The following is a 144,179-nucleotide window of genomic DNA, read 5'->3' on the forward strand; positions in this document are numbered from 1 at the left end:
CATGTTTCTATTGCGTATGTCTTTCACGAAGTTTCCAGGAAAATGTATTCTAAATATTGATTTTTTTTCTACCACGGCTTAATCGAAAGGAAATATATCATATTTTTTATTGTCATTGGACAATGCAAACTGAAAAGAATATTAAAGCTACAAATTTAGAAGAATTCATATCTGAAATCTGAAGATGCGGTCCGAACTTATGACAGTGTTATTACTACTAAACTATTAAATACTTGAGGTAATGCTTCTGAACTTAGCTTTCGAAAGTTATCATTATTTTAGGAGAAATTTTTTTAAAAAAAATGTAAACTTTGTTAATGATTTTACTAAGAATTTTATAATTCAACTTAAATACGTATTGTTACAAATCTGTAATTTTTGCACGAAGCACAATTAGTTCAATCACTGGAAAGATCGTTTTATAATCAGCTCTGTTAAATGCTGATTGGGTGCCGAGTCAGTGATCCCAGTACTTTTCGATCATTTTGCGATTTGGCGACGTTGGTGACAAAATAGATAGTATTGGAATATTCCAGAATTTTGATGATAGAGCCAATAGGAACCGATATATGTCTGATTGTTCCAGAACCTTCTCGACCTAGCTCCGGGAACTATAAAAGGTCGGCATTCTAAGCTGAATTGAATCGTGTATTGAGTCGTGAAAAGAGTTGTCGACAGGTTTTGAATCTCATAGAGAGTCAACTACGAATTAGTTGGATCAATCCAGCGAAGGGCAGGTATTGAGTGGAGCTCAAGCGATTGCTGAATTAAGCTGTGTGTTGAGTCCTGGTGTTTATTATAGAAGCAGCATCGAGTCGTGTGTGAAGTAGCCAATCATGTCGTAATGTGTCGGAAGTTGGATATAACTAAAGCAAGGAGACAGTGGAGATTTTCAGACGCTTGGGGAGATCGTAGAGAGTAGTTAAGTAGATTCCCTCCTCCTGCTGAATTCTGTCTGACAGCTTTTACCGCTTACTACTTGTGAGCTCCTGTTTGTTGTAGTGTGCTGATGTGTATCACGTGTGTTCGTCTCTGCTGTATATTTCTTTACTGTGTATTCGTTTCTTCGTGTTTAATAAAAGTCGTCGTTCGTTATTAATGACCTGTTTCTTCATCGACTAACAAATCGAAAGAACCTCAAATTCATCACAGTATTGTATAAAAGGACTTCTTATTGTATCAACTTAAATACGTATTGTTAAAAATTTCAGATCTGCCTTATGTTTAGAAAAAATCGATCTTGTTAAAAAAAATCAAAGTTGTCGAAAGTGCCTATAAGTGTTTTTCTATAAAGCAGAATTTCTGGATACAGAAATAATCTATTCTAAAAATATCGTTCTTCGGTTTCAAAAGGTACCATGATTGCCAATTTTTAAAAAATGCCGCTGATAAATAATTTTCGAAAAACATTTAACAGCAATATTTGGAAATATAAAAGTTATAGTAACGATTAAATGTTTTCTAAAGCTAATTCTTTTTCTGAAAATTGTTCATTATAATATCATTTGAAATAAAAAAAAATTAAAATTTACGAATAAAATAATTTTTGGTCCATGAATTTAAATTGATAGAAAAGTATTTGTAGGCATTTTTTCAGATGTTCCTAAAGCTTTAATTCTAAAATATTCATTAAATTTTAACCAAACACACACAAAAAATTCATTTTTTGATTTTTAAAACCATTTTTCTACTCGATATCAATTTGCTATTACAGTTTACACATATGTTGCGAAAAATAATCTTTAGCTCTGCTTTGTTTTCAATACCATAAAAGTTTTTTTAATGTAATTCGATTCCCAATAATATGAAAAATATGCATATAAAATGCTTGTATTTTGCTCAACATCATGCAATGTAATTGAGCTCCTAACATCTATACTTCGATTATGGTCATCTTACATGTTTAGTTCCGAAGTTTATCTTACATCAGTCTACTGATATTTAATGAGATAAGAGTGATATAAAGAGAAGCAAAAACAAATGAATGGCAAGAAACATTTGAACAAATTGAAACATTTTATTTCAAGGATTTAAATTACTTATTATCTAATTTACAAGAGTAAGTGTCAAGTGAAAGAGAAGAAAATTTCAACTATAAAAACAAGAGCATTAAAATTAAATATCTAACTTCGAATCTATCTATCGAATAGAAAAATGAAATGATAAAGAAAAACAACAATCTTACTTTATACATACATAGCAAATCCTGTTTAGTACATTCTTCAGCACAATTTGAAAATCTTGAAAACGCATCTTATTATCATAAAATGTATTACAATATTGCTACCAGACTTTTAGTTTTGACTCAATATATTGGAAAAATCGTAGAAATATCTCACATCTAATAATAATAGGCCTAGCATAAAAATGTATCACACAGCAAATGGTCAAATTATTCGAATAAATAAAAAATACAATTTATTCAATGATGATAAAGCTGATACTTGAAGAATATAAAATATCAGCTTTAATGATGATAAAGCTGATACTTGAAGAAGATCAGTTTCTTCTCTGTGAAAGGAATACGGAGTAACATGGAATGATGTACAAATATTTTTTCATTGAGTTTTCTTTTCTGATTTAGATTCTCTCAAGAACAAACCTAGTAAATTTAACAGAGGTCTCTCAAAAATAAGGGAGACTATGAATGAGGCGCACACTGTCTCAAGTGTGAGTTGCCAATTAATCCATACCTAAAATACAAAAAAAAAAAAAAAAACCCAATATATCAGTTTTTGGATTTATTTTTAAAAATAAATATTTTTTTTCGCTTATTTTATCAAAACATATTATGTAAATTTATATATTGCTTTTAAGTAGGATAGTCTATTTCGTGTATCACTATTATATTTACACCTTTTATTTGCTATTATATATTTTATTTCATAATTTTATTTATTCTATTGCCACATTGAAGAAGGACAGTCGAATCTCCATGGCAGAATGGCCATGGCACTGGTCTCATGATCAAGAGACTTGGGTTCGAATCCCGCTAGAGACAATGCGATTAATAGTATATGTAAATACTTAATTCCTTTATTTCATGTTCCAGAAGATACTGGACATTTCTTTAGTTTGCCAGACAAGTGTTCTGGACTTTTCTTATTGTCTCCAAAAGAGTAATCTGGAACTTTCTCTGCTTGTATAAAAGCAGATTTGTCAGTTACTGTATTCTCAGTTCAGTTAATAAATGCGTTTAGCTCTACCTCTTGTGTGTGGCATTCAGTTCTATACTATAGCATCTACGTGACACTATAGAAGTTAAATGTTTTCAAGAACTGTAACATTGCTTAAACTGAAAAAGGACATTCAAATTTATCATTCAGTGGTCTGTTTTTTGCCCTACTTAATATTAAGTGCCAATGGGGCTTAAATATTCTTAGGCAAAAGCATTATTTAAGAAATCTAAAGGGCAATATTCTTTTTCTAATTTCTTGGTTGGGAAAAATGTTTATTTATTCAATTATTTTTAATAAATTCATTTATTCTTAATAATTTGCATCGAGCATTTTTAAGCAAAAACATGCAAGCCTTTTTATCGTATTTGTAAAAACGATTTATTTATTTATTTTAAAATTTTTCTGATGGAATTTTGTAATGAATTTATTGTTTACTTTCTTATATTACAGGATTTTGAAATTTTATACTTTTTTATTCTTATTTTCAACGGCAAAATTTAATCTTCTAAGTTTTCAATATAGTAATAATTAAATTTTTATTTTCGTTCTACTTCAACTGAAAGACTGTGGAGGAAGAATTGTTTACTTACTGATGATACAAACGAAAAATCTTTCAAATCATCAATTGAAAGGACGTACTTTTCTATAGCCATTATGTGAATAAAGTAGATGCAGTATGAAAGACGAGAAAGAGGTACAAAGATTGGAAGTGAAAGGAACCAGTTGATAAGACCTGAAAAAATACACGCAAAATCAACATTGAATACAAAATAAAATTTAAAAAAATATTATGTTTAGAAGACAGTAAATTTTTTCGTAGGAACGAGGAAACAGATGTTATTTAACGTACGGGATCTCTACGAATCTTTCCGGCATAGTTTCTAGTAAAGATGCTGCTTTGTAAAATGGCAACATTCGAAGTATGACAGACAAAAATAAGATCATCTACATTACTAAAGGGAGAAGGGGTAAGTAGTGTGAATTGTGACAATAAAAAATGCAAGGAATTTTGACTTTATGAATTATTTTCTTGAAAATATTATTTTTTCTCTGTATGAATGTATGGAATGTCACCTAAAGGAATTTAAACAAATGTTTTGGTTGTAGCTCAAAATTTGAAAGTCTTTCCTCGCAGAAAATTTTAAGAAAATTGAAAAATGTCTGCAAAATTCACCAGTTTTAAAAATCACTAAAATATTCAGCACATTAATTTAAATATACGATGAAAATAAATATATAACCAAACTTATCTTGAATAATATATTATTTTTAATTTGAATTAAACTACTCAACAGTATATAAAGGTATTCTGATGTATGCTTTCCTACTTTTAGGACAATGAGGAATTACAGATAAATATGAAACTTTTGGTATTCAACTTTGTAATTTGATGACGAAAATCGAGTATTCCTCAGCAGGTTCTCGCTCTCTGAGAAAAGGGATAAAAATCCTTAATACTTAACATATTATTTTAAAGATACCTAAATTTTCCTTTCCTAAATCAACACGTGTCAAAGAAATCTATCTATCTCTCTCTATATATATTTGTAACAATGGCCACCATTTCCATTTTCTATTTATCTTATATGAGTGTGTGCCTTCTCCGATGCAAATACATACATTTCATGGACATACATGGGATATTAAGATTAAAGAAAACGAAGTTTATACCTAACTGACACCTTATACAGCCTTTATAGAGCTGACACGTTATTGTTGAATGGGTTAAATAGCTCAAATAGATAGCATTAACAATTAGGGCAAATCTCAATTAAAAGCAATTTCCGTAATTTTATTTAATGCTTTGATTATACGTTCTTATGCCGGCGTCCTGGCATTGGGGTAGCGCGTCTTCTCCTTGATCTGGGTGTCCTGGGTTCGAGTCCCTGTTTGGGCATGGTTGTTCTATCTGTGAGATGTCTGAATGTGCCCTCCTGTAAAAAGGAGTTGTGCAAGCGAATGAGTGATGTGTGAGTAGCAAAGTCGTACTCTTGTCCCTAGTTGGCAATACTAAACAAACACAATACGCTGCCCCACCGGCTTAAAATCGCTGTCTTCGTAACAGCTAGTCTATGGCAAGTGCCATAAGAAACAACAACATAAGTTCTTATTATAGAGCTATAATTGAGGTATAAGCTTTCTAAGGACAGTAAAGGCATATCTAAATCTGAGCGGAATAGTTAAATGAAGCAATATTTTAATAAGTCACACTCGAAACATAATATTATTTCAGAATTTTGGATGTAACCTGATGTACTTTAGGAGAAGAATAAAAGTTTTTCCTTCCATTCATGTTTTTATAAGCTTGGTTAGTTAATTCGAAGTCGATAGAACATAATAGATTCAATTTATCCAGAAATCTGAGTAAATAAAAAATTTCTTTAAATGAATTCATTAAAAGAAAATATTTTAAAAGCGTAGTAAGAAACAAAAATGGAAATAAATATAAATTAAATAAGTGTAAAAGTTAAAAAGTTTCAACAAATAATATACAATAAAAATAAAGTAAAAAATAAAATGATAATAATTAAGTAAGTTTTAAAGAAAATTTTAGCAAATAGGTAATTTTAATGTGCCAAAAATACGCACTTTTTTCTGTATATTAATTGCCAAAAAAATCTTCGAATTAAGTAATATATATAAATCATGTCTAACACATTCAAAGCGTTTTTTAAAAGTGATAAATGTTTCTTGCTTTTGGTAGAATATGTTGCCATGAAAATTAAAATATGCACATTGGATATAAGATAAAAAGTAACTAAAAAACGCAATGTATCTTTTTCTGGATAATGAATATAAGGCAAGGGCGTAATTTAAAAAAAATCAGAAAAAAAAGCTGCTTATTTCAGTCCTGAATTTTAATTTAGAATTGGCTTACAAAATCAGAAGTATAGACAATATTTTATTACTATGGTTACACAAAATTTGAATTGCTGATGAATATGAATTAAAATTTCAAATTAGAGAAACAATAGAGAAAACAACAGTACTACTTCACAGTAGAAACACAACCGACAATCAGAATGTTAGTGAAATTTTAGAAATCATCCTTCAAATACTTATTATTACACAGGATAAAAATATACGAATTGAAAAAAGTAACTAAAAATCGCAATGTATGCCTTTCTGGTCAGCCCATTAATATATAGGTCATTATGAGCGGTATCTCCGAATGACCCAGACAGCACTTTTTCTTTTTTGACCTTTGCCTGATTCCTGTTTAGTAAAACCAGTTTTGAAATGATTGACGACTAATATAGAAGGAAAATTAATCATTTAGAAAAAATATTATTGCAACTGTTATAATATTTTGTCCTTTTTTCTTCGTTAATAATCGTTAGAATATAATTCATTATTGTCATTTTCATTAGAATTGGGTAGAATTTAGACTAAAAGTATCAGGTACTTGAAATAAATTCTGTCTTAATTGATGATTATAGGTAATCTCTTGACCATCACTCGTTTTCGGTCGTGTGATATTTTATCAATCTGGTACAAAGTGTCAGGATGAAAAGATATGTTCGCGTGCTTTATTTTTTAGTATCCTATATATTACTTAGATTTAAAATATTTTGAAAATATTTTTTCACTTATTTTTAGAATATTTATTAAATGGACAAGACAGATGGGATTTTCTCTGAATAAATAAATGAATTTATTTTTGTCTAAGTAAAAAAATAATTTACAAAACGGTATTATTATTATAAACTAAGCAAAAGCAAAAAAGTTACAGTTAAACATGAATAGAATTTTTAGAACACAAAGATTTAAAAATTTAATTAAAAAAGAAATATTTATATATTTAAATTTAAATATAAATAAAAGTTCCGATATTAAAAAAACAAAATAAAAGTTAATCTCATGCTATCAGTTTTTAAGTTTAATAAAACACCTTATAATTCAATAAAAGCAAAGTACAAATTTGAAATTAGCTGCCGAAAATCTGAGTGGCAATCAGCTTGGGCAGAGATTATATTCTTTAAAGATAAATTTATTAATAGATAATGTTTAATATAAAGGAAAGGGATATGCTATTGTTGTATCAAGTAAAAGTCTCAGGAACAGCAAGGTATCAGTATCAATCTGTATTTGAAATAGAAAAGCTGGTTATAAACCAACTCTACGGTGCTCTGAACATTTCGATCAATTCTAATTGCAGCAGATCATTTTATGAAGCAATAGCGAATTGAGTTTCTAAAGACAATAGAGAAAACAGTTATTTAAAAATTTATAGGATTAACGGAATATTTTAAGATTTAAAAATCATCTCCTATCAAAATTAAATAAGAATAAAAGATAAGAATTTCCAAACCCAAATTTTTGCATAGAATGAAAATGTAGAAAATCAGATTTTAAGGACGAAGATTACTATCTAGATTTAATATTAAAAATATAAGTATAACACTTTAAGTATCCAATGTAATACAGGATATTTAAGACAGAAAGTTTATGTATATCCGTATTATGTGCATTCGCATTAAGAACATAAAAAAAAAAGACCTCACTGATTTTTTAAGGAAAATATATTTTTACTTGTTAAAGAATTATTGTTAAAAGCAATAACTACTCAGTCTTAATGTCCTCATCACAAATGAATACCTGAATGCTAATTTTATGCTTATACTAATGTATTTATTTATTATTTATATGACTACTTAATTTTATTTAAAATATGGAACAAATTGTGCAAAAAAAAAAAAAAAAATGAGTAAATAGTCTTAAATATTCTTGCGTACAGAATAATATATAAAAAAAGTAAAGTAGTAAAAAATATCACATTTCTGTAATAAGCCTATTGGAGAATAAGGAAATGCTGAATTCAAAAATAAATAAATAAATTTGAAAAAATAAGTAGGAAGCAAACATCTCGTGAAGGTGAATATTTTTCTTCTTAGAGCGGCGGGGGGGGGGATTCTTCATCGTACTTTTTCTTACATAGAATTATTGAGTGTTGGATAAAAAATTTCGCTGAATCTGCTGCATTGTTACATCATTTACAGTGCAATAATTAAGCACACATAAGTCCTTAATTAAAATTTTATTCGCTGGATTAAAGTTATGCTACAAACAAAGCAAAAGTTCCTATAAAATCATGCAATAATTCAATAAACTTCGGTATGTGATCTTGTGGCTACAACTGTAGCTTCGTGTCAGATTTAGGTGTCAATACATGAATACATACATGAAAAATACTTACTAAAAATAAATACATAAAATACATATGTTTTGAAATAAAGAGAATTTCTTAAATTATATCCATCAGGCATATCATCGAAATTTAGTGTCCTGTTAGAAACGGTAATCTTGAAATTAAAAGAAAATTTCTTATAATTATATCCATCAGGCATATCACCGAAATTTAGTGTCCTGTTAGAAACGGTAATCTTGAAATTAAAAGAAAATTTCTTAAGACTAAGTAATCTAGAAGTTAATTTTTTAAATTTCACTACTTGGCCTGTAACCAAGATCTGGTGAAGATTTCTTAAATTATATTATTTGTGATACCACCGATATTCGGTATTAGCTTGGTTATTGAAATGAAAACGGTAATCTTGAAATTAGAAGAAAATTTCTTAAGACTAAGTAATCTAGAAGTTAATTTTTTAAATTTCACTACTTGGCCTGTAACCAAGATCTGGTGAAGATTTCTTAAATTATATTATTTGTGATACCACCGATATTCGGTATTAGCTTGGTTATTGAAATGAAAACGGTAATCTTGAAATTAGAAGAAAATTTCTTAAGACTAAGTAATCTAGAAGTTAATTTTTTAAATTTCACTACTTGGCCTGTAACCAAGATCTGGTGAAGATTTCTTAAATTATATTATTTGTGATACCACCGATATTCGGTATTAGCTTGGTTATTGAAATGAAAACGGTAATCTTGAAATTAGAAGAAAATTTCTTAAGACTAAGTAATCTAGAAGTTAATTTTTTAAATTTCACTACTTGGCCTGTAACCAAGATCTGGTGAAGATTTCTTAAATTATATTATTTGTGATACCACCGATATTCGGTATTAGCTTGGTTATTGAAATGAAAACGGTAATCTTGAAATTAGAAGAAAATTTCTTAAGACTAAGTAATCTAGAAGTTAATTTTTTAAATTTCACTACTTGGCCTGTAACCAAGATCTGGTGAAGATTTCTTAAATTATATTATTTGTGATACCACCGATATTCGGTATTAGCTTGGTTATTGAAATGAAAACGGTAATCTTGAAATTAGAAGAAAATTTCTTAAGACTAAGTAATCTAGAAGTTAATTTTTTAAATTTCACTGCTTGGCCTGTAACCAAGATCTGGTGAAGATTTCTTAAATTATATTATTTGTGATACCACTGATATTCGGTATTAGCTTGGTTATTGAAATGAAAACGGTAATCTTGAAATTAGAAGAAAATTTCTTAAGACTAAGTAATCTAGAAGTTAATTTTTTAAATTTCACTACTTGGCCTGTAACCAAGATCTGGTGAAGATTTCTTAAATTATATTATTTGTGATACCACCGATATTCGGTATTAGCTTGGTTATTGAAATGAAAACGGTAATCTTGAAATTAGAAGAAAATTTCTTAAGACTAAGTAATCTAGAAGTTAATTTTTTAAATTTCACTACTTGGCCTGTAACCAAGATCTGGTGAAGATTTCTTAAATTATATTATTTGTGATACCACCGATATTCGGTATTAGCTTGGTTATTGAAATGAAAACGGTAATCTTGAAATTAGAAGAAAATTTCTTAAGACTAAGTAATCTAGAAGTTAATTTTTTAAATTTCACTACTTGGCCTGTAACCAAGATCTGGTGAAGATTTCTTAAATTATATTATTTGTGATACCACCGATATTCGGTATTAGCTTGGTTATTGAAATGAAAACGGTAATCTTGAAATTAGAAGAAAATTTCTTAAGACTAAGTAATCTAGAAGTTAATTTTTTAAATTTCACTACTTGGCCTGTAACCAAGATCTGGTGAAGATTTCTTAAATTATATTATTTGTGATACCACCGATATTCGGTATTAGCTTGGTTATTGAAATGAAAACGGTAATCTTGAAATTAGAAGAAAATTTCTTAAGACTAAGTAATCTAGAAGTTAATTTTTTAAATTTCACTACTTGGCCTGTAACCAAGATCTGGTGAAGATTTCTTAAATTATATTATTTGTGATACCACCGATATTCGGTATTAGCTTGGTTATTGAAATGAAAACGGTAATCTTGAAATTAGAAGAAAATTTCTTAAGACTAAGTAATCTAGAAGTTAATTTTTTAAATTTCACTACTTGGCCTGTAACCAAGATCTGGTGAAGATTTCTTAAATTATATTATTTGTGATACCACCGATATTCGGTATTAGCTTGGTTATTGAAATGAAAACGGTAATCTTGAAATTAGAAGAAAATTTCTTAAGACTAAGTAATCTAGAAGTTAATTTTTTAAATTTCACTACTTGGCCTGTAACCAAGATCTGGTGAAGATTTCTTAAATTATATTATTTGTGATACCACCGATATTCGGTATTAGCTTGGTTATTGAAATGAAAACGGTAATCTTGAAATTAGAAGAAAATTTCTTAAGACTAAGTAATCTAGAAGTTAATTTTTTAAATTTCACTACTTGGCCTGTAACCAAGATCTGGTGAAGATTTCTTAAATTATATTATTTGTGATACCACCGATATTCGGTATTAGCTTGGTTATTGAAATGAAAACGGTAATCTTGAAATTAGAAGAAAATTTCTTAAGACTAAGTAATCTAGATGTTAATTTTTTAAATTTCACTACTTGGCCTGTAACCAAGATCTGGTGAAGATTTCTTAAATTATATTATTTGTGATACCACCGATATTCGGTATTAGCTTGGTTATTGAAATGAAAACGGTAATCTTGAAATTAGAAGAAAATTTCTTAAGACTAAGTAACCTAGAAGTTAATTTTTTAAATTTCACTACTTGGCCTGTAACCAAGATCTGGTGAAGATTTCTTAAATTATATTATTTGTGATACCACCGATATTCGGTATTAGCTTGGTTATTGAAATGAAAACGGTAATCTTGAAATTAGAAGAAAATTTCTTAAGACTAAGTAATCTAGAAGTTAATTTTTTAAATTTCACTACTTGGCCTGTAACCAAGATCTGGTGAAGATTTCTTAAATTATATTATTTGTGATACCACCGATATTCGGTATTAGCTTGGTTATTGAAATGAAAACGGTAATCTTGAAATTAGAAGAAAATTTCTTAAGACTAAGTAATCTAGAAGTTAATTTTTTAAATTTCACTGCTTGGCCTGTAACCAAGATCTGGTGAAGATTTCTTAAATTATATTATTTGTGATACCACCGATATTCGGTATTAGCTTGGTTATTGAAATGAAAACGGTAATCTTGAAATTAGAAGAAAATTTCTTAAGACTAAGTAATCTAGAAGTTAATTTTTTAAATTTCACTACTTGGCCTGTAACCAAGATCTGGTGAAGATTTCTTAAATTATATTATTTGTGATACCACCGATATTCGGTATTAGCTTGGTTATTGAAATGAAAACGGTAATCTTGAAATTAGAAGAAAATTTCTTAAGACTAAGTAATCTAGAAGTTAATTTTTTAAATTTCACTACTTGGCCTGTAACCAAGATCTGGTGAAGATTTCTTAAATTATATTATTTGTGATACCACCGATATTCGGTATTAGCTTGGTTATTGAAATGAAAACGGTAATCTTGAAATTAGAAGAAAATTTCTTAAGACTAAGTAATCTAGAAGTTAATTTTTTAAATTTCACTACTTGGCCTGTAACCAAGATCTGGTGAAGATTTCTTAAATTATATTATTTGTGATACCACCGATATTCGGTATTAGCTTGGTTATTGAAATGAAAACGGTAATCTTGAAATTAGAAGAAAATTTCTTAAGACTAAGTAATCTAGAAGTTAATTTTTTAAATTTCACTACTTGGCCTGTAACCAAGATCTGGTGAAGATTTCTTAAATTATATTATTTGTGATACCACCGATATTCGGTATTAGCTTGGTTATTGAAATGAAAACGGTAATCTTGAAATTAGAAGAAAATTTCTTAAGACTAAGTAATCTAGAAGTTAATTTTTTAAATTTCACTACTTGGCCTGTAACCAAGATCTGGTGAAGATTTCTTAAATTATATTATTTGTGATACCACCGATATTCGGTATTAGCTTGGTTATTGAAATGAAAACGGTAATCTTGAAATTAGAAGAAAATTTCTTAAGACTAAGTAATCTAGAAGTTAATTTTTTAAATTTCACTACTTGGCCTGTAACCAAGATCTGGTGAAGATTTCTTAAATTATATTATTTGTGATACCACCGATATTCTGTATTATCTTGGTTATTGAAATGAAGAGGGTTCATCTGACATATGTCCATGTTCCCAAATTCATTCGAGCGTTATTTTTGAAAAGAAGTGAGTACTTTAAATCAGTTTTCTTAATAAAGTCCACCCAAATCTATATCAAAATCGAAAGGGACTACACAAGCTCTAGAAACTGAGGTATGGTGTGTTGTTAAGTGTTAAGTACTTTAATTTTAACCAGCTGACATTTTTTTAAATGTTATGCAAAAATAATAACAAAATACTAACCTCCTTGTCCGGTAAAGCAAACAAAAATAATCCACGATATACTACAAGACATCAGAAGATGTTTCAGGCCATTGTAGAGAGCTCTTTCCAAGTCTGATTCGTCTCTGTTGTAAATGGCGAAGAATGCAATGAATGAACATATAAAAGCTAGCGTCCATCCGACACACAGTGTGATCTGTAATTTTGAGTTTGAAAACTTGTTTAATAATTAAAAATAAATTCTTATAAAAGCTATCTAAATACTTATTAAATAATACTAAAAAATTATCACTTTTTTTAGCACTGAATAATTAAAAAATAACAATCGTTTTCTCTTGCAGGGAAAAATGTCTTTTAATAAATATGTATTAACAGAAATGTATATCGGGCTCTTTATTCTTCTTTTGTATTCAGCTGTATCTATATCTCTTAAAGCTCCAAACACTTTTAATTAGAAGTGTATATTTCTACAGTTGGTTAGCCATCAAATTATACAAATAAGCGAAAGAACAGTGTAGTAGACTAAAAATTATATGAGTAAACAAGATAGACAAATCGAGCTTAGAAACCTATCAAAGTTCAATGTTTCTGACCAGACATTCAATGTGTTTTTACTTCACTTCTTCGGAAATTCGGATTTGAAAAGAGCTGTAAAAAGATTTTGAAAATCGAATTTACTTCACGTTTCTGGGTTGCCTTAATTCTGTTTAAAGTGGGCGAAAAGTAATTCGTCAGAGGAAAATATATAATTAATAATATATATCGTAGAGGATTTTTTCTGATATTACATGCCTTTAAGGGAATAACACAGTTTCTTATTTCAATTCCGTACAGATTTGAAAATCACTCCTATAAAATAAGTTTTTTTTTTTAAGTTGCATATTTAATTGGAAATGAAATGTAGAATGCAGATGAAATAATTAAAAATCTTATTTTGAATTTCACTTGTGATGCTATTTTAATAAATAAATAAATTCTTTAATAAAAATCGATTATTCAAATTATTAAAACATTTTCGTTTCTGACAAAAAGTAAAAATGATTCCATTTATCAATCATAAATTATTAAAACCTATATAAAACTTTGGTGCATTCGAATCTCTCGCTTCTTCCCTTCGATCAAAAGATTTAGTTTTTTTTGTTAAGTTATTAAAATAATTAGTCTGGGAAATGTACATATAAACAGTGAATACAGTTTACTTAAGTAAACGTATTGACAGATTATTCATTTATGTAAAATATTTAATGACGGATTGCAATCATCTTTAATTTTTAGTTTCTTGTATACAAAATATTAGGAAAGTAAAAAAAATCATCAAATAATTCGAACTCTAAATTTTAACGAATCTCCCCATTTCAGACCTGTTTGAGTTCGAACAATACATTTTTGGCATTCTGTCTGTCCTTGATCGGACCGACGTAGCAGCATTGGCGGAAACTAAGATCGAATTCTGAGGGACATCACCGGCCACGGTACAACCTTTCCCATGGGAAATACGTCCCGTCATCTGTAGGAGGCAGTTAAAACTACACCATTTGTGTATCCATCCGGGTGACGAGAACCAACCACTATACCGGCAGTTTTGTCATTTTTGTAATAGGTGAAAAAAATAGGTTAAATTCAATGATTTTGGAAATGTTTATGGTATGCGATTTATGCATGTTAGTTTTGTAGAAAGAAAAAAAAACTTATGTGAGAGCTGCGTATTTATAATGATGCACCTTATTTAAGAAATGGGAAACTTTTTAATGAAAAACAATAAATTCTATTATTAAAAATTATTTTCAAAATATTATAAACGGATAGCATTATTTGCATAATTGTCACATTTACATCATACAGTCGGAAGCTTTAGTTAGTTTGAAAATGAATGACTAAATAGCATTAAGAAATTGACAATTTTTGTTCTTAGATTCATTTAACGTTAGATAGCCGATTCACCACATTGCCTAAGATATATTAACTATTCTTTTAACTCAAATTTTAAGGCTTATCCTGTGATGCCTTATTCATTGTTTTATGTAAGGCAGAAATAGCCGTTTCACCACATTGCCTATGGCATTTTAATTTTTCTTTTAACTCAAATTTTAAAGCTTATCCTGTGATGCCTTATTCATTGTTTTACGTAAGGCAGAAATACTAATAATTCAAATGTGAAATATTGTGTAAGATAAGTTATTCATTTTACTAAGAATTGAGAGTTGTTTATATAAAAACAATTTTATGCAAAATAGCAATTATAAATGCAAAAAAATTGCAATCGTGGTACTACTGGATACAAAATGACTAAATTTTTCATCGAAATTCAAAAAAAAAAAAAAAAAATAGTAAGAAATATTTAGATTATATCACTTCATCTGTTTGCTTATTATCGATTCCAAGAAAGACTAAAAGTAAAATTAGTTTTTTAAAAAAAGCATTCCTTACCAAACTGCTTTTCTTGACTCCACTATATTTCCTTTGCAATACAAAATATCCAAGTGCGATTCCAATAAGGTAGGTACCTATTCTCGTATAGGGTTTAACATATACCATATCAAAATATAACCAAAATCTAGAAGAAAAAAATTACTAATAATTTAACTTGTTATATATATATATGAAGTTATAAAATTATAAACATCAGTTGAATTATATAAAATTCCGATCTTCATCTTTTCTTTTTATCTTACAATCATTTATATCAAAAAGAAGTTTATTTAGTTCTAAATTTGAAACTACTTTATTATTATTGCTATTATGATCCGAAGAACCAACAATATTTTATTATTGATTTTTTTTTTGTTTAGTAATATACCTTACCAATAACTTCTTTTCAGTGAAAACAATTATTTTTCAATGCTTGTTTAAATTTCTTAGAAGATGATTTTTACAATATTCAGTGAATTTAAAAGTTAATGATTTATAAAGAAACTATAATTGTTTACTCCCTTTAAATAGTCCTATTTATTTTGAAATACTTTGTAAGAATATTCTCTGTCGATACAAAAGTTGTATAATTTTACTATAACTTTTTATTGAATGCGTTGTATGGGAATTCACTATAATATCCCTATTTGTATAAGATTTTGTACGATAACTCTGCGAAGAAAGCTCAACATTTGCATGCTGGATATATATGAAGATAAAATAAATGTTGGTGAGGTTTATGTGTTCATAGGAGTTGTCACAACAGCTAATTATTAAACCTCTCTCTAAATATAAGTCAAAATAGACGTATACAAGTCATGTCCATAAAATAACTTTATATGCAGCTAAAATAACTACCAATATAAAACCAACTTGTAAATGCAAACTATAAAGGCCATGGGATAATAAATTTCATTAAAAGAATTAGAACCAACATTCGTAAAAATTCGTATAGATTTCGACGCTCATGTCACTCATATGCTAGAAATTTGCATTGTTACTCATACAAATATGTTTCTTATATACTTGACAACATCGCCATTCATTTATTGCTTTCGAAAAAGGAGTTAAAATTCAATCAACAGTTGTTTGATGGACAGCTCATTTTTTTAAAAAAAAATATGAATCCTACTTTATTTGAACATGCTAATTTCATAAGGCTTTTTATGCTATAACATATAACTTAAATAAAGGCCAAATGACTGCTATGGTATTGAAAATTATGATTTAAAAATTCAAGGAAACCTGATCACTAAAAATCAGAGCAGGCAATGGCCATAGTACAAGGCTATGACTTATCTCTACTCGCATGAAGTGCCAAAAAATGTTTGCTATGGTACTGAAAATTATGATTTAAAAATTCAAGGAAACCTGATCGCTAAAAATCAGAGCAGGCAATGGCCATAGTACAAGGCTATGACTTATCTCTACTCGCATGAAGTGCCAAAGAATGTTTTTACGACATCTTCACATCCTTGTAAGGCATTTGGAATATCGAACAGTATCACCGAAATACCTTGTACTTAAAGGTTCAACAGAAATTGCACCTTTCCAATATGCACAGCAGTAATAGAGAATATCATATACTGGATGCAATAAAACCATCTGCAATTAGAATTCAGCACATTGAATATCGAATTGGAATATCGAACAGTATCACCGAAATACCTTGTACTTAAAGGTTCAACAGAAATTGTACCTTTTCAATATGCACAGCAGTAATAGAGAATATCATATACTGGATGCAATAAAACCATCTGCATTTAGAATTCAGCACATTGAATATCGAATTGGAATATCGAACAGTATCATCGAAATACCTTGTACTTAAAGGTTCAACAGAAATTGTACCTTTTCAATATGCACAGCAGTAATAGAGAATATCATATACTGGATGCAATAAAACCATCTGCATTTAGAATTCAGCACATTGAATATCGAATTGGAATATCGAACAGTATCATCGAAATACCTTGTACTTAAAGGTTCAACAGAAATTGTACCTTTTCAATATGCACAGCAGTAATAGAGAATATCATATACTGGATGCAATAAAACCATCTGCATTTAGAATTCAGCACATTGAATATCGAATTGGAATATCGAACAGTATCACCGAAATACCTTGTACTTAAAGGTTCAACAGAAATTGTACCTTTCCAATATGCACAGCAGTAATAGAGAATATCATATACTGGATGCAATAAAACCATCTGCATTTAGAATTCAGCACATTGAATATTGAATTGGAATATCGAACAGTATCACCGAAATACCTTGTACTTAAAGGTTCAACAGAAATTGTACCTTTCCAATATGCACAGCAGTAATAGAGAATATCATATACTGGATGCAATAAAACCATCTGCATTTAGAATTCAGCACATTGAATATTGAATTGGAATATCGAACAGTATCACCGAAATACCTTGTACTTAAAGGTTCAACAGAAATTGTACCTTTCCAATATGCACAGCAGTAATAGAGAATATCATATACTGGATGCAATAAAACCATCTGCATTTAGAATTCAGCACATTGAATATTGAATTGGAATATCGAACAGTATCACCGAAATACCTTGTACTTAAAGGTTCAACAGAAATTGTACCTTTCCAATATGCACAGCAGTAATAGAGAATATCATATACTGGATGCAATAAAACCATCTGCATTTAGAATTCAGCACATTGAATATCGAATTGGAATATCGAACAGTATCATCGAAATACCTTGTACTTAAAGGTTCAACAGAAATTGTACCTTTTCAATATGCACAGCAGTAATAGAGAATACCATATACTGGATGCAATAAAACCATCTGCATTTAGAATTCAGCACATTGAATATCGAATTGGAATATCGAACAGTATCATCGAAATACCTTGTACTTAAAGGTTCAACAGAAATTGTACCTTTTCAATATGCACAGCAGTAATAGAGAATATCATATACTGGATGCAATAAAACCATCTGCATTTAGAATTCAGCACATTGAATATCGAATTGGAATATCGAACAGTATCACCGAAATACCTTGTACTTAAAGGTTCAACAGAAATTGTACCTTTCCAATATGCACAGCAGTAATAGAGAATATCATATACTGGATGCAATAAAACCATCTGCATTTAGAATTCAGCACATTGAATATTGAATTGGAATATCGAACAGTATCACCGAAATACCTTGTACTTAAAGGTTCAACAGAAATTGTACCTTTCCAATATGCACAGCAGTAATAGAGAATATCATATACTGGATGCAATAAAACCATCTGCATTTAGAATTCAGCACATTGAATATTGAATTGGAATATCGAACAGTATCACCGAAATACCTTGTACTTAAAGGTTCAACAGAAATTGTACCTTTCCAATATGCACAGCAGTAATAGAGAATATCATATACTGGATGCAATAAAACCATCTGCATTTAGAATTCAGCACATTGAATATTGAATTGGAATATCGAACAGTATCACCGAAATACCTTGTACTTAAAGGTTCAACAGAAATTGTACCTTTCCAATATGCACAGCAGTAATAGAGAATATCATATACTGGATGCAATAAAACCATCTGCATTTAGAATTCAGCACATTGAATATTGAATTGGAATATCGAACAGTATCACCGAAATACCTTGTACTTAAAGGTTCAACAGAAATTGTACCTTTCCAATATGCACAGCAGTAATAGAGAATATCATATACTGGATGCAATAAAACCATCTGCATTTAGAATTCAGCACATTGAATATTGAATTGGAATATCGAACAGTATCACCGAAATACCTTGTACTTAAAGGTTCAACAGAAATTGTACCTTTCCAATATGCACAGCAGTAATAGAGAATATCATATACTGGATGAGATAAAACCATCTGCATTTAGAATTCAGCACATTGAATATTGAATTGGAATATCGAACAGTATCACCGAAATACCTTGTACTTAAAGGTTCAACAGAAATTGTACCTTTCCAATATGCACAGCAGTAATAGAGAATATCATATACTGGATGCAATAAAACCATCTGCATTTAGAATTCAGCACATTGAATATTGAATTGGAATATCGAACAGTATCACCGAAATACCTTGTACTTAAAGGTTCAACAGAAATTGTACCTTTCCAATATGCACAGCAGTAATAGAGAATATCATATACTGGATGCAATAAAACCATCTGCATTTAGAATTCAGCACATTGAATATTGAATTGGAATATCGAACAGTATCACCGAAATACCTTGTACTTAAAGGTTCAACAGAAATTGTACCTTTCCAATATGCACAGCAGTAATAGAGAATATCATATACTGGATGCAATAAAACCATCTGCATTTAGAATTCAGCACATTGAATATTGAATTGAAATATCGAACAGTATCACCGAAATACCTTGTACTTAAAGGTTCAACAGAAATTGTACCTTTCCAATATGCACAGCAGTAATAGAGAATATCATATACTGGATGCAATAAAACCATCTGCATTTAGAATTCAGCACATTGAATATTGAATTGGAATATCGAACAGTATCACCGAAATACCTTGTACTTAAAGGTTCAACAGAAATTGTACCTTTCCAATATGCACAGCAGTAATAGAGAATATCATATACTGGATGCAATAAAACCATCTGCATTTAGAATTCAGCACATTGAATATTGAATTGGAATATCGAACAGTATCACCGAAATACCTTGTACTTAAAGGTTCAACAGAAATTGTACCTTTCCAATATGCACAGCAGTAATAGAGAATATCATATACTGGATGCAATAAAACCATCTGCATTTAGAATTCAGCACATTGAATATCGAATTGGAATATCGAACAGTATCATCGAAATACCTTGTACTTAAAGGTTCAACAGAAATTGTACCTTTTCAATATGCACAGCAGTAATAGAGAATACCATATACTGGATGCAATAAAACCATCTGCATTTAGAATTCAGCACATTGAATATCGAATTGGAATATCGAACAGTATCATCGAAATACCTTGTACTTAAAGGTTCAACAGAAATTGTACCTTTTCAATATGCACAGCAGTAATAGAGAATATCATATACTGGATGCAATAAAACCATCTGCATTTAGAATTCAGCACATTGAATATCGAATTGGAATATCGAACAGTATCACCGAAATACCTTGTACTTAAAGGTTCAACAGAAATTGTACCTTTCCAATATGCACAGCAGTAATAGAGAATATCATATACTGGATGCAATAAAACCATCTGCATTTAGAATTCAGCACATTGAATATTGAATTGGAATATCGAACAGTATCACCGAAATACCTTGTACTTAAAGGTTCAACAGAAATTGTACCTTTCCAATATGCACAGCAGTAATAGAGAATATCATATACTGGATGCAATAAAACCATCTGCATTTAGAATTCAGCACATTGAATATTGAATTGGAATATCGAACAGTATCACCGAAATACCTTGTACTTAAAGGTTCAACAGAAATTGTACCTTTCCAATATGCACAGCAGTAATAGAGAATATCATATACTGGATGCAATAAAACCATCTGCATTTAGAATTCAGCACATTGAATATTGAATTGGAATATCGAACAGTATCACCGAAATACCTTGTACTTAAAGGTTCAACAGAAATTGTACCTTTCCAATATGCACAGCAGTAATAGAGAATATCATATACTGGATGCAATAAAACCATCTGCATTTAGAATTCAGCACATTGAATATTGAATTGGAATATCGAACAGTATCACCGAAATACCTTGTACTTAAAGGTTCAACAGAAATTGTACCTTTCCAATATGCACAGCAGTAATAGAGAATATCATATACTGGATGCAATAAAACCATCTGCATTTAGAATTCAGCACATTGAATATTGAATTGGAATATCGAACAGTATCACCGAAATACCTTGTACTTAAAGGTTCAACAGAAATTGTACCTTTCCAATATGCACAGCAGTAATAGAGAATATCATATACTGGATGCAATAAAACCATCTGCATTTAGAATTCAGCACATTGAATATTGAATTGGAATATCGAACAGTATCACCGAAATACCTTGTACTTAAAGGTTCAACAGAAATTGTACCTTTCCAATATGCACAGCAGTAATAGAGAATATCATATACTGGATGCAATAAAACCATCTGCATTTAGAATTCAGCACATTGAATATTGAATTGGAATATCGAACAGTATCACCGAAATACCTTGTACTTAAAGGTTCAACAGAAATTGTACCTTTCCAATATGCACAGCAGTAATAGAGAATATCATATACTGGATGCAATAAAACCATCTGCATTTAGAATTCAGCACATTGAATATTGAATTGGAATATCGAACAGTATCACCGAAATACCTTGTACTTAAAGGTTCAACAGAAATTGTACCTTTCCAATATGCACAGCAGTAATAGAGAATATCATATACTGGATGCAATAAAACCATCTGCATTTAGAATTCAGCACATTGAATATTGAATTGAAATATCGAACAGTATCACCGAAATACCTTGTACTTAAAGGTTCAACAGAAATTGTACCTTTCCAATATGCACAGCAGTAATAGAGAATATCATATACTGGATGCAATAAAACCATCTGCATTTAGAATTCAGCACATTGAATATTGAATTGGAATATCGAACAGTATCACCGAAATACCTTGTACTTAAAGGTTCAACAGAAATTGTACCTTTCCAATATGCACAGCAGTAATAGAGAATATCATATACTGGATGCAATAAAACCATCTGCATTTAGAATTCAGCACATTGAATATTGAATTGGAATATCGAACAGTATCACCGAAATACCTTGTACTTAAAGGTTCAACAGAAATTGTACCTTTCCAATATGCACAGCAGTAATAGAGAATATCATATACTGGATGCAATAAAACCATCTGCATTTAGAATTCAGCACATTGAAAATGTTGGCTATGATCCAGATGCCCCTAATATTGATTAATAAATTTTTTTTCTGTAAATTTCACATTATAGTGGATTCATCTCTTATTAATTTTTTATTGTTTGAATATTATTTATATTTTATATTAGCTATTTTTGATAGGTTTTTAATAATTATTGGTCTCTCAGAGACAAATATTATTAAGTGAAGACCTTTGAAGCTAATTCTTTTCTTCTTTTTCGTTCTCGGAATTTGTTGTCTAATGCCTTTCATGATCTGTATATGAAATTTCGTTTCGTTTTATTCATTAGTTTTAACTATAGATGCCTCTAAATATTGAGTTGCATTTTGTGACAACTGTGAATTCCGATGAGAATCATGCTTTAAATAAAATTAAAAAAAAATACTTTTATATGGTTAAAATAAATAATAAATGTACAATAGAATACAATTATAAAATTAAAATTTTTACATTATCGTCTGGTCATATTAGTTATATTTAATTAAAAACATTGACATGCTAGCATTTTAAGCTGAAAAAATAGTTCACTCTTATGAGAACGCCAATCAAAATCTGGATCAAAGAAATTTAACTGATGAGCAAATCATTATTTAACCCTTTAAAGGGCCATTTTTTTCTAGTCATATTATGTTAAAATATTTTTAGGCTTGAAATTAAAATAAGAAAAGGGATTTATTTAGCTTATTAGATAAATTTAATTTGATTCATTAATTAATTTGGTTAATTAATAATTAAGTAACAAATCAAGACACATTATTTTGTCTGAGATAAAAAAACTGAAGCATCTAAGTTTCTGACTTACTAAAAACATTTGTCGGAACTTATGTCAACCTACATAATTTCATACAAAGATTGATAAATTTGCTAGAAATCATACTTCCAATGCTCCTAGAAAGGGTTAAATGACCAAAATGCGCATAAATTTAATTTCTTTTGAAAACGCTGTTTCGCGAAAAATAATAAAATGAAAGAAACATATTCTCCACCATAATTTCTCATTTATCGAAATATTCTCACCTTTTAAAGAGACTAATAAAAAAATTAACAAATAAATCAATAATATTTAATTTTTAAAAAAATAATAAAAATTAAATTTTATTTTAAGGATTTATTTTTTTTTCTCTAATTTTTTTACTCGTTCAATAACTTGAAACGTTTCAGACAATTGCAATTTTTTAAATTGTATTTAAATGTTAAGTTATAACAATTATATATAAAGAATTATTTTTAATGTAATAAGCGATAGTGAAAACAATATTTAGTATTTTATATATTTAATCAATTTATAAAAATATAATAATTTATCGTATTGTACTCAGTTTTTTTTTTTTTTTTTTTTTGCTGTCTATTATCAGAAATCTCTTTTTCACTGAAGTTAAAGATATTCTTTTTAAAATTTCGAGAATATGGGAAATGAAAAGTAACGCTAATTCATATCTCAAAGGTGTACCTCACCGACCATAATAGGTTTTCATATCGTGAGTATGAAAAGAAAGTTTTGAAGCACCGTCGATCAGATTGTAGTGTTTTGTCAGCATGAATGAGATGAGGCACGACCCGCAGATACACGCAATGATAAGTGCAAATCCCATCTTAGGTCTCCTAGAATTAAACAAAACAATTAACAAAATTACAAAACAAATATAAAAGTGCATTTAAGTGAAAGCTGTTAAATTCGTTTCATTAGCTAATACACAGTATTACTACTATCGAAAAGAATTTTCTTTATAAGATTAATTTTCTTAACATACATTTTGATTTTAAACGAGTAGTTCTTGTATAAATTTATTTCGTATATCTCGGAAACGGCTCTAACGATTTTCTGACAAAACGGAATTTTGCACACCCAATGCATGTTTGTTTCGAATACATGTTAAATGTAAGTACATTCATGATTTTTCTTTATTTAAATGTTTAGTTTATATTGTTACAAATCTGTAATTTTGCTACCCGGCACGAATAGTGTCATCCTGGAAAAACCGTTAAAAACTTTGTAAGATCTATCCTGTGCGTGCTGAGCTTGGCGACTATTTGGCGATTTGGTGATGAATTTGGCGACTAAATGGATAATACCGGAAAGTTAGAGAACTTTCACGATCCATCCACTAAAAACCGAGATACACCCAGGTGCGCCCTGACCCCCCCCCCCAGGTGCAGTCTGAAGATTCTAGCCCCGCCTCCCGGAACTATAAAAGACGGGCACTCTGAAGCTGCAGAGAAGTAGTGTGTATCGTCAGAAGAAGTCGTGTGTCAGAGAGTCGGAGTCGCCGACAAATAGATTTGGAGAGGATTAGACAGCAAGCTGCTGAACTAGCGATTAAATGTGTTGCGATTGATTAGCGGTATTTGTAGAAGAAAAATTTTGTAACAATATGTAGGTAAGACTGAACAGTATTCAGATGTAATCAGTATGTGGTTCATATCTAGATATTTTCTCTAAAAAAAACATAATTTTACAAAAAAAAAAAAAAAAAAAAAAAAAAAAAAAACCTGCTGAGCGTAAGGTTTGTTTTACAGATATTTTTCCACAACTTGTGATTAAAAAATGTAAAAAAAAAAAAGATATATTCTATAAATAATCTTTTACAACTGCAGAAAGAAATGAATCACAAAAATTATACTAAACTTATAAACAGAATTTTTTTTAGAAAATTCTGTTGATGATATTTTATTACCATTATAAATCACTTGATGGATCAAATTGAAATTTATTATTTGGATTAGAATAAGCACACACAAGGCTACTCCGCCCTACTTAATTAAAGACATTCGAATTAAAATATGCATTTCACATCATGCTATTTAGACATCGCGTTCAGTTTATAAACATTATGATCTTTTAGAAAATGCTTTTAATAATTTAATAATAAAATAGTCAGTTAGGGCAGTATATTAGCAAGTGTTTGAAATGACAGATTTTTCATATTACTGTAAATAAATCAATATGGTTTTAACTACATAACTTTTGTAAAAATTTATCCTACAAAATTTTGAAATTTAAATTATAATCAGGAAGCATAGAAATTACTTACCTGATTAAGAGAAGTAAAAATAGGGGACTAATTATATAAAGTTGCAAATCACATGCGATGAACCAAGTTGTAAGCATACACTGCAAAACAGAAAACAGAAATAAGCTATACTTTAATGAAACGCAATCTTTTTCTTAAGAAATCTTAATTATCTACCAAATGTTTACTAATTTTCTACTATAATTTTATCCCGTTTTCCTTAATTTTTTTTTTACATTGTAAATATGAATCATGAATTTTATGCAGGCGTGACAGCAAAAACATTTACTTTTAATATGAATGGCAAAAAAGGCATTCGTTCTCTTTACATTAAAAAAAAATATAATGGTTATTTTGTCAGCATACCGTTACCAAATGCAGGTTTTACAACATTTTTGAAACTGAGGTTGATTTTCCTAAATTAAACAACATTTTATAACAGAAAATAGTATTTGTTCGCTTCTATGTTAATTCCTTTATTTTTTACAAATATTGTATTTTAACTCCGGAGGTATTGTATTGTATTTTAACTTACTTTTACATTCAACTATAGAATAAAACTCTATTATGAGAAAATAAAAAGTAAATTATAGCATAAAACCAAATGAGTAAAAATTTTGCCTGTTTTAATGAAATTAAAAAATATAATTTTTCCTTTTTTCACTCTTGACCCACAAACAAAATTTCAAAAAAATTTTATTTCTAAAATTAGGAAGGTTTTTTAGGAAGGACATTTTTTAAAAACTCAAAATCTTACTATCGATTCTCAAGTAGGGTAAAATATTTCTTTATATATATTTAAGGTAAAAGAATATAAAGATATTTATTATGATACATTATGCTTTCCTTTTACTTATGATTTATTTTTATTACATCTGACCAAAATAGTTTCAAGAATGCGATAAATACAATTTTTTTGAATAGAAGATCTATGCAAATACTTCATTATACAATATTAAATAAAATTTGGAACCTTTCTTACCTGTGTCTTGTGCGTTTGAAAGTTGTTTAAATAAAGAACATTCCAAATCCAGTTTTCCTTACATAATGGGTTCGTCTGATATGTTGGCCATATGGGACCAGAACCAATGTAAGGAAACAGGGTTGCGTAAAACCCCAGTAAAATAAGATACAAAGGTGTAAACCTGCGTAAAAGTTAAAAGAACTCATTTAAGGTATTACTACACTCTTTAGGAGCAGAAATAGTTTAAAATGCTTTAATTCTTTTTAATTAAATAAATTTCAGTTTATTTACAAACATATAATTATATTACTATCATAAATTTGTAATTTGAAAACTATGATTTTAGAAAGTGATTAAGTAATCAGCCTGGATTTATAAAATTTTCTCATGTAATTACTTGAAATAAAAAAATCGGAAAATTACATAAAAATTCACATGTAATTACTTGAAGAAGTATTGATTTTATTCCCTAAATTAGAATTTATCTCAAAATTCTTTATTTTTCATTACTTGTTGCTTTAAAGATATGTTTTAATTTACATGAAATAATTAATTGATTCTATTGAAATCAAATGAAGATCTCGTGATATAGGTTTATTGATTTGATCGTGCTTTAAACGTACATTTAATTCTCCACATTCATTATTAAGGAACACAAAAATAAAATATAAAACATTCTCATAAAGTAAAATACGATATCAAATTAGAGGAACACTGGGCAACGATGATACATACCTCAAAAATCTACTGACATAAAATGAAAGCCATGGTATCTTGCCGTTTCTTTTCTTATAGTAATCAAAGAACATATATCCGTTCAAAAATCCACTGAAAATACGATGCAGTCATTAGAATGCAGGAAGATGTATCCGATGGAAAAATCATTTATTTTTTTCTTCTTTTATAATGACCAATGATAAACAAAAACACTTTTGTGTAAGAATCGTTTGAAATAATCACTTTTATGAAATAATCAGAAATACTTCTAATTTACTATACTCTGTTTCACCCTAACTTGGCAGTAGTGTATATTCTAGGCATGCCGAATCGCAGTCATTATCAGGAATTTACTATACTCTGTTTCACCCTAACTTGGCAGTAGTGTATATTCTAGGCATGCCGAATCGCAGTCATTATCAGGAATTTACTATACTCTGTTTCACCCTAACTTGGCAGTAGTGTATATTCTAGGCATGCCGAATCGCAGTCATTATCAGGAATTTACTATACTCTGTTTCACCCTAACTTGGCAGTAGTGTATATTCTAGGCATGCCGAATCGCAGTCATTATCAGGAATTTACTATACTCTGTTTCACCCTAACTTGGCAGTAGTGTATATTCTAGGCATGCCGAATCGCAGTCATTATCAGGAATTTACTATACTCTGTTTCACCCTAACTTGGCAGTAGTGTATATTCTAGGCATGCCGAATCGCAGTCATTATCAGGAATTTACTATACTCTGTTTCACCCTAATTTGGCAGTAGTGTATATTCTAGGCATGCCGAATCGCAGTCATTATCAGGAATTTACTATACTCTGTTTCACCCTAACTTGGCAGTAGTGTATATTCTAGGCATGCCGAATCGCAGTCGTTATCAGGGGAACTGGGTTACTTTAAAGTATAAAGTTACTAGAAATGCAAATCGCTGGCGAAACTTTACCTCGCAGATTTTTCGCCAAATAGTAAATATTTATTTACTTTATTATATTATCACTTTATCGGAGAATTAATTGTTTCCTTATTTTCATTATTTTTTTTCAATATTATTGATACATTATTTTAATAAATCATTAATGTTATTTCATTTCGTTTCATCGTTTCTCAAAAGAAAACTCTAAATCTTTCAATATTCGGTAAAGCGTAGTTCGGCTAATGTTTTTCGAAAAGATATCTTTATCATCGTTCACATCTTTTAAAACTTTATATAATGTTGGGATCTCATTTCTACGAAAATATGTATGGAGTTTTCGTCAAATACAGGATAATGTAAAATCATCATATTTTACAAGACCTAAATGTTTGGCGGAGACGTAAAAGAAAAGCTCGCCAAATATTTGAGCTTGAAGACCGATTCTAGCCAAAGTGGAATTCATTATGTCAATCTTTTAGTTTTATTCGTTCGCTTTATTTACAAAATACTTAACAGATAAGTACTTCTAATTTGAGAATAATTTTAAATACATATTGATAAAAAAAGGACTTCTGTAGTTTATGATATTATTTGATAAATTTCTGCGCATTTTAACTATTTTAAAGTCGGAATTGATGGGGAACTCTTTCCCAACGCGGAGCGTCACATTTTCTACCTTTTACAATACTGCCAAGTTAGGGTGAAACAGTGTATAGACCTTTTAAAAACTCCGAACTCAAATTAAATTGTTTTAAAACATACATTGTCTTTAATAAAATATTAAATATTTTCAATTTGTCAGAAGATAGAAATATAACGTCATTGTTATATAAGAATATTAAATTTTCAAAAGCATTTTATCTCTACAAAACACATACATTAGTTGCATTTGCTCTCAAATTGTCTTATGTGGTATGCGATTGTTTATGGGTCGGAAAATGCTGTATATCACCTGTGGCTCCAACTGTTACAAAAGAATCGAAACTTTATCCTCATGTGTTTCTTGATCTGCAAGATATTAATAGTAGTGATATTTTATTCTTTTTGCTTATCCAATGTGATAAGAGTCTCCCCCTCTTTCATTAGCAATACATGCAGCTAATGCATTCAAAGCTTTATAATGGGATTGGAGATTAAAACTGTCTGAAAGGTTTGTGAAAACAAGGCGAATTAATACAGTGGTAACGAAGATGTGTCTGTGGCAATCGCTAAGAAAGGGAGAGCAGTGGTGGCCCAGTGGTAAGGTCTGAGCTTCGAAACAGGAGGGTTTTAGGTTCGATCCCCAATTTCACCGAAGAACCGTCACGAAAGCGAATATGGTGCACGTGAAATCCGTCGAGGTCAAACGTCTTCCCGCTGCTGTGGTTTGGAAGTTTGGACGGTGAGGTACCGGGTCAGGTGTCGTCCTCATCATCGGGCTGCCGTTCAAAATGACAAGGTCCGTCCCAAAATAGCTCCAGTGTTGCTTTCAGAACAGGGCGTTTATAAAGTTAAATCAAATTCTAAGAAAAAGATGGTTGAATTGAATCAGCGGGAGTAGCCGTGCCGTAATTTTCCTGAATATTGTCTAATAAAGCTATCATCTCTCCCCACCATAAATATTGTGGATCCTGAACAATAAGTGATCAGATCCCGCACATAAACGTTTTGCTATTCGTACTTTATACACAAAAGTGAATATCCGTTTCGGTCGCCCGATTAAAACCGAAATCTAGATTATTCTGTTAATGTGGTTGCTGCATTCTTTTATCGTCTCCTATCGAGAGGATTCCTAAATTATAGGAATGTAAAGTTGCTATATAAGTAAGCAAGCTCTCGTCTTCGTCTCTTGTTGATGAGTAAATTAATGGAAGCATAAATTAATATCTCATGATGGATCGTACTTCTGTTCGAGGGATTTACATATTGCTCATAATGGAACTATTATGCATGGACACTTTACTCTGTCTTGCAGAGCGGGAGAGGGGAAATCCTTTATAGTGTTTTTATATCTTATATCTAAAATTCTTAAATAAATCTTTAACTCAGGTGGTATTGAGTGTTTGTTTATTTTATTTCATGCATCCTTCATGCATATTTTTACTTTCTCGTATACGTAGTATAGAGAAAGAATAGTTATCGTCAAAAAATTTGAACTCCAGATGTTGATGAACCTCACGCTTTAGACTAACATGAGTTCGAAAAAAACATTTTTGGAAAATATCCGTCTGTCTGTCTGTGACAAAGATAACTAAAAAACGCTTTGAGCTAGATGGATGAAATTTGATATATGATCTTTACATCGAATTTCTAGATTTCTATCAAAATTTGAGAAAATTCCTTTCAGAGAAAATCTGTCTGTCCGGATAATCGAATAGAAGTTGACGCCGCGATAACTACAAAACTAAGAGAGTAAGATTCATAAAATCCGGTAAATATTTAACATCGATAGAGTAGACACTTATGGAATTTTGAGCTAAATCCAATGAGATGTTGGATTTGGTGGTTCGTCTGTGATCTGTACTTTCAGAAACATATCAACACATTTGCTCAAAAACAGTAAATTAAATATATTAAATTTGGTATGGGATTTTGTGTCTAAAGTGTAGGCTTTTAACAAAGTTTTATTTCAATAGATTAAGATGTGTGTACACACTTGAAATTTCGAAAATCGTTCAAGGTATCGAATATTTTTTATTGCTTAATAATGTTCTCTGATCCTTTAGCTTTCAAACAATACCAAGATGTTGTCAATATTCGAAATATTTCTCGAGTTATAATTATTTTTCTTGAGGTGCTTTCATTAAAAACTCTAGTTGCGATTTTTTTAAAACTCATTTTATGAAGAATGATATTTTTCTACTATGTTGCTTCATTCAAACAATCATAACTCAACAAGAAATGAACCAAATACAATTATTTATATATCAAAATAATCTGTATGAAATAGCGGATATTTTGTGCCTCAATCAAACTAATGTTTATAGAAATAAATTTTTAATAGCTATTTAAAAGTTAAAATTACAGAAAAAATCTCGCCTTTTCTATACATCGTTGATGAAAATTTTTTTTATAAAAAAATATGTATATTTATAACTTGATTGAGGCAAACAACATGAAGACTAATATTAGGCATCATTTCCAACTAGAATTGTGTGTCTTTATAAATTAGAATTTAAGATATCGTGTTTCAAAAAATAAGCTAATTAGCTCATTAAATATTATTTCATTAATTAATAATTAGTGTAGTATGTTTTTTTTCTCACTGAAATGAGTTTAAACATATATTAATGACCTACTGTGAAAAAACTGGATTTTTAAAGTTAAAATTTAAAAAAAATATCTTCCAGTGTGTACGTAAACCTTAAAAAAAAGCATCTAAAAGGCAGCAGGTTTTCGGATACTATTAACCACATGCCAGGGTTTAATTGCCAAAATTCTCGCCAAGGATGATGCGATAGATTCAGTAAAAATGTTTAATTACAGCCAAATGTTAATATTTCGTAACTATTGTACGCCACTGCCATGCAAGGCCTCTTCTGGTATCACACTTTTATTAGAGAGTATGTGAGAAAGTTTTCGGGAGACCACTCCCGATGGTTTGAATATACTATAAGTATTTGACATTTGGAGGGGAGGTTGCATAATCTATTTCTTATTTAATACAATTTGCATTTATTTTGTAATATTGTAACTGAACATTGCCTTTATGTGCGGTTTATAAAAATCAGTCAGGCCAAATATTTTAGATCCTTAACTTCTTAATCCTTTTTCGGCCCAATTATATCATTTGATATCAAAGACGCTATTTTTTTTTAAAGAATTAAAAGATATTATTGCTAATTCATGTATCCATATTGCTAATCCACTTACATTTTCCTAGATGATAACAAGATCTGAGTGCAAATGAATGGCTTATTGTTGTTTCTTATGGCACTTGCCATGGACAAGCCGGCTGTTCAAAGACAGCCGACTTAAGCCGAAGTGGCAGCTCCTCTTGTTTTTATCGTAGAGCCAACTTGGGCCAAGAGTACGACTTCACTACTCACGCACCACTCATTCGCTTGCACAACCCCTTTTTACAGGAGAGCACATTCACACATCTCACAGATAGAACATGAACAACAACCATACCGAAACCGGGACTCGAACCAGGAACGCCCAGATCACGGGGAAGATGCGCTACCCCTATGCCATGACGCCGGCTGCATTGCTTATAAAATATACTATGAATACAAAGTTAATAATCAATTGATTATGTTATTAATTAATTATAATTACATAATTGATTGCAAATAAGTATTAATTATTTTTTTACAAAGAAATATTAATTTGGGAAATAAAAATTAAATGGCACGTATTCGGAATGCCCACGATAAATATTATAGGATTTTTTTTTTTAAATTCTAGGTGCAGAAACATAGAGTAGCGTTTAACCCCATCCAGTAAAATGACGAGTATAGCTCATCCTTGTGCTATATGGCATGAAAAACCAATGGCGATGTGGTGGTAACATTATAAGCCAGTTAACAACTTCCGGAGACGAGTGTACACTTTTGTCTAGTGGCTTTGTTACTCAGCTATGAACCCAAACGTTGCGAGTTCGAACCTCAACTTGCACATTGGTGACCCTGGTTCTGAACAACCGCATCCTTCATTCAGCTGTCGTAACTCCATCTACCGGCAGCAACCACTCACACACGCTGGCCGTCGCCCGCCATAACACTTGGCGCGATTACAACGTTCGTCGCACGCCATAACACTTGGCGCGATTACAACGTTCGTCGCTCGCCATAACGCCTGGCGCGATAATCACGTTCGTCGCTCGCCATAACTGGCGCGATAAACTCTACCGACTCACTGGTGGGGGACTGTTGTGGTGGTAACATTATAAGCCAGTTAACAACTTCCGGAGAAGAGTGTACACTTTTGTCTAGTGGCTTTGTTACTCGGCTATGAACCGAAACGTTGCGAGTTCGAACCTCAACTTGCACTACGAGCTACATTCATCGTGCGACTAAAGTTACTGTTGAATAGGATAGTAAATTCCGTTTAAAATGTGTAGTACAGCACTTTTATTACTTATGTTGATATCATAGATCATTATTACACATTGTTTACCTTAGATTGTCTTGATAAAAGTTACGGTTAAATTGTTGTTTGCTTGAGGATATCATTCTTATAAATATTTGTCATGAATATCTGTCTTACACCCGCTGTGAAATAAATACTGTAACGAATAAGAGTAGTGCTCACTAAGAAGATCAAAGTGATTGGAGGGATTAAAAAAATCAAAAGAAATAAGCACACATTTACGTCCGAGCTAATCCGAGGTCATTACAGATTTTTGAAGAAGTACAATTATACGAAATACAATTATACCCATATCAATAATATAATTTTAATTAGCAATGTGTAAGAATTATAAAATAAACTAAGCTTTCTTAAATAAAAATTAAATGGTTATTTCATGCACGATTTTTCAAGCCGTTACGTCCATGTATGTGCGTCTTTCCCGTGATCTGGGCGTCTCGGTTCGAGCATGGTTGTTCTTCATATGTGTTCTATCTGTGAGGTGTGTGAATGTGCCCCCCTGTAAAAAAGGGGGTTTTGCAAGCGAATGTGACGCATGAGTAGCTACGTCGTACTCTTTGCCCTAGATGGCACTATTGAAAAAACAAGAAACTCGGCTTAAATCGCTGACTTCGTCAAGCGGGCTTGTCAACGACGAGTGCCATAATTAACAACAATTTTACAATATTAAATCTTATTGTAAGGAGTTAAGAATTCGTGATGCCCGAAATTTAAATAAACGGCACATTTGAAAACTGACGATTTTTTGAAAAAAGTTAAAAAAATCCTAAAACCAGAACCAATAACCATTGCTTACCTCAGAACAAAAAATACATCGTTTGAAAAAATCCCATTTACAATAAATTGAGTGTGTGGCATTTCCAAAAAATGCTGAAATTCTGCAGTCACATTTCCTAAAAAGATATTAGTTATTTCAATTAAACCGAAGAACTGTAAAAATCATAAAGACATTGAACAGAACACCGTCTCACCCCCACCCGTACCCGTAACTATTCTGGTTACTGAATGGTTTAATAGGCATTTTAAGGGAATTTCATTAAACACCTGAATATTTACAGATATTTACAGAAGATAAAGCAGAATTAAATATGTAAAGAGTTTATAAGCAAATAAAAAAATGAAAATGATATGAAACAGCTTATTATGATATTCTACGTTGTAATAGGATAGAAAAATTATCTAGTGTAATAATAAGCAGAACTATATTATGAATTTTAAAAAAAACCTTATAAGGCCTATGCTTATTGCACTTGTTATCGTAACATAGTAGATGAAAAAACATTTAAAAAATAAATATAAAGAAATTAATAGTTACAAAGAAAAAAATTAAATTAAAATTATAACTATGCATACATATGAATGTGAAAAAACTATGCTGCTGTTTCAACAATTGCAAACAAAATCGCTTTTCTATAATAACCGTGGTTGCACGACATGGACTGAAAAGAATGTTAAGAGACAGGAAACAGAATGTCTTCGAAAGTGCACCCCTTTCTCTCTCAAAGTCTAAGGAATATGTAATTTCAAAAGCAACTGATTTATCTGCCACAGCCGGTACAATTGTTATTCATAATGTGCTATACTTACTTAAAATAGTGGCATAAAACATGTTGATATGACTAAGCATAACCCAATAAAGAGCAAATGTTTTAATTCCATGAAGAAAGTTCAGATGTTCTTCTCCAGAAACCGTGCTTAGCAGTTTTCTGCAATTGTTCTGAATGCTGAAGCATTCGAAATATTTTTTACAGTTTTTCCAAACATCTAGAAAGATTAGAAAAAGAATTACTTTAGGTCAATGATTTATTATATAAATTTTCATTACGGAAATAGATTATCTGCTCAGAATGTTAAAAATTTTTTGCCTTATGCGCACCACTTTCAAAGCCATTGAAATCATATTATTGATTCATTTGCAGTTCAAAAACAGTCATACTGGAATTCCTACTGTTTGTGTATCCCCCCCGCCCCGATTTAATTTTGATTCATTTATTCGTCGAATTAAAGGAATTTTGGCACATAGGAACTAGAAATATTAATTATAGAGAAATTTTAATTAATGTAATTAGAAAATATTAGAGACCATATCGTTGTGAGGCCATCGACAGGTAAGGAAATAAAATAATGCATGCATGAATTCTTTAAAATTTCGTTTCAGTTATCTTTGATTAAAATTTACTAAGCTTATATGTTTGAAGCATTGCTTTCAGCAGCAGATATTTCATGAAAAAAAATTAAATCACTATCAGCTGATAATCCAAATTTGTGGCAAAAGTTCATATCAACTCTACATTTCTTGTTTACTTCAGAACTAAGCTAAATTCAAAATTTTTAATTTTGGGTTACGTCAGGTTCAATTTTGGTTAATGAAAAAGCATCACTTACATTTTTTAATATATTGTTACAGATTTAAGACAAATAATATGATTTAAAAGAAATTAATTTCATTGATTTTTCAGATACATATGGATGAAAGCATCATCTATTTTTGCCATTTAGTCACTCTTTTGTCAGCCACATGTTCAGAATATCTTTAAAAAAAGTAATATGTCTTTATTGGCCGTAGCAGAATTTTGATTTTAGAACTATTTTCAATTAAACATTCAACAGAGTTGCATATTTCTTAAAGACTGCCTTTACTCTGAAATGAAAAGATTAATTGAAATACTTGCTACTTCTTGAAAATGAATCTAAAAGTAGCTAAATAAAAAAAAAAAGGGAGACATGGCATAGTCATATCACTGACTCTCCAACTCGTCCAAAACACACGGATAACCAACACTGAATGACCGGACCGCCGCAACAGCAACACTGGTGGGAACTGTGATTGAGTCCTAAGGGCCATCACCGGCCAAGGTACAATCCTTCCCGAAGGAAGTACGTCCCGTCATCGATGGGAGGAGCCAGATACCCCACCTATTTATGTACCCACCAGGGTGGTGAGATCCAATCATCATACCGGAAGCCTCTCATCCTCATTTCGAGGCGCCCCCCTCAGGGAGTTCGAGATATGGCATAGAAAATAGATACCAAAAACTTAAAAAATAATATTTTTATACAAAAATACATTTAGTATAAAAAGTAGGAGCAAATAATTATATATTATTCAATTTCTTCTAAAAGTAGGTATTTTAGACTTATCATAGATATGATTTAAAAAGGCCTACGAAATATTTTGAACGGGTTGGTTGCATCTTAAAAAGAAGTCGTGAACATATGTCGCTCTATCCTGAAAATTTTCTGTTACTTCGTTTTAATCAGGTATTGATATCCTGCTGGAACATCAGAACAGAATATCATAAGTTAACAACCTCTGACATTTCTTCTTATCTGACTTTTTCTACTTATTTTGTCCTCACAAATTTAATAAATATGTTGAGATTAAAAACTTTTCCTGATTTCAAGATGTTGTTTCATTAAAAATTGTTTGGATTTTTTTATAGATTTTATATTTATCGCCCTTTTAAACCAAAATATATTCACATTTTATTTTTCTAAATAATTCATTGTTTCTTCGTTAGCCACTGAGTTCAAAATTCTCGTTCACAATACAGCAAAGATGATAGTGCGCGATATAGGTAATATATAATGTTGCGAAGGAAAGTTTTATATTGATCCATCTATACACCAATCTTGGCGAAGAATATTGGTTAAGATAAGGTAAGATGAGGTACAGATAAAAGTAACTCCAGGCATGTATCTCCTTCATTCAAGGTAATTTGAAGTTCTATGCAATGCTCATTATGAGGTTTTTCTATTAATAAACTTATCACTTTGAACGATGAATTTAATTAAAGCAAAGATGAATTCATTGTTAAAGCTCTACTAGCATTTGAATAATGCTTTTCGAAAAATAATGGCTGAGATGTATAAGTTTAGTTAATGATGAACAAGAGCGCAGCCAGAAAACTGAGTTCGATCTTCTTCCGATTCAATTTCTACAACAAAATCATGCTTGAACTCACTAAATCCCTGGTTAACAAACTATTCAAATACCTTACTTTGTTTTAGTCAATTTGATATAAATTCATTAGCATTTAATATTTTGGATAGGTCTTCGTTTGATTAGCATGCATCTTCTACTACAATCTCATAAATTAGTTATTTTCAACTATTTAAAATGTTTCAAAACGAGTTTATCGGCTTTTTATAAGTGACTTAAAAATTTTTTAAACTGATATTTGCATTTTTTTCCTTGGTATCTTCATTGCAGTTTTCTTCGACTAAACTTTGAATTAATTTTCGGTTTAATTCCAAATAAAGTTATACGGTGAAAATATCCACAAAAATTGCCTTTTGTACATAAAATACATGTTATACTACAAATAGTACAATTTGGCCATAAAATAACGTTAAATGTTCATATCTCAATTATGATGGTTTCCTTTTAACCAAATGTAATCAAATTTGGCCAATATTCTATTTCACTATGAGATTTGGATTTATGGCAAAAAGGAACAGTTGTTCCTATTTTCTGCACTAACTGCAGCATGGTGATACCCATGTACAACTATTTGGCGAAGTTAATTAATCGAAATAATTACAATTTCTATTACAAACTGTATTTTGGTCCTGTTGATAATTTCAGCCTGTATCTGAAATCCACAGTTCAATACCAGAAAAGCAGCGCTATGGGGTCTTATAAACTCTCGCTATATGTAAACCAAACTTTCAGATGATCCCACAAATAAAACATCATAGGAAATAAAATCCGGGCAACATGATGGGTATCTGCGAAGAAACGCAATCTAATTATCTGCGCATCTCCAAATTGTTGCCATGTAATTACTGAAGAGATAATTCAAGATTAGAAAATGCTCTGTCTTGTTCGAATTCAAAGATATGCAGACAACCAGGGAAGAGGAAGAATCACAATACTTAGAGGCATTATTCAATATATCTGTGCAGTGGCATTAGTTTGCACAAATTTCCGTTATGATGTTAACTTATGAATATGAAATAATATTGCACAAACTGCAGTTGTCATGCAAGTTTCCAATCAAATTCAGAAATTTCCGTTATGATGTTAACTTATGAATATGAAATAATATTGTACGAACTGCAGTTGTCATGCAAGTTTCCAATCAAATTCAGAAATTTCCATTATGATGTTAACTTATGAATATGAAATAATATTGCACAAACTGCAGTTGTCATGCAAGTTTCCAATCAAATTCAGAAATTTCCGTTATGATGTTAACTTATGAATATGAAATAATATTGCACAAACTGCAGTTGTCATGCAAGTTTCCAATCAAATTCAGAAATTTCCGTTATGATGTTAACTTATGAATATGAAATAATATTGCACAAACTGCAGTTGTCATGCAAGTTTCCAATCAAATTCAGAAATTTCCGTTATGATGTTAACTTATGAATATGAAATAATATTGTACGAACTGCAGTTGTCATGCAAGTTTCCAATCAAATTCAGAAATTTCCATTATGATGTTAACTTATGAATATGAAATAATATTGCACAAACTGCAGTTGTCATGCAAGTTTCCAATCAAATTCAGAAATTTCCGTTATGATGTTAACTTATGAATATGAAATAATATTGCACAAACTGCAGTTGTCATGCAAGTTTCCAATCAAATTCAGAAATTTCCATTATGATGTTAACTTATGAATATGAAATAATATTGCACAAACTGCAGTTGTCATGCAAGTTTCCAATCAAATTCAGAAATTTCCGTTATGATGTTAACTTATGAATATGAAATAATATTGCACAAACTGCAGTTGTCATGCAAGTTTCCAATCAAATTCAGAAATTTCCATTATGATGTTAACTTATGAATATGAAATAATATTGCACAAACTGCAGTTGTCATGCAAGTTTAATTATATTGAATGTAAGCACTGTGTACTCATTGTGCAACATCATTAAGAAACCCAAAATAAGATTTATATTGGAAATACAGATTTTAGATATTCTTTCGGTTAAATATATAATCCATCTGTGTGTATAATGCTATATTCCAAGTTAAGAGAAGAACATAAATTTTTGTACACATTAAAATCCTATATTTAAAAAAGTATGAGGATTCATTTTAACTGCATATTGACAGAACGTATTTTTTACAATTAAATTTCAAACATCTTAAGTTATCTTAAAATCATCTTGTACATTATCCTAAAATATGCTTAATATTACCGTGGCTCACCATTTAGTAGTATCAGATCGAAAGCCAAATGAAATCCGCCTCGCATTACTTGCTGGGCATTATAAATATTCATGTATCTTGATTTAGTACCTGTACAGACTGAAGGCTCAAAGGATTTCTTTTTGATGTCAGTGTATGCAGCTGTATTTGAGGATTTCACGTTTCCATCAATCATCAGAGATCTGATTTCTTTTTCAAAATTTTTACAAAAAAGCTCAATAGCACTGATTGAGCTTCCAATAATGGTAAGAATTACAAAGATGAGGATGATATATCTGAAAATAAAATAAAAAAGATTTGTATAAAAATCAAAACTATATTTATATTTTTAATTCACCCAATTCTTTTGACAATTAAACATAAAATTTCTGAAAGGCTCTTAAGTTTTTGAAACAAAAGTTTGCTCTATATATAGATACATAAATATATTTGTGTATGTGTGTATCATCATTTTAATCTGTCAGACATTTTATTCAATACTTTTTTCTTCCTTCAAGAGATTACGAAATAAATTAAGAATTAATATATTAATCATTTATACCTTCTTTCATGATGAAAGATTATTTCCTTCTTCTTTTTTATGAATTTTGTATTGAAGGAAATGGTCGAATCAAAATACAATGATCACCCAATGTAAATAATACTCTAATCTATTTACTTTTTTTTAGAAGAAGAATTTAGAATTTATATCAAAGTTTTGTCAAAATTTGATATAAAAGCATTGTTTTTTATTAATTGATATAATTTAGTTTTTAAATTTCTCATATTTGTTATGGCTTAATGATTTTTAGTTTCTTATAAAGTAATTATATAAGTTCTCATTATTCTATTTATCGCAAGCATGTAAACATAGTGGTATGCGAAGAAGTTACAGTACTGCTTTTTCTTTTTTTCTAGAATATTTATGATGTGTTGATTTAGAATAGAGTTTTGATACAAAGCTCTTCAATAAAAAAATGAGGTGTGCGAAATTGGCAAAATTATAAAGAAGGCACTTTAAACGAATTCTGAGAAAATAATTTTAATAAATATGTTTTAAATGCAAAAAAGTAAAATATTCGATCTATGACCATTTTAATTCCATCTTGGCAGTCGAAAAGTTGAGCAGAAAAAAAATTCGGGGAAAAACCTTATTTATTTTATTTTTTATTGACTCGCAATAAACACTACAATTAGAAGTAAATAAAATAAATGAATTATCTTTATTAAAAGGATACTTGCAATATACACTGGTGGACAAAATTAAGAGATGGAAAGCATTTTCGCACATTTCTCTAAAAATACCGCACAAATCCTGGACAGTTGGTTGCCATATATGGTCACTGTAGCGCTATTGGCCCTGAGATAAGTTTACGTATTCTTGTGGGCGTTTGGGCAGGGATCATGCAAGATACCCGCACACTGCTCCGTGTGTTTGACAATGGTTCAGTGAATGCTCAGAGGTACAGGCAAGAGGTCCTAGAGCCCTATGTGCATCTTTTCAGGGGCGCTGTTGGCCCTGAGTTCATTTTTATGGACGACAATGCGCGACCACATAGGGCTCTCATGGTTGCTGAGTATCTGGAAAGCGAGGACATTCAACGAATGGATTGGCCAGTCAAATCCCCTGACCTGAATCCTATTGAACATGCTTGGGATGCTCTTGGGAGAGCTATTGCGATGCGCCAACCTCCCCCCAGAACCATTCTAGAGTTAAAAATTGCTCTGGTGGAAGAATGGGAGGGTCTTCCACAACCCCTCCTTAACTCCCTTATTAACAGCATGCATACTCGTTGTGCATGCTGTCTGTCTGTCAGGGGTGACCATACACCATACTAGAGGCAACACACACTGTACAAGCCTCACTTTTATTGTCATCTTTTATACTTAAGTTCAGACTACATTGGATTTATTGGCAATAGGTCTTGCCAGTGAATGGCACTTTCATTTTTGTTTTGCATACTTTATTATCATGGTATAAGCTATATCCATACCAAATTTCATTTATTTATATTCAGTATTTTTTGAGATATTTGGAAAAGTGTTTTTCATCTCTTAATTTTGTCCACCAGTGTAGTATGAATCTAACGCTTTAACGTTTGATCCTTTTACAGATATTTTGAACTGATATTGAATATTATCATTCCTTATCTGAGCAAAATAGTGAAATATTATGTTTTTTTAAATTAAGTTAAAAAACTCTTTAAAGTCTTCTAATAATCATCCATTAATTTGAAATATATTATTAAATATTTTGAGCATTAGAGTAATATAATAATTATTCCTCATATTAAAACAGAATACGAAAAAAAAATATTAGTTAACCGTATGCAGCTTAGGTTAGTAAACCGTTCGTACCATAGCATAGTAAACAACATTTTGGTATATAAAAAATAAATAAACTATTAGGAATTGTAAAAACACCTAAAAATTACTGTATCATTTTTTTTTTGTTTCTGTACTAGATTTTACGAATTTTTAAGTAAACAGTGAACACTCGATATTTTTGCTAAGTATATTTTTATTGCATATATACAAAATTTAATTTAAATGTTTACATCAACTGGGAAATTCAAAATTCCTGAATTTTAAAGATAGATATCAGACAGAAACATATTTTTGTATCAAAATAAATTCAAGAGATTATCTCTACGGAGAATTCTTTACCAGTAAATTAAATAAAATAGTGTAGTAAAATTTAACAGGAATAGTGTATAGCACATATTTTTTATAATGTAAATTAACAATAGCAGAAACTATTGCATACATAATCGTCTTACTTGTCGTTATTAGCAAGATTGATATATTGGCAAGTTTCCTATATACTAACAACAATAAACTTTTGAATCACTTTAAAGTTTGGAATGAAATAACTTGCATCTAAAGCGATATAATTTCTTTATTTTGTTAGCTTGTGTATTCTTTTATTTCCTTTAACTCACTAAATAGAACCCATAGAGTGGGTACACTTTTTATTTGTTTATCCTAGTTAAGTTGCAAAATTTACTTTAAATTTAGAGACAGACTTTTCATTCCTTCTGTAAAGTACTTACAACATAAAGAGAGCTTCAGGCGTTAACTTTTTTGATACTGGCTGATGCTTCAAAGCATTTGTGTCGATGGCAGATAGAAATTCTCCTAGGAAAGAAGGCAATATCATAAATTAGTAAGTCTGGGGATGAGAAGTCAAAATCTTTCAGAAAATGCTATTTATCTCACAACACTTTCAAAAATTGTTCATTTTATTTAAATTATCATTTAAATCCTTAATAGTCATTTAAAATTATTTTTTCGATTGTTTTTCGACATTACACGCTATGAAATTTTTGACATACACATAATATTAAATAATAATACAAACAATAATAAAATTTTTAAAAAAAGGCAAAGTGTTTAAATACAATGCGGTCAATTTATGTGAAATTCTCCGAGTTTATTTAATTATGTAATATGCTTTTTTTCATGTAAATATTATGTCACAGCAAAATATTTTGTGGTAAAGGCATCATGTGAATAAACTACATTCTTTTACATGATTAGACATGGCTATCATGTCATGCAAATCGACTGCATTCTTTTGCATTTCTACTTAACTATGAAGCCAAATGAATTGATTACATTCTTTTATGTTGTTCTTCTACGTGGCTATGAAAGATCCTGCATTTTTTTGCTGTAAAATTTTGGAACAAAATTTTTGCACGAGATATTACTTAGACAGAAGTCGATAAAATATCATTGATATTTGTTCCGTTCATATTTAATTTAATTACAAATTTGTTGAATATTTTTTTCAAAATATCACACCTATTTAAAGATCACATTCATATTCCATAGAAAACAATGGGATATCCTATTATTTGAAATGATTGTTCGAAATAAAAAGCATTTTTATCACATTATAAATAGGCAGGTGAGAAAAAATGCATTTTATATTGGATCTTATAGTTGTTTCATTGAAATGTGTTAACTATTTAGAAAAGGATATAGAAATATTTTTACCTTTCAAATTACTTAGTATTCCCTCAAGGGTTGCTTGCCATGGAATATTTTCAGAAGAGTTACTTGGACAACTATCCATTTTGAAATATAAGCTGAAAATATGCAGACTGCAGTTAATTGATCGTAATCGTTAATTGATTAATAATGAAAAAAATTGGAGTTAATAATTTGTATTCTTTTGTATCACTCGGCTATTATTTTCTTCCTTTTATTTAAAATCTTTCTTTTGATTATTAAAATATCAGAAAAAAGATCTTAATAAAAGTTCTGATATTAAATTCTGATAAGATAACATATTTTTCTATATTTATCCACGTGCTTCCATTATGCTATGCTAAATTGTTGAATTTATTGTTGAATTTATATTTATTTTAAATAAATTTAATAAGAAGATATTTTAATTGCGTACATAGAATCTCAAAGTGAATAATTTTTAAAATTCACTCTATTGTTATTCAAATGAAATTTATAATCAAATTTTGAAAATATTAAAATACTATGCTGCTATTTATTAGACTCGAAGAAGCAACATCCCAAAATATCACATAAGAAAGTCATTGAAAAATCCATTTTAAACTTCCATCGTTAAAAATATAAAATAAATGAAATTAAATAAAAGAGCATAATATAAAGTTATATATAAAATAAAATAGGTTCAGAAAAGGGTAACTGAGAACAAGAAGTAATTGTTTACTGTTCCCATATTCACTACATATACTGAGTATGGGGATTATAACTTTTTTAAGGCTCGCTAGAGAAAGATAAGAAAATAACACTCTCTCGCTATTTCAGTGTTATTTTCTAACGTTTGCTTTGCTAAATTGCAACCAAATTTTTAAAAAAAGAAGAATCAAAACTTTATATATCGGTTATTTGCAAGGTAAACTACTAAGCTGCCCACTTCTTGGAAGAATATTCTGCGCGGATAATATTTCAGCGCAGAATCCAGTCTACAGTTTTGGATTTACATCTGAGACACAGAATAATAATTTTAATTGCCCTGACAGTTTTCATCTGAGGAAACTTAGGAACAGATTTTTAATGTAACAAATCCTATACTTCTCATGCATTTTTAATAATTTCGCATTTGATAAGGGGTAATATTAAATGTAGGAATATGGATAGTAGTTCATTCCACCAATAGTATTGATTGCTTTATGTAAAATTAAGAACTAAATTTTGAAAGAATCTATCACGTGGTCTACATAATATAAGCTTTCAAGTATGAAAGTTGATTATTAGAAATACGTCATTGTTACTTGGCCCCAGTTATGAAGAAAACAAGAAAGATGACCTTAAGGGGTAAAAAAGGATTTTGTAGTAGGTAATTGAAGATGATGATTTTGACTTCTTTCAATAAAAAACGGAGGGTGTGGAGATGGAGGAAATAATCATACATGGTTGATTTTTCAGAAGAATATATATATTTTAATCTATTATGATGAAAATGACAAAATGAATACCCATTATTAGTGCATCTAAGATAATGTTGGAGTTCAGGGCGGAACCGAGGGTGACACGCTGGAAGTGCACCAATTTGAAAAAAGATCAAATTTCGTTTTGGTGTTTAATGGCAATTTTGCAATTTCCATGAGTGAAATAAAAGCTATATCACCCTTTTCTATGGCTGAAGTAAATTTTTTCAGATAGCATGGTTGTAGATAGCTGAATAGGAGGCTGGATGCTTTACAAGAAGTAAGAAAGTTCATTTTCTATGTTAAATTGAAATAATAATCCTCACTTATTTTATAATGTATTTCTAAGTCTTGAAAATTTTATCCGGTTGTCTCATAAAATTCTGTTATTTATCTTTACATAAAGATAATAATATTCTCTTTTATTCATTCTATCATTTCTCTTTTTTTATTTTATTCTTTTAATTTCCTGACATAGCTGGACAAATATAATTATAAATTACTTTACAATATTATATACATGATGAATGTACTTAATAACTATCTTGGTTTATATTGCAATATTTCTTGAAATATAAAATATTTTTTTAAAAAAATTGTAAAAAACACAGTACAGTATACTTTATTCCCAATTTTTATATTGAGAAAAAGGATAAACTAAATTCTGAGACAATAAGCTATAGTTTATTATTATTTCAAATATATTCTCTTCAAATCAATTTGTTACAGAGACCAGAAGTCAAATACCCAACATTTTATCGGATAATTAGGTATGTTCTGTATAAAGCATGAACATTGCTGTAATTGATATTAGTTAATTAATAAGCTGATTTGAAAAAAATACCTTACTTAATAAGCCCTCCAAAACATTATTAAGACTCCCACAAATAATAAGCCCATATTTTTCTCATAGGATCATTTTTAAATTGATTGTGATGAAAAAGTTAGCAAATTAATTTTTTTTGTAATCATTATTGATTTCTACAAATATAATAATTACTCTAATATAATAAAAAGATTTTTTAAAAAATCATATTAAATCTCAAATTATTGTAAATGGGATAAATAAAAACAGATAAAATCTATACTTATAATAAAGCTCAATGTGTGTGTGTGTGTGTGTGTGTGTGTGTGTGTGTTGGCGCTCTACAGGTCAGGTCATTTGACATATAGCTATCAAATTTGGTACATGTATACCTTAGAGGTCGGGAATGTGCACCTGGGGTCCCTTTTTTTGAAATTTTAATTAGAATTTTAATTATTAGTTAAAAACTAACTTTCCCGCCAAAAAAATCTTCCATTTTCCCCACCGTCAACTTTTCCGCCAAAAAAATCTTCCATTTTCCCCACCGCCAACTTTCAATTATTTTTTTCTCCCAACAGAATTGAGGCTAGGGTTAACATTTTTCGGCGGATTATTTCAAACGATTCTGTTTATTTTCTTAATGTTTTATGCATGTAAAATTAAACATTGTTAATTAATCCATGTTTCAGATTCATTCTGAAGTACTTTTGAATTAAAATAACACAGAATAAAGGAAATTAAAAATGTATAATCTGCATAGCGTTACCCCAACTGGCGTAGAAAAATTCACGCACTTACGTTAACGTAACTGGCGAAGAAAATTCAAGCATGCGCATTGTTTTCTGACTGTTGACATGGCAACCAACGAATGATTTAAATTATTTTTAGGTTAGTTGCATGCTTTTTTAAGTAAATTGTATTTATGTTAGTTATATATTTTTGTATATGCTTATAGTTTTAAGTACATCGTTTTTTAAGTATTTTTTTAAACCTGTTTTCGACCGATTATTTTAAACGATTCATTTTATTTTTTTAGTGTTTGATGCATTTAAAATTAAACATTGTTAATGAATCGATCTGTTCATGATGAATCTGAGATATTTTTCTTGACAAATTCTTGAGATATTACATAAATTAAATGCTCAGTCACTCTATTATCAGTAATCATAGTATTAAAAAAATGCTTTGTTTCAGTAAAAAATATTATTATATTAATTGCAGATTAATCATTTACACTTTAATTTCAAGCATAATTTCTACGAGGGGTAACAGAAAATTAGAGAGATACATATCAGGCTATGACTGAAGGCCCTTATAATATTATGAGTGAATTATATGACTATCAAAATTTGAAGTTTTAAAATATTTTGCCGAATAATCTATTAAAGTTGGAATTGCGTAAAATATTTAATGGTACGACCGGAGTTTAACCTCCTGCTTGGAGCAATTTTTAAAAATCGCCAACAACGACCTTGCGAAATGCTCAAAAGCAAAGGAGCAGATGTTCAATTATAGTGCATAATAAAGATTGCCAGCTTTGGAGCGTTATCGCAACTTGGCGAAGAAGGGGGTTAAACTCCGGTTCAACCTATTTAATTATTAAAATTTAAACGAACATTAAGATTGGCGAACCGGCTGGTCGCCAAAGGCGGCTAGTTTTAAATAAAGAAATCATGATATAGAAATGCTTAAATTGCACAAAACTATTCGAAGCATTTCAATAGCTCAAACAGATAAAAGTGCGAAACGTTATCAATCGACGTAAAGAAGTATGCACTTGTTTCAAGGAAATGCAAATGTTCAGAATTTAAACAAAATAAATATATTACCATGATAAGGGAGGCAAACAATCCTGGGTTAGGCAATATGAACCAGTTCTAGCAACAAATACTTTTCTGGCTTGTTCAATACGCAGACTTGGTTTAAAATTGTCGCTTTTTCAAATATTGAAGAATTTTGAATAACAGGTTTAAATGCAAGTAGTTAGTTTTGTTTTTCAATGTATCAAAGCAATCATCATCCTGAATTTTTAGCAATACTTTTATCATGCTTTTAGATAGCGTACTGAGGATTGAAAATGTATCAGGCAATTATTCATCATTGCTTCTAGTTTCACTTAATTTGCATTTCGGCGTTTTTTAAAATATTAAAACTATATAAAAGCACCGTGAAACTTTCATCTCAATGTCAAATAAAAAATATTTTGCATACAATATTCTACTCTTCAGGAGTGTAATAGTTCCCACTCATTTTGGAAATCTAGAGAGACGCTTCAAGGCTAAAGAGATTAAAACCCCCAGAATTTCATTTAATGAAATAAATAAAGAATTCTTCTAGTATATTATTGTAATGATAGAATAAATTCTTCAAATGTATCATAATAAAATTAAATAAGGAGCTCTTTAATACATTATAATATCAATTTAATAAATTCATTATAGTTTATTAAGTTAGTTCAAACATACTCTTATTTTCACATATTTTTTAAACAGCATATTATTAAGAAATAATTTATTTTTCTTCGAAGAATTGTACTCCTTTGAAGAACTTTTTTTCAATTTCAGCACAATGTTGCCACAAAATGGATAAAGATAAAAATTATCCTCCTAATTTTTATCATGTAGGCTTTCAGTCATAAAAATTAAATATTAAAAATCCTATATAAATGCAATCTTCTGACAAATAATCTAGTTATAAAATGTTTATTGAAATAGATTCGATGAATAATAAAATTCTAAATGACACTACTTTCTAAATAAATACTCACTCTAAATTTCAATGATGATTTACATTTTTTACAACTACAATGGACATATTTCGAAAGCTATTTAGTGTTAAATGAAAGCATGTAAATAATTCTATAGCATAACGAATAAATCAGTTGAATAATTTTTAGGATTTTTTCAATATCTGACACAAAATCGTGCTGGATTGTTTAAGAGACCGTGCAAAAGATTTGACTATCATTTAAGACTACAATTTCAAAAAAAAAAAAAAAATCTGAACAATAATTAGTAATCATACATATTGTTTTTTAGAAGTTTAATTATTCAACAAATCATTGCAGACTTCAAATATAAAGATCGTGTTTTAACAAATAATATCCATGGTGTTGCGCACAAATCCGTATTCAACATCTAGTGAAATAATAAAATGCCAATAAAAACAACCAATTTGATATTGAAGTTACAAAAAAAATAAGATGTTCATTTTTCTGAAGCAAGTTAAATAAATAAATACTTACCGGTTGCATATTTCGGAATTAGCCTATATGGATTTATCAGCTTTGTTTATAATCCACTCTTAATCAAAATTTCAAATAATAATTTTTCAATTTTTATCTCGATAGACTCGCAAAACCAAGCAATGAGTTGTCTCTTAATTCAAATGTGATCGTCATCATGTTATTGTGTAAGGATAAAAACTAAACATCTAATTTTACAGCAATAGAAGCAATAATTACCGCGTTTAATATGTCAAGGATGCGAAGCCTTGGACAATTAGCAACTGACCGAAAGAGGAAACAACGAACAACTTCAGTTGATTTCTCCAGCGGGAAAAGTGGTAAATGAGGAAAACTTTTCGCGTTAAAACTTGAATTGTTACGCAAATACTTTTTTATGACTAATGAATTCAAACTAATTGGTATCTAATACGTCTATAATTAATATAATGAAAAAAAAATAAAGAAAAAAACCCCACATTCCTTGTAATTCCTTATTTCTTTTTTATTTATCTCTTTATTCGCGCATTAAAATGAATGTGTTTATTACAATTTCATTTAGAAATTGTTTCTTTTTATTTTCTGGTATAATCGTACACATCTAGTATTGGAACTTTCTAGTAATTACAAAAGCGGATTTCCGATTGAACTATTGCCTTGTGTTGGCGAGTGAAAGGGGCTGCAGGCGGATCGATTAAAAATGCATTTTTAGAGTAGAGGAGAAATAAATAAATTTTCTAGAAAATTTCAATCTTGTGAACGATAAAATATTTGGAATAAATGCTTTTATTAAAATAAAAACTGACATAAATGTAACTTATATTCATAATAAAAAGGATAATCGGGACAACCCGATATTTACATCTCGGATTACATGAATTACTTGATCAAACAATAACGCTCTTCTTCCCGAAAATTGTATTGCTAAAAATTTGGAAAAATAAAGGATTGATACATTTTTTTAGATACAATATTCATCATAGCAAAATATCTTCTCAAATAATAACGTGGATTACGTGCTGTCATCTGTCATCTTTACTAATAATAATGCGTGTATTTATGACTATATGTAGTTAGCTCTCTACAAGGTAGACTATTTGACTTAGATACTGAAATTGGTACATATATATACTTTGGAGGGTGGAAATGTATACCTCGGAGAGTTTCTTCCTTTTTCCCCCCTCCTTTCGCTTTTTAAAATTTAAATAATTAAATATTAACCGAGAATTTGGTATTTTTTTCAAAAATATTCCTGTATAAAAAATTATTTTTGCATTTTTACAATATACGAAAGTGTCTTTTTTTTATTATTTTTTTTTAGTCGATGACACTAATTTATTTGCTGTGAAATACTTTGTTTAAACTTTTACAATTAACTTGTTAGTATATTTTTAAATACATTTTACAACAATCATTATTTCGTTATTTTGAATCATTATTCTTATTCAGTATTTTCATTCTTAGCACTAATATTTCATTTCATTATGGGTTTTTTTTGTCTTCCATTTTTGGCCATCGAGCAAAGATTTATTAAGTTTAGTTTTCCATATTGAACAAACTTCTGCTCGAAACATAGTTTTCATAGAAATTTTCAGTACCGTGACAAATTTTAGCTAAAAATCAAGAAATTAAGAAAAATAATTCGGGAATTTTTAAGTAATTTTTTTATTATCACTCTTGTTTAACATTTTGTTATTGTGCTGAATTACAATGATTTTTTTCATTGAAGATAACTGAGTATTTATTGAAAATTTCTCCGATGAAATACATAAGTCATGAAATACACTCTGTAATGCATAAAAAAAAATTCACTGTTCAATGGTTATTCAGTAAACTCTTATATTTTTACGCATGTGTTTTGACTCAGCAAGCATGTTACTGGATAAGTTAAAATTTAATCATAAAAAGAACTATGCAGCTTTGTTCTGGAATCGTTCATTGTGCAGTCTTAAAAAAATATCATTCAGAAGGAATTGACGTAGTCTAAAGGTCGTTGACTAAAATTTTCATAAGTACTTGTCTACATGTTGACATGAAAAGAAACTTCAAAATTTCCAATGACAACAGCCATTTTTCTGATAAAATTTTAGTTCTTTCTGGAAACCAAATTAATTAATCTAGGTCTATTTATTTAGAAATTATGATGTAATAAAATTTTGTCCTAAAATTAAAACAAAATTTTCTACTTTTATTCACACCTTAAAAATTAATATTGTTATTAATCTCATCTCTTTTTGTTATGAAAATATAAGGTATTCTATACATTTACACATATTTATGATTAAAAAAATAATTTTTATATGCTAAAAAATTCAGAATTTCAGTTCAAAGATATTTAAATGGCAAAGCACTTAAATTTAAGCATAAATCGAAGGAGAAACTCGGAGTAGTTTTTTCGTTACATTAACTGCATAGTATTATCCCTAAAACGATGCATTTAAGGGCGCATTCTCAGTTTTCAAAACATAGCATCATTTTAATTGACCTTTAAAGATCATTAATCATGGATTACTTGAATTAGATATCATGTTATAATGCATCATATCCATTCTTATAATATAAGTATATGTTTTTAAAAATTTCGTCAGCATTAAAAAAAATGTGAAATCAAAGTAAAAAAAAAAATTATTTTCCATCACCATATTCTGTTATTAATACCCGCTACTTTTAAATGTGCAGAATATCCTTGAAGTGAGCAAGAATTTTTACTCGTCACTTACGGAAAATATTGCTGTTGCTTGTTGGCAATGGCAAGACATTGGCAATAGATCACTGAGGCCCACAATTCTCAGGACGGAGAATGGGTGCAAAGATAAATTCGCGATCTGTGACTGCAAAATGTAGGTGATGGGACGCAGTCTATTATTTGTTTGCATTAAATACAGTTCTGATCATCGACTGATCTTTACATTGATTGATTTTGTCTCGTTTTATATTTAATTGATATTGTCTCTTATCTGGACTAAGCTTTCTTATTTTATACTCTACCCTCAGTCAAGCCATATGTTATTTTAGAACAAAAAAAATGTTGGTTATACCTTGTTGTATACCAGTTTTGAATTCCTCTTAGTACTTTAAGTTTTAATGCCCTTTTAGCAGTTGTAAACTTTAAATTGGACTCTACCACTTCCTGAGATCTTCAAAATATGCATAGAGAAAGTCAAGACCTGTCAAAAGAGGGTAGTATCTTATGAGTATAGTTTTAAAAAAATACAAAAAAGAACTCTTTTTTTTTTCCTAGCCTTTTGCTCCTGATCATGGACTCTATTTTAGACTGAGCCAATGTATATATTTATTATTTCAAGTCTTTTTATTATTATTATTTTTATTTATCTCTTTCTTTTTTCTTTAAAATTCTTTTTTTTTCTATTTTTCTGTTTTCAAAGTTTAAATTGTCTATCTTTGGTAAATTTTATTATTAACTAATTATGTTTCAATGATACTGTTATTGTGGAATATTATTTAGGCTCTTCTGCTTGAGCCATTTAGAATTCTCCACCTTTTTTTTTAAGCCTGCTTCTTTATTTTATGTTCTGGGTTGTTTATTTTCTTTGGATTTCTTTTGTATCTAGTACACATGCATATGAAAGATTTGAATGGCTAGTCCTTTGACAGCTATTTAAATTCTATTTTTTCTTTATTTTAATTAAGAGCTTCTTAGTAACGGAGTAACTCCATTTTTAATGCACACTTAATCATCATCAGAATAATTAATGACTTATCTTCATTAATTAATTAATTAATTAAATGATTTTATCTTCATTTTTCTGTAAACCACTTAATTAACTTATTATTATCAAATGTGTTTTATTTTAGTTCATAAAAGAATGATAAATAACTAAACCAAATATATTTCTTAAGAAACAATATTAAAGCGAAATGGGTAAAAATAATAATTAATTCCCGAAAAACTAATTAAGAAGTGAGAGGAGAAAAATCTAGATTCGAAACTGCTGATTTTGTAAATAATATTATGCTAGTTTTGACGCATATAAATTCAATATTGCGTCATCTGTTCCGCCATTTTGTCAGAGTCATAGAACGATTTGTGAATCCTTTGTGTAGAATGCTTGTTCTATTTATTCCTACTTTTTCTTTTTCAACTTTTATTATTTAAATTAATTTGTTTGATTTTCTTAAACATGAAATTTTGTATTGATAGTTTTATTCCTTAGTCAATTTTGATTTTTTTTCTTAATATATCCTCGATGTCGACATTCTGTTTAATGTTTATGGAGCTTGATTAATTGTAAATCGATTAATTTCGTTGCAGTTTAATTTTAATCGCGTTTCTATACCAATGTTGTCACGATTTAGTAAATTTGAAAAAAGAAATAGATTGGAAGATTCCAATCTATTTGCTATGCTTAGTTCTAAATTAAAGTCTAAAAAAATTTAAATTGATCAAAAAAGAATTCTATTTTTAATAGAACATTTATATAACTAAGATCTTGCAGACTATTTTTCACTAAATTTTTCTTTCTATTTTTCCATTTCGTTTGGCCATCGAATTCGCAATATGAGAAGTAAACAAAGCGTGTAGTTCATTAAGGATACATTGTATTAAGAAAACAATGTTGTTTAGTAGAAAAAATATGCTGTTAATAGACGATTTCCCCAATATCACGCATAAGAGCTATTTAGAAGAAAAAAATAGGCTTAATTATTGATTTGAATTTATTACGATTTGCTTTATTGCGATTGATTTGAATTAATTTAGCAGAAAAAAATAGGCTTGATTATTGATTTGAATTTATTGCGATTCAAAAAATATTGTATTCAGAGTCAAGATGATAACTATGCATTAATTCTTTTATCGGTTTTTTTTTACCAAATTTATGTATATGTTTCCTTTTCCCCCCACATTTTTATGTTTATGCTTATGTTTGTAAATTGAAAAAAATATGATATAGTTATTTCTTAACAGGCCAACTGCATCTCGATATAATGGTCATAATTACTTACTTTAAGTATATTTCTACACAATAAAAAATTATTCACATATTAACACTTGATGAATAATTAGACTGTAAAATAAAAAATAGAATTGTGTGTGTGTTAATGGATTTTGAACAATTCAAAGCTTAAATTAATTTGATTTTTTTTAAAGATATTTTTTATTCTGACATAAAAGATTAGATCAAATTCATTTAACATAAATTAATAATAAACATTAGTTAAGCAAAATCTAACACAGTTAACTGATATTCATATATTATATTTTAAAGGGGTGTAAGTTATTATTCTGTGAAAATAATTATAGAACATATTTTGTGTCACAATTGGCTTCATTCATTTGATTCATGAAACAGTTTGGTATATTATGTAGAAATAAATTTTCTTTCCTTTAAAACTAATTCATCAATAAATTAATTCTCTTCCACAAAAAAAAAAAAAAAAAAAAATGTGCTTTAATTGAATATTTATGTGCTTACTTCTATAATCTTTATATTGTAAATTACGAATGTATTAAGTTTACAAAATCTTTTTAAAATCTATATATTTCATATTATTTTAAAATGACATGTTTAACAAATTTTTTATTTTTTTCTTCTTTTAATAAAGAAGGAAAAGAAAATCATGCAAATGATTTATAGTGATCACAATAAATTATTCATTGTAAGTTTAATTGCCTTGTGATGTAAAAATATGAAATAAAAAATAATTAATTGCAAATAAAATAGAATAAAAATAAATGAAAAAATGCTGCATGGTATTTTCTTAACTTTCTTAACTGCTTCGCCGTCATATTACTTTTCTTTACTTGGACAAACGGAAATTCTTTGTCAACCAAAAAGTTAAAACTTCTTATAAATTAAATTTTGGGAGAGAATATTTAATTTATTTGTGCAATTTTATTAAAACTGGTTTGTTTCAAGTTTTTAAAGGTGAAATTTTATCACTGATTTTTCTCTAACTTTATGACATACTCATATCTTAAAATTTTATACATTTCAATAATCTCGATAATATTATAATATTTATAGAGCTTAATAAATAATATTAATTGTACTTAATTGTACTTAAATGTGTATAATTGTATTCTATTAACTTAATTGTACAAAATTGTAACTTTGTATTGCTGTATTGTACTTTTTGTACTTAATTTTGTATTTTACTTAAATTTTTATTCCATATCAGTGGCGTCATCTATTTGCAAATTTGAAAAACCTTGTTTTCAAGACTCCATAATATTTAAAATTTTGAATTTAAAGTTAAAAAAGGAAAATAGTTAACAATGTTTAAAATTTTATTTTAATCTGGTAAAAATGTGCTTTTAAAAATTGTTTTTATTAAACTTATTTCTAATACAGATTTTATAATTCAAATATCAAATATTTCGTTCACTCTTCTTTCTGTTCCTTTTGAAATATAAAATCATAAAAGACTTTAATAAACATAATCAAGCCTAAGTTAATTTGCTTTAATTTATAATTGAAACAAAAAAATCTTACTTACCTGAGAATATCTAATAATAAATAAAAACTGAAAAGCAAAATAAAGGAGAAAGAAAAGAAGAGAAATATTACCTAACGTTTAAAATTGCAGAAATATTTTGCCTTGCTGTCACTTGCGTCACTTGTATAATACGTTCCCACAATGCCTGGCGTGGTATGGGATTATATCATATAAATATATAATTTTGAAATTCCTGTCAACTTTGCATCAGATTATCAGTCTGAAAATTTAAAGCTGTTTAAACGTCCAAATAAATCTCCTGGTCAGTTTCAAATTGAAAAAATTTCCAACGACAACTGTTTTCGTGCAAATGTAAAGCAATATGGGTTTAGAAACTCGATCAATTTTGCACATTCGATTACAATTTTAATGTATTTACTTTCATACTTTAAGACCTGAACTGGCGAGAAATATGTCAATTCTCCTTTGTCAGCGATTATTCACTATATTAGAATAAGAACAGGTGTACAAGATACGGATTTAAATTTGCGTCAAGAAGTACGTTGTTTTATTCCATGGATCTAGTTCTTCATTTCCAATGTTAATGAGATAATTTCTTTCAAGGTTTTATCAGAGGTTGAAAGTGGTCTGGAGTTTAATCATCGCTTCTTCAAAATTCCTTCCTTCATTCTTCTTCCTGATTCACCCGAACCGTCTCCTTCGTTAAAGTCGTGCCGAAGGCATTTTCGACACATAACCGAATTTTAAATTCGGATCAGTTGCGTAAATGTTCTCTTTAAGGTGTCAGTGACTCTGACAATCATGCATGTGAATTTGTTCATGTCATTATATCGGAGGGGGGGATAGAGAGGGTGGAAAATAATAATTAAAATAATGAAACTTTATTTATCAGTAAAAAAAAGCGTTAAATTCAATTAAAATATTGCATTGTTTTTATAGTTTCATTGCTATTGCTATTAGTCGGTTCTTTTTAATTTTTTTCATTCATAAGATATCTAATTATCAAGTCTCTTTGTAAAAATAAATAAATAAATAAAAAAGTTTACAAATTTTTTATTTTATTTTTATAACAAATAAACTAAATAAAACTCTATTTTTTATTTTTATTAGAATTTATTATTCATATAAGTTTCCAAATTTTTTGGCTCATACTTTATTGATTTCTTTAAATATTAATGGGATTTTCCGCTTTAGCCTGCAGTGTTTATTGCTTTCCAAACAAAAAAAATATATATTAGATATTTTAAGATTATAGATTTTTGTTCAATTACTGTTTTTCTTTAAAACTTTTCCCGATTACTACATTTTAAAGAAATTAAATATTTGGTGACCATTAATTTACAGTTGCAATCAATTGTGAATAAAATATCTAAATGAAATAAAACTTGACGTATGATCACTTTAATTTAAAAAAAGATTTTGAATGAGTAATAGAAAAAGTAGGAATCAGTTAAGAAATGACTCTATGTGAATGACGAGTACAGATTATCTTATTGTATTTAACTCATCAAAAACTTTTTTATGATATGTAAATTTATGAAATTAAACTGAAAATATTTTAAATTTGAGTCAAAAACTAATTTGATATCAAAATCAAAATTCTACTATATCAAAATTCTACTAAAGTATCACTGGCTTAAACAGAATTCTTCGCTATGAGAGAATAAAATGAAGATCATTTGAAATAAAGCGATCAATAATCTTTTTTACCGAATATCAACAAAGTATTTTTTAACTGAGTTAAAATCAAAATAGTGCTTTATAATACAGGGTGACCGTAAAATAACTTTTCCTATTTGGCGGCATCCGCAGCTAAAGCGAAGGAGCAAAATGAAACCACATTTCATATACAGATTGTGGAAGGCATGAGAAAATGACTTGCAAAATTAATACCAAAAGTTACCTATAGGGAAAATACTGACGCTGTGGGAATATAGTGAGGAATAAATTCATGAAACTCACAAGAAATAATCTTTCTTTCATCGATATTAAGGTCCCCTGGACGCCTTGCAACAATTTAAATATTCAACATTCCCTTTTACAACATATTGCATACGGTATATGACGTTCTCCACTGCTGCGTGTAAACTGTCAGTTTTGATGTTCATAACAACCCGTCTTATCTTCTGTTAAGACATTCAGGTTTTCTTAAAAATAGCCACGGCATTAACGGGAAAGCATGCTGAGATAAGATAGGGCCCATAATAAGCACACATAAACAGTCAATCACGAACAGTCAAGAACACATCAATGGTCAAGAACGAACTGCTAACAGGTCGTTTGCCCATCACTCTCAAGCACGCACTACGAACATAATCCATCTCGATATGCAAATTTTCTCGTTCGTACGTTACAGCATCGCTAATATTTCTCCTATTGACAAATTTTAGCACTTTTTTTGCCTTCCACAGTATTCATAAGGAATGTAGTTTCAATTCGGTCATTCGTTTTAGCCGTAGAAGCCGACAAACATGGACAGTTATTTTAAGGCCACCCGGTAGATCAATTGGTATAGTGCATTGTATTGTAATGGGTTGCGTTTCCTTTCATTACATAATGTTGCGTAAAAAGTCGACTGAAATATCTGCATAATATATAGAAAAATATTTTTCTCTGTTATATGATTACGACACTATTACGCAGACTGCTCATAAAATTTTATATATATGTATAATTAGTTGCGAGAAATAACTAGGAATGATCACTACATTGCACTCCGATATAGCCTTGGAGAGATGAAATGTAAGGGCATTGAAGGAAATACAAAAGCACTTTCCTTTGTTATTTTTAATATGCTTACTTTAGTTCCCATGTTCAAAATAATTAAAAACTTAAATTTTTGAAAGTGTCATTATTTATCGGCTATTTGCAAGATAAATTATAGCGTCATATCTTTCTTGTATCTTTAGGATACAAGAAATTGTTTACGAAAGGTTATACGTTAAGCATGAAATCTTGAATATAATTTTAAAAGTTAGATTTAGATTACGTGAAAGAATTAGTTTTCATTATTTTTACTTTTTCCTGAAAAAAAGACTAGTGTTCTCAATTACCTCTGATAATTTTCATCGCATTGTCGATAGGAACAATCTTTTATAGTAATAAAAACGTATTTTTCATGCACTTGGAAAACTCTTTTATTTAAACAGTGGTAAAAAAACATGAAACACAGAAACATCATATCCTTCCAATAATGTTCTTTATTGTATATCAAATTTAAGATAAATATTTTTAATTACATGGCATTTTGACATCATATGATCAATAGAATGTTACTTCTCATACATGAAAGTGATTATTATTGATTAGATGCTATTTGACGTTAGAGTTTCTGTAGAGAAGGTCCCAAATAAACATCATTCATTTTTATAGATTTGTACGATATCTTAACTCCAAATGTTGACAAAATATTACTAGTTATAAAATTACCAGCTCTTATGAATAAACGAGAAGACAATGCTAATAATTCACGTGCAAGTGGAGGGGATCAGTTGAAGTGTTTAAAAACCTCTTATTAAAATATCTACCTTTCAATACTTCGACCAGAAGACAATTGCCATTCAAATTCCCATTGTTTATTGCAATCAACATATTTACTACCAAGCCAAGAAATATGTCAGAATGAACTGGATAAACTTTTAAATCAACTCTTTTTTTTCATTTTTTATGAGATATGAAAAGACGTTGTTTGACACAAATTCAAGAGGTCACCAAATTGCAAAAGCCCATTTAGGATCATAATTTATGTAGTTCCATACTTTATTCATTTCACTTTTCCGTTTCCGAGCGCCGTTAACGATAGTTTAACTCTTTTCGCCAACAAAACAAAACAAACAAAAAAAAAAAAAAATCGTAAAGAAATCGCTAACAGTTTGGCGATTTTTTTACTGACCTTGGGAACGGAAAAGTATCATTATATTTCGAGCGCCGTTGGCGACCGTTAAATTATTTTCGTCAAATCGCCAAGAAAAGAAATCGTCTACAATTTGGCGATTTTTTTACGGTCCTCGGAAACGGAAAAGTACCTTTATGCATTTTAAATAATAATAACATCTACTTTCATTATATAAATAAACAATTTTATGCAGTGTACCTAGCAATAGTATCCATCAAATTTAATTGGATGAAGCTCCATCGTGGTTGAAAATCTCCACCATAGCGATCATTTTATTATTAAACTGAACATAATAAAATATTTTTACAACTCCTTTCTAATCCCTTTCCATATTCAGAAACGGCAAAACCGAATGATAATCTTTTTTTTTATTATTAAAGCTTGAATTCAGTCGTGACTCAGACAAATGCTCTTGCCACGGCTGATAAAATTATAATACAGTATATACATGCAGCTGCTCAGAAATCCGTATTCAAAATAATTGAGAAATTCTGCAGAAAGGGAAATACGCATATTCATTAGGGTGGAACGAAAGAAACATCTTCTGATTTTTAATTTGTAATAGAGAGCAAAAATTGCCTTTTGGAGTAGATAAAAAAAAATTAAAAACATGAAAAGTATTATAGTACGTTTTAAAATGCCGAAAGGACGTTAAAGTTTCAAAAAATTGAAATTTTCGCTACATTTTAAAGTTTGTTAAGAAATAATACATTTTTTATTTCTAATTTCTAATAGCGCCAAAAAGTTTGCCTTTTGTTGTAGATAAGATAAATTAAAAACATGAAAAATAATACAATACATTTTGAGGTCTTACAAACATGTTAAAGTTTCATAAAAACACACTTTTTTGAACTTTATCTCCACCATAGCGATCATTTTATTATTAAACTGAACATAAAATGTTTCTACATCTCCGTTTTAATCTCTTTCCATATTCAGTAACAGCAAAATCGAATGATAATCTTTTTAAAATAAGATAAATTAAAAATATGAAAAATATTGGAATACATCTTGAGGTGTTACAAGGATGTTAAAGTTTCATAAAAACACACTTTTTGGAACCTTTTCAAAGATTTTTGCACGTATCTTATATGAAATAAAAAAATTTTAAATATGCCTTATAATATGAATAGAGATATAAAAACAGTCTTACTATTGCATCAGTATAGTATCCAGGACTCTGGATTATCGCTAGACAGGATGTTATTGAGAGGAGGAGATTATTGCGTGTGGTGGCGTCCGAGCTAGTGTCAGGTGAGCAACTCTGCAGAGTTGAATTCAGTTGGCATGTCTGCTTCGATTATTGTGTAACTGATTATCGTAAATGGTTTGTTAATTTGTGTGCTTGTGTACGAAAAATTCATAAAAAATATTTTCCCAAAAGTTTACAATTTTTCAATTTTTTTACAAACTTTAAGTTTTTTTTGCGGCACCTCAAGGTGTTTTAGTATTGCAACCAATTTTTTAGAATTCTTCTTGAACCTAAAACGCAAATTTTTCCCATTATTACCAAACTAAAATCTGAACAATTTTAAAATTTTAGAGACCCATTTTAAAATTTGTCATTTTTTTTTCTATTTTTTATAAATTTTAAGCTCTTTGCGGCATCTCAAGGTGTTGTTGTATTGCAACCAAATTTTTAAAAATTCTTTTTTAACCTAAAAGACAACTTTTCTCCATTATTACCAAAGTAAAACCTAAAAAAAAAAATTTAAAAAAAAGGCCATGTTCGTTCTACCCTAATAGTCATATATGTGAAAGCATATAAAAAATAATAACTAACCAATAGTTAATGATTATGTGTCTTTTAAATAGGCTGAAACTAGTTTTCATTGAATAAAACTTCAACGCAAGAGTAAATTTTGTTAATTCTATTCAAACCAGTACTCCATCTTAATTATTAAGGGAAAATATTCGTAATATTGGACACTTATAAAATAAGATATTTTGTAGCAATTCTGAAAATTAATGGAACAAATAATAATCGAAGCTAAACGTATTGCAGATGTTTTACTAGAATATTTTTAAAAAATTACGAGTAAAGAATGTTATCTTCAAGTATTTATAACTTACAAATAAAAGGAAGAAAGAAAATTACTGTTTCCATCATCAGTGTTATAAAAAAGATAAACGGCCTTTTTAATTTACTTGGGAATGACTACGAGTAAACTATATGGAATATCAGTGGACACAGAGAAAATTCATTTTGATCTGCTCAAAAGTTTAAGTAAAAATTCTTTTTCCCTTCTTTTAAAATTTTTAACAGAATTCGGTTGGAAGAGTATTTCCCCCGTAAATGGAACAAAAAAAATTTATATTTCCAATTCAGATTATAGAATCCATTCATCCTACAAGTTAAAAGAGAAATTCCTGATCAAGTTGCCTTTGTAAGAAAATGGAGCAGATGATTAATTTTTGCTTACAGATTTATTTCAATTTATTATTTATTTCACAATTTATCATTCATTTCAATTAGAAGCAGAAGTTTCTCATCGGATTTTCTCAGTGAATTTCGATGACGCGAAATACGATTTTGTTTGGATTTTTCTGGCACAAGAATCATGGTTTTGACTACGTAGCGCCAAACCAAGAGTAAAGTCATATCAATGTACAATAATTAAAAACGGATAGTGTTCAAAAATAGTTTAAAGCATCAAGTTTATATGAGTGCATAAAATTTGATACACTTTAAAAATGCAAACATTTTAGCATGTGGTGTCTTGCCAAGTAATAGAGGTAATGGAGTGTTCACGTTTTGAAAAAAAATAGCAATCGCTGAGCATTGAAATTTGGGCATTTTAATGTTATATATTGGACAGACATTAGACAGTCACATTGAGAACACAGAGGTGGTTTTTCAACTAGAAACAAGTGGGGATGGGTGAATCTAGTATGACCAATACGTAAACGGGTCAACACTGAGTCTGCTTTTCGATTCTGTAATGTAACCCACAGTTGCGCATGAGATTTAAGAACATGTAGTTTATTGTCAGCTTCAAGGTCGCAATGAGCGTGCCATTCGGAATAAAGACGCACTTTAGACGCGAAATACGATATTCTAATGTTATCAAATGCGTAACAATGAAACCCCTTATTTTGATTTGCATTAGATTCAAAGAGAGCTTACAATAGAGAATGGTGATATGGTATTGTAAAAGAATTGCATATCATAGTTTCAAGGGAAGATTTGCAATTTTTGAAAAACTTTCTATTTTAAAGAACATTTTAAATTCTCATATGTAATATTTTATCTGACAACTTTCGATAATATGAAGGCTCTCAGCATTGTAATATCTTAGGTGTAGTTTTTGTCATATAAAATTTGTGGAAGCCCACATTATTCGAAAATTCTCATCAGTCATCTGCACCAATCATATAGCCACCATCAGCTGCAGTTCCATCTTCAAAGCGGTCAGTATCTATTCTTCTCCGTCGACTCCTGAGATATCTTCGAATTCTACTCCACAACCTTATGTGGCCAGATCTGGCAGTCGAGTACGGTTTGCCCCTCATTACCTCTAATTCCAGTGCCTGCTGCACTATAAGAGGAAGGAGTACTGTGGTGATCCTGCTTTCATCAAGATGATGTCGCAGTTTAAGCTGCGTGCTCGTCAAAAGTGGATTAATCATGTGTTGCACGAGCCAAACTGTATTTTCTATCCTTCTTCTTTTTTTTCGAGATTTTTTTATTTATTCCATGAACTAGCAAAAATTTCTCCCTGATGTTTTCTTTAAAATAAAAATGTTATTGTTTTATACTATAAAAATAAAAATGTTATTGTTTTATATCAGTTATTGAATTGAATATTATCGACAACATCCACAAATTAAATGAGGCTACATAGTGGCTACCACACTGCTTACACGTAGTATATGACCAAGGATGTATTAAAATAAGGGTTTTTTTTAAAGTGGCAGCAACAAACAGCAGAAAAAATCTTATTAATCGTGCGATAAGAATGTTTTTTTTTATTATTATTAAAACTAAAAAGTTGTTTCTTTTACTGAAATTCAAATAATTCTAATCCTGGAGTTTTTCTTAAATTCTATGCTTTCCTGTTGTGTCATAAATGTTAATGAATGCTTTCAATTTTTTTTCTAAAAATATATATGTGGCTTATTTTATCAAAACTGGTTTATGGTTGCCTGCTCCGCTTTGCTTCAAAATCTGTATAATTGTTACAAGATCTTACATAATATTTAGGACTCAGGTTTTTGTCGAAAGCTTTCCGAGCGTCTCCTTTATAATGATTAGCAAAACGTTTACAGGTTAGAAGATAGGAACTTTCCTTTCTATATTATTTATAAATAAAAAGTAATCGCAGACGCTTATTGTGGGACAGGGCTCTTTATTTCCACTTTAGCATAATTTTTACAAATGAACCTTATAGTCCTAAATGTCTCAAATTATCTTCCCTTTATTTTGGATACTATATTTTATATTAGGATAAATTCATTTACAGGAACAAAACTGTGTTTCAAAATAGATGCTACATTTGTTAATTTATCTGCCCTTACAATCCCCATTATTTATAAGCCTACATGACCTGGAATGCAGCTATAACATATTAAATCCGTTGTCTTTTAACGATAAAATTAAATTCTATAATTGTCCTTAATTGTGTCGAAGTGTTTCAACATAACTTTAAACCTTCATAATAAACCCAATCCTTATCTTGATTTTATTCTAAGTACAGCTATAAGGGTACAGTATGATTTTCGTGTCGAGCAACCTTTCATGAATTACTAAATGATTAAAAACAACGACAAAACTAAAATGATTCCTCGTTTTTGATCCATCCATAAAGAGTGATTCAAAAGAACTGTATAGATTACTACAGCAAGAAAACAGTTGAAAATATACCGAGGCAGATGCTGAAGATTTAAAATATTTTCTAGAAACATCAGTTATTTTAATATTCAAGGATGAATATCCCTTTTCTTTTGATCAAACTTCAGTATTTTCCATAGTTAAACATGACTGTAAAAGGGATTGTAAAAAGGATTGTATTATGTGTCGAAATGATAAATGCACTACATACAGTCATTAATTGTAGGCTTCCAACTAATAAATTTTAACCTTAAAGTAACTATAATTTGGAAAAGATTAAGGATTTCATCGTTTTACACAGAATTACGAACTATAGATCAAATCGTTAGTAAAGAGTATGTCTTGTAACATTATCTTATTTGTTAGATATATTTTGATGAAATACATATATCTTATAATGTAAGAATGAAATAATTTGTAAAAGCTTTTAGGAATGGCAGTTGACCGAAATTTTTCATCATGATATATCATCCATGATAAATCGATATTTCTAGATACATCGCGATTATTTATTTATTTATTGCAACGACCAACTATAATCTCCTTTATCATATTGACTTATAAAAACCTCCAAAAAGATGAGGAATTTTCCATTATCTTGCTATTTTTCAAGTATATGATAAGAATATTCGTATTTTTCTTTCTAGTAACTGATGTATCAGTCTTGACTTTTTTAAAACTGGTTTAAAAATTTGATTTCAAGATCTTTTACCTTTGTTATATCTCAATAGTTCGTGAAAAAATATTTGCTGATCAAACAATTTGAAGTCCCATAATTTTAAGTTACACATATGTGTTCCTCAGGTCTTAAGCAAGTTAAAGCTTCCTCGACAAAAAAAGTATTTAATTTTCCTGGTTACTTAAGAGCTATACTTTTCTTATTCTAAGGCTTTATAATTGAAAAAAATACAAAATTTATTATATAAATAATCTATTAAACCTTATTTTGAATGAAATTTCATTTTTTAAAAAATATTATGTAAGTAGATATTGTATTTTGAGCACTTGACTCTTCTCCTAGAGTTACATCCTGGATACCTGCATTTTGATACATACTTATCGTCCATGCAATGTTGTAGATGGCTTGACATATCTAGTATTATTTCTTTTTAATTGGGAAGGGACAATTTTTCTTGTTTTTTAGAGGTATTTTCACCAGAAGGTGGTAATGAAACCTGCAATGATCTTGTAGTTGCATTTCCATTTGATGACCCTTCTTCCATTAATTTCTTTTCATTGAAAGATGATTTTTTACTTGTTCTTGGTGTCCTTTCTTGCTGTTGATGAGAATTTCTTCATATTTCAACAGGGACCGAATGATATGCATTTGAAATTGCAATAAGATCATAACATTTTCGGCTTCATTCTTGAGAGCCCAGCTTGTCGCTTTGCTACCATTTTATAGTATATCAAGCAATTGACAACTAATAAATCTACAAAATGCGTGAATGCGTCTGTCATTTTTTGTTATTTCTGCATATCGGTAATATGCAAAATAATGGTCGATGCCTCCCTTATTATATGCTTTTACAATAGTAGATTATTTTATATTAGCTTTTTGTTTCAATTGTTTTGTCTGTTTTCTGCCTATTCCAATTGACTCATTACCTATACATATGGATAATAGTCACGGATTTAGTATCTTTCTATTTGACAAAGCACATTTGACTATCGTCTGTGACTCATTCATCCTATTTGCCAGGTTTCATTATTTTCGATACTTGAGAAATTCTATTGCTTCCCCTAAAATCACTTTTTCCTAAAAGTTCAATAACCTCCTTTTGAGTTAAAGCCGACGTGAAAAAAATATTATTTGCTTATAAAATTCCGTATATTCTATACATGATGTCGGTTTGAAATATCAATTACTGACTACAAGTCAGCTATAAAACTAAATTTCTTACTAAAGTTAAAAAATAATTTTTTTAAAAAAATTTATATTTTATTACATTACAGAACATAAGAATTCTTTATTATAAAAAAGATATACAATATATCCAAGGACAAGAAATGACAATTTGAAAACAAGCGCTCAAAAGATAAACAGCACAATGGATCCCAAACAGTCAGGAAACGGGCATGAAAACGTGTGAGGTACACATATGTGTGTGTACCTTATTTAAATTTGTATTTTCACCGATTCTATTATAGATAATAAGATATAAGTTGGTAATGACTTTAACCAGACACTTTGTATTTTATAAAAAAATATACAAGCGTTTATTTTAATAATAAATATTAAAAAATATACTTATATTTGCTATGTTTTCTGTTCAACGCCATTTTCGTTATGTCTCTAATTAATAGCGATGGATATGAAAAAAAAATATCGAGCTGCAGTGTTATTTGTTGATGCAAAATGGAAGCTACATTCATAAATATTGAAATGCATGCATTATTTCGTCAAAATTTAACTTTACTGGATAAGAAAAATGAAAAAAATTGCAGGTACACATATGTGTACCTCAGGACTGAAGAAGTTGAAGAAAAATTTATCACGACACCACTATGGTACTTATATAAGAGCTATCATCCGACAAACCAGCAGGTAAAAGTTTCCCAAAAACTTTCGCCCATACTCTCTAATGAAGGTGTTATCTCAGAGAATGTCTTGCATGTTTATAGTAAGAATGACGTGTAATAGTTACAAGATATAATGAAGTAAAAAATATTGACATGAATTAAATATTTTTACTCAATCTATTGTGTGATCCTTGGCTACTTTTTTCGTGATTAATCCCTGTGAGCGGTTAAAAGTATCCAAAAATCGAATTTGTGATTTAGATGCCTTTTTCCCAACCAATTGAAATAAAAATTGGACACGTCATAAAAGACAATATCAATTTTTATATATTTAAGCCATCGTGTTTTTGTCTTTTTGCGTTTACATGCTTCTGAAAGTACAGACTGACCGACGGTTAATTTCTCATTGGTTTTGACTCAAAATTTGATAGTTGTCTAAACTATAGATGTTGATTCTGTATATTGAATTTTTTTCTTTCTAGCTCTCTTCTTTAAATTATTTTCGAACAGCCGAACAGGTAGATTTCGTTTGAATTGATTTTATTCGAAATTTCATAGAAATCTACAAATTTGGTGTATACCAAATTTTTGCCATCTAGCTCAAAACGTTTTTAAATTAACTTTGTAACAGCTAGACGGACATAGAGGCAGACACTTTCCAAAAGTGTGCTTGACGAACTCAGGGCGGCCTAAAATGTGGAGATTCGTCAAAATCGAAGGTGATGATTGTGATGATTTTTGATGATTGCTATACTTCGCAAACGAGAAAATAAAAAGGAACAAATATTTAATATGATATTACAAGGATAATGAAACATCAGTATAGTTTACTAAACTCGAAATATTTTTAGATTACAACAAAAAAATGTTACATTTTCTTGCTATAATACAATTTTAAGATATTATAAAATAATCAAAAGACTTAGTTCCATATCAGTTACTTTAGTAACAATCTCTTGGAAAAAGAAACACCTCAATAAAGTTGTAGTGATTGGATTTTGAAGCGTTAGGAAATAAACGTTCATAGATGGCGCTAGACAACTAGCGCGAGTGTAATTAAAAGAGTGATGTCATTCGAGTGTTTGCTCTTGGAGGAGAAGGAGTTACTGAGCAGAGTAACTCGAACGAATCTGAAATAAATTTGTTAAGTTTTCTATTTGCCTATTTATTCAAAGCACTCACGAACCAGCCACGACAAAAGTATTGATAAAAAGTAAATTAGAAAATATGAACTGAAAAATGTATATATTATGGCTTAAAATTAATACCAATTCATTAGTCATAACATGAAAAGGAAACTTAAAAAAAAAAAAAACTTTTCTCATTCAAGATGATAATTTTCTTCGATATTCTGACTTTATTTATTTTTTCTTTTTCGTTTTTATACTTTATTTAATAACTTAATTATTGTCATTGTTTTTTTGTTGTTGTTTAAATGTATCATTTTAAGTGTAATTTAAGCATTTATGTTATGCATGTTTTTGTTTTACACATTTTAAGCGTAAAACAGAGATATGCTTTTCTATTTCTAATACTATTCCTTCCTGTTATTTTTGTTTATTTTAAAAAATTTTTCCTTGTTTACTGGATGTTCCAAATGTGGAAAAATCTTTTGTTAACAAAGAGTATTAAATAGATAAAATTTGGTAAACAGATTTAACATCTAAGGTGAAGAAGCGAGTGTCGGAGAAGAAGCGAGCGGAGGAGAAGAAGCGAGGAGAAGGCGAAGAAGCGAGCGAGTCGGAAGTTTTCTTTATTTCCAAACCTATGCAAATACAATAACTCAAAAAATGTAGTAACTTTAATATATGTAATTTTGAATATGATTTTGTGACCACGATTGTAATTTTGGTTCAAATTTGAGATTTATTGGTTGTAAAATAGGTGTCAAAAATACACATTTATTAACATCCTGCCGATTAATTCAGAAAAAAAATCGCCAGCTACCTCACTCTAATAAGTACATTCGTAAGTATTGTTTACAGATAACATGCATTTATCAATATAATACAATATATTTATTGTAGAGTATTACAGAAATTTTCATGAGACCACTCCCGTTAGTTCAACCATGCATACAACTTCCATTCATTAGAAAAGGGTACTTATCGGTTGTAAAGTCAATCAAAAAGCGCCAAGAAAACTTTTCGCCAATTCGGCGATTTCAATCGTCAATTATTCAGCATATGGTTTATGCACTTGAGTATATTTTTATAATTTGGGGACATTTTTTCTTCGCTCTTTTTGATCACCGTTAAAACCGAATTGTACCTAGAAAAGTGTTGGGAAATTTATTTTAATCGAAACATTTGCATCATTTTTATCGATTTATTATTATGAAAAAATTATGCGAAACAAAAATTTCTTAACATTTACTTTTTTTACAAATATCCTCTTTTTTTAAAAGTTAAATCTTTCAGATCTCCATAGTCAAGAGCAGCCAACAACCATTCATGCGCGTAGTAGAGAGCTAACTCCCATGTTTCTGAAAGTGATGGTTCCACTAAAGAAAAGAAGAAATTGCGAGTTCCATCGCCAATAGCTTGAAATTTGCGATCGCAATCCGAATCAAATTTATTTATTTTGTAATGTTTGGCGATTTTTTCCATCGAATTAATGTACTTCTGAGCTAGTGATTTTGCATTACGGGTAGTGAGCATTTCTTCTGCAAAAAAGAAGTCGGCCAAGAAATTGGAATAAACTCTGATCATTGCTGGCAAAGGAAGGACATCAAAATATTTGGCTATTGGACGGACAGCAGTGGCTGCGATTTCATTGGCATCGTCGAAACGGCTCCGAAATACGTCAGCAATAAATCTGAAAATAAATTTTACATTGAAAAATATCAAAGTTTATAAAAAAAATAAAATTGAAATCTGCTATCACAAATTCCAAGTTATCATGTGCGAACAAAAAAATTTTTTTTTAAATCACGTGGTATCAATCCGACAGGAAAACAGCATTTTTTCACATCTCATACATCGTAATCACCAACATTTAGAAAAGTGATGGTTTTTGAATATATATGTGTGTGTGTGTGTGTGTGTGTGTGTGTGTGTGTGTGTGTGTGTGTGTGTGTGTGTGTGTGTAATGGTTTTGAGATCCTGTCGGCTAAATAATATGTAACATATTTTTTGTTTAAGTAGAATGCAAGTTCGAAGCAGTGAAGAGACTTGGGATTTTTAATTATCTTTTTATTCTATTCCGAGTGGCAGGCATGATTACACACAAGAAAACGCAGCGCGGCACACACAGAAGTAAGAAAAGGGAAAAAAGGGGCGAACAGATGATGACTTGCCTTATATAGCATAGGATTTCCGGCCACGCGCTGCTGGAGGGACCTTAGACAAGGGCAAAAGTATCACTTTCATTTGATACGTAGTACTGATGGCGCATTATGTATTTCATTAACGTAACGAACATATACATTGTTTGATCTCCTAAAAGTTAAATGTAAAGTGAAAAAAGTAATATATTTTTTGTCCTAAAGTATAAAAATGAAATAAAGATAATCAATATTCATTTCGAAGAGCAATTGAGTGTACGATATTTTTTATCAGTCCGTCTTTAGCCAACACAAATGAGCTCGATAGTTTGCCCACGCGAGAACATGCCACGTGTGAAAAACATGGTGTGCCCAAATCTAAGCCGCAAACAGACATCGTTTGGCCTTGCGACTTATTGATTGTCACTGCGAATGCGAATCTAATAGGAAATTAAACGCGTTTGAATACGATTGGCACGTCTGTGAGAATCATCGGAATTCGTGGCAGCAAAACATTTTCGGTTCGGAATTTACCATTCAAAATGGTAGCTTCGATAACGTTTTTCATCAATTTTTTAATGACCAATCGCGTGTCATTGCACAGCCATGGTGGGTTCGAATTCCGAAGTAAACTAACCGGTGATCCAACTTTCAGTCGTAGAAGGTGTGGTGACATGCTTGGCAAATCCAGTGAGTTCAAAAACTCTGTTGGATAATTTACCCCTTCGTTAGCATCGCAAACTGTATCGATCAATTTATATGATATCAAGTCGCCTGGCAACGCCTGCTGTATCTTGAAGTTTAAATCGTCGACGTCCACGTTTTTTTGCTGAAAAAATGGCTCTTTCTGCTAGCCACGAATGATTTATGTATTATGTGTGTACATCGGAAAATATGCGGTCAATGAGAGCATTTTGCGAATCAACGATAGTGCAGAAATGAGTGGGCAATTTTATGCATCCAGTATTTTCATAGACAACAACTTTTAAATCACCGCTATCTAACAATTAGTACGAGAATGTGTCAGCAAATGGAACTTGTAGCATTTGGACGCGCGTGTTTATTTTTAGCTGGACTTTTTCAACATTACGTCACAGTGACGATGGTTTCAAGCAAGCGTTGATCTCCTCATCGTACGGTGAACGGGGATAGGAACACTCTAATTACCTAGTGTTGTGAAATATACTTTACGATCTATTCTCATACCTACCAAATATGCATAAAAAATTTCATGAAACATGTTCGAACACAAACACCGTGATATGAGATTTATATATATATATATATATATATATATATATATATATATATCCTGTACTGCGAGAACCAACTATTATACCGGAAGCTTCTCATCCTCATTTCTGAGGAGTTTTTATTAAAAAGCTCTTTCCAGCGCCACCAATTCCACTCACAAAACAGCGTAAAACGTCAGCGTTATTATCAGTTGTGTCCATTTTATTTGTGGTCATATCGAAGACTCTTTTTTGATCGGCATTAAGTTTTACGATCATACTTTGAAGATCAGTTTGCTCTTCTTCTACCAGATTGATTCTCTGAAAATCACCCATTGCGTTTGCAGCTTCAACAGCTTCAAATTGAATTATTTCAAATTAGATATTGTTACAAACCTGTAATTTTGCTTCCCAGAGCAAATAGTGTCATCATAAGTAAGACCGTTTTACAGTAATCTGTATTGGATGCTGTCGGATGCCGAACCAGTGATCCCAGAGCTTGGTGGCAAACTTGGCGACCATTTGGCGACTTGGCGGCGAATTTGCCGACAAAATGGATAATGCTCGAAACTTCGAAAAATTTATCGTTCCGTCCATTATTACACGGATATTTTAGTTTTTCCTTGATTTATACACTAAACACTAATTGTATTCTAAATTTGAAGCTTCTATGTCTGCTAGAAGTACCTTAGAGTTTTGATGATCGGTCAGTCAGTCAGTCAGTCAGTGACAAAATTCACAAACTTTGACTAGTTATAATTCTTAAACTACTGGTTCAAATTTAATGAAATTCGAAATATACGGTATTTATATAATGCTTGCTTGGTTACTGAAAATTCAGAGTTCTAGTTTTATCCATAACAAAGTTATAAGGGGTCGAAAATGGCCTGAACTGCTTCGAGAAAAGGATGATACGGCCGTGCCGCTTGTTTTTGCTCGATTTGGCGGGGGCACTGCCGTGCCCCCAGATCTTTCGGCGACCGATATATTTCAAGAAATTCCTTTCTATAAAATTCTTACCTGTATTTGAACTGGCTGTATTGTTCAGGTTTGGCGTTCGTGATGTTGAAGAGTGAAGTCAGCAACTTTGAGGAATTGACAGCATCCACAAATGTATTTACAAACGTAGCGACAGAGGAAACATTTTGAAAAGTTGTCGCATCACTCATATATATACATTTATCTCCATTATTGAGCTCTAAAAATGAAATATGTAGATAATTCAGTAATTGAGCTTATAAAAATAATAAAGTATAATAATTGCCAAAAAATTCGAACTCGGAAAAAAATTCGATGTTGACGAATGTCTACGTTTTAGAGCTCTCTGAGTTTAAAAAGAACATTTTTGGAAAATGTTGCCTATGACAAAGATAACTCAAAAACGTATAAAAAGGAAAACAGATGTCATACGAACGTTTCAGAGTCTTTATTTCCAGTAAAAACACTCTTCAACTCTTCTTTGCACGCTCTTGCAATTGCATTTAATTCACATTTTGCTTAGCTAATTAATGGAGCTACAAAATATTATCAATAATTCTTTGAAGAGGACTAACCTTATCAGCAAAAGTACATTCAAATATAAAAAAGAATATTCAAGAGAAAAGATAACAAGAGAAAGAAATAGACATGACAGAGAGTTTAATCGGTACGGAAGTAGAGTGTCGTTGAGTGACTAATCGCCGTGACTTGACTAAGAAAATTTGTGTTCACATATTTCAAAAATATTTTTAAGCTCAAAATTCAAAAATTGTCTATGGAATTATATCTATGATATCTATTTCAATGCGATGTTTTTCTGTATTTTAAAATTTTTTTCTTATACAGATTCGTTTTTAATATTATGATGAAATTCGAGCATGTCCATCAAAAAATTCAATCGTTTTTACTAATGTTAAAATTAATATTTAAAATATTTCTTTCTTTGGATATTAAATTCGAAGTGGCATTTTCATTTTTGGTTTTTTTATTTCGTATCCATTGTAATTTATATTAGACCGATTTAACTGAAATTATATCTCAAATCAAAGTATCTTGTATCAAATGACAAGGAGAAATTAAAAAATAATACATTCTGTATGAATCGTTTAACAGCAGGAAAATTCAGTAATACCTGCGAGCATGCTGGTAGTTAGAGGCGATTAGCATAAATCATGTTATGTTGTCACCTGTTTGAAATTTCATACTATCAATTTAGTCTTTAATTGTTATGTTAATGTTGTTTAAAAAGAGGAATATATTTCAACAAGTCTATCACATTTTCTCTCTTTGCTCTTTTCTCAGTTTTACATGTTGAACATAATAAAGGCTCTTCTATATTTTTGAAAATATAGTATCTATAGCGAGTTCACGAATTGTACAGACTAAGCCTATGGCAAAGGATACCGACGTGCTCTGATTGGTTTAAGCCTTGGCATCTTTTTGGCAATGTTTTGCCAAAAAGATGCCATACCGAAATATATTTTTATGAAAATAAATAAAATTTGTGAATTTATCTCCTCCTCCCCCCCCCTATTTTTTACGGTTTACATGTAATATTAATCTGGAACACATATACAGCAGTAAATATCAGATCTTGAAACCTAAATTCAGGAAATATAAAAATTACAATTTATTAAAAATATTTTGTGTGTGTGTTTCTTCTTGATATTATTTTGATATAACTAAAAAAATTAGCTACGAAATCACATATTCCGTTAACGCTTACATATTTATACGTTTTGGGGATTAAGTAATCATCTCCCCATATGTAGTTGATTTGGAAAGTAACAAACATTCAGCAACAAGTTTCAATGACTGCATAAATTATCTAATAAAGGCACGAAAATAATAGAAATATAATAATTATTTAATTGCTGCATCATATGTTGAGTCATTACTTTCATATAGTTTTTATACTTCTGTGCATAAGCAACATTAGTTACTTGTATTACTAGTATTATTAGTAATATTTATTATTATTATTAATAGTAATTAGTATTAGAAGTATAACTAGTAATATTTAGAGAAAACAAGTATATTAATAAAAATTAGATTGTGTTGATATTCACTCGTATCTGCCATAAAACTAATGAAAGGTACAAAGTTTAAGCCAAATAAGTGAAAACTACACTATTATGAGTGCAAAACATTGCCAAAAAGATGCCAAGGCTTAAACCAATCAGAGCATGTCGGTATCCTTTGCCATAGACTTAGTCTGTACAATTTGCACACTCGCGTATCTATATGTATAAAGAATTCTAACGTACGTGGTATAGAAAGAGAGCTTATTATTAATAGTAGAATGGCGACAGTCAACTTTAAACAAAGCATTTTACGAATTTTAGACAACTTCAATAATTGAACAATTTAAAACTATATGGATTGAAATATTCCGGAGCTGCAAAATATTATTAGATGTGTTCAAGAGATAGTTCCTTATGTCACCGAAGAGGACATTCAGTCAGGAGAAAGTCCAATCAAGTGTAAAGAATTAGAACGTGGTTAGACTTAAGGTTAATGTACGGTTTTTCGGCAGACACATCAAAATCGTACGAATCGTCCAAAAAATACTCTCTAAAAGTCTTATTCTTAAGTCTAGTTTGATAGAACGTGGAATTTACAGACCTAGTATTTTGTATAACGTAAAACTTCGAGTTTAAAAATTTTATCCAACGCATTTTCACAGAATTTATTTGCAACCCCTGATATTATTACTTTTCTATAAACCAATAGATTTTTTTAAATGTTTTTATTGAGAAAAAATTGGAATTAAATCATGTTGCGATGTTCTTTGGTGATTTTATATAAGAGTATTAAGTTGGTTTCTGAAAAGATAGTAAGTTTGCTTCTGAAATAAATAATATATTTTTTTTCGATTTCCAATAAAATTTCATTCCTTATTATTGGGAAATCAAACTATTAACACACAAAAAAAATTAGGAGCATATCAAATACTTCGACGCTAAAATACGAAAAATTCAGCAAGTGAAGTGAATTGATTTAATTCGGGTGTGGCTCAATAACAGCTATTTATATAACAATATCTGGCTGATGTGGTGTGTGTGGAGAGGTGGGTGCCAGCTCAAGTGTCGTCCTCGTCATCTGACCATGGTTCAAAATGACGAGGTCCGTTCCAAAATAGCCCTAGTGTTGCTTCAAACGGGACGTTAATATAACCAAACCAAACCGAATAACAATATCTGGAAGAGGAACTTCACTTGGCAGTTTTCTGTATTTTAGATACCAAACCTGTGTACTAAATTTGATCCATCTAGCTCCTCCTCCATCCTCTCCTTAATAACTATCGAGTTCACTTGTATTCGAATAGCCAGGCAGCTAAATTCCCTGTGAATGGATTTCATTTACAATTTGACAACCAATGTGGTCCTAAGTCCATGTGTGAAACTTTATCCTTGTATCTCAAAGAGATATTGAGTTATCGTGTTTACAAACATATTGGGAAAAACATGTTTTTCTAACTCAGGAAAGTCTGATACGTAGATGTTCGTCCAAATCCCGAATTCGATTTTTTTTTATTTTATACTTCATATCTGAGAAAGTGAAAACTAAGCAATAGTAATATTTCGAATTCTCGTTTATTTAATTATCTATTTATAATGTTCTATATGAAATGTGATAATAAATATCAAATAGACATACGAACGTAAGGGCTTTTCAATCAAGCTGTTTTCATTGTCGTTTCTCTAATAGTGTCCACGAATTATACACGCATGTGCATTTAATAATTGTTATTTTTATTATTGTAAAGATTCGGGGGGTTTCGAATAAAAATTCGGAAACTGTTTTCTAGACAAATAAACTTGAACATATTAAATTAAGTCAATATCTATAAAATCGAGCTTCGCTGGGAAATTTTTTTTAAATTTTATTTTTTGGGAGAAAATATTTAGATACGAATCACATACAGATTACATATGAATATTTTTCAATTTTGCCTACTTATGAACTGCCATTTAAATATTAAAAAAACCATGAATGGATTTAGTTTAACGTGTTATTCGAAAAAAAAAAAATTCAAAAAATAAAATGTTATATGACAGCATTTATTTTACAGTTTATCTATCATTAGTTATATTTTTGAACTTGTACTCAGTTTTACCATGATAAAATCGGATTCGAGATGACTTTGTATGACATTCTAAGCGTGAGAGCAGATAGAAAAAGACTCTAATAGTTACAAACAGATTTTTTTTGTGTGTAAAATCGCGTTTTTTTTTTCAGGAGAGACAACTATATCGATAAACTTATAAAGCAAAAATATTAAATATAAATACATAAGTAAAAATTAAAGTAAAACACGCGGCTATAACGGAGATCCGCAACACAAGCTTCATTCATGGTGTTCGGACCACTATTCTGCACGGCCCACACTTCGCAGTGGAAGGTGAATATACTCATTCTAATAAGTTATATATATAAAAAAATAGTATGTAAAATCATGTTTTTTTTTCAGGAAAGGCGTCTGTATAGATAAATTTAAAAAGCAAAATCGTATCCAAATATAAAATTTGATACAAATTGTTAAAGCTGTTTCCGATATACACGGAATAAATTTAAATATATACAAGAATTGTTCGTTTAAATTTATTAGGATTTTAAAAAGGATAATTTTTTTTTTACTTTTGATAATGAATTAAAAATATTTAATGACATATTTAAAAAATAATCGAGGAATCTATGTTATAAATGAAATTTTTTCACCTGTAATTAAAGTCTCTAGAGGATTCACAACAAAATGATGGTGGAGTCCAAATGAAATTTTGAAAAGCAGAATAAGAATTACGGTGTGACGCATCATGGCTGCAAACATTGATCTGTTCAGCATGAACTGAGAACAGCAGCACCTGCAGTTTGACTTAAATATGTCAATTTAGTGTTTCGTAACGACTTGTTTGTTTTCTGATGATTTTGAAAAATGAATAGCATGAGAGATATAAATCCTAAAAATTCTTATCAATATACATTGCAACAGTAGCATTTAATGATAACTAATCTATGATATTATTATTTTTTCAATAGACAATGTTGAAAAAGCATTTCCTTTTAGCTATGCATATATTGCTCAATATATCAAAATATTTTATTTTTTTCAGTAATTTCAGTAATTTTGCTTTTTTAAAAATATTACTAGCTGTACCTGTGTTTGAACAAAAAGGCAGTTTTGATACCTCAAACATAATTTATTAATGATCAAATGTATACAATACACCAAAATGAAAATTAACAATAAAATTATCCCTACATATATGTCATTTGAATATAACATATGTACAAAACATAGATATACATAGTTGATGGTAGAATAAACATGCTTCTTCACTTGTGATATTAAACAATATTGCAAACGAATTTCAATTGAACAATAATTTTGTAATTATTAAATATCATCATGAAATGAATGATATTTGATGATTGATGGTGAACTTTATCTCAGTAGTTTCTTGTAAATATACAACATTTTTTGTTTTCCTATCTGGTGCAAGAACAAATAAATTTGATGGTTTTCCAACTCGTGAACACCCAATGTACAGCTGTCCATGTGAGAAGCATGTATTTATCAAATTTAATCCACATACTTGCAATGATTGTCCCTGTGCTTTGTTAATGGTCATTGCAAAGGCAAGTTGTACAGGAAACTGTAGACGTTTGAATTCAAATGAAGTATCCGTTGGTATCATGGGAATGCTTGGTAGTAGTACATGTTCCCCTTGATGTTTTCCATTTAAAATGGTTGCCTCAATTATGTTATTCATTAATTTTTTTACTGATAGCCTAGTCCCATTGCATAGTCGCGGCGGATTTATATTTCGTAGAAGGATGATTGGAGAACCAATTTTCAAAGATAAAATATGCGATGGCATTCCTGGTAGATCCAATGAGTTTAAAAATTCTATTGGATAATTAACTGATTCATAGTGATTGACAACAGTATCTATGGATTTATATGTTGTTTCTTCATCAGGTATTTCATTTTGAACTGTGAAGTTTATTAAAATCACATCAATGTTTTTGGCTGCCAATATAGCACGCTCACTAACCCATTGATTATTTTTATAATTCTGCGATAAATTTGGAAAAGCATTGGCAATCAATTCATCAGTGGATTTTACAATGTGACAAAAGTTTTCTGGTAATGTAATACAGTGTGTGGATTCGTCCATTTCCATTTTACTATTCACAATATCTAACAATTGTTTTGCAAATCGTTCAGAAGATTCATCTTGTTGTAATCGAACACGGATATTGGTCTTTAAAGATATTTTCTCCACATACCGCCATAACACTGATGATTTGAGACATGCATTCAATTCATCTGCAGGTGTTGAACGTGGTATAACTGGTAGAGTTTGTCGAAAATCACCAGATAGCAAAATGAGTCCACCACCAAAGAGCTGCTCATTTCCTTTCAAACCTTTTAATGTGCGATTGAGTGCTTCCAATGATTTCTTGTGTGCATTCATCCCATATTATAAGCTGACATGATCTTAGTACTTTCCCCATTCCAGAATATTTGCTAATATTACATGTTGGAGTTTCAATTACCTGTATATTTAATGGCAATTTCAATGCTGAATGTGCTGTTCGACCACCGACCAAAAGAGTTGCTACAATACCAGATGATGCAATAGCAAGTGTAATAGTATTTTGTGATCTTATAGTTGCTAGAATAAATGAAATGAGAAAAGTTTTGCCAGTGCCTCCAGGGTGCATCTAAGAAATATAAACCACAACTCTTGTTAGATATTGCATTTATAATTGTGTCATATGCTGTTCGTTGTTCTAATATCGATTTCTGCAGATTAATTCGAACAAATGTTTGTAATTCATTAACATCGAAGTGCGTTTCTCGTTGTATATCAGGATCGAAAATGTCATTCCAGATCTATTTGGAGCAATCATTCCCAATTCCTTCACTGATTTGTTGGCTATTGTCAAACATACATCTTCAATTAAAATCAATGATTCATTATATATATTTGATGTAAATTGAATGTTGGGATTAGCATTTATTCTACGCATGCGATGTAAAATGTCTTCACTCATATAGTCTTTATATTTTGCCCAAAGATCCTTTGGATTAGCCGGAAAACATGTGGTTAGTATGATGGAAAATAGTGTACATATCTGCTGTGGTTGAGCAGTATTAGAAGCATCAGCGAGTGAAATATTCCAATGAGCATCGTTTTCTAAGAGACTTAATTTCTGGCAAGCCTCACGAAATGTAGCACACACATGGCCATTGACTGTTTTTAATTCTTGGAAAGATGTTGGTTCACGAGCATTGATTAATAATAATCTTAGGAAAAAGCATTCTGTGTTATTTGGATGTACAGTGTACAGACGACATAATGAATCTGTTAAATATAAATTTAGGTATCCTTGTACTTCTCTACCTTGTTTACGACGAAACCAACCAACATTAACTGAAATTTTCTTGTTGATGTATTCCGCGTAAAATAAGTTGGTACTTCAGAGTACAGTAGTGTGTCCTTGCAAAGGTATCATTTCTACATAATGTGAAAAATTCAGTTAATGTTGTTGGCGGTGGTGACATTGCTCTTGCACGTACATTTTCTGATGTAAAATATGCACGCTGTTCATTTTCAACATGTACTGCCAAATGAACAACCGTTGGATATCGCTCATGAATGGAAAATGATAAAATGCGTCATACAGCCTCATTGCTACTTATGTAGCGTCCCAGTTGAAATTGGATGACTTCATCGTTAGAAGCAGTTGTATTTTCCACTCCATACACTGCCATATCTCTTCCTTTGTTCACATATTTGCAAATTATTTTATAGCTTTCACTGAATTGCAGTACTCAACATTTATGTGTGCGTTATACGTTTATAGTAGTAATGGAGAATAGGGTACTACCCAACGATTATCAACATCAATAGTATTGTTGAGTACTTTTAGTTTAATGGATTTTCCACCATCTTCGGTAGATCGTCGTCGATAGAGTGGATATCCATCATTGCCTGTAATAGTTTCAGCAAGTAAGTCTCTAGTATACCGCTTTGTGCACTTTCCATCTGACATGCATGGTGAATTATTATTCAGTAAGCCACATGGACCATGAATCATATTTTTTGAGACAATATCTTGCAAGTCTTTATCAATTTCAATGTCTGGTATTTCTGCAGAGATGATTTCATCAATTCTGTTTAGTGTTATCTTTTCCATCATCCATATTAAAATATGCGCATGTGGTAAACCTCGTTTTTTGCCATTCAATGGAATACATCCAACAGCGCGTCTCTCCAAATACGTGGTGTTTGACAGTAAAAACTATTAAAGATTTTAACTTTTGTTTAAATACACGTGCAGAAATATCATGGTGATTGTGATCAAGCTGATGGTGATTGTCCAGTTAATAAAAACTCCTTTATTTCATCCCATGTTGGGTTGCATGTAAATGTGATGAAAAAAATCTGGACGACCCTATGCGCGAACATACGTCATTGAATCTTGTGCATATTCATGCATGTGTCTTGGGCTGCCTGTAAATGTGGATGGTAAAATGACCACTTTTCCCAATTCGCTGAGATTGCCATCATTTACAAATGCATCAAGTAAATGGATACTCTTCAGAACGCAATTTCACTTGATTTAGTCGTATGGAGTCTTCCACTTTCTATTTTTACATACATATCAACAATGTATTGATGAAATAATTGTCTACATTTCAATATATGATTATCAGCATTCTCACGAATCATCGTTCGATATGCATAATAATTTATAGCACTGACCTTTTTGTTAATGTCCACATTAGTTGTAGGATTTCACATATTAATATTAAAATGACATCCATCCTCTGCTTGCTAAAATAGAATGGGATATTGTAATGCATCATATGAACGATGCGTTTCTGATACTTGTTGGAAGTCACCATTTCTACGATGAAGAATTATATCGCGAGAATTAAATTCTTCACCAACTATGACAATTGCCACTTCATCGATCATTGGTGCGTTGAATTGTCTTATGTTGACCAATAGGTGTTTTATCTGCCTTTATTATTACTTTGTAATCGTCAGATGGCATTTGTTCAATGGCGGTTTTAAATAATTTAATTAATTCATTATGTTGTTCAAATAAATTTTATAATTCAGCGACAATCTCTCGTTTAGTACTCATATTCAGTTGACACCGTCTGTTGATTTGTTCGTCAGTATTTCCCATAAAATATATCTGAAGATATTTGTGATTAGCATTTAGCAAGGGTAGTAGTGATCCAGCAAGGTGATAAATTTGTCCTTGTACTTTAAATGTTGGCATATAATTTGCGCTAACGATATTCCTTGCTACGAACGATGTCATTTGGAAGCATAAATTGTACTTGCGCATATTTTTCAGAAAAATTTTTGATTGACTTGTTTCACCTGATACTAAAATTAATAATGGTTCAGGTGGTGGACGCAAGTCTGGTAACTTTACTTTTCCACCTGCACAGCACATACCTGGTGTTTCATTTTTAAATTTTTGAGCACCACGATACGTACACTTTTTATCCATTTTTCCAATAATTACACTTGGATGAAGACTGTAGTTGTAAAGGGGATTGTAATTGAAACTCCATAAATTCAAATCAGTATGTATCGTTCGTCTTGTCTGTGTCATGCGAATTCGATACCTTTGCTGCCTTGTTTGCCTCTGTTCACTCGTTTCTAATGATCGAGCAAGAGCAGTGTGAACTCGATCTCTTTCTTGCCTAGCTTGTCTCTGCTCACTTGTTTCTAATGATCGAGCAAGAGCAGTGTGAACTCGATCTCTTTCTTGCCTAGCTTGTCTCTGCTCACTTGTTTCTAATGATCGAGAAAGAGCAGTGTGAACTCGATCTCTTTCTTGCCTAGCTTGTCTCTGCTCACTTGTTTCTAATGATCGAGAAAGAGCAGTGTGAACTCGATCTCTTTCTTGCCTAGCTTGTCTCTGCTCACTTGTTTCTAATGATCGAGCAAGAGCAGTGTGAACTCGATCTCTTTCTTGCCTAGCTTGTCTCTGCTCACTTGTTTCTAATGATCGAGAAAGAGCAGTGTGAACTCGATCTCTTTCTTGCCTAGCTTGTCTCTGCTCACTTGTTTCTAATGATCGAGCAAGAGCATTGTGAACTCGATCTCTTTCTTGCCTAGCTTGTCTCCGCTCACTTGTTTCTAATGATCGAGAAAGAGCAGTGTGAACTCGATCTCTTTCTTGCCTAGCTTGTCTCTGCTCACTTGTTTCTGAAACTCGGGCAAGAGCAGTGTGCTTCGCTTTGGTGGCATAATTGTGGGGTTAACTAAAACGTATTCCCAATTATTTTCTTCAGCTGGAAATCAATAATAATTTTATTTATTCACGCATTAATAATTTATTCTCGTATTAATAATTGAGAAATTTTTTTGACTGCATTTTCAAACAATAATTGAAAAAATATAAATAGAACGATTCAATATTTTATTTATCTTGTGATTTATATTTTTATTTTTATTACAACTGTTATTATGGGTATGTTATTTTTTACAGTTTAATTTGTTTTATAAAGTAAATTCTATGAGTAAAAATTTAATTTTTCAATTTATTCATGGTTACACTTTTAACAAATATTACTAATTAGATGTTATTCTGATATTTGGGGGAGTTTTGTTCGGGAGCACCTAGAACCCCAACTCTGATTTTTTAAAAAAAAGTTTCAAAAACCTTCCTAGGGATATACCTAATAATTTACCAAATTTACACGGTGGTTGGATGTATGGTTTTTGAATCTATCGAGTACAGACAGACAGACAGACACACATTCATTTATATATATACAGTTGACAAAATGTTTATTTGTACACTTCAATTTTGGAATATTATAGCAAAATAAAATAAGGTAACTAAGTTAAAATTGCAGAAATATATTCTAGTGAGGTAAAATAATAATAAAATATCAACAAAAAAACAATCGCATAAACTTTAGTTGATTAATGAATAAAACTTTATAAAAACTATACAAAAAGAGTATTTGTACACTTACTTAATGACAAATTTTAAGCATGATTATAATTATTTTATAGAAATTTAATATTTTCTATGCATTCCATTGGCTTTTACAATTGCTTCAAGACGTCTTGGCATTGATTCTATTAATTTTTTGGTGGTTTCTTGATCTATTTCTTCCCAAGCTTCCATGAATGCTTCTTTCAAACTATTTTTACTTGTAATATTTTTTTTTCGGACTTGAGCATCCAATAGCATCCACAAATTTTCAATTAGATTTATAACCCGTGATTGTGGTGGAGTTTCAAGGCGTCTTGGCGCATTATAAAGCAATCATGTTTTAGTAACTATCGCAGTGAGTTTTGGATCTTTATCTTGTTGGAATAAGAAAGTGTCACCGATACCCAATTTTCTAGCACTCTCAAATAAGTTATGCCGCAACACATCAATGTAACCTAAAGCTGTCATTTTTGTGTCAATAAAGTGTAATTTTCCGCCACAGCAATGAGCTACACAGCCCCAAACCATCACATTTCCACCACCATGTTTCAGGATCTGAAGTACATTTTTACTATCAAGGGTTGTTTTATTTTTTCGCCAGATTTTTCGGATACTAGGGGGTAAAAAAATTTAAAACTTACTCTCATCTGAAAAAATAACCTTTTTCCAGAAGTCCATCGGGTTGTCTTTGTATTTCATAGCAAATTCTGGACGCTTCTTTCTATTTACTTCAGAGATCATTGGTTTTTTTCTCGGAGTTCTGCCTTTTAAACCAGCACTATGTAACATATTTCTTATTGTTTGAGCGGTCATTCTAATGTTAGAAGATGCGAGAAGGTCATCTGCAATTTTCTGAGCGGAAATTTGTGGTTTTCTAATAGCTGCTTTAACAATACTTCGTTTATTTCTTGAAGTTAATTTACTCGGGCCGTCTGTCCTGCGTTCATTTTCAATGCGTCCAGTATTTTTATATTTTCTTACGATGTAACCAATAGTTGTAAAGGGTAACTTAACCATCTTTTGAATTTCGCGATAAGAATTTCCACTTTTATTAAGGTTAACAATATGAGTTCTCGTGTCTAAAGAGACTTCTTTTGATTTCGTGACCATTTCTCAACTTTTCTCTGCGAGTGACCTTTACTGTTAAAAAAGATAACTTTCAATGTTTAAAAAATACAAACTATCCAAAAAATTAACTATAATGTGAAAAATGACATGAAATGATAGTAATACTTACCAGAGATATAGGTGTACAAATATACTTTTTGCAAGAAATTTTTCAAGTTTGTAAGATTTAGATTTTATTTTCAATTATTTCAAAATATTTTTTTCGTTTACTTAGAAATAAACAACAAACTCACGCTCACACGTCGCAATGAATAAAATAGCTGCTTATATGTTTCTAAAACTTTAAAAAAAAGTGGTGTACAAATAATCATTTTGCCTACTGTATATAGATTAATGCTTTAGAATGTTTAGTCCTTTCATCATTTAGACGCATACAAATACTTTATGCCTTTCACACACTGAATTAAATAGTTCAGATCCATCGCGAATTCGAAATCTAAAATTTAATGTTATGAAAAATCAATTCATTATATGTCATTGTTGTTTCTTATGGCACTTGTCATAAACAAAGCTTAAAATCGCTGACAATGTCAGCGATTTTAAGCCGATAGTTTTGCCGTCTTTTGTTTCAGTAGCGCCCTCTAGGGTCAATAGTACGACTTAGCTACTCATGCGTCACAACCCTTTCTACGGGAGGATTCATACATTTCATTCACTCATCCACAGATCGTAATTTAGACCTGAATCAGAGAACGATCACCTCTGAGCCAGTGTTCTCAGTAGAATTGTGTCGACTTGGAGGACTTTGTGACCACGACAGATTTATACATGCACCAGTCACCTTATACACCGAGTCTTCGACCGGCGGGGTAAATTCACTGCCAACCAGGCTATCCCGGCTTTTTCATAAATGGATATGAATAGCATAAATTTTTAATTTAAATGTATTATTGATTGGTTTCTAAATATGTCATTAAAATTTGAACTCCTTTGAAATCCAAGAAAAAGTTTTTATTGTTGTGTCACTATATATCCGATTAACATTGCCTATTTCACCAGCATGGAACTAGTTTCATTAATCAATCAATCATTCAATGAATATATGGAACCGTAGATTTATTGGACAAATTTATTGGAAACAAATATAAAATTAAAGAAATGGCATTGTAAAAAGGATAGTGGAAAGTTAATTAATTTGAATGAACTTGTGATTGGCATAGAATAGTCAAACTTAACATATGCGTCATGACATTTCTATCAATCAGTCAGATTTAAATGAGTGTATGGAGATGTAGATTTATTAGAAAATTTATTGGAAACAGTTTTTAAAGAAATGGCATTATAAAAAAGATGCTGAGAACATATGTATATAAAGAATTTGTTGATCCAATAATTTTTTTACTGGTTTTTTGAAAGGAGAATTAAATATTGTTTTACAAATCAGAATTGAACTAACAAAAAAGCAATTTAAAGACTTGAATAAAATTGAATAAAATAATTCCTGTGGCTCGCGCAGTCCCAAATTATAATCAACTGTTCGCAATGAAAACTCACATTTTCAGAAAAAATTAAAAGGAGGATGTATTTTTTATAATATATATATATATATATATATATATATATATATATATATATATATATATATATATATATATATATATATATATATATATATATATATATATATATATATATAATCCGGAAAAAAAGGAACAAGTGTAAAATGGGGGAATTTCAGACTTAATTATGTGCAAAAAGAATTCAATGGAATTTAAAGATTTTCAAACAACGATTAAAGATTTTATGGTAATGCATAGGCTTGACGCTATGTTTTGGAAACATTTCCTATTATTACAAAATTTCATATTTCTTCGAAACATTATTTTTGTATTATTTTTTGACTAATTATTGGAAGCGTGGGTTTTGTTGTTGATAGAGTATTTATACCTAAACGGAAATAAAACGCTATCTTTTTCAATTTAATATAGTTATTACAATGCAAATAAGAAAAAATAAACAAAAAGGACTGACGTATTAAAACGCTATTCTAAGTTTTCATTTTGCAGTCATGATTTAATAAAAGCGTAGAACGTGAAATAGAATACTAAGTTTTTAATCCTATATCAAATCGCGCACTTGCAGTCGCGTTCTATTTATAGAAGAATTGTTGCTGCATGCTGGTGTATATTCTTATAAAATAATTTATAACTCATATATTATTTTTTAAATAATATCATTTTTTAATTACAAATAGAAAGTATGTCAATGCAATTTTTAAATAAAATTTTAAATAACACTAACGAAATCCACTAATTCTAATATAAACAGAAAACAATGATCGTGACGCATTAGAAAAATTTTAAAAATCAATAAATAGAAACTCAAAAATTTGCCGAAATGAACGAACAATAATTCTATAAGTAAAAATAAAAGAAAAAAAAAATAATAGTTGAAACAACAAAACTATTTTTTTTTTTGACATTGTGATTCCAAATTCAATTGGGAATGGATTATCATGCGTAAAATGTTTGCTTTTCAAATGAAGATATCGTATATTCGTATTCAAAAATATAATATAATTTGTGCTGCCATCTATTAACTCAATGCAAAAGTACTAATCATTACTTTTTTTCTTACTAACACGTAAATAAATTTCCTAAGAAAAAATATTATAAAAATGTTTTTAAAAGTCACCCCACTCCTAAAACGGTTACTTTATTTGTTAAAATACTATATTAAATCGATAGGAGGAATATTTTTGTGATTTCGATTTTCTGTGTTATAGATAAAAATTAATACAGGATTAACCTTTCTGCGTATATTTTTCAAATAGATCTTGCATTCGGCGGCGTTTGAGTTTAATAGGGAATAATAAATTTACCGTTTTTAAAATTTTAAAAATATTGAAATGGCATCAAGATAGTATAATTTTTTTAAGTAATTAAATCGCTTAATATTTTATGTTGTATTATCATTGAAACATTCCTGGATTAATTTTTAGTTCTGTTTTGGATTTTACTTTAATTGCTTTGTTAATACCAAAATCCAATACATGAAGTTTTATGAAGAACTGTGAATAAAATTAAAAATGTGTGTCTTTGAAATATTTACGTAGAGTAAAAAAAAAAATAATAATAAACGTAACTCAACGAATCTTTTAATGTGTAAAATGAATATGATAAAATTGTGAAATAGAGATATAAAACTGTAAATGATTCAATACACTTTCTAGGTAAGATATATAAAATATTTTAAAATTAGATTCACACATTCGAATATTAACAGTAATGATCAATTAACAAACTATGTCTTGAAAACCAAATTTTCTGAAGGTGAATTAATTAGTAGAACTTGGTTTAAAAAGAAAAGAAAATGTGCCCCTAATCTTTTGCAGCGGCCAAACAGGCGATAAATGACTGTTTGTTTCGCCAGGTGGCGATAAGCATCAATCATACCTATGGAGATGAACTTTGCTCTCCAACGAATACGAGTGACTCACTTCCTGCCTTCGCCAGCTGGCTTAGAACTTCTGCCTCGTGCTGGTCGATGGAATTACGGCCAATGTATCATGATTTATATTTGTTAATTTAATTTGTAATTAAAATTTATTTTTGTTATTTACATGGCTGGCAGTTTTTATTAAGTAAAAATGTTTTAATACTTTAATTTAAAGTAAATTTGGCAATGCTTGTTAAACCACGCACCAAACTGGCGACCCGTTACTTTCTTTTTTACTTTTCTAAAATTTGCGAAGTCCAGCCTCAAAATTTCTAAAATACGCTCAAATCAGATTTTGGTGATTGAGCTTCTCAATTACTTTTCGTAATGGATTATTTTGGATTCTTGTGCCAAGAAGTAATGCATCAAGGACCAAGTATGTGCTCGAATTTTCTGTTCATTTCTCTGTGATTGGTCAATATTTCATTTCCCCATTATTTTGGCGAAGAAATCGTATTATTTATATTCAGTATTATTTTTCGTGTTATTTTTTGTATTTGAAGTATTAATTTCTTATTACTTTCGTTTTGGCTACCATGTTTATTATTATGATTCTTAACTCCTAAGTTTTTTAAAGAAATGTATTTTTAACTAATCATAACTTTTTCCAATACTCACAAATATCGTAAAAATTATCAGTTTTCCTCATCGAGTAACCAAAAATGCTTAATTCTGAAAACGAAACTGTCAATGCTGACGCTCCGACAGAGTCGCAGGTGTCCCATCTTTTGGTGAAAATACCACCGCTGTAGAGGAACAATATAAAATTATGGTTCATCCAAGTGGAAAGCAATTTTGCTCTAGCTAAAATAACCAATGATCTTACAAAATACAATCATTTGATTGCAACTATTGATCCGGAAACTTTATCTGCGGTAGCTGATATTTTACTAGCACCCCCTGACACCAACAAATATGATGCGTTAAAGACTCGACTTATAGCCGAATTTTCCGCTTCGGAAAATGAACAGATCCGTCGACTGCTTTCTGAACTACATTTAGGCACCGATAAACCATCGCAGTTACTCCGAAAGATGCGCGAACTCGGTGGTCGCACAGGCATAAAAGATGATTTCCTCAAGACTTTATGGTTGCAAAGACTGCCGTCAGAAATGCAGGCAATTTTATCAATAAGTTTTGAACCCCTGGATAATTTGGCCAACATGGCTGACAAAATTGCCGAGGTCCGTATTTCCTCAACAGATAGTAGCGTCTTTGCCGTAAGCCGAAGCGCGGAAAGTACTGCCATGCGGAAAGCTTCCATTCTGGATGAGTTTACTGCACTCCGAAGCGAAATCGCCGCTTTAAGTAAGCAGGTACAACGGCTTTCTCGCGACAGAAGCAGAAGCCCTTTCCATCGGAAAAACAGACAGCGCAGTTTTTCGCGCGGGCGTACCGGTGATCGTGGGAGAAAATTCTGTTATTATCATTCGCGTTTCGGAGAAAAGGCACTGAAGTGCCGATCGCCATGTTCGTACTCAACTAACGCGGACCAGGAAAACTCGCAATAGTGGCTGTAGATCAACCTACATCGGCAGCAGCCGCGCAATCGTATCGTTTGCATGTTTTTGATAAGAGATCACATTTTAAATTTTTGATCGATTCTGGCTCTGATTTTTCATGCATACCGCTCAACAAAAACCAGAAAAATCTAAAGCCTGATTCTCTGCAACTTTTTGCAGCTAACAACTCCAAAATTTATACTTATGGATTTAAATTATTAAATGTGGACTTAGGTCTCAGGCGAAATTTTCCATGGAAATTTTTAATTGCTGATGTGCCTGTTCCAATAATAGGGGCGGATTTTTTACAACCCTTTAACCTATTAATAGATCTCAAATGACGCAAACTTATTGATAATGTCACTAAATTTACCCAACCAGGAATAATTTCAAAATCAACAAATTATGCGTTTCTAAAACTTATTCCCAGAATTAACAAAATTAACACTTGGGTTAAAACCTGTTAAACATAATACGGTGCATTTTATCGAAACCACCGGTCCGCCTTTCCATAGTAAACCTAGAAGGCTATATTCAGAAATGTATGACGCCGTCAAAAAAGAATTTCAGTTCATGATGGACCAAGGCATATGCCGACCATCAAAATCACCTTGGTCATCTCCCCTTCATGTCGTTACCAAAAGCTCGGGCAGCATTCGTCCTATGGGTGACTATAGGAGATTGAATGCCTGTACGGTACCGGACCGTTACCCCATACCCCATATCCAGGATTTTTCCAATGCACTCCCCGGAAAAACTATTTTTTCAAAACTTGATATAGTCCGTGCTTATTTTCACATACCAGTCCATCTGGATCATATACAAAAAACAGCAGTTTGTACACCATTTGGACTGTTTGAATTCCCATTCTTAAATTTTGGACTATGAGGGGCAGCACAAACTTTTCAGCGGTTTATGAATGAAATCCTGGGGGATATTAAATTTTGCTATGTCTATTTGGATGATATTTTAATATTTAGTTCCAGTCAAGAAGAGCATGAAGCTCATTTACGAATCGTACTGTAGAGATTAAACACATATGGACTAACCATAAATGTTTCAAAATGCATATTTGGCGTCTCAGAAATTCCTTTCTTAGGGCATTTAATTACTAGTTTGGGGACTAAACCTTTACCCCATAAAGTTGAACCGATTCTCAAATATCCAGAACCAAAAATAGTTAAAGATCTACAAAGATTTTTAGGTTTTTTAAATTTCTTCCGTAGATTTTTACCGAACATAGCAAAACATCAGGTACATTTAACTTTCTATTTAAAAGGAGCCAAAAAGAATGATAATACGAAATTGGACTGGTCAGATAAAGCGGAAGAAGAATTCCAAAATTGTAAACAATTAATTGCAAATGCTGTTTTATTGGCACATCCAAAACCAGATGCCACATTAATTTTACAAGTCGACGCTTCAGACTTTGCAATCGGAGGGACATTGTCTCAATTAGTAGATGAAGAATTGCAACCACTCGCATTCATTTCTCGGAAACTCTCCCCAGCAGAAAGAAACTATAGCGCTTACGACAGAGAGTTATTAGCAGCTTATGCTGGTATCAAACACTTTAGGCATATGCTTGAAGCTAGAAATTTCTCTTTGTTTACTGATCATAACTATTTTAAGAAATCCAATTATCTTACGCTTTCCAACAACGCTTAGACAAATGCTCTCCGAGACAGGCTAGACAATTAGATTTTATATCTCAGTTTACCACCGATATTCACCACATAAAAGGCTCTGAGAATATATTAGCAGATGCACTTTCGAGGATAAACGCAATAAACATGCCAAATCCCATAGATTATAACGAAATTGCACAAGCACAACAAATTGATTCTGAATTAAAAAATTTAATCGATAATTCTGCAACATTACAATTTAAAAGAATTGCTTTTCCAAATTGCGAAACTCCCATTTATTGTGATGTATCAACAGGTACAGCTCGACCTTATATTCCTGAATCATTTCGTCAACAAATTTTTGCATCATTACATAATTTATCTCATCCTAGCATTCGCAGCACTTCAAAATTAATTCGATCGCGTTTTATTTGACCTTCCATTCGAAAAGATTGCAACAATTGGGCTAAGCATTGCATCCCGTGTCAAAAATCGAAGGTAATTCGCCATACTAATACCCCAGTAGGAAAATTTGTAGACCAATCGCAGAGGTTCGAACATGTGCACCTGGACCTTGTTGGCCCTCTACCTCCTTCTCAAGGAAACTATTATTGTTTAACAATGATAGATAGGTTCACGAGATGGCCAGAAGCCGTACCAATTCCAGACATGACAGCACAGACAGTTGCTCAAAAATTTTTTAAGCACTGGATAGCCAGATTTGGTTGTCCTGTAAGAATCACTACTGACCAAGGCAGACAGTTTGAGAGTGACTTATTCCGTGCTCTCTCTCAACTACTAGGAATTAAAAGGATAAGATCTTCTCCTTATCATCCTCAGGCCAATGGCCTGATCGAAGAGTTCCACCGTCCATTAAAGGAAGCTTTGAGAGCCTACAACACAGATCAATAGTCTGCAGCACTGCCCACCTTGTTACTCGGATTCCGGTCCGTCTTCAAAGAGGATCTACAAGCGACGACAGCTGAGCTGGAATATGGCAAGTCTCTGCGACTACCAGGAGAATTTTTCGATCCAACACCTGGAGACACATCACCCAAGCAGCTCGTGGAGGACTTAAAACGTCATTTTGCAACGATGAGACCAGTTCCAACGTCCTGTCATGGCCAAAGAACAATCTTTGTGCATCCTCACCTCAACGTGTCTTCACATGTATTTGTGAGACATGACGGTGTACACAAACCCCTACAAGCACCATATGATGGACCATACAAGGTTCTTTTCAGACGACAGAAACCTTTTGATCGCGAGATCAAGGGAACTACCCATACCATTTCTATAGACCGTCTGAAACCTGCTTTTATAATTCCTCCTGAGTGTTCCAGTATACCACCAGCCAAGCAAGAAGCAAGTTCCACTACTAAGTGTACTAAAACACTTCCAGCTGAGACATCCATCGCTATTCCAGCAAGGCAAACAACTCGCTCAGGGCAACAAGTTCGACCCCCACGTCGTTATGTCCATTTCCAATGAGACTGCGGAAGGAGTGTGCAGCGGCCAAACAGGCGATAAATGACTGTTTGTTTCGCCAGTTGGCGATAAGCATCAATCATACCTATGGAGATGAACTTTGCTCTCCAACGAATACGAGTGACTCACTTCCTGCCTTCGCCAGCTGGCTTAGAACTTCTGCCTCGTGCTGGTCGATGGAATTACGGCCAATGTATCATGATTTATATTTGTTAATTTAATTTGCAATTAAAATTTATTTTTGTTATTTACATGGCTGGCAGTTTTCATTAAGTAAAAATGTTTTAATACTTTAATTTAAAGTAAATTTAGCAATGCGTGTTAAACCACGCACCAAACTTTCTATTAAATTCTACAGAAAAAAAAGTAGATCATGGAAGCTATTTTTTTTATCAGGTTGTGAGATTTCAGATAATTTTGAAAGATTACGGTTTTAGGAAGTAAATGGAATAAAGTTTTATATAATTTCGATATCCTTTGAAACAATAGAAAATAAATATATCGAATGTCTAGACTGTAGAATTTGAAATTAGTGAAATAATTTTCCTTTCAAAACAGGTGTTTAAATTTTTGGTATTTCAAGTTTCTTGCTCTATTCAATTTTTTCGAATGAAATCCATCTAAATGGCTTTCAGTTTATTTCTCTTATTCATACATAAATGCAACATTTTACCTTTGATAGTAATTTTTAATACATATGAAAAATATTAATTCAGTCAGGCCGGTACCACTAAAAATACAAAACATCCTGCATTTCTTTTTAAAATTTTCCATGCATTTTTTTAAAAAAATATTTCTCCTAGAAATACTATTGAAATCAGCAGTCTTTGTCGCATACTCCTAATAAAAGTATTGCCAATTCCAATCCCTTCCTATTGCCTTTCTTGTCATAAAAATTGTCAAATTTTTATTTTCAGAATCGCGAACATGAATACATTATATTTTGTAGTATAGTGGAGAAAACCGAGTAAGAATTATTTATTTTTTGCGGGATTGAAAAAAAAAAATTGACATATTTCTTAAATTTCATAAGCAAAGTCATGACTTTTACTTATTTAAATGATTATGCCTTTGAATTATTGCATCCATATGCATAGGTTAGCAGGTGGCCAACCTATCGACGAATTTAGTCAACATTTACTGGTCTACATTTTAACTTCTATAAATCCCCCCAGATGGCACCTCGTAATTGAGGATGAGGTGGGTGTTTCTTCCTACATGGTGGGTCGTTCTCGCAATCCTGTTGTGTACTTAAAAAAAAAAGAGGGTTTTTTTTGGGGGGGGAGCTCCTCCCATCGATGACGGTAAATACTTTCTAAAGGAAGTGTTGATATCCTTTAGGATTCAACAACAGTTCTCGCTAGCGTTGCTATTGCGGCGGTGCGGTCATTTTGATTTTTCCGTGTGTCTCAGAATGTGTCGTAGTAGCCAGTTCAAGGTAAGGCTTAGATATTATAACCAATATATTTTCTCAATGCATCTCTATGCGTTTTCTATTGCATTCACTTGCATTCAGACAAACTAAGTTCCAGAGGGTGGATTTCGTTCAACGATTGAATCTACATATTTGACGTAAATATGATACACCAAATTTCATATATCTGGATCAAACCGTATGATAACAGGCCAATATAACCATTTGATTTATTGTATTCCAGAAAAAAGTGTTTAGTATTCAGAGAAGACTGAAACATGGTGATTAGTCAAATTCTCGTATTCAAATTTTCAGACGAAAACAAAGTTTTCTTTTAGAATATTTTGTATGTAAACAGCGGATTCCACAACTGGACAGACTAGGCATCTATCTACTTAAGGTTTATAGGCTAAGAGGAGGTCGCAGGCAGATCGATTTAGAAAATATTATTTAAATTAGATGCAAAAAGATATTGTGAAAAATTCAATTTTCTTCTAATTCTGAAATTTTTGGAAGATATTCATATTAACACTTATTCAAATGTAACTGATCAAATTTCCATCTTTACTTTTTCATATATAAAGGAATTAGGAAGTATTGTAGTCTTCAAAAGATTCGAACTCCAGATTTTGACCAAACTCCACATTTCAGAACCTCTCTCCATTTGAGAAATACAATTTTAGCATTATGTAAATCTGTCTGTCTGTTGCACGATAACATAAAAATTCCTTGAGATAGAAGGCTGAAATTTTGTATATATAATTCCGACAAATTTGTAGTTTTCCATCAAATTTTGAACCAAATTTATTCAAAAGAAATATGCCTATCTAACCACCTGAGCAAAAGTAAGCTCGCTAACTGTTAAATGCAAGTAGTTAGGTAATTATTTCGTCACAGGCGTAGCAACTTAAATACGGATTCTTATTAAATTTCGAATTATATCAGTCAAATTGGTAATCATCTATCGGTCTGTTTTATAATGTTATATGTTTCTGTTTATTGGTGTTAATTTTGCATGCATATAAACTGAATAATTCGTAAACGAAATGACATAAATCAATGAAATTCGGTATGTCTATGACTCCCAAAAATATCTATAGTATTTTCAACGGCTCTTGACGTGCTTGAGCCAGGTAAAAGAAATCTTTGATGAAGCGACGGTATTAGAAACAGAGTCCTAAAAAAGTGTAGAACATCGTGTAAATACAATGGTCATGCTTAATGCTAGCATCATATTCATAGAATTATGGACCAAAAAAATTGTTTTCAAATAAAACACCTAAAAAAAGTCTTTTCATTTTAAACAATAATTGTGCGGCCTCGAAATTTTTATTAAAAAATTACAATCATGTCCAAAATTAAGGCCACAAACATAGAATCTGCGAAAAATGAAAAACTATTCACTGTGTTGCCATGAAATGTGGCACAGATGTACACTACAATGGAAGAAAGAACATAGATACATAACAACATGGAAATTTTTTTAATTAGGAACTAAGAAACAGTGTATATCAAAATGTGTTATGAAGTGTTATGAAAAGTGTATGAACATTATGAATCAGAGATAAAGCATTTATCTCGGAGAAAGCATGTCTAATATGGAGTATGACCACCGTGCTCTGCTATACAGGCTGCACAACGAGCTTTCATACTGTTTATGAGGGTGTCAATAAATGCTTGGGGCAACAAAGCCTATTCTCCCGAAAGCGCGGCTTTTGATTCTTGCAGGGTATTAGGAAGAGGTTGACGTTGTGCAATGGCTCTTCCAAGACCATCCCATACACGTTCAATAGAATTGGGATCCGGAGACCTCGAGGGCCAGTCCATACGTCGAATATCCTCTTCCTTAAGAAAATCCTCAACGAAATGGGCTCTGTGTGAACGCGCGTTATCATCTGGGCCAAACGCACCCCGGAACAACATCACATAGGCTTCAAAGATCTCATCCCTATAGCGATATGCATTGACAATACCCGCATCGAAGACGTGCAGTAGTGTACGACTGCCTAACATTATGCCACCCCAGACAAGGGTTCCTCTGCCACCAAATCTGTCGATTTATTTTACGTAGGAGGGATAATTGTGAACTCCTCGCTGTTTCCAGATGAAGATTCTACGAGTGTCACTCTATGTAGTAAATCTCGACTGATCACTGAAAAGAACACGCCCCCATTCTTCCAAGACTGATGTGTTCGGCACCATAACAACCGGGATTTTCTGTTGGATGCAGTCGAAGAGGCGCCCTCAACTGGTCGCCGGGCATAAAGGGCCTCTCTAGACGTCTGTATACTGTTTGTCTGGAAATTTTTATTCCAGACGCAGAAGCAAGGTCACGAGCAAGTTGAGGAGCCGTTGTCAGCCTATGCCATCGTGCGTTTAATGCCAAATAGCAATCCTGTGCAGGCGTCGTTTCTCAGTGAGGGCTTTGGCCGGCCATCCTAGATACACTAACACTTGTTTAAATTGATTCCATAACCTGGTTATCATTTTCGGTGCCATTTGTAACCATCGAGTCATCTCCGCTCAGACTGCCCAGCTTCAAGCCTGCCAACGGCTCTCCATCTCAAGGAATCGTCTAAACGATTATGAAAACTCATCATCATTGGAAACAGGTGAAATATTTTGTTTCAATGCAACATTCACAAAATTGCAGTCAAAAATCCCAAATGCCTAAACGGTCTAATTTTAGTAGTTCCACAAAAACTAATGCTAAACAACATTTTTTTCCCACAACAAAAATTAATATCGCGTTACCGGTCCTTCACAATATATAAAATATAATTTGTTTAAATTTTACTGGCAGCCATTTATAATTACTTTGGAAAACATTTTTGTGACCTTAATTTTGGACACGAGTGTATAAACACTATCTACATATATTACAGAAAAAAACGTAAGTTAGAGGATGTCATTAAATTTTGTAAATGTCGTCTTATATAAAATAAGTCGGTGAAATGAAGAATATTTGTTTACATTTTTATAATTTCGAACTGTCATCGGTGTAGCAGTATTCAACATTACTCCATGTTGCATAGTTGTGTAATGCAACATGGAGTAATAATATATATATATGTTTGTAGGCTTCTACTGCTAAAACGAATGAGCGAAAAGAAGACACATTTCATATACGGATTGTGGAAGGCATGGGAAGATGAATTACTCAGAAAAAAAAGAATTAATACTAAAATTTTAGGTAAGAGAAATATTAGCATCCAGGGGACCTTAATATTGATGAATAAAAGATAATTTCCTGTGAATTTCATGAATTTGTTCATTGCTCTATTCCCATAGCACCAGTATTTCCCCTATAGACAAATTTTTGGTACTAATTTTGGAAGTCATCTTCCCATGCCTTCCACAGTCTGTATCTGAATCATTTCGTTCATTCGTTTTAGCTGCAGATGCCACCAAACAGGAAAGGCTATACTATGGCCAACCTATAGATACAGATATTGATAGTTTTGGCTGCCAGAATGCCGATCTGGTATTCATCAGTCCGGCTTTTCATTATTTTAGGTATAACTATTTTAAGAAAAGCATATATTGTGCTTTGAAAATGAAAAAAAAAAAAAATTATATCTATTAACATATTCATTACTCACAGAATGATTCTATTTTATTTAAATTTATTATCTTATTTCTTGATACATATTATTATCGATATAAAATGTTCTTAAATATTAGAAAAAGTGACAATAAATTATCGAATATAAGCACTTTTAGATAACAATAAAATTTATTTAGAGAAACTGAATTTAATGTGTTAATAATTTCATTTTATCTTTTCTGAAAAACATATTAATATAATAATAGGTATCCCCATTTATTTCATTATATTTGCTTGATAGATTTTATTTTTTGTTTGCTTCTGTCCAAGAATAGTTCAGTAATCCTTGACATAGGAGCCTCAAAAATCGTTGATACTACAGCGGAAACAATAAATATCTGTAGATACTGCAGAGCGAGATGAGGTGTCTGAAACAAAGAACTTCTATATTTTTAGTTCAAACACAGTCCTGAATAATGTGTGAAAATAAAAGATTTTTTTAATCAGAAATGAATTTTAATATATCATAGATTCATAGTTAATATGATGCAAAAATTTTCTTAGAATCTCATTCTTTTAAAACGTTCCGATCTAATTATGCATTTAACTTTAATTGCGAAATTTTTAATCAAATATAGAATAAATTTCTTTTTAAAGACACTTAAATGGACTCAGATGATTAGATTAATTGGCTCAGAGATAAATTTGTAAGTGTCTGAAAATCCAAAATTTTTTAGAAATAGATTTTCTTTTTATTAAATACAAGAGTTCATTTTAATAATAAATGTTAAAAAATGTATTTATATTTGCCGCGTTTTCTCTTCAACGCCATTTTCTTAAGTCACTAATTAATAGCGAAGGATATGAAAAAAAAATTACCGTAATGTAGTGCAATTAATTGATGAAAAATGCAAGCTACATTCATAAGTGTTCAAATGCATGCATTTTTTCATTAAAAGTTTACTTTGGCGGATAAGAAAAATGAAGACAATTGCAGGTACACATGTGTGTACCTCAGGACTGAAGAGGTTATTTATAAAGCGTCCTTGTAGGTATCCCACAGATGGAGGGGTTTGACAGTCCGCAAGTGCTCACTAAAATGGCAAACAGGTCTGCTACCTACTTCCGTAGCCCGGGCTTTATTACTCCTCTTCGAAAGATTAGATTTGCGTTTTCTGGCATTTCGAAAAAGTATCAAAAAATAACAAATTGAAAAAAAAAATTAAAACTAACCTGAAAAAACGATATACTTAAAACTATAAATAAATTTATCAAAAGTATATAATAAAAATAGAAAATCAAGTTCGTATTTCTTTAAAATCAAGTCAAGTTTATTTTATTTATCAATCGAATTTGAGATAGCTACAACAGTATAATACACATAATTTTTAAACTTTTAATTAAATAGCTCAACATCGTAATGCCCTTTTTACGTCATGTATATCCCTCAGGGAAGCACTTCGAGAACGAGAAGCTTCTGATATGATGATTATTTCTGCTCGCCCGAGAGGGTACAAATATGGTGTGGCGTTGACAGATGACCTCCTACGGGATGTACGTCTTGTATCCTAAGAGAGCGGAAGTTCCGTGGTCTATGATGGCCCTTAAGACTCAATCTGAATTCCCACTAATGCTATCGTGACAAATCTGTCGTTCAGATTTCCGTCCCGGGAGCCAGGTATTTTTGCACAAGCAAAAGCGACGAACACAACACGAAATGAGGAAAAGCTGTTGAAAACTTTATTCTTGTGAATATATATTGTGAGATTTTAATAGAGATTTCCATCACGTGTCAATCAAAACTAAGGGAAACACTCGGATCTTTTAGTGAAATATGTATATATCAGCAATATTTTATCCCTTCACTCGGCGTGTGGAAACGTGTCGGCTTTTAGCTTATTCAGCAATTTTAAAACTCCTGTTGAATGAATTAAATAGAAAAAGTGGAATGGCATCAGACAATAAGAGAATATTTTAGAATGAAATTAATATGGGCTAAATTAAGCTAAAAAATAGGAAATTAATTAAGTTTAAATTAAATTTTAAAATATCATTATGCATATATATTATTTTACCTATATATTATAAAGTAAACTATACTTTTAATTCAGTCATATTAACAATTGCGCGATATATTATAGGAAGAAATAGTGTTTATCCCGAGTTCAGAGAGGAATCATTTAATTAAAAAGACATTAAAATGGCGAAATTTGAAATTTTCGTTCTCAAATCATTTATTTTTTGCGGAAATATTTAGAGCGCAATGTGACTCAAAGTCTAAAGAAATAAAGTCACAATACACTCTCATGTGGGAAAAAAATTAAACGATTTTTGAGCATGTTCAATCATTTTAATAATATTTATCATTATAGAAAATTGAGTGTCAACACATGATTCGTAAACGAATTGCTTTAAGCATACTCAGGTGAATGTAGCCAATGATTTCGGACAAACTGCAGTGGAGATTAAAACAGTAGTATTTAGCACGTTCATCAAGATCTGGAACGTGAGTGCTTGTCCATTTCATACTTCATTACATTAGTTTTTCAAAAGCAAAGATTTTGAACTGAAAAATTCTAGACACACTAAATAATAACAGAAACAGCTGAAAAACAGCAATGAGAAAAAAAGTGATACAAACTATTAGCATCACGGAAAAATCTTGTAGTTCTTCTAACATCAAATAATATCTCTCTAAGATGAAGAGATGAGTAAGATATGTTGAAAACGATACAGAAGAAATAACAATGAACACTTTATTAGAAAGGAATTTGTTGACGAAACCTGCAATGAAGATGAAAGTGAAAGTGATGAAATATTTTTTACTTTCCCAGAATATTCATGATGAATATTCTGGGAAAGTAAAAAAAATGATTATATACATAATTTAATAATTTAAACGATTACACACACACACACACACACACACACACACACACACACACACACACACACACACACACACACACACACACACACACGCACACACGCACGCACGCACGCACGCACGCACGCAAGCTGTGTGACAAATACTTTAGATCACAGGAAAATTTCATGCTTATACAATGCCTGGGTGCATTGTTATTGGGTGCTAAATGACTCTTTTCAGAGACAAATATTCTAGTTCACGGGAACATTTTATGATTATACAATGTTTGGTTGTACTGTTGACTGATGCTCAATGCTTTAGAAAAATTTGAAAGACAAAATGTTTCTTTTTATTCATTTCCGTGAGATCCATTTATTAAGAAAAATTTGGATTATCAGAGTGCAGAAAGAATTATATTTTTAATATTATAAAAGCCCAAATTTATTCTCCGCACTTTAAAGAGACACAAGACAGTGATTGATTTTAGCTACTCAATTTTTTTCTAATTCCACTGCTCAGGCAATCAGATATTTACTTTCAAATGAAACAGGAATGGATCACTTTTTTCAACAAAAGCCCTTATCTGAAAGCAATGGATATGGTTGACAAAATCAGAAAATAATAGTAGATAAATTAAAGAAATGTACTAAAAACCAGGTAATAATTATAACTTTAAGAAAAGTGGAATAGAAATCGCAGCTAAATGGAAAAAAAAGGTATTTACCTTTTCAGAAAGGTTTTTAATGACTGTTTCGTTGTTATATAGTTTATATGCGAATTTAAAATCTCTTATAGTTAAATTTATTTTAATATCCAGATTAAGTCAAGATGGCCCTAAAAACTTTTGTCCCAACTGCATGATATTGGTTACTTTTATGATCATCCTTTGCTCTCCGTACTAAAGCATTGCTTCTGCTTAGGAAAAAAAATGTGAATTATATTCACAATGCATATAGATCATTCTGACTCAAAAGGAATAATCTCATCAATCTTTTTACCACATTGTCATTTATTTTTCGGCTATTATTTTACAAGATTTATTTATTTTTTTAAATTTATAGCATAAAAAAACTTTCTTTTGAGCATGAATCTGAGAAAATTGTCAGATAATTTTGTAATTCAATGGCGTAAATAGGATGAACATTAATTCAAGCTACCATTTTGAAAATTAATTAATTTATTGAGTACTAACAGTTTAATTTAAGTATTTCGTCGTATATACAGGCGATTATCAAAATAATGGAAACATCATAAATGAATCGTAGAATTTCATTAATAATATGTAGAGCTCCTCTTCGCATGTAATACGGCTTAGATTTGTCCGGGAGATCTATTTTAGAAGGATATTGTACCATTCTTCAGGGAGACATTGTGGAAGTTCCGAGAGAGATTGCGGTGGAGGTTATCGATTCCAGATGGACAGCTCTAAAATAGATAATAAATAAATAATAATATTGAGATCGAGAAACTGTTCGAGCCAAGGTAGATGTTTTACTTGATCCTTGTGTTTCTCAAACCAATACTGAGCATGCGAATAGAAGCATTATCATCCTAGAAAATTCCATCTACTGCAGGAACCAAAATTTGCATCATTGGGATGGGCCTGGTGAGCTATAAAGTTTCTATATTTCTCCCAGTGATCATTCCTTACAAGGTTATGACTGGGCCAGCAGAAAACCATAACATGGCTGCCCATACAAGGACAGATCCAACCCCTTACTTTGGAAGAAGACAATCAAGATCATAAGGTTGTGCAGGTGTCCTTCGAATGTGTACCTGTCCTGTTGTGGGGAAAAGAGTGAAAGATTATTCGTCTGACCATATAACTCTCTTCCATTTACTAATAGACCAGATTTTGTGATATCGGCACCACTCTTTCGGAGACCATGGAATTGCTGCTCTGTCCTAAAGGTACTGTCTATAAAGGCGCTTTCTAAATGCAATTATTCAATCCGGAAAATCTAGATACTGATTGATCCCTGCGGTCATTTTGGCCTGATGCTGTTTTCTTTTTTAAGCATTACAATCCACACTGATAACCATTGTTCTGTTTCATTCAGCTTCTCCTTCTGTCCACCATTCTGTTTTGCAGGGATTGTCTTGCCGCTCTTTGTTTATGCCATCTTGACTTTAGAACACCGTATCTGAAAGTTGAAATGTTTCGATCATAGATGCTCCAACTAGTTGGGCTCCTACAATTTGGCCTTAATAAAAGTCTGCGAGGTCTGGCATTTTACATTTTTGACAAAAAATCCAAAATTATACTACCATGCTATATACTTTTTATATTAAAAATAAAAACTAGTAGCTTGGAGTATAGCTTTATGCTTACGAAGCAATTCTTAAATGTCACTTTTATTCACTGTTGTTTCCATTATTTTGATAACAGCGTGTATAGTGCTGATACAGTTAATAACCTCATACAAACCTCCTTGCCCAGTTGCACATACGAATATAACCCAAACCACACTACACGAAAATAACAGATGCTTCAGCCCATTGTAGACAGCAAATTCCATAACATTTTCTTCTCTGCCATAAAGAGCAAATATTGAAATCCACAGGAAAAGGGCAGTTATAATCCATCCCAAAGAAAGTGTTACCTGTAGAATTAAAGATTTTCCATTGTTAAATTTGCTGTATTCATCAGTTGTAGTTGTAATTATTAAAAATTGTCTACATTTCTTTTTTCTTTATATAGAATATGACCAACAAATTTTAACTCATGTGTTATGAATAATGAAATCATAAATTCAGACGCATATATTACGAATAAACATTCATAAATTTAACACTAGGTTTACCAAGGCGTCATTTTGTCCCCTCTGAGAAAATTTTTTGTTCATTTTCTTTAAAAAAATTATTGCCGTATTTTATGAGAATATTTTAATCCATTTTTACTTGCATTTATAAGATATATAATCGCAAATCTTATCTTTTTTCTTTTTTGGTTTTGAAGGAATGTATATACCTACTTTTACCGAAGGTGTCATTTTGACCATTCGAATACATGTTGTTGAAAAAACAGACATTTATAATTAAATATGCAACGGCCTGATAGGGGAATACGTATATATTGGTATAAATATAGAAATAAGTATGTGTTAGTAAAATGTGTGTATATAGGAATCAAGAAGACGAAGCCGAAAGTCAGTCAGACAGAAGCTATTATAAGTGTTTAGTAACAAGACTTGTGAGTCAATGTTTTGGTAAAAGATGATGGTAAAAGAATAAATGGTCTTGAAGACCTAGATTAGAAAATAAACACTTTTTTTGTAAATAAACACAGAGGAATCGCCTTTTCCTCACATCACACCTCAACAAATATATTGAAAGTATAAATGTTTTTTTTCTACTTTAACTTCGTAATAGATAGGTCAATTTATAATTTTTCTAATTAAATACCGAAAAGGATCATTTCGATCCATTTGGTAGAAATAGGTAAATAAGAACTCATGGTAAACTTAGTGTTAAATGAATGTTTTCTCTCTTCCATTTTTTTATTTTACTCAGTGTAAATACTCTGTTAGTAATTTTCATCGTGATAATGTTAAAAGTTAATAAAAATATTCTTAGTAATGAAGATTTTGACTTTCATATGTTTATAATGAACAAATTTGTTTTATATTTGTTAAATAGCACTTTTGTAGATCTTGAACCATTTATTATTAGGATATTATTATTTATTATTTCAAATTAGGATATTATAATGAATTATATAATTACATAACAAGATATTATATATTAGATAATTGTATATTAAGATATTATAATGAAGTATTATAATATTTTTTATTATACTATTTCATTATATCCTTTCTTCTATCCTATACTATCCACTTTATTTCAGTATATTTTTCCTTCTATTTGCATTTTTTCATTACTATAGTAATAAAATAGTGAAAATATAGTGAAGTAGCAAAATTAGATTGATTGAAATGCATGATTTCAAAATGCATTTCAGAAAAACTGCTTCTTAACTAAATATTGGATTTTAAATATTTTGTACATAATAATAATTCTCTCAAAATTGTAAATTTTGGAATAATATAATTCTGATTCAAATCAACAGTATTGTAATTACATTTTAATAATATCTATATAAATTTCAGTATTATATAAAATAAATAAATTTAATAAAAGCAATTTTTTGATGCACTTTTATTAATATGTAAAAAAAATTGATATATTTTATTTAAACTAATTTCAACTTTTTAGCCAGTACTTTATAATTCATTGCAATAAATTTTTTTTCCTGAAACTCATTACTATATAACTGTAGTCAATTTTGGATATTTTTTTTCTCGAATTAACTATCTAGTCTCAAAATTAAAAAAGAATTAAACTTTTAAAAAATGAATCTATGAACTGCACATCAGTTACAAGTATTTTAAATATGACATTATTTTCAAGATTGCATTTGTGTATAAAATTCAAAACTCAAGGATTTCAGGAAGAGGACGAATAAAACCGAAGAAGAATTCTACTTTGCGAAATATTGATTTTTTTGACTCAATTACTTAAATGAAAATGCAAAAAAATAGTATAATAAGATAAGTTTTTTTTTACCTGACTCCAGGGTTTAATTGGGTTGAATTTCCTTTGGTACAAATAATGTCCAAGAGTTATTCCAATCAAGTAGGAACCTAATCTCGGAAAGGGCTTCACATAAAGCATATCAAAATATTCCCAAAATCTAAAAAAATATCAAAAATTGCTTATAGTTTTTCAATCATCTGTTATCCCAAAAAAGTATTATATACTTAAAAAAAAAATTTTATTATTTATTTTAAATTTTTTTTTCAGAATATCGCAATAAAACTTCACATAGAATAAATAGTCTAAAATTAGTATAGCTTCCAATGTAAAAATATATATACCCAATTTTCTTATCAATAGAAATACTTACTGAATACTTAAATTGCTCAGAGATTAATAATTTAAGAAATTAATCATTGTCAGATTCTTTAATATTTGCATTTATTCTATGGAACAACAGCCTGAGAAAAATGTAAAAATATATTTTTTGCAACTAAATATAAAAATATTCCCACATTAAAAATAAAATAAACTTTCTAAATTTTCTTAATCTACTTTTAAAATCAATAAACTCAAGTGAGCCAAAGTTTAATAGTTTGAAGAAAACTAATTAAATAAATATAAAGGAATAGAAAGATTTTTTAAAAACATATACAAATATTCAGTTGTAAAATATTTCAATAGCTGTAGGTATATGTTCTTTTAACATTGCCAAATTATTGCTTGCATATAATGACTGTCGGTAATTATTCCAATCTCTCAACTGAACTATCAATAGATAGGTTATATTCAATATTATCGCAATTTTCATTCATGAATTATTACTGATTTACTCTTTTCCAGTAGATATTTAACAATCTATTGATTGTTTTTAAATATTCGGTTGTGGTCAAATATATGGACAATCGATGATATTAAAAAATGCATATTTATATAAATATACAGTATATATGGATGTGCATGAACATAAACCTACACACTGTAAGCCTGTATTCATATGTTTATATTTCATGCATTATGTAACATATGTAACATAACATAACATGAAATCGTCTGTGTATATACGCACTAGAACAATGCAAATATACATGTTCACCTTGCATGCCAGCGCAGGTGTACGCAATCACATCACGGGAAAAAAGGAACCACCAAGATTTATTCATCTATCAATCATTGTATACGAAATTTAAAAACAGCATATTAAAGGTAGCAGTATTGAATAAATATGCTGCACCTAAAATGTTCATAAGGAATTATTTACATATTATTAAAAATTGTACAAACTTTGAGATTTGATGTGGTGACACACTCTTTTGGTGTCATGCATACATTCTCCATGGAAAAATGATCCAGAGTACAAATTTTGGTTTAATATTCAGAGATTTCAGCAAGGGATACCTGATATTTTCGATTAATGGTTTGTTTACATGTAAGATTTAAATATTCTCTCTCTCTCTCTCTCTCTCTGTATATATATATATATATATATATATATATATATATATATAAATTGGGGAAAAGTATTAGTTTTAATTAAAATAAAAATATTTTTGCTTAATTCTCTAAAGGTCAAAACGTTCAGCAATCATGTTCAACGTTGGAATGTTATAAACGCCTCGGGAGCAAATCTGAGGGTTCTCAGAGGTTTCAAAAAGTGATAGAGTCTAACATTTTGTTTTCAAAGCAAATATGACACTTGGGAGAAGAGACCAATGTTTCAATAGTTTAGATGTCATTAATACTTGTTAAACAACAAATTCCGACAAGAAATTAAAAAATCATGCATAACTTTCTTGTCTCTATGGACCATTCACGAATCTTCGAGAAAGCGTTTGATGATTCGGTAGTTATACTTTCTTATATAATTTAATGATTATCATCGGCAATAAAGTATTTTCAATTCTTTCTTAATTATTCTAATGTTATTCGCAAACAAATTAACGCTCACGTTGTTTTTACTTGTTCAGAACATTAAGTATTGCATAATTTTAAAATTATACAGTTTAATTCACAAAAAGGTATTTATTAAGTCACCGAATGATCAGAGATTTTATTCGATTTGTATATCGCTACAAGCTCATTTTAAAAGCAAAGAATAAGAAACATAACAATTTTTAAAAATTTATTTATTATCTATTATTATAAATAATCTGATATCTTGAAACAATATTTTTTCTCAAATTTGCTCCAGGTAGTACGACTCATACGGAATATAGCTTTAATTAAATGTATATGTTAATTGATAATCAACTTCTAAAAATATAAAATTATTATTTTACTCTTAAAAATGTGCAAATATGCAAAACTTCAAAATTTTCGTACATTACGAAATCATTAAATTAAGTGAATTTCAAAACTTCGTTTCCATAAGTCTGAATTCGAATTAAATAAAAATATTAAATAACTATCAAAATAACGCGTATGTTAAAAGGATATGCATTATTTCTTTTTGTGGAAGGTCATAGAAATATTGTTATTATTTTTTTAAAAACGCTTACCATTAGGAATCTGCATTCTAATATAAATCAGTTATGCTCATTTCGAATCAATTTATCCAAATTGAATAAATCTGTATTTTTAAAAAGTTATCTCCAAGCTTAGAAGAGCTGTTAAAATTCAGCACAAAATATTTGTTTTGAAAATTGAAGAAATAAATATAAAAGCTGAAATTTGTCTTAAAAGCATTGATGTAAATGCACGTTCAAATACTTTTTATTCAAATATTACTTTTTATTATTTATTCTGTTCAAATGCGATTTTATTTCAATTTTCTTTCATTTTCGCAGAAAGCAAAAATTGTTTAAAGCTTTGGTTGTCTTTCATTTTATAGATTTATTCAGTATTATTATTTTTTTTTTCAAAATTTTACCTAAATTCCTTACCGTCTATAAAATTTTCCAACGTTATCGGGATAATAATCTGAAAACGCCCTCATACCGTCGACCAGTTTATACTGTTTGGTATATATAAAATTATTTAAGCATGAGCCGCAGATGCCAAGGACTATAAGAGCATATCCTGTCTTTGGCTTTCTGAAATAAAAAAGGAAGAGGTTTTTCAAAAAATGTTAGGAACACAAGTTTATTCAAGAAGAACGTAAAATATTGTTACAAATCTGTATTTTGTTTTCCAGCAGGGTTAGTTTAATCACTGGAAAGACCGTTTTACGAACAGCTCTGTTGGGTGCTGATCGGGAACCGCCTCAGTGGTCTCAGAGCTTGGCGATCATTATCGACTTGGCGACAAAATAGATAATACTGGAATCTTCCGGAAATTTGGCGATAGAGTCAAAAGGAACTGAGATATGCCTGATTGTTCCAGAACCTTTTCTGCATGATTCCGGGACTTAAAAAAGGTCTGCAGTCTAAGCTAAAGACAATCGGAGAAAGAGTCGCCGGAAGGTTTACAGTCGCATAGCGAGTCAACGGTGAAGCGGAAGGGTTAAGTGTAGCTGAAGCGTTTGCTGAATTGAGCTGTGTGCCGAATCCTGGTGTATATTATAGAAGCAGTAACAAGTCGTGTGTGGAGTAGATAAACGAGGAGACAGTGGAAAATTGCTGGCGTTTGGGGAGACTACAGATTGCAACTAAGTGGATTTCCCCCTCTTGCTGGATTTTGTCTGGCCGCTCTGTGTGCTTTAGTTGTTTTACCTACTGATTACTACTTTTAAGGCAACTGTTTGTTGTATTGTTCTGCTGCAGGGTGCTTGTGTACGTCTAGGCTGTGAATTTAGTGTCTGCGTATTCTTTTCTTCCTTTTAATAAAAGTCGTCGATTAATACTGATTGTGTTTCTTCATCGACTAACAAATCAAAAGAAATCTGAATCCATAACAATATTTTCAAATGCAAAATTGTACAATTTTATGCAACATGCAGAGCATAGCTCTTGAGATATGGATAATAAAATTTAGAAAAGTAAATATATATATATATATATATATATATATATATATATTGTTTGAAAATTATTCATGTTTTATTTATTAAATTGCTTCGTTATATTTTTTCATCAATGAAATTAGAACAGATTAAAGTATTATTAAGATATAATATTTCCTTTTCTCACATTACAGAAACGAGAGACATAAAATACCTTTTGATAGAATATAAATCAATTTATTTCGTCATAGAATGTTCATAAATATCCGAACAATTAAGTGAAAAATTGTAAAAAGAATTGTCCTTAGTATAAAATAATTCACGCAGTGAAAACAAATAGAACTTTATGTTTTTTAGAAAGCTCAATTGAAGGATTTACTGTGTGTTGGATGCAGATTTCCATTTTTAATGTAATGTTCCCATACTAAATAGTATTTCTTCCTATTAATAAATATAACCTATTGAGAGTTGAGTTTTGAGTTATCGTTTTAAACATCATACATAAAAAGTATGCAGATATAATTTCAAATTAAAAAAAGTCTAAGTACTCAGAGAAAACAAAAACATAATTTGAATGTCTATTTAAATCTTACAATAAAATTTTTCACAATTACTCTAATTTCATCAAATTGATTATGCAGTTATTCACCATAATTCTGAACTGTAAATGATCGATATTTACAGACAATAAAGACAAATCTAATTACCTATAGCATTAATTAAAGAATATATCAAAATAAAAAGATTTTAATGGAAAAATATAACACTGTAATCCACCATTTCTCTGTAACTTTAATGTGCTAGTATATTGTTTTATCTATATTGTGGCGTGAGAGCATTTTTTTTTGAGGAAAAAAGTATCAACGTACCTCATCAATAGCAACAGAAAAATAGGACTAATTATGTATAATTGCATTTCACACGGCAAATACCAAGTGGACAGTAAGCACTGCAAAAATAAATTCAAAAATTTACAAGCAACAATGATAAAAAATCTACTAATAGAAAAACAAATTATAGCTTAGTCTATCGTATATTATTTATTACCAGCTTAGTCTATCGTATATTATGAACAATTAATAAATCATATTACATCATATAAATCAAAATAATAATATTACACTTCATTTAATTCTATACGAAGTACTTCAGGAATTTTTGGACAAACTGATTTTTAACATCAAACCTCATAAATAATCTGTTCATTGTCAGTTAATCGAACGTAATTTAGCCGCATTAAGATTATTTAATAGGATAAATTCAATAAAAACAGTTTTTAAACATTTCTATTTAGCAAAGTGCTAAAAGAATTTTTTAGCACTTTTTTTGGAATGTTTTGTAAAATTATTTTCGGATTTTTTTTTCAGTCTTGAGATGTATTTAGCGGCATGAGACGCGTGAGGATAGAACCTGGGACCTTTGGGTTAGCAGTCCAGTAACATACCGATTTTGCTAAAACAGCTGTTCAGGCAGAAGCGCTGTTACTGGCTTATATGCAATTCACCACAGTACTCTCCCTCCAGTGAGTCGAAGGGGAGACGAACGATATGGCGTTGAGTGGCGATGTATTGAGTAGTAGCTGTTGTTCTAATGGGCCTACCCTGTTGATTAGCGCCAAGCGTTATGACGAGCGTTTGTGGGTGCTAATGCGCCAAGTGTGTCTGGCGACTTTGCTGCGCCAAGTGAGTCTGGCAACTTTGGTTTCGGGTAGATGGCGCTTCAACAGCTGTACGAAGGTTGAAGGTTCAGCGTCCAAGGTCACCAATTTAGCGGTATGAGACGCGTGAGGATAAAACCTGGGACCTTTGGGTTAGCAGTCCAGTAACATACCGATTTTGCCAAAACAGCTGTTCAGGCAGAAGCGCTGTTACTGGCTTATATGCAATTCACCACATGTATACATTTTTAAACCATTCTTTGCATGATTTTTTTTTTCTTTTTGTTTCTGAAATAAATCAGTTTGGTATAATTTATGCTCTAGATTAAAGCAACAATCTTTTAAGCAAAATCTTCAATATCCCTCTCTTCTAAGTTCCTCCACTCATTATCGCCTTTATTAGCAAACAAAATCTGAGATCAGTTAAAAAAAATATTCAAGAAATCGCACCTTTCTTCCTACCACAACAAACAGCGGAATGATAAGTTAAAACCCACTATAATGATTGTGACATTTGATATTTTTGACAGCTTTGTTCCGTATTATGCAAAAGTCGTGAGAAAAGTTTCCAGCAACAACAAATTTACAGTTCACCTGTTTTGAGTACAATTTTTTGTTCACTATTTGTATTACTAGAATGATAAATAATCTTTACAGTTAAACTTATTATAAGATTTATGTTAATTTTTCTACTTATTATTGCATTGTTGTAGAATTTCGTTAAAAATATTAAAGACAATAATTATTATTTTCTATTATTTTTTTTACCCAATATAAATTTATTTTGAATGAAATTGAGTGTGATTTTGTCATTCCAATTAAATGCTAATTTTTTAGAAGTAGGTTTGCGCACACTTACTGAATTCTTATAAGAATTTATATTTTTTGGGAGTAAAATTCACTTTTAACTGTCTAAAAAAGCTCGAAATATAAAATGCCTACCTTATTTTCTTTTCATGTTTAGCTGAAATTATTAATTCTATTTAATTTCTTCAAAAATTAAGACACCTCGAACGTTTCAAATGTATTTAAATCTAATAACAACATCATTTTGAGGAAAGTAATCAAAATGTTTTTTCTCTATGTCTTTGAAATATTCACTGAATCGACCAATATATCCTATAACACAATTTCAGTTGAATAAAACATATATTTTGGTAAGGAAACGATAAAAATAAAATGTAATGTAACTGTCCATTGTTGCCTATTTCTAAATCCACTGTCCCTTAATTCATTTGTAATGAATTTAATATTATAAAGAAAAATTCGAATACCGAATGACACTATATACTTTTGTTGCATTTTTATTAGAATATTTAAATTCAATTGTCAAGTGTTTTGATAAGTAGATTTTTGACAATTTTATTACACACAGACTGACATGCTCTTTAGGCGCGATCACAAACTCATGATTTGTGGGTTAAATGAGCTTCCTGAGCAGAACAGATATAAGATATTCAAAAGAGGAGCCATACAAATGAAAAATGTTTTGCTGACACAATCATAAAAACTGATTTTAGTATAAAAGATATGGCTAAAATTAAAATTAGATAATATACACTGTGAACAAGCTGACTTCAGATTTTAAAACGTCACACATTATAGTTAATTATATCAATAACAATATTCATTATAAATTACATCACTAATGGTACATATTAAAATGAATTATATCATTAACAGCACATGTTATAGTTCATTATACCATAAATAGAACATGTTGTAGCTAATTGTAAATTTCCTCTGTCTGATTTTCAGTTAACAAAAGCGTTCACATGAATAGAAATAGCAAACAAATCAACTCTATAAAAATGAAGCTCCTCAATATTTTAAGAAACTGGATGAATAATTTTATTTAAAATGTGACGTAAATGTTCATTTCCCCGAATAGTTTGCAATTTATTTTGATTTATTCCCAAAACAAATCAAAAGAAACTTCAAAAGCCGTTTACGTTCTTACTTCTTTCATGTGTGAAAGGAAGTTATTTGCGTATAAAATATGCCATATCCAATTTTCTTTACACACTGGGTTCGTGTCATAGGTTGGCCATAAGACTCCTGAACCCAGGTAGGAAAACAACGTAGAGTAAAATCCAATAACAAAGAAATATAAAGGCGAAATCCTGTTCAAAACAATAATTAACCATATTAAAAGTTATTTTAATAAAAAAGACAATATTACATAGAAATAAGCTTCAACAAATGATAAAAAAGTGTGCGTGTATGTGTGTGTGTGTGTGTTTGGTGACAGACACTTTGAACTAGGCCTACCAAATCTGATACATTTATACTTCCAAGGTTAAAAATGTATTCTCCGATGCAATATTTTTTAAAATTGTAATTAAAAATTTTGCAAAATTTTGACGTCAATTTTTCATAATTGCCGATAATATTAAAGAGCAAAAATTAATTTAAACTATGATGACATTCCAAAAGAAAAACATCTTTTCAATGGTTTTACTTAAATTGCTGTAATTACTTTAAATCTTGATTTTTTTTTACATAGTGCATGATTGAAGAACAGACATATGTCTAATTTAATCATAATAAGAAAGTTTACTTGAGTTGAAAGGATGCCTTTTATAAACATTTTGTAATTTGTTATAATGAGGTTTAACTTCACGTTTAAATAAAGAGTAAACCTTTTTTAAGTCCATCAAATATTAAATGGTTTTCGCAAGAAAATTCGTTGTATTAGTAGACGTTTAATCACTTTTTTTAATACTGAAGTTTAAATTTCAGGTGAGAAGGCAAAAAATTAGAAAGACTCAGCATAATGAATAGAAAAGGGATAGCCTCCTCAATTAATGTGTATAATATCTTACAAAATTTGAAGTTTAAAATTAATTTTGTTAATGAAAAAGTGAATTACATAAAATTCTCCCATCAGTTCCAATGAACCAGGTACAACCTGAAGCGGTTAATTATAAACAATATTTTCATGTGAAAGTGAAATAAATGAACTAAATTATGGATTTAATTAAAAATGTTCTTTAAATGCACGATGTATTAACACACTAAAAGCAGCATTTTTTTTTGTACTTTAATTCCGAGTTCTATTATTCTTCACACACTTAATATGGCCAAAATGCAATCTCTTGCACGAAATCAAAAAAATTTAATTTCATTCAGAATTATCAACGTATACATTTTTTAAATTTGAAATTATGCAGTGGCACACAAACATCTTGATTAAAAATTCAAATATCTAGATTATAAGGAAGCGAATAAAAAGTCGATTGCAAAACTCCTTTTTTACCTTTTTAATATGGAGAAGTCAATTTAAGGACATAAATGCACGAAACGATTTGAACTGTTTTTCATTAAACAAAATGTATTAAAATCATGGAGTTTTCCATACCTGAGAAATCTGCGTGCATAAAATGAAATCCATGAAATTTTTCCTTCGCTTTTGCCGTGGCGATGACAAAATGAATACGCATTTAAAAGCCCACTAAAAAAATAATATATTGATAACATATTGCAAGTTATTGTTTTTATTAAAAAAATAAAATATATTACGATCAACACTATTCACTTATTACGATAACAAACTCATAGGAATATTAAAAGACATTAAAAGCAGACATTATTATGCAAGTGTTTTTGAAAGTTATGCTTGATTCATTGAAAGTCGCGAAATTATATGTTAAGTTTGAAAATTTTTGACTACTCCCACAATTTAATGTTGGACCATCTTCTGCCCTTTATACTTCATGTATACTTCTTGGCTTGGGCTTAATGAGACACTGGTGGATGATGTGAGGAATTTGAGTCCATATCCGATTAACTGCATTTTCCAATTCCTTCAGATTTGAAGGTACTGGATCCAACTGGCTCCGTTTGATCTCATACCACATATTCTCAGTTCGATTGATATCTGGTGATGGTGTAGGTCAATGGAGCCAGATAAAATCTCTGTCATGCTCTTCGAATCATTTGAGGACAATGCCATCTTTATGACAAGGATCATTGTCTTGCTGAATGTATCCATCCCCGGCAGATACATTCTTAACATAACAGGATGTACTTGAACTGTGATAATACTTAAATGCCCCTGGGGCGAATGTAATCACAGGACCTTATAATGGCAAGAAAACATCCCCAAACCATAATATTGTCCACTTCCCCTTCCATCTTGAAGTAACGTGGCAGTGCAATTGGGAGTCTATGTTTCAGTAAATTAACATAATTTCGTTAATAATTTTTCGCACCTTATATATATACTTGAATGAATTCGATAAAAGTGTTACTTTGACTTATATACTGATTTTTTTAAAAAAAATATTCAAACTGTAAATCAACATCATATATACCGCCCCATAATGTCCCATAAATTTGTAAATACTTTAAAAATTCATAAAAATTGTAGGACTGGGTGTATTTGAATGCGGTTTGCGAAACTATTATTCTCATGAAGGAGAATTTTTTTTTTGATACAGAAAAAAAATAATTCAAAAATTTGTCAATAGAGGGCGCTGAACACAAGCAAATCAGTGGAAATATGCAAATTAAAGTCTTATGAAAGGCAGAGTTAGCGATTGACACATCATTTCTAAACATTTCTAAAGGCATCCATTATTGTAGGCCCTTTTTTCTTTGAAAAGCCCTGTAAAAAAGCAGGATGGAAGACATGTTCAGTTAATGGAACAAGTTACTTGGAAATGTTACAGAAGGAAGTGATACCGTCCTTATTGGAACACGTTGTCCTTGACACCGTGACATTCATGCAAGACGGGGCACCTCCTCACATCGACACCGAAGTGAAGGCAGTTTTGAGAAGAACTTTTACTGAAGAACGAATAATCAGACGTCACTTTACACATGAATAGCCCCCACGCTCACCAGATTTAACACCCCTTGATTTTTGGCTCTGGAGTTACCTTAAGTCTCGGGTGTGCCGCCATAGGCCAACTTCGTTAGTGCAGCTGAAGGAAGCCATTCGCCACGAAATCTCATGCATTCATCCGGATATGCTGTATGATGCAGTTACCAGTGTTGTCTCCCGCTTCCAAACTGTTATTTGTGGTAATGGCGGACACATAGAACAAGTACTGTAGTACTGGTGTGATACGCACGCAAACAATTGCTTGCATGCAAATAAAAGTATATTTACCGTAGAATTGTATGTTTTGCTTGTGTTTAGTGCCCTCTATCGACAAATTTTTGAACTATTTCTTTTTTTGTATGAAAAAAATCCCCCTTCATGAGAATAACAGTTTCGCAATCCGCATTAAAATAATACTCATTCCTTCAATTTTTATGAATTTTTAAGTATTCACAAATTTATGGGACACCCGATATATCTGTTGTGAATTCTTATCTAACTATAATACCAATTTGTGAATTCTTACCTAAGAACAAAAAACGTATCTATGACAAAAGCTCCATTATAAAAAAATAGAGTCATCCTTGTTTTCATAATATACTGATATCTCTCAGAAGTCTCTAGAAATAAAAAAAATTATGATATTTATTAGATTTGTAAAGTGACTTCAAAAATCTCATTAAACCAAAAGATGTGCCCATTTAAATAGGCTGTTATCCATTCACAATATCTTAATCACAATAGATTAACTAAAGAAAGTTGTTCTAGAAAATCTCATGATCAATGGCATAATGTGTAGGGGAAAAAAACAATTATAATTTGCAGGACACTTTAGTTGTAAATATATAGTAACATGAAACGTAAACAATATAGTCTCGCAATGCTATAAACTAAATAAGAGTTCAGAGTTGTGCGTGCTTATTTTCTCTTGAAATTGGCTCTATGTCTAAGCTTTCTTAGTTCCTGAATTCCAGTAGCACATCATCCAATGCTTGAGTTGAAGTATCCACATTAATATTATGAACTATAAGAATGAAGGAATCTGTTGAGTGTGAACGACGTCCACTACGTATCCACTCAAAATGTGATGAAACCAAGATCACACAATCCGACAGCTTCACTGGAGCTCCAGAATTCACGGCATTCCAATAGAAATCTGCACCGAATAAAATCTCAATTGGTAGGTTCGACAATGAATTATCTGGGTCAGCAAGATTCAGTCGTTTGTTTTTGGCGAAATGTGAAATGTCAGTTGGTGGAGGTGGATGTGATGCATAGTTTTTGGGGCTTTCGAATGCAATAAAGTTGATTATAGATTTGTCCCAGGTGCTTGCTAACTGAAATTGATTTTGTCTTCATGTATGGCTAAAACCAGCTAGAGATTCGTACACTTGTAGGTCCATATATCCTGTTAAAATGACTGGAAGTTTTAAATTGTTCACAAAATCAGAACAGACGAAACTAAATTGATTTCTACCTTCCAAAATATAACGTGTAAGTTTTGTAACCCCGTTGGATCCGTTATGAAAACTCGCGCAGTTTGCTAATAAACAAAACTGGAGGTGAGTGTATCAATTTTGTTTGTAGATGTAGTTGCAGCCTGCTCCTTAGTTGGAGTTTTACATATAAATACATGATGTTTTCTATACATATGGAACAGAAGTATGCACTTGTCTTTACGATAGCAATTTTTTGGCATGACCACGGTTAGCGCACAGGAGACATCTGTTGATAGCTTTCAATATCTGTTAGCTTGCATCTATATTCGTCGCAAAATTGCACTATCGAGGCCAATATCCGGCTGTTCCACAATTAGGGCAAAAAGGTGAAATTATTTTTATCTTTAGTAACTGGCTTAGAAAGCACATTGAAATTTTCTGACGAGATATTTAAAGGATAGTCTGGAACTAGTGAACTTTTAATATTATTTGCAGCAACTGCTCTCTCCACCTATTCCCTACAATTTTATAATATCGGCTTCAGCTAAGTTTTCACGTTTTGCGTATACAATTCAATTACAGCATATATCATGTGGGAAAGCATAGAGTATTTTTGGAGCCAAAATTCTCCCGTATGATGGTTTTTTTTTTTGCCTACGATTGCAATGATTGTGTATTACTAAAGCTTGTAATCGTCTGTTATATAACTCGTTTAATGATAATGGAGAGGGATCTTTAACAGGTGTTATGTTTTCTAAATATTCCAGATGAGTTTGTATTAGTGTATCCTTATAGTCATATTTTGATTTTAAAATATCATTTGTTGCTGTGTGTGTATTTCTGGTTATATTAATTCCATCAACTAGCCGTTTTGCTTCTCCGTCTAAATATCCTTGTAAAAAACGCCTTTGTCAATAAGCGATAAAACTTCATTTTAGTCGATACAGTTTTCAAAACGGTCCCAAAAATTGTGAAATTCTTCAAATTCACTGTAAAACGTATTTATTTTTATTGTGGATAAATTTATTGTAACGTTTAGAGTCGGTGGAGCATAATTCATACTGTCAACCATTGGCGATTTTGGCAAACTTCTCAGGCAAAATTTGTGTTAGCGTTCTCTTTCTATTTAAAATTAAATATCGCCAAATGAGCATCTTCTGTGTATTTTTCGCAATCTATTATATCTTCATTCTATTATTCTTCATTTAAAAGTTCGTAGACTTTATCGTCAGCTAAGGTTAGTTCCTTAATTTTGTCTTTTAAACGTTCAGTGTCGTTTTATATATCAGTTTGTGTACTAGTAGGACCATTCAGTTTCGTTGATACTTTCGTAATGGCGGCGCGATGTGTTGTTCGTTTACTTTTCAGTGAATCAAGTTTCTCTTTAACGGTTGACAATATAATTGGAGTTCGTGTCGAAAGTTTAAATTAACAAGTTCAGTATGACGTGCCTAAGTATTCTTTTGGCACCAAATATTAACTTGCAATTATTAAATTAAACTGAAATGTATCAACCAACATCTCTTTATTTTTCTCTAAAAAAGAACTCATTTTAGACAGGTGCCTCCAATTGGGCAAATAAATTATTATATGAAATCTGGTTCCCAACTTAAATCACTTTCTTTCTATGTGTGTTCACTCTTCTTTTTAATAACTTATGTCATGATGAAATTCCCTGCATAAAAGTGATTAAGAAGTTATTCCAGTAATATCTTGAATAATTATATTTTCTTTCATATATAATTTTATTGAATTATTGAAAAAAAAAACTCAGTGTTCTGAACTCTCAAAGATCAAAAAAATAATTTTTTCCGAAAGGTTTCCACAGTTTTGTATACCATTGCATATAGATGGATAGGGATTGAGATGTTCAGAGGTTTCATAATCTCACCTTCATGGTGACCATTGATTTATAAAAATTATGCATTCTATAAAAGCCTTTCGACTTACAATATTTTCTTGATGGTACTTACTAAATACATTGTTACTCATATAAGAAGAATGAAAAATTACGACCAATAGCGCCGAGATGGCTCTGATTCCGTGCAAGCAAATCAGTTGCTCTTTTGATGAAATATTGAATGTTCTCTTCGCATTACTGATGATGCAAAAGAAGTTAAGAGCTTTTTTGAGACCTATTAGAAGAAATAAAAAAAAGATCTTTAAAGGAATAGTAGGATTTTTATAGAGTTTAGTTATTGAGATTTGAATACAAATATTTCTTAATTATTGAGAAATGCTTTGATAATTAATTTCAATAAAATCATCATCATAATTTTACACATACAGTGTAAAATTATGATGACACTCCCGAGTATTCGGTTCGTGACTTTCCTGCCAAGTTTTCTTTTATCCTAAATAAATGAGGAAGTCAAGGCATCTATTAAGTCATCAATTAAAGACTTTCATAATCTTAAAACTGTTTTGACTCTTTCCTTATGGTTACCTTTTCGAACCCATGGAAATGATTTATTAGTGAAAAATAATGTCAGTTTGAGCCAATTTTCTTAAGAATTAGGCCCACGGTCTTCGAAAATGTTTTGTATATATGTCCTGCATTTAGGTTGGACATTACAGAATCTGTGTTAAAAAGTGAAAAGTTTATAATCTTTTTTATTAATTTTTCTCTAATAAATTCTTGAAACTTGCAGTGCAGCATATGAGAATCATCATTACAGAGCTTTCTCTTTTAATTCGACACGTTAACGGCAACTGCTTCTATGATTCATCGGACCGCGGCTGCGTTCACATTCAGAAAAATAGAGTTTTTAATACTTTATAAGAAGTGAGAAAATGCGTATTTTAGCAGTAAGTTTTTATAAAAACTTTGTCTTCAAGTATTGGTGAGCAAAGAAATGTATCCTTTTCTGTTATCTAGCCTATCCTTCTACCACATTAGGCCGGATACTCTGGAATGTATGTATTATGTTGATTATTTTATATATATTTTTTAATATTTAATATAAAATTTGATTAGAAAGAATTTAAGAAATTTACAATTCCCCTCGTATTCATTTATAGACCGGAAAGTTTTAACTAAACAGTTTAGAATGGTAAATATTTGCGAATTAAATATATACATAAGATTCAAAAAGTAGAATTTATTTCTACTCTAAACAAATTTTTCATATTGTTGGCTCTGAGAAACAGAGAGGTTTTGTTCCAAATGTTTCCAAATCAGAAAATTTTTCCTCTATGTGAATGCCCCTAATCTAATGACGATTCGAAATTCGAAAGTAATTCTAATAAACGGTGTGTCTGTATCTCTCAAAAATTAACCTGAAAATAGACTGCATTTTGCAGCAGTTAATAGTATAATGAATTAGCATCAAATATTTTTAATCAATTAATTATCAGTGTGTCAACATTTTCAACTATATATATATATATATATATATATATATATATATATATATATATATATATATATATATATACATATATATATAGTTATATAGCACGCATATTTGAAATATTTGAATTATATTGTATATTATACACACACAAATACACACACACACGCACGCACGCACACACACACACACACAAATATATATATATATATATATATATATATATAATGATATTTTAATTCTAATTTCAATTTAATTATTTTCCAAGATTTTATCTTAATTTAGCCCATGGTAACTTTATTCTAAAAATGTTCTTATTTCTTGATCCAATTCCACTTTCGGTTTAATTATTTCCTCTGTAAAAATAATGCGCCATCAGTACTACGCATCAAATGAAAGTGATACTTCTGTTGAGCTTCTCAAGGTCAACATGGTGAGTGGCCGGAAATCTCATATTATATAAGACTAGTGATTAATTGTTCCTACCCTTTTCATTTTTCATATACACATCATGTTTGTCTCCTGGGAGAGAAGAGAGAGAATTCAACGAAATTAAAAATACAACGTCTCATCTATGTCTTCAAAACTGCATTCTGCTTCAACCAAAATATGTTACATATTATTTAGTCGACAGGATTCAAACAGCATTACATATAATTACACACACACACACACACACACACACACACACACACACACACACACACACACACACACACACACACACACACACACACACACACACACACACACACACACACACACAATTATTCGTAGTTATTCGTAGTTTTTAAACCTATAATTCTTGAAGTTTCATGTAATTTCTTTTCTTCTTCAATACACGTACCATTTTGTTCCTCTTTTTTCTCTCTTTTCTTTGCTGTTAAAGAGCTCTCTTTTCCAATTTTTTTGTATTTTTCATATACACTGATAGAACTTCCTATTACAGTTAGAATTGCAAATAGCAAAATTGTGCACCTGAAAATAAGAAACGTTAGCATTTCAAGAAATGATTTAGAACATTTTAGAATTTAAATGACCTTCTCTCAGATCACATTCAGTAAATAATTTTTTTTAAAAAAAATGTTTTTTAATCATATTTTGTTAATGCAATAAAGGGTTAATTTTTAAAAATTTAATGATGCTGTAATTTTTAGACCTTATATATACTTCATTATTATAAATATTATGAAATCTTGGTATTAATTTCCTTTCAAATTCTATATTTAATAATACCAATAATGTATATAGAATTTATTCTAATCAATTAATTATTCGATAAAAATAAGAAACATTTAGTAAGGTGATTCTTCAACTTGTTAATTAACAATTCTCAGAACATTAAAATAATATGTTTTCATCGAGAATGAAAAAACATTTGAAATTTCAAGACTGTAGCATATCATGAAGTAAGCGAAAAATCTATATTCTTTTTTTTTAGAACAGGAGCAAGTTAAATTAAACAATAAAAACTAAATGCCTTAAATTGTAAGTACATCAATCTATATTATGATGTTTATGTATGACGAATCATATTAGACCATTAGTTTTAGAATATTCCTTTTGAGTTACTCATGGTTGGGTGTTCTAAAACTTTCATCTTAGTAATTTGAATTCTAACGATTCCTGTCTGACAGGTGATTTGGAAAAATTGAGTTAAAATTGTGATTGGAAATAATTTCGTTTTTGAATTATGTACAGGATATCCAAAATTGAAGCCTATTTTTTGATGAAAGTGAATTATAACCTTCGTAAAGTGTAAAACATTCTGAATGATTTCATTGGAAAATCACTCGCAAATAATTAGTTCTAAATATTGCCATTGGAAGGCATGCTACCGTGAAAATCTGTTTTATATAAACAATTTATTTTTAACTTGATGCAGCCACTTAATAAAATCTACAGACTTCCGAGAATAAATAATTTTCAATGAACTCACAATTCAAAATCGTTTAAAGTTCATGAGATCATGTTTTTTTAAAGAAATTTCTGATATGAAATATGTTAATTCCACTGTAATTACTGTATGGAAATATTGGACTTTGAAATGATATCCACTTGGTTCAGCTACAGTTGAGAGATTGAAAAAAATTATAATTAAGTTCGAAGATACAAAATCGTTGGCTGTTCCTCTTGGAAAAAGGGCAAAAACTCCTTTCCTCAAAATGAATGGAGAAAATTCTTAAAAAATAGAGAGTGGAATTTCAAACTTTGGAATTAGTATTGGTAACTACAACAAATTTCCTCGAATATTACCAAGTGTTATAACAGTTATTGTTTTATGTTAAGAAATGTGCCTCAGAACCCCAGTTTTAATGTTAATTTGTTTCTAATAGCTAACATGAAGCAATACTTTTATTCCTTTTGTACTTTCTTCTTATTGAGTCACTATTTCTAATATTTACAGCCTGTACTTAACTCAAAATAAAAGAATTTGAATAAAAGATAATCTTTCTACATTTAGAGAGAAACTTATGTTATATTTGAATGAATATCTATATATCACAGAGAAATGGTCTTCCAAAAACTTTCTCGCATTCATTTTAATAAATGTTTTATCCCCTACATGGTTCAACCTGAGCAGCGAATATGTATTTTGGAAGTCTTTTCCCACCGACTAAAAACAAAATTTAGCCTTGAATTTCAGTTGTAGATTCAAGGCCATATACCGAATATCATTTGATTCAAGTCGTTAAGTTTTGAATTATTTAACTTACATCTATCCGAAACTGACCAACAGATGGTGAATTCTTTGACATATGTACCAAATTTTATTTCTTTTCCTTTTGAAGTTGTCCTGCTCACATATACTCGAGCAGACAGACAGACTTTCTCTGAATGAATTTTGTTCAAATTTCAAATTCTGATAGAAGTCTGAATATTTGACTCAAAGGTCACATGCCAAATTTCCTCTCTGCAGCTCTAAGTACATTGAATTATTGTATTCACAAAAAGATAAAACTGTTAGAAATAATGTAAAATGCATTTTTCGAACTCAAGCAGATCTAAAACACGGATTCATCAAAACCTCCTTTGTGAATTTTATTGACGATTAAAATATTTTTTTCAACAATTAGCATTTGAGAAAGTGGAAATTCAAATCAGTCAAAATTAACTGACTGAGGTGAATAATTTTGTTGCTGTTATCACTCTCAAACCATTGCAAATTATATGATATATCTAATGACTTTTATCTTTAGAGGGCACAATTCCGGGACATTGACGAATAAAAATTTTTAGGGCTATACCATGATAATTGGACGATATAAGTACTAAAACATAAAAAATACGTTGATTTGTTATTTAATTTATGAAATAAGGGGTGGTTGAGATTGTTCAGAGAAAACTGAAAGTGGTAAGCATATTCACCGCTGAGCGTTAAGGGTAAGTCATATCACTGACTCTCCGACCCGCCCGAAGGCACACGGATAACGAATACTGATTGACCGGACTACCGCAACAGCAACACTGGCGCAAACTGTGGTTGAGTCCTAAGGGCCATCACCGGCAACGGTACAACCCTTCCCGAAGGAAGTATGTCCCGTCATCGATGGGTGGTGCCAGATCCAGGGTGGTGGACCGGAAGCATCTCATTCTCAAGCCATACCGGAAGCATCTCCTTTATCCGATTATCCTTTTATCCCAGGGGGTTGAACGTTAAGGGTAAAAAAATATTACCAAATGTTCAACGGTAATTATACTTACCACTTAATTTTAGGTAATTTGAAATAGCTTTATGCAGTTTTTTAATTACAAATCATGGAATTGTTTGGAATTCATTAATGTCTTACATTAAAATTTGAAGATCATTTTACATTTGTTAATCTGGCTAGACGGATTGCTATATTGCATAAAAATAAAACTGCCAATCTGATGCAATTTAAATAATAACAACTTTGCCACCTTTTTGCATTAAGAAATAAACTAAATTTTCATAAATTATAGTATTCAAATAATAAATATATTAAAATAAAGTCAAAATATGGGTAAAATCATTAAAAGGCAGATTCCAAATTTTAAAAAATTCCAACTGCATCAACAGTTTTTGTTCATTTTTAAAAATGAATGTTGAATTTAAATTAAATAAGTTCAATAACAAATAATGATAATTAAATATTAGAATATCTCAGATATAAGGAACACAACAGAATGGAGATCCATTTCTGAAAATTTTTACAGGAGCTAAAATTTAATGACAAATGTTGGAACTTAATGTCTCTACGAAACTCTTACATCGTGAACGGGAAGCGGTAAGCATATTTGCCACTTTTGAATATAAATGATATTTGACTATAGATTTCTGAGCTTTTAAGGTAGTTCAATCGAACTTTAAGAATCCGATTATCCTATTTATCATTTTACAATACTTTTTTGAGCCCTCATAGAAAAATCTAATGCAGGCGGTAAGAATATATAACAGAGAAATATAAAGAGTAAATTCATTACTACGAAACCCGAGGAAAACTTTTGTTCATTCAACTTTTATTTATTTTCATAAAAAAATGATAACTTTTTCAATGTAATATTTTATCTATAACAGAAATATGTGGAATCAGTAATTTATTGTTACTTATTTCATTTAAATTTTCCAATCACTTCATATGAATTAAGTTGACCGAAGTGAAATTCTTTTTCATTTAAATTCTACCCAAAGCTGAATATGTCTTGCAATGCAGAATCGAAAGATAATTAGTCATTTCTAATACCTGGTAAACCTTGCAAAGCATTTTAATGCATGATTTGCATTTGGTACTTAAAAATTTAAACATGTATCAAATGATAAAACAAATATATTTTGCTTAAATGTGGAAGAGATTCTGATCTTTATGAAATATTACACTTTACAAATATAATATCAACAGAAAGAAACGGGACAAATTAGAATCAAGTTGTATTTCGTCTAGAAATAGAAAGGTTTTTCCCACCTGAAGCTGAACTTTTATTAATCATTTACCTATGTTCAATAAATTCATATAATTTCCTACATGAAAGTAATTATGTGCAACCCTTCCTTTCGTTGTTTAAAAAATATAATATTTCAGAGTTTTATCCTTGAAATAAATCAAAAATAAGAAAATTTATTTTGTTTAGTTAATCGTATTCTTACAGCATAATGTAAGCTTCAGTTGTTAATTTTCTAGGGACTGGTTGATGACTCAATGCACATGTATTTCTGGCAGCTAGAAGTTCATCTACAGAAGTAAGCAGAGTAATTAGATTACTTATATCAATGATTTCAGAAGAGCAATTTCAAATTTTTTTTGTAAATATTTTAAAGTTTTTACTTAAAATTAAATTTGCATTTGTCTTTATTTAAAATAAAATATACATTTCAAAGTCTTTACTTAAGATTATTAAAAACTATTTATAGACTTAATATTTTATATCACTGTGAAAATTCCAGTATATATCATTCAGATTTAAAGGTCATAAAAGGTGAAGATAAATATTACCTTTTATATTTAATTCACTCTAGCTCTTTTTTCCCAAAAAGCAGATAAAGTAATATAAATAATGAAGGTGAAAGAGTGGATGTAATGTTATGCATATTAAATTAAAACATAAGATTATTTAATAGATAAATAACATAAAAAATGGATTAAGAACAGTATATACTAACTATAATGTGCACTAATACTTTATATCGATTCGTACAGAATTCGATTCAAAATAACATAAATATATAAATTAGAACTAAGTACAGAATTAAATGAAATATAAAACATTATTTAGAATTTAAGTAAAATTATTCATTTAATACTAGTATAGCATATATGAATACAAGAATAAGAACTAACAAGATTATCCTGCTTTATTCAAGAAGAAATGAATTGGGAAAGAGAATGAAGAAATAAATTTAACATAGAATTAAATAGATTATATGAAATGAAATATATTCTTTAAAGAATGGGTTCGTTAGAAATTCATCTGAAATCTGAAATACATTTTGAATTTCATAAATTTTCCTCAAATTTTAGATACACGAATCATTTTTAATCACAGTGCAACCGAATAGTTATTTTAGATTATATTTCGCAGAATTTCTTAAAAAAGAGTCTATGCCAAATATATATACCGTCCCATGATTGTCCGTGAATAAAGTCGCTTTATGTTGTTGTTGTTACTTATGGTACTTTATAAGCCTGCCGGCAGATCTGTCAGCGACTTAAGCCAAGTGAGCGTCTTCTCTTTTTTCAGTAGCGCCAACTAGGGCCAGGACTACGACTTAGCTATTTCATGCGTCACATTCGCTTGCACTACCCGTTTGTACAGGCGGGAACATTCAATCACCTCACAGATATAACAAAAGAATAACAACCATGCTGGAACCGGGACTCGAACCCTTTGCAGCTACTTAGTCCTATTTTTTTCATCAATATCAGATATTACTATCAACATGGGAAGTTTAACAGAAGACAATTTTGTGGTTGATTATATTTTTCCACTAATAGGTTCCATGAAGTGGAGAAATCTTAATGAATTACTAATGTAAGAAGCTCACTAATGTGTTCGAAGTGGGGAAAAAAATCTGCAAGCTCATTTCTGAATCGCTCGTAAGAAACAGATTGAACCTAGAAACTCAGTGAAAGGACAGCTAGAGGTCGCCAGAATTAAGGAAAAATAACTCAATGCAGTAAATAATAAGAAACGACATTATAAGGAAAGATAATATGTAAAAAATATTTTCTGTCTCCATTTAGAAAGGGAAAGGAATGATTGTAGAAATTTAATTCGGAATTAGAATTGGTGTATTAGTAGTATTACTTCAAGGCTCTTTTCATCTATTAATATATGAAAGCTCGGTTACTGATTCGTTCAGTTGTGTTCATTACCGTCCGTTTTAAAGCTATACTTGTTCAATTTTGGAACAGAACTCGTAATTTTGACGAGATTGATGAATGAAATGGAACCCCCTCTCGAAACTTCCACACCACACCAACGGGAGGACGTTTGGCCCCAACTGATTTAACGTGCACCAGACCACGATGATATTTCGGGGGAATCAGGTGTCAATTCTGAAACCCTGCGGTTCCGACACCGAGGCTTTACCGCCAGACCACCGTGACCCCTGCTGATATCGAGAAAAAAATGGTTAGCAATATTCTTGCACAGCTTAGATGCTACTAAGTTGCAGTGTGACATTACGTCACAGCTTAGATAGTATCGTACTCGATGACACCAAGATGATCAAGCTATGATTCTGAATAAGAGTATTTTTTAAAATTAATCTTGGAAACAGATAATATCTTATTAAATTTACGATTTACCAATTTTTTTAAATAATGTATTTATCATTAATATACATAAAATAATTATTATTTGTAAATACTTAATTACAGTGAAATTTAGTACTAAAAATGAAATAATTATATATAAAGCTTTAATGGTTTATATATAATTTATATATAATTTCCACGGAAAAGCTTTATATATAAAGCTTTTTCCGTGGAAACAGGTCTCTAATCTGAAACCCTCCGGTTCCGAGGTCGAGACCTTACCATCAGGCCACCGTGACCCCTGCTGATGCCGAGAAAAAAAAATGGTTAGCAACTTTCTAGCACAGCTTAGATACTTCTTAGTTGCCGTGTGACATTACATCACAGCTCAGATAGTATCAGACTAGATAACACCAAGATTATCAAGCTTTGATATCTTATTAAATTTAGGATTTAAAATTTTTTTAAATAAAATATTTATTATTAATATACAAAAAAATGATTTATTATTTGTTTAATACTGAATTACAATGAAGTTAAGTACTAAAAATTAAATAATTATATATAAAGCTTTAATAGTAATAAATTAAAACTACAAACATTCTCATTATGAAAAGCTCGTGTGGAGTTTTTAGAATCATATATTTTAAAAATGATTTTTTTCTATTTTTTTTACATTTATTAATTTCCAATTCAGAAGAGACTCAAAGGGATAACTATTGTAAAAAGGCATTGAATAAAACGTATATAGGTATATTATACAGATAATAAATAAAAATTATTCATAAGATCAGCATTTTTAGTAGATAATTTCGAAAACGTATATCATTTAAGCTGATTAAAATGATTACCGACTAAAATTTTACATCAGCAATTTTTGTATTTAATTTTAATATAATCTTGCCAAAAATTAATTTCAAGTTTATATAATTTCATATAAGAACATTCTGTATGCAATTTATAGGAATTTTTACCTAACCATAAAAATAAATGTATGAAAAAAGTGCATTGTGAAGGCATTTTCTTCCATATAAGTATGTTTACGCTTTCATATACTAATTGCTTAAAACTCAAAAGAATAGTATTATTGCAAAGAGTTGAACCCTTACGAATCTATAAAGTATATAACTATACAAATATAAACACATGTGAAACCAATACATTTCTGTTTTAACCAGTTTGTAATAATCAGAAATGATCGAATGCCCATTTCTTGCAAATTTTATTATTTTTATATGGATATAGAAAAAAGCTAGGAATTCAAATTTTTTGAAGCATTCTTACTTTTGTAGTTCATCTGTAATGTGGAGAATGTAGCTTGCCACGCATTAGTCCCATCGGAGATGTTTTGATACGTATCCATTTTGAAGTACTTGAAGTACATACATCAAGCCTGAAAATAGAAGAATTTGCAAATTTGTAGCAGAATAGCTAACGGTTAGAAGAAATAATAACGGTTTTAGGCATATGTACCTTTTACCTTTTCCACAACCACATACCTTTTTCCACAACTTTCTTGTACTTTTTGATATTAAAAATTCATTTATTATTATTTCTAAAGAAAGTATCCCTCATAATGCTTTTAAAATCTTTGAAATAGCTAAATATTAAAAAAGGCTAAATCCTTTCATTTTGGAAGGAACACTTTAAACACTTACTTAAAAAAATTATTTCACATTGAATAAATTAAAGTTATGGATACTGTTGATTTTTAAATTCAATGAAACGATACGAAGCAAGAATCAAGTCATTCAATAATAATGTAAAATTTAAATTTTTTTTTATTAATCTTTTCTTCAGATTAATTTCTGATTAATTTAATGCAAACTTTCTATAATAAATAAAAGTCATATTTCCTTTTAAAATATATAATCATTTTCGAGTAACAGCATAAAGGGATTAACAAGGTTTGAATAATCAGTTTCGCATTTAGTTTCTTAAAACACAAAAATAATTGATAAATTTCTTTGTTAAGGAAAAGAAAAAAATTCTGAATGAACTATTTTCAAAGCTTTCACAATGTTTACATACAGACATACTTAAAAGAATGAAAAAGATTAACTATTACTTAACCACGCCTAATTAAAAGCATTTGGATTATATTTGAAAGACCGGACCACCACGATAGCCTAAGAACGACAGTTGAGTCCTGAGAGCTATCACCGACCACGGTACAAACCTTTCGTGGGAAGCACGTCCCACCATCGGTAGGAGGTAGCCGAACTCCATCATTTCTATACCCACGACAGTAGCGGAAAGCAACCACCATGCCGGAAGATTCTCCTCAGATATGAGATGGCCGTCAGAGGGAGTACGAAAAAGAATAAGCGTCAAAGTTTTATTTTACATTTTCAGCGAATAATAATTATCTAGTAGACTCGTTGGCAAACGACATGTTGCTGATTCTCAACAATTAATACATTTTATCATTTCCGCATATTATTGCACCTTATCATGCGTTTATTGCATCAAATGCATTATCCTGCTAAAGGCGCAGCCGTTTCATCTACCACCAGATATTTATTGACTCTTGGCGTAGACAGTGTTGTTATGTAAATATTGCAAAAGGCTAAAAAACTTTTCCCTTATTTCTCGAAAAAGGACAGAAAAAGATTCTGCCGAACTCCACTATTTAGAGACTGAAATACGGCTTATTTTTCAGTTCAGGAACTAAGAAATATATTTATTAACCTATCTTCAAAATTTTAAACAAATCATTTTATAAACTTCTAAATTAAAAAGTTTTTGTTTTATATCACTTTTTTCCCAAACAAATCTCTTTTTTTTTTTCACTTTTCTTCTTGTAAACATTTCGTTACTCATCTCGTATGTAGATGTTTTTTCCATGTTTCTTGCACAAAGATTTAAATATAAGACTTTATTTGTGCGTTTTTCAAAAAAGGCATCCCGACGGTAGATCGAAATTTATTTGTAAACATTGTTTGCATTATTTCCTTAATAAAATGATATACAAATATTTTAAGCATTTATTTTTGGTATTACAATCAGTTTTAGAGTTTCAGGAGCATTATCATGGAGAAAAAAGAAAAATGGCCGGATTTGTAGAAGCAGTAAGAAATAGATGAAATATCAGAAAATATCGATATTATTATGTGGTGATTTTGACTGGCAAACCTCTTTATTAATCCACTTGATCTAAACTTTATTTGTGCGTTCTTTTTTTAAATAGGCAGTTTCTTGAATACTATTAAAATGGGAACATGCCCCACTCTATTTGTACCTGAAGAAAAGAATCCAGCAGATTCGTAGATCATTTAAACACTTTTTAAGTTAATAATGTTTAGCCTTTGTGATTTCAAGAGATTGATATTCTCTCATTCAATAGAATCAAATAAATAACGGCTAATAAAAAAATTGCGTGAATTCGATGGAAAAATCAGATTCCCTCACATTCTTCAAACTTTTAGAAAAAGGGACGTTAACATAAAAAGGGACGTTTTATTTTTATAGTAAATGATAAATAGTTCCTTAATTACTAAATTTAGAATAATATATTACAAAAATTTGATTAAATATTAGCATATTTCAGATAATAATTTAACAAACTAGAATACAAGTTAAACAACTGTAGAGTTTTGAAAAAAAAATTCACTTCATTTGGGAAATGCCTTTGTTGAACAAATAGTACTCAAAATTACTCAAAGAATATGTTTATTGACATAGACAAAAAAGACAAAAAATTACTCACTGAATGAAACAGGTTCTATGCCTAAAATGGACGGAGAAAGTAATGGACAAGCTTCGAACTTTCTTATTTATTATTCAGCATAGAGGTTCGGCTTATCTTTTTTCTATTAGCACAGATGTTTCTCAGACCACTGCAAGCTAAGAAGATATATCAGAATGAGATATAAATATTACTTTTATATTTCTACATTTTTATAATTTATTAAAATAATTGTTTAATTACATTAAAATATTCAGGCACTTTAGAATTTCATTCGACTTAGTAGGATTATTTCAGTTTACGATTTCTTATATACACTAAAAATAAACATTTTCACTACCATGTGCTTTGGTTTTTTGAAAATCCCTATACTGACTCGGAATTTCCTTAATCACCTGATTTTGGATTTGAATAAAAATAAAGTTTCAGTAGTCTTTTATCACGACTTCAACCTTTAAAAGTTAAAGCTGTTTCAGTACCAGTACTATTCAAATTATTAAAAGGTCAGAAATATTTTTATAGTTATATTTCATCTTTTCTGTCTCCATCCAACTGCCTTTCACAATGAATAAAAATACCGCTAGCGCTTCCATCAATAACAGAGAAATATCATTGCAATTTGGGGGAATGTGGTATTCCGTGTATATGTTATCAAATATAATGAGACTGAACTTTACATTTATTCATTAATATACAAGTTGATCAAAATTAAAACACTCCCACTATCAGTTCTATATACAGCGAAATACTCACTGTAAGGACTCCAAAATTGGTGAGCATATTATTCAAGAAATGAAAAAATGAATTGTGCGAAAAAAAAAACGGTTCCCGAAACACCAATAGGTGACGCTGTACTACAATACTTTTTCTTTGTACACTTCGTATTCAAGAAAGTAAAAATGACGATGAAAAAAAAAAAAAAAAGAAGAAGAAAAAGAAAAGAAGAAAGGAAAAAAAAAGAAGAAAGAAAAAAAAAAAGAAATCGGTTTTCTAAGAAATGATTTATGGAGAAGCAAATTGATTTTTCTTTAAAAGGAAAGAGTTTTTTTAACCAAAATCTAACATCAACAGTCACATACTTTCCTTACTATTTGCATGAAAGAGCTATCTCACAACATCCTGGATACTGTCCTTCCTTCGGATTCGCCTCACAGCTCCTATTTCTTTCAATATACACTTTTCCAAAGCTTTAAAAATTAAATTAAGAAGTCACTGAATGCAAAATAAACAACTTATATTTACTTTTAAATTGTAAAGGTGGTTGCATCTTTTCGCCTGGAATAGTGAGCTGAAATTGGGGAATGAAAATTCGCCGTTCATTCTCATTCAATTCATTAATTGTTCAAGGTCCATGATAAATTTAGGAAATCCATGTGAAGCATCGCTGTACTTTAAAAAAAATCTAAGGTCATATTCTGATGTGTATATATATTAATTCAAGCAGTATTGTGATCGTCACTTTATTTATAAGAAATAAATACAATTGGATAAAAACACACTTGTTCGAATCTTCCCACAAAGCGTTCCTCGTTCCAACCTTCGTGAAATATTTCTAATTATTTTGCTATCACTAATTTTATTAATTATATCTTATCATATTACGTTGAAAGTTAAATTCGGTTTTTACTTCTTTCGCATTTTTATTTATCATTTAATACAGTCTCGACTTCGGCACCGGATGGTTTCAGACTCGAGACCCGATTCCATAGAAGAACCGTCGGGTAAGCGGGTCTGATGTACGTTAAATCCGTCGGTGTCAAACGTCCTCCCTCTGATGTGGTGAGGAATTTTGGTGAGCGGGTGCCAGCTCAGGTGTCGTCTTCGTCATCTGACCGCGGTTTAAAATTACGACATCCATCCTAAAATAGTGCTAGTGTTGCTTTAAAACGAAACGTTAATATAACTAAACTTAACTCATGATTTCAAGCATCTAGTTAAGTAAGAGTTCGCATGACAAGTCTAAAGTTTTGAAACAAATTTAAATTGTGTACAACTGAAGGAAAAGACATTTTCAGTGCTAAAAATTGTTGAACTTTTTGCTTCTTAGATATTTGCAATAATCTGAGTCTTTAAACTGTTTTTCCATTCTCTGCGTGCGGCTAGGCTCTATAATCGGAATTTCAGAACCATTAATTCATGAATTAATAACCCGATTGCACGAAATATGCATTATACTTTCAACTATAATCCCGAAATATCTATTGTATTCACGAATTTAGCATACATTAAATATAATCGGTGGTTTGAAACATCCTGCTGTTAGTGTGGTATGGATAATCGAAGGGAGTTCTCACAGATTATCTCTGACAAATGATCAGTATGGTAAATACGCATATTAGGGACTTCAGTGTTGAAGTTTAGAGACCTGGTTTCACCGAAGAATATGTACTTTGATTGCATTTTTGGCCAGCCAAAGGTAAGTTAAAATCTGACATGGAACTAAAATTGTAGTCATAAGGTCCCATGCCAAATTTCACTTATTTAAATCGTTAAGTTTTTGAGTTATAGCATTTACATATATCCAAGAAGTTCAGATTATCAACTATTTTAAAGAATTTAATTGAAAATTTCATACGGATTTGCATTTTTGATATTAAAACTGCGTGGAAAATTTTATTTGACTTTTTAGTCAATTGTGTACTAGATATTGTGTCAACTTGCACTTATATAAATTCATTTTTTTTTTCAAAATTTGTAGAAAACTACAAATTTGGTCTGAAGACAACCTATCTAATTTCATCAGTTGAATTTCGAAGTTCCATATTTTAGTACCTGAATCATTGTATTTAGTACGACGCTTTTTTTAATGTAGCATCCCTTTCAAGTCCATTATTTTCCTATTCATGCCATTTCCTTTTATTTTAATTTATCCATTTCTACTGTTCATCGATCTCTCAGTTTTTAAATAAAAAGAAATATTGCTAAAAATAACAATATCTAGATTTTATTATAATTATACTAGATACCTCCTCTATCAAAGACACACCACTGCAGATCTTTTGTAATATATCATCTTACTTTGTCGTGAAATTTAAATGATTCATCAGAAGCTATGCTAACTGAGTTTAAGCGTCGTCTTAAGACATAATTTTCAGACAATTTTCGACGACAAATTTGGTTTCATTCGGAGGAATTCTACCAAATCTTTCGTTTTCATAGAAACCTGAAAAATAAAATAACATCAAAAATATAAGTTAATTTATCAAGTTAATCAATTAGTAATCAAGTTAAATTATAGCGCCATATGATTCTTGTGTCTCTAGGATACAAGAAATTGTTTACGAAAGTTTATACGCTAAGCATCAAATCTTACCTATAAGATTTAGCTTTCATTTTCGGACTTTTTCCTCAAAAACAAATTAGTCTTCTCAATTACCTCTGATAAGTTTCATCGCAGTGTTGATAGGAACACTCTTTTATAGTGATAAAAACGTATTTTTGAAGCATTTGGAAAAATCTTTTATTTAAACAGTGGTTAAAAAAAAAAAAAACCTTGAAACACAGAAACATCATATAATTCCAATAATGTTCTTTATTGTATATCAAATTTAAGATAAATAATTTTAATTACATGACATTTTGACTTCATATGATGAATATAATGTTACTTCTCATACATTTAAGTGATTATTATTGATTAGATGATATACTGCTTGACATTTGCTAAGCAACAAGTGATTTATGCAAAATTGCGACTCAGACAGCTGACCAATAAAAATAAATTAAAATTGAGAGGGCATGGTAAACCAGGACTCGTTATCTGTATAAAAGACATACATACAGGATCATGATTCATACGAAAACTCATGCAGCTTGATGTTTGACCCAAAGTAGTTTAGGATGTTATAAAAGTTTTTTCTCTGAAATTCTGTTTGGTTCTTGCAATAATTAATTGCTGGGGCGATTATATAATGCACGTCCTTCTAATATCCTACCTTTTCGTGAAAGGGTAAAAAGAGCTTTTGATGATGTAAATATTTTAAATCTGCAGGTTCATAATACTAACGCTTATGCTTTGCCACCCTGGGATATCCCAGAAATATCATATCTTAACCCTTTTCTCGCTTATGACAAGTCTACCACTTCATCTGTTGTCTTTCAACAACTTTTTCTATATCACCGCAATGAATATTCTACACACATTCCTGTTTTTACGGATGGCTCAAAGACAGCTCATCAAGTAGGTTGTGCTGTCGTCATTGCTGAGGACACAGGCAGCTTTCAGTTGAGTACTTTGTGTTCAGTTTTAACTGCTGAACTAATGGCAATTATGATTGCTCTTGAAAAAATTTCTAACCTCACTTACCACAAATTCTGCATTTATTCTGATAGTATGAGTGCTCTGGAGGCCCTCAGCCATCCTCATACTAAAACACATCCACTAGCTGTAGATATCCTACATCTTTGGAGAGATTTGCAAGCTCAGAACTACCAAATTTTATTTTGTTGGTTACCTGGCCATGTTGGCATTGTTGGCAATGAATCTGCTGATGCTGCAGCAAAGACAGCATCCACTTCTCTACAACGAGCTATTCCGTACACAGATTTAAAAAAAATATATTTCTCAACGTATTTTTTATTTATGGAAAGAATCATGGGATTTGCAGATTTCTAATAAGCTGCATTCTATTCAGCCTGACATCACTTTGTGGCCGGTAGTTCCAGTACGCGAGTTGGACGTCAAATTGACTCGGCTTCGCATTGGCCATACTCGCCTCACACATAAACATCTTCTATTTGGTGAGCGATGTCCAGTCTGTAATGCGTGTGATGTTAATTTAATTGTTATTCATATTTTATCAGAATGTCCAATTTTTAATTCTCATCGATTACGTTTATTCGGTAAATCATCTTCAAACATTCGTGACTTGGTGGGAGAACATCCCCACCCAAATATTTTTACTTTCTTGAAAGAAATTGGTGTTTTCCATTTTATTTAACTTGTTCAATTTTATCTCCACATTTCATGGTTTTTGCAAATTTTACTTTAACTTTTTAGAACTTCACTGAATATTTTTTATCTTCAACCATATGTTTGGCGCAGCATAGCCTGATATGGCTCTTGTGCCACAAAATCAGAAATAACCTAACCTAACCATAACCCAGCAATAATTAAGAGCAAAATGTCAGCAAAACATCATTTGAGTACTTACGATCCTGGACGAGCAGTTGGACGACTGGAAGTAGGTCAAAGTGTCACCACCGTAGCTTCTGCAATGGCTGTATCAAAGAGTATCATTTCGCGATTAAAGAAGGCCGCTGAAGGTGGAAATGCTTTGCAAAAGCATGCCGAAAAACGTGGTAGGAACACCACACCTTTAGAGGATCGTTATATAGCCCTCGTGGCAAAAAGGATCTGAAATTTAACTCCTGGCCAGATAGCTTCAAACCTTGCAACCGATGCCGGTACGCATGTTTCTGCAAAAACCATCTCACGGCGATTAAATCAAGTTGGTTTGTATGCACGGAAGCCTGTTCGTTGCATCCCGCTTCAACCACGCCATCGTCGTGAGAGATTACACTGGTGTAAGGAACATGTTGGTTGGGATATCCAAAAATGGTCTAGAGTGATGTTTTCAGACGAATCTCGTTTCAGTGTGGCTAGTAATTCTGGCCACCAATTACTGTGGAGAGAGCGGCGTGGAACACGTTATGCAATAGTTTGTTAGTGAACGTGATCGGTACGGTCCAGGCGTGATGTTTTGGGCAGGCTTCATGCACAATGGCAGAACACCACTTCACATCTTTGAGAGAGGAAGCATTACATGGCAACGGTATTGCAGAGAGGTAATTCTACATCATGTTCGTCTTTTTAGGGTTGCTGTAGGTCCAGACTTTTTGTTTATGGACGATAATGCGCTGCCACACAGAAGCGTTGAGGTATCGGACACACCGCGAAGTGAAAATATTGTTCGTATGAAATGACCTCCTTACTCTCCCGACTAAAATCCAATTGAACATGCCTGGGATACTATTGGTAGACGTGTTTCACAAAGAACCATCCCTCCCCGAACAGTGCAAGAGTTCAAAATCACCTCGAGAGAGGAGTGGGACAATATCCCCCAAGAACTCCTCGATAGTTAAGTGGAGAGCATGGACAACAGATGCAAAATATGCATTAGTGTCCGTGGTCATCACACATCTTACTCGGGTACTCATGTCTGCATCATTCTGACCTGAAGATCAATTTTTGTGGGGCTGTTTGGAAATCATTCAAGTAGCATCTTTTTTATTTTCAAGTTTTTAATTTTTCGATGTATCGATATCTGCACCATTTTGCACTATAAAAAATGCACATCTTCCCTGCTAAATATGTAATTAGTTTCATTTCTTCAATCATTGTTTGGGCTTAATTATTCCGAAAAACGTAACTGTTAATTAGCAATTATCAAGCAGTATATTTGACATTAGGGCTTCTGTAGAGGAAGTCTAAAATAAGCATGATTCCTTTTTATAATTTGTACGATATCTTAACTCCAAATGTTGACAAAATATTACTAGTTATAAAATTACCCGATCTTATGAATAAACGAGAAGACAATGTTAATAATTCACGTGCAAGTGGAGGGGATGAGTTTAAGTGTTTCAAAACTTCTTATTAAAATATCTAACTTTCAATACTTCGACCAGAAGGCAATTGCCATTCAAATTCTTATTGTTTATTACAATCAGCATATTTACTACCAAGCCAAGAAATAGGTCAAAATGAACTGGGCAAAATTCTAAATCAACTCATATTTTTATTTATTCATTTCATATTTTTATGAAAAGACGTAGTCGTGTTTGACACAAATTCAAGAGGTCACCAAATTGAAAAAACCCATTTAGTATCATAGTTTATATAGGCACTTTTCCGTATCGAGGGCAGTTAACAGTTATACTATTTTCACCAAATCGCCAACAAAAAAAATCGTAAAGAAATCGTCAACACTTTGGCGATTTTTTACTGGTGTTGGGAATGTAAAAGTACCATTATATTTCGAGCGCCGTTGGCGACCGTGAAATTATTTTCGTCAAATCGCCAACAAAAAAAAATCGTAACAAAAATCGTCTACAATTTGGCGATTTTTTTTACGGTCCTCGGAAACGGAAAAGTACCTTTATGTATTTTAAATAATAATAACTTCTACTCTCATTATATAAATAAACAATTTTATGCAGTGTACCTAGCAATATTATCTATCAATTTTAACTAGTTGGAGCTTCATCGTGGTTGAAAATCTCCATCACAGCGATAATTTTATTATTAAACTTAATAGAATGTTTCTACATCTCCGTTTTAATCCCTTTCCATATTCAGAAACGGCAAAACCGAATGATAATCTTTTTCTTTTATTATTCAAACTTGAATTCAGTCATGACTCAGGCAAATGCTCTTGATACGGCTAATAACATTATAATACAGTATATACATGCAGCTGCTCAGAAATCCATATTCAAAATAAGGGAGAAATTCTGCAGAGAGTGAAAGACGCATAGTCATTAGGGTGAAACGAAAGAAACATCTTCTGATTTTTAATTTGTAATAGAGAGCAAAAGTTGACTTCTGGAGTAGATAAAAAAAATTAAAAACATGAAAGGTATTATAGTAGGTTTTAAAGTGGTGAAAGGACGTTAAAATTTCAAAAAAAATATGAGATTTTTTGCTACATTTTAAAGTTTGTTAGGAAATAATAAAGTTTTTATTTTTAATTTGTAATAGCGCCAAAAAGTTTGCCTTTTGTTGTAGATAAGATAAATTAAAAATATGAAAAATATTGGAATACATTTTGAAGTGTTACAAGGATGTTAAAGTTTCATAAAAACACACTTTTTGGAACTTTATCAAACATTTTTGCTCGTCTTTTATATGAAATAAAGTTTTAAATATGCCTTATAATATGAATAGAGATATAAAAACAGTCTTACTATTGAAATTGGTATAGCATCCAGTACTCTGGTTTATCGATAGGCAGGATGTTATTGAGAGGAGGAGATTATTGCGTGTGGAGACATCCGAGTTAGTGTCAGGTGAGCAACTTTGCAGAGTTAAATTCAGTTGGCATGTCCGCTTCGTCTATTGTGTAACTGATTAACGTAAATGATTTGTTAGTGTGTGTGCTTGTGCACGAAAAATTCATAAAAAATATTTTATCAAAAGTTTACAGTTTTTCAATTTTCTGTTCTTTGCGGTACTTCAAGGTGTTTTAGTATTATAACCAATTTTTTAGAAATTATTTTTGAACCTCAAACGCGACTTCTCCCCATTATTACTAAACTAAAATCTAAACAAATTTTTAAGAGACCGATTTTAAAATTTGTCATTTTTTCCCCATTTTTTACAAACTTTTAGCTCTTTGCGGCATCTCAAGATGTTGTTATATTGCGACCAAATAAGCAAATAAAAAAATAATAACTAAACAACAGTTAATGATTATGTGTCCTTTGAATAGGCTGAAACTAGTTTTCATTGATTAAAACGTCAACACAAGAGTAAATTTTGTCAATTGTATTAAAAACTGTAAGCCATCTAAATTATTATGAGAGAATATTAGCAATATTGGGCACTTATTAAATAAGATATTATGTATCAATTCGGAATATTATCTAGTAATACCTTATGTGACCAGATCTGGCAGTCGAGTACGCTTTGTCCCTCGTTACATCGAATTCCAGTGCCTGTTGCACTTGTAAGAGGAAGGAGTACTGTGGTGATCCTGCTTTCATCAAGTTGATGTCGCAGTTTAAGCTGAGTGCTCGTCAAAAGTGGATTAATCATGTGATGCACGAGCCAGACTGTATTTTCTATGCTTCTTCTTTTTTTCCAGGATTTTGTATGTTTTCCATGAACTAGAAAAAAAATTCTTCCTGAGGTTTTCTTTAAAAACGAAATTTTATTGTTTTTATACCAGTTATTCAATCGAATATTATCGACAACAGAAACAAATTAATTGAGGTTACATAGCAGTTACAAAAATGCGTACATATAGTATATGACCGAGGGTGAATTAAAGTAAGGGTTTTTTTAAAGACGCAGCAACAAACATCAGAAAAAAACTTATTAATCTTGTGATAAGAATTTTTTTTTTATGAAAACTAAAGAAGTGTTGCCTTTACTGTAATAGAAATCCTTCTAATCTTGGAGATTTTCTTTAATTCTATGCTTTCCTGTTGTGTCAAAAATGTGAATGAATGCTTTCAATTTTTTTTCTAAAAACATATATGTGCCTTATTTGATCAGAACTGGTTTATGGTTGCATGGTCTGCTTTGCTTCAAAATCTGTATAATTGTTACAAAATCTTTCATAATATTTAGGACTCAGGTTTTTGTCGAAAGCTTTTCGAACGTCTCCTTTAAAATAATTTGCAAAACGTTTACAAATTAGATGATAGGAGCTTTACTTTCAATATTATTTTTAAATAAAAAGTAATTGCAGACGCTTAATGTGGGACAGGGATCTTTATTTCCACTTTAATACAATCCTTTTTACTATCCCTTTACAGGCATGTTTAATTATGGAAAATGCTGAAGTTTTATCAAAAGAAAAAGGATATTCTCCTTCGAATATTAGAATAACTGATGATTCTAGAAAATATTTTAAATCTTCAGCACCTGTCTTGGTATATTTTCAACTGTTTTCTTGCTGTAGTGAACTGTAAAGCTCTTTTTAATCACTCTTTACGAATGGATAAAAAAAAGAATCATTCTGATTTTGTTATTGTTTTTAACCATTTAGTAATTTATGAAAAGTTGTATGACATAAATAATCATACTATATAACCTTATAGCTGTACATAGAATAAAATCAAGATAAGGAATGGGTTTATTATGAAGGTTTAAAATTATGTTGAAACACTTCGAAATACACCACAATTAAGGACAATGCTATAATTTAATTTTATCGTTAAAAGACAACGGATTTAATATGTTATAGCTGCATTCCAGGTCAGTAGGCGTATAAATAATAGGGAATGTAAGGGCAGATAAAGCAACAAATGTAGCATCTATTTTGAAACACAGTTTTTTTCCTGTAAATGAGTTCATCATAATATAAAATATAGTATAGAAAATGAAGGGAAGACATTTAGGACTAAAATAAATGGCATTACATATAACCACCAATTGTAGGCTTCCAACTAATAAATTTTAACCATAAAATAACTATAATTTGGAAAGGATTAAGGATTCTATCATTTTTTCCATAATTACTTACTATAGATCAAACCGTTATGAAAGAATATGTCTTGCAACATAATATTATTTGTTAGATATATCTTGATGAAATACATAGATTTAATAATATAAGAATGCAATAATTTGTCAATGATTTTAGGACTGGATGTTGACCGAAATTTTTCATCATGATGTATCATCCATGATAAATCGATATTTCTAGATATATAGCGATTATTTATTTATTCATTGCAATGACCAACTATAATCTCCTTTAACATATTGACTTATAAAAACCTCCAAAAAGAAGAGGAATTTCCAATTATCTTGCTTTTTTTCAAGTGCATGATAAGAATATTCGTATTTGTCTTTCTAGTAAAATAACTAATGTATAATGATATTAATATTTTTTCAATAGATAATGTTGAAAAAGCATTTCCTTTTAGCTATGCATATATTGCTCAATATATCAAAATATTTTATTTCTCCAGTAACTTAGTAATTTTTAAAACATTACTTTTTTAAAATATTATTAATGATTTAGAATGTTCAGTTCTTTCATCATTTACACACATACAAATCATTTATGCCTTTCACACATTGAATTAAATAATTCTGATCCATCGGGAATTCGAAATCTAAAATTTAATGTTATGAAAAGTTAATTCATTATATGTTATTGTTGTTTCTTATGGCACTTGTCATAAACAATGCTTAGAATCAAGTCAGCGATTTGTAGCCGAAAGATTTTACATCTCTGGTTTTAGTAGTGCCATCTAGGGCCAAAAGTCGACTTAGCTAGTCATGAGTCACAACCATTTCTACGGGCGGATTAATACATTTCATTCACTCATCCACAGATCGTAATTTAGACCTGAATAACAGAACGATCACCTCTGAAGCAGTGCTCCCAGCGAGATTGTCTCGACTTGGAAAGTTTTGTGACCACGACAGATTTATACGTGCAACATTTACCTTATACACCGTGAGTCTTCGACCGGTGTGGTTCAAATTTTCTAAAAACAAGGCTATCTCTGCTATTTCATCATATGAATAACATAAATTTTAATTTAAAGATATTAGGGATTGGTTTTTAAATATGCCATTAAAATTTGAACTCATTTGAAATACAAGAAAATTTTTTTATTGTTTTACCACTATACATCCGATTAACATTGCCTATTTCACCAGCTATGAATTAGTTTCATTAATCAATCAATCAACTTTCACTGATTGTATGGAAGCGAAGATTTATTGGAAACAAATATAAAATTAAAGAAATGGCATTGTGAAAAAGATACTGGAAAGTTAATTAAGTTATTTAATTTGAATGAACTTGTGAATGGCATAGAATAGTCAAAATTATCATTTGCGCCATGACATTTCTATCAATCAGTCAACTTTCAATGAATGTATGGAGATGTAGTTTTATTAGAAAATTTATTGGAAGCGGTTTTTAAAGAAATGGCATTATAAAAAAAGATGCTAAGAACTTAGGTATATAAAGAATTTGTTAATCCAAAAATGTTTTTACTGGTTTTTCGAAGAAAGAATGAAATGTTTTTTTGTAAATCAGAATTGAACAAACAAAAAAGCAATTTAAAGTCTTTTTCTAAATTGAATATAAGTAATTCCTGTTTATTATTTCTTCGAATTTTTTTTGTATCATTTTATGACTAATTACAGGAAGCATGGGTTTTGGTGTTGATAGAGTATTTATACCTAAACGGAAATAAAACACAATCTTTTTCAATTTAATATAGCTATTACAATGCAAAAGAGAAAAAAAAATAAACAAAAAGGACTGATGTATTAAAACGCTATTCTAAGTTTTCATTTTGCAGTCATGATTTAATAAAAGCGTAGAACGTGAAATAGAATATTAAGTTTTTAATCCTATATCAAATTGAGTACCTGCAATCGCGCCATTTATAGAAGAACCGTTCCTTCAGGCTGGTGTATATATTTATTAAATAATTTATAAAATATATATTATTCTTTAAATAATTTCATTTTTTTTAAAAAAATTCTTAATTACAAACTGAAAGTATGTCAATGCAATTTTAAAGACAGATCTAAAATAATACTAACGAAATCCACTAATTCTAATATAAACAGTAAAGAAGAAGGGAGACGATTAGAAAAAAATGAAACATCAATTAAAATAAACTCAAAAATTTGCAGAAATGAATGAACAGTAATTCTATAAGCAAAAATTGGGAAGGGAAAAAAAAAGAAATAATAGTTGAAACAACAAAACTATTCTTCTTGACATAATGATTCAAAATTCAAATGGAAATAAATGGCTTATCATCTGTTTGATTTTTGCTTTTCATCATGAAAATCAAGATTTCGTATATTCGTATTCAAAAATATAATACAATTTGTGCTGCCATCTTTTATCGTAATGCAGTGCTAATCCTGACTTTCTTTTTCTTATTAACACATAAATAAATTACCTAAGAAAAAATATTTTTTTAAAAAAATGTATTTTTAAAAGTCAGATCACTCCTGAAACGGTTACTTTATTTGTTAAAATGCTATATTAAATCGATAGGAGGAATATTTTTGTGATTTCGATTTTCTACGTTATAGAAAAAAATTAATACACGATTAACCTTTCTGCATATATTTTTCAAATAGATCCTGCATTCGGTGGCGTTTGAGTTTAAGAGAGAATAATGAATTTGCCTTTTTTTAATATTTTAAAAATACTGAAATGACATGAAAATAATATATATATATATTTAAAAAATAATTAAATCGCTTAATATTTTATGTCTGTATTATCATTGAAACATTCCTGGATTCATTTTTAGCACTGTTTTGGTTGATTGCTTTGTTAATACCAAAATCCAATACATGAAGTTTTATGAATAACTGTGAATGAAATAAAAAATGTATGTCTTTCAAATATTTATGAAGAGTAAAAAATATTAATAAATGTAACTCAACGAATCTTTTTATGTGTAAAATGAATATGATAAAATTGTGAAATAGATGTATAAAGCTGTAAATGATTCAATACACTTTCTAGGTAAGATATATAAAATATTTTTAAATTAGATTCACACATTCGAATATTAACAGTAATGATCAATTAACAAACTATGTCTTGAAAACCAAATTTTCTGAAGGTTAATTAATAAGTAGAACTTGGTTTAAAAAGAAAAGAAAATTTGCCACTAATCTTTCAATTAAATTCTACAGAAAAAACAAAAAAGTAGACCATGGAAGCTATTTTTATCAGGTTGTGAGATATCAGATAATTTCTAAAGATTACGATTTTGAATGTAAAAGGAATTAAGTTTTATGTAATTTCGATATCCTTTCAAACAATATAAAATAAAGATATCTAAAATATAGTTTGTAGAATTTGAAAGGTGTTTTAATTTTTGGTTTTTCAAGCGTCTTGCTCTATTCAATTTTTTCGAATGAAATCCATCTAAATGGCTTTCAGTTTATTTCTCTTATTCATACATAAATGCAACATTTAACCGTTGATAATACTATTAATTTTTAACACATTTGAAAAAATATTAATTTAATGAAGCCGGCTCTACTAAAAATACAAAACGTCCTACATTTCTTTTAAAAAAATTATATGCAGTATTTTTATTTTTCTCTTAGACATACTATTGAAATCAGCAGGAATTATCTCTCTGAAACTTTGTCGCATATTCTTAATAAAAGTATTGCCAATTCCAATCCGTTCCGAATGCCCTTCTTGCCATAAAAATGGTCAAATTTTTATTTTCAGAATCGCGAAAATAAATATATTATGTTTTGTAGTATAGTGGAGAAAACCGAGCAAGCATTATTTATTTTTTGCTAAAGATTGAAAAAAAAATGACATATTTCTAA

The 144,179-nt window shown here is 30.5% G+C and overlaps 5 protein-coding genes across 5 annotated transcripts; 1 reads left to right on the forward strand and 4 right to left on the reverse strand.

The window, feature by feature from the left end:
* Positions 1 to 2,019: 2,019 nt before the first annotated feature.
* LOC129976511 (nose resistant to fluoxetine protein 6-like) lies at positions 2,020 to 47,114 on the reverse strand. Its single transcript, XM_056090117.1, has 14 exons — positions 47,021 to 47,114; positions 42,972 to 43,063; positions 42,026 to 42,110; positions 38,994 to 39,268; positions 34,411 to 34,587; positions 33,620 to 33,716; positions 26,852 to 26,944; positions 26,135 to 26,297; positions 25,174 to 25,253; positions 23,597 to 23,743; positions 15,208 to 15,334; positions 12,802 to 12,976; positions 3,770 to 3,912; positions 2,020 to 2,693 (listed from the first exon to the last, which is right to left on the reverse strand). The coding sequence occupies exons 2-14, from the start codon at positions 43,048 to 43,050 to the stop codon at positions 2,559 to 2,561; spliced, it is 1,776 nt and encodes a 591-aa protein (XP_055946092.1). The 5' UTR covers positions 43,051 to 43,063; positions 47,021 to 47,114; the 3' UTR covers positions 2,020 to 2,558.
* A 20,521-nt stretch (positions 47,115 to 67,635) lies between these two features.
* Positions 67,636 to 76,414, reverse strand: LOC129976206 (uncharacterized). Its single transcript, XM_056089657.1, has 3 exons — positions 76,281 to 76,414; positions 71,601 to 71,778; positions 67,636 to 68,900 (listed from the first exon to the last, which is right to left on the reverse strand). The coding sequence occupies exons 1-3, from the start codon at positions 76,402 to 76,404 to the stop codon at positions 68,465 to 68,467; spliced, it is 738 nt and encodes a 245-aa protein (XP_055945632.1). The 5' UTR covers positions 76,405 to 76,414; the 3' UTR covers positions 67,636 to 68,464.
* Positions 76,415 to 76,966: 552 nt separating this feature from the next.
* On the reverse strand, positions 76,967 to 78,040 carry LOC129975533 (uncharacterized). The gene has a single exon (XM_056088594.1). It carries the CDS (start codon positions 78,038 to 78,040, stop codon positions 76,967 to 76,969), a length of 1,074 nt encoding a protein of 357 aa, XP_055944569.1.
* An 11,115-nt stretch (positions 78,041 to 89,155) lies between these two features.
* Positions 89,156 to 91,155, forward strand: LOC129975534 (uncharacterized protein YagA-like). Its single transcript, XM_056088595.1, has 2 exons — positions 89,156 to 89,306; positions 90,782 to 91,155. Exons 1-2 carry the CDS (start codon positions 89,156 to 89,158, stop codon positions 91,153 to 91,155), a joined length of 525 nt encoding a protein of 174 aa, XP_055944570.1.
* Positions 91,156 to 96,932: 5,777 nt separating this feature from the next.
* Positions 96,933 to 120,167, reverse strand: LOC129976219 (nose resistant to fluoxetine protein 6-like). The gene is made up of 10 exons (XM_056089673.1): positions 120,054 to 120,167; positions 117,878 to 118,039; positions 114,992 to 115,085; positions 112,999 to 113,091; positions 111,598 to 111,760; positions 108,850 to 108,929; positions 104,131 to 104,257; positions 101,990 to 102,164; positions 99,334 to 99,476; positions 96,933 to 97,120 (listed from the first exon to the last, which is right to left on the reverse strand). The coding sequence occupies exons 2-10, from the start codon at positions 117,894 to 117,896 to the stop codon at positions 96,977 to 96,979; spliced, it is 1,038 nt and encodes a 345-aa protein (XP_055945648.1). The 5' UTR covers positions 117,897 to 118,039; positions 120,054 to 120,167; the 3' UTR covers positions 96,933 to 96,976.
* Positions 120,168 to 144,179: the final 24,012 nt, after the last annotated feature.

This window comes from Argiope bruennichi, chromosome 7, assembly GCF_947563725.1.
Source record: "Argiope bruennichi chromosome 7, qqArgBrue1.1, whole genome shotgun sequence".
In the NCBI taxonomy this organism is placed as follows: domain Eukaryota; kingdom Metazoa; phylum Arthropoda; class Arachnida; order Araneae; family Araneidae; genus Argiope; species Argiope bruennichi.

Excerpts from the sequence above, each read along its gene's own strand:
- LOC129976511 (XM_056090117.1), bottom strand. The coding sequence starts at position 43,050 with ATGGATAGTTGTCCAAGTAACTCTTCTGAAAATATTCCATGGCAAGCA. Across the intron at positions 25,254-26,134 it reads TTCAAACGCACAAGACACAG|TGTATGCTTACAACTTGGTT; the intron begins GTAAGAAAGGTT and ends TCTGTTTTGCAG. Across the intron at positions 12,977-15,207 it reads GAGTCAAGAAAAGCAGTTTG|ATCACACTGTGTGTCGGATG; the intron begins GTAAGGAATGCT and ends TCAAAATTACAG.
- LOC129976206 (XM_056089657.1), bottom strand. The coding sequence starts at position 76,404 with ATGCTGAACAGATCAATGTTTGCAGCCATGATGCGTCACACCGTAATT. Across the intron at positions 71,779-76,280 it reads TCTAGAGACTTTAATTACAG|AGCTCAATAATGGAGATAAA; the intron begins GTGAAAAAATTT and ends TTTCATTTTTAG. Across the intron at positions 68,901-71,600 it reads TACAGCCAGTTCAAATACAG|ATTTATTGCTGACGTATTTC; the intron begins GTAAGAATTTTA and ends ATTTATTTTCAG.
- LOC129975533 (XM_056088594.1), bottom strand. The coding sequence starts at position 78,040 with ATGAATGCACACAAGAAATCATTGGAAGCACTCAATCGCACATTAAAA.
- LOC129975534 (XM_056088595.1), top strand. The coding sequence starts at position 89,156 with ATGTATGACGCCGTCAAAAAAGAATTTCAGTTCATGATGGACCAAGGC. Across the intron at positions 89,307-90,781 it reads CTATAGGAGATTGAATGCCT|ACCAATCGCAGAGGTTCGAA; the intron begins GTACGGTACCGG and ends GAAAATTTGTAG.
- LOC129976219 (XM_056089673.1), bottom strand. Across the intron at positions 111,761-112,998 it reads TATGCACGCAGATTTCTCAG|GATTTCGCCTTTATATTTCT; the intron begins GTATGGAAAACT and ends TGTTTTGAACAG. Across the intron at positions 102,165-104,130 it reads CAATTAAACCCTGGAGTCAG|GTAACACTTTCTTTGGGATG; the intron begins GTAAAAAAAAAC and ends TTAATTCTACAG.